General features: G+C 39.3%; 3 protein-coding genes across 3 annotated transcripts; 1 reads left to right on the top strand and 2 right to left on the bottom strand.

Moving 5' to 3' along the window:
• Positions 1–571: 571 nt before the first annotated feature.
• Positions 572–25,329, bottom strand: LOC139743706 (uridine-cytidine kinase 2-B-like). Its single transcript, XM_071654167.1, has 6 exons — positions 25,169–25,329; positions 6,556–6,712; positions 5,394–5,501; positions 4,862–5,014; positions 1,866–2,012; positions 572–1,152 (listed from the first exon to the last, which is right to left on the bottom strand). The coding sequence occupies exons 1-6, from the start codon at positions 25,256–25,258 to the stop codon at positions 959–961; spliced, it is 849 nt and encodes a 282-aa protein (XP_071510268.1). The 5' UTR covers positions 25,259–25,329; the 3' UTR covers positions 572–958.
• A 4,722-nt stretch (positions 25,330–30,051) lies between these two features.
• LOC139743695 (uncharacterized) lies at positions 30,052–33,687 on the top strand. Its single transcript, XM_071654157.1, has 4 exons — positions 30,052–30,205; positions 30,515–30,754; positions 31,766–32,436; positions 33,397–33,687. Exons 1-4 carry the CDS (start codon positions 30,052–30,054, stop codon positions 33,616–33,618), a joined length of 1,287 nt encoding a protein of 428 aa, XP_071510258.1. The 3' UTR covers positions 33,619–33,687.
• A 9,545-nt stretch (positions 33,688–43,232) lies between these two features.
• LOC139744096 (uncharacterized) lies at positions 43,233–67,106 on the bottom strand. Its single transcript, XM_071654555.1, has 18 exons — positions 67,026–67,106; positions 62,954–63,201; positions 62,133–62,310; positions 60,449–60,736; positions 59,720–59,943; positions 58,556–58,708; positions 57,845–57,977; positions 57,230–57,351; positions 56,329–56,438; positions 55,005–55,379; positions 54,164–54,426; positions 52,790–53,207; positions 50,906–51,122; positions 48,893–49,950; positions 48,404–48,518; positions 47,018–47,152; positions 45,567–45,920; positions 43,233–44,157 (listed from the first exon to the last, which is right to left on the bottom strand). The coding sequence occupies exons 2-18, from the start codon at positions 63,131–63,133 to the stop codon at positions 43,942–43,944; spliced, it is 4,539 nt and encodes a 1,512-aa protein (XP_071510656.1). The 5' UTR covers positions 63,134–63,201; positions 67,026–67,106; the 3' UTR covers positions 43,233–43,941.
• Between the last annotated feature and the right edge of the window lie 38,519 nt (positions 67,107–105,625).

Raw genomic sequence — 105,625 nt, 5'->3', positions numbered from 1 at the left:
CATTGTAACTCGTCTTAATACAATATTTACACACATTTACACACAAGATTGGCTATCACTGAAATCTTCAACAGATCAAACGAGTTTGTGATAAAAAAAAATGACGCCAGACTTCGCCAGCCTCTCCCTTTGTAGTAGGCGCGTACTCACCCAAAGCGCAAAGGCCGGCTAAACAAAAAACCAAATTTCAATCTGCAGGCTCCAACATGGGTATCACACCTCCAGGCAAAGTCTGAAATTGGAGATCACTCTCAGTACTTGTGACGAAAAAAGGGTGCAGAAATAAAAAAAAAATTCTTAGTCAAACTTTGAGAGTACAAGTACACACACATTCTTTGAGGAGAACATATACAACATCCGTACTTAAGCCATGAAGAAGCCCATTCATGGTGTAATGATGCTAAGACAACTTTTCACATTAAATTAATCCCCTAAGCTGCTGTGATATCCTCCACGGCAATCTACAGAGGGCGGTGTATCACCCTCTTTTAAACGAATGAGCGCCATCACAAGTAACTTTGAAAAAAAATTTAAAAAAAAGAAGCGGTCACTTTCCATTCTTTGCCGTGCTTACAAACTAGAAATATGACAATTCTAGTTTTAATAACATATTCACACTTATTCCACACTTTGTCTCACAAGAGCCCCATGGTGTGCACACACACAGAAACACTGACACACGCACATGCATACACACATATACACAAATACACATATATCTATCTCTATGTTATACACTTGTTGAGTCATAGCCTGAATTCGGTTGGACAATACAATACAATACAATACAAAATGTCCCGTATGTCATGAAATCCTATTCGTCTCATCACAATACTCACTTAAAAAATGAACATTTTGCGACAGCAATGGTGAAGAACAGAAACAAAACAAGAGAAAATAAAAGAAATTAAATATTTTTAAAATAACAAAACGAATAAACAAACAGAGACCACCGGGGCTAGTGAGGGCGTCCTCTTCCGCCTGACTCTGATATCTTCCTTCCTGCTGGCCCGGCCGCCATGAGCACCGAGTCGTTGAGCGATGAGGAGAGGCCATCCTGGAGTTTGGCCTTGGCGATGCCGTTGTGGTATTCCGTCTTGATGCCGTCGTTGAGAATGTCTCGTATGTGGTGGACAATGAGGTTGATGGCAACTGTAGCAGGGGGTGGGGGGAATGGTTGAAGGCGAAAGCCAAAAAAGTGAGTATTCACGAAACAAAAGCCCATTTATGACATGTCATGACAAGCAAACATGCCCTTTTTGCAGTTTGATGAGCTAACGCAGCATTTTAGACAACACAAAGAAACCTTGTAAAATTGTCATCACTCTTTCAAAATGAAGGAAACAAAGAATAAGAAGTACTTAAACAAAGCAATCAAAAATTCCCTTTCCACCATCTATTCTGTTTCAAAATTCTTCCTGGTATGATACAAAAACATAATATCTTACCAGGTTATTTGCCTACAACAGATACAACGCTGACAGATCAAAATGGACTCGAGTCTTATAACATTTCATTATAAATGAAAAATAAAAAATGAGCCAGGAAATGGGATTCCATCAGGATTCAAACACGAGACCTCTGTATTGCTAGACTGGAACTCTTACTGACTGAGCCATGAAAAGCCCTAGTATGGTGTTCGTCCTAAAAATCCCACTTTTTTTAACCAATATAAAATACTAGCAAGCTGTCTAAGATATAATGCAGCCTGTAGGAAACACACAGAAGAGCTATCTTCATACCCACTATGACCTCACTTGTTACAGATTACACACACATACATCACGAATGCATTTGACTCTACTGCTTTCACACTTTGTTTGACAAACATCAGCTTCTCAGGATTGATACACTGCCTCACTCACCAGAGTTTTCGGCACCTCGCGGAATGATAACGTCGGCATACTTTTTGGTTGGAAGACAGAATTCCTCGAAGGCGGGCTTGACGAACTTGACGTATTGCATGAGCACCTTGTCCAGGTCCCTTCCCCTCTCCTTCACATCACGCATCACTGAAAAATAGAACGGAATGACAAATAAGATACAAAGGTATAAACACCCAGCTGCTTACAGGCACAGCTTCACATGTCATGCGTGAAGGCTGCTTCCATAGAGTTTGACATTTGCATTACTATAACTAGACATGCGTACTTGTGCAACTTTACTGCTCTACCTGAGCAAAAAGAAGAAAGAGACCAAAGCATCATTTATGATAGATCAGAAAGGTGCAATTGACATTCTACTTCACTTTATACACTGTTGTTGGTTTCCGTCTACCAAATTAGTGGCACTACTTCTTTCTTTTTTCCCACTAATATCAATTTGGCTATGACTGTGAACATGAGGTGCTCATCATCTGCAGTCTAGTTTGGATTTTCAAGTACTCTGAATAATATTAGCATCTTTTCAGTACTTGTGTCATTGGACATGCATGCATGCACAGCCTCCTAATATCTAAGATATTTCTGACATACATGTATTGTCAAATTAACTCCATCATTACCACTGGCAACCAGTTTATATACAATGTCAATGGCATTTTGTGGCTGGCGGGCAAGGGAGGGGCCATGGTCCATATATGATTTATGGCATACACACGATTTCGTGATCATTGCCAGGCTTTGCAATCTATTTCATCATCAGGGTCACTCAGACTCAATTTATGCCACGACACATGTCCTTCAAAGATAAAGCCAACGATTTGGCCAGCACCACAAACGAACAAGAGACTCGTACAGAGCACAAGAGAAAATTATTGTCACGATCAACAAACTGCTAAGTGCGATCAACCCTTGGTGTACCAACCCAAGTTTTCAGCCAGTGCCAAGTTATTTATCATCCAGAGCTAGAGCTATCTGGGGGACCTAATATAAAATAGCTTGACATCAGTTGACTTCAAAAGATATCTAGAAGTTAGCAAACAAGTGCTACTGAGGGGCTCAGGGGGAATTACCCAAACAACGCAGTTAAAACATGTAAGATGTTTCATGAGCTGTTGCAATCACAGTAACAGCTGGGAATTCAACCTTGGCTCATGCCCTCTACTGTGCTTTGGGGGGGTGGGGGGAAATCTCCATAAAGTCGTTGCCCCTCTGCATATAACTCATCTATGGCCCACGTGTTGGAAAGTTGTGTGGCAAATCGCTTCTCAAATTATTGCATTCACAGTTGCATTCCAGTAGTTGAGTGCTGCCAACCCTTCACTCTCAACCTCTGAAACATGGGAGGGGGGGGGGGGGGGGGGGGAGGAGGGAGCCCGCCCATGTATAAAACTGTACCCACTATCCAGCAAGATAATATATAGTTAAAACATACAGTTCTCAAAAGGGCTTGAAATTCATTGCCCACCATTTGGAATTTGCTGGCAATATATCAGAAGACTGTACTGAGAAACCTGTCCAGCTGATGTTATTTGTCAGGATGAGTTGTTTTTGAGAATTTTGAGATCAGGTGAGTGAAATGAAAAAAGTCAGTGTTATATCACACGTTTCTCATGTGTATGTCTCCATTTCTGAGCAAAAATTGACATATTCTGTGGTCATGTGGGAAAGTACTAGTATGTTTTACCTTTAAAGACAGACTTAGAAACAAACAGACCATGAAACATACAAACAAACAGACAGAGGTGAGAAACCAGCAAACTGCAAACAGTGACCCATCCTCCATCCTCAATTCTAGGAGCAGAGGTGTGTACTTTGAGTTATGGTGTGTGTTTGTGTGTCTGCGTCTGTGTCTGTGTGTGTGTGTGTTGGGGGGGGGGGGGGGGGGGGGGGTATTGCTCCTTTTTTAAAACCAGACAGCAATAAAACGTAGGAAACAAAGACACCACATTTGGCCATTTCCTGAGTAGGAACCATAACAACCCAGATAGCTCACTCTGTCCGGTCATACGTAATGCAAGCACAACTCTCAAACAGGACATTGTGCAAGGGCATATCTCAGAACTTTCACTAAGACAATGACCTGGCAAATCAATGATGTATCATGCACTCACTCTCTGTGCATCACACCCATTCAGAAACATGTACTTGAAGTACTGAGGGTGGATCACACGAAATTACTGTGCAATCATGAAATGCCAGCCCCCACTGGCAAAGTATCAACTGAACCACCTAATCAAGTATACTTTACATGCTCAAATTAATGGAAAATGAGGAAAAGCTCTGTGCAAAAAAAAAAGAACAAGACGAAGAACACCACAAACACACAGAAAACTGTATTTCATGAATGACGTCTTGAGCTAATATAATGGTTTCACTCAAAGAAAACTGCTATAAATCAACACTACAACTAACCCTTCGCACTGTCTCACTAAGGGAGTTATAGCAGTTGGCAATTTTGGCAAATATAACCGCTGTAGGTATATATACGCAAATTAGGTATCAAAAGATGCGTGAGACTCTTAAGAAAAAAGTCATGAAGTCTCGCAGTGAGATCTTATTAATTCTGGAAGTTATTGAACATTTCCGGAGGGGGGGGGGGGGGTATGATCCCCCCCCCCCCCCAAGTCTTTTTGGGGTTAAATGGTACTTCAGGCCCATTGTGACAGTGCCAGTAGGGATCTATTGCCCTTTTTCGGTTTACTGTTTGAAAGCTATAATTCTGATCCTCAACCATGACCTCTCACCCAAATGACCATCATTATCCCAGTTTTGTGTGGTAAAGTTTATCTACAAACCAAGTGGCATAACAAGACATAGATGCTATCTTCCCAAAGTTTATTGAAGTAACAAGAAACAGCATCTAAAAAAATAAGCCAACACGACCTTCAGCAGCATCATGGGGTGGTGATACAAAACACTCTCCAAAGCAATACACATTCTTCCTTAAACAAGAAATCCAACGTCCTTCTTGTGCTCACCTCTTCTCGATAACCTCGTGTCTGCATCTGTGTCCACAAAGAGCTTCATGTCGAACAGGTCCAGGATCTCTTTGAAGTAGAAGACCAGGATCCCTTCTATTAACACAACGTCGGTGGGATCGATGGTGGAGAAGGCCGTGATCACCAGTATAACTGGGAAAGTTTGCACGAAGTAAACTTGCATAAATTGCAGAGAACATTTACACAATGCTGATAAGACATGAGTTCTTTGACCTTTGACAGAGGGCAGCTGACAGCTTTCTTTCGTACAGGGTATTTCCGTTACAATAATTATGATTTTAACAAAATTTTGTTACAAATAAGTTAAAATTCAGGTCCCATAATTATCATCTCTATCTTTTTACATACTTAATTTCATCGGCTAAAACGAAATTTTGTGTATGTGTGTATATATATACGTCAATGAAAGAAAACTGACCGTCCCGAGGACTTTGTTGTCACTGGAGGTAGTCTCCCACATACACAATGGGGAAACCATGTGTTACAAGACAAGCAAACATACAAACAGAACAAGAGGCTAACCTTGAATTCTTGATCTTGTCGTAGACGGGTATCTTCACCGTCTTCCCGGCCCGTAGATCGGTCAACGTCTGCTTCATCATCTTCTCGTCGACAGCATCTGTTGTGTCACAAGGTGTACATGTCTGTTTTTAATATCTATATTTTGATATAGTCATTTATACAGTGCACTCCCACTGTTACGATAAGTAGCAATAATCTCATTACAATGAAGTAAAAATTCAGGCCCCAAAATTATTGTCTAAATGAGGATATACTTTATTGTTCAGCTACATGTATATAGCAAAATTTTGATTCAACGAAAGACCGCTGCCAGTCCCAACAACTTTGTTTAAACAGGAGTGGCGTGTATATTGATTATACAATATATCTATAAAGATCATATATAAATCAACATTTGAATGTTTGGGCAACATTACATGTGACATGGTTCTTTGTGCTTTACAGTCACCTGGGACAGTCTCACATTAGAATGATACACAACAGAATACGGACTGATCCAAATTTTACCTCAATGATTCTTGTCACAAAATTGGTAGGTCGTCAACCTTCAAAGAATCATTTTGGGGAGAGATACCAGAAGTTAAATTGCTAACCAGCAGACAGCAGCCATAATTTTCATGGGCAGTTCTATGGTGAAGTACATAAAAACATCATTTCTTTTTCTCTGTATACGATACTTGGCTCGAGTTTATGGACAGCTGGTCTCAGAAACTCAAGTTCACCAGTAATATCTGTACAATCCCCCTCCCCCCCCCCCCCCCCCCCTTACAATAGGCAATTCACTTTTTAATCAACTTTTGTCATCCCCCATTAAATGTGTTTATTTATTGCTGGCTTTGTGACTGCAAAGCACCTACATATAATAATAATAATAATAATAATAATAAATCCTTAAAGGTCACCATTACTCTTTGAAGGGCAGTGTCATTCAGAAGGAGGGTGTGGCACATCGTACATGATTGATGTCACAACAGCATGCCACAGACAAGAAAAAGATGGGCGCAGCATCCAGGAATAAAAGCACTACACAACATCACATTTATTTTCCTCTCTATTAAACAAAATACCCAAGTCCCCACATCCATGGGTAAGCAGAGTTCCTCACAGACAAAATTTAGAAGAGGGTGTTTGGCAAAATTTTCCACACCAACCTGGATGGTCAAAGTTGTACGACCCGATGGCACTGCTGTTGACCACGTCCGAGACGTCCTTGTAGAAGCTGTCCATGCTGATGATGGCCACCTTCCGCTGCCTGCAGTCCATCTTCTGCTGACCGACCGCCTCCACAATGCGCTCGCACACCGAGGACTGGACGAGGGGTGGAGAAAGAGGGAAGAAATGGTTACAAGTTGCCAACTTCTCCACCAAACAGATTATTGTTATCATATTTCTGCATACTACTGTGAAAAACAAAATTTTCATGACTTTCAATCAACATTAAAATATTGTGAAACTGAAAGCACTCATATATATATTTGCTTGTTACATGTAACATTACTCTATATCTTTCATTTCAAGGTACCCATATTGTACGGGTGTTCACTGTTATGATATAGTTTTCTTCATGTTTGCTAGTTTTGTAGCACAAGTGAATTTGCCGATTGTAATGCGACCAGTTACATTTTTTATAATGTAGCACATATTATACACGTATTATGCTGCAAACATCCTTCTGTACCGCCATGGCAGTGACGAGCTGCATGGAACGCTTGCTCAATATTGTCCTGACCATCTGTGAAATTAAAAGCACATGAAATTCATCCTACCCGGCCTGCCATGAGAAATTACTACTAATGTGAAAATTTTCACTTTTACTGCAAAGAGATAGTTGTAGTGTGAAAATATCACTGCCTCCTCTAATTTGCATATAATATTGATATGTTTGCGGCTCATACTGTACCAAATACTGCGACTCTGAACTTCAAAGACTTTCTCAAATATCCATAAATGCCAGATTTTGGTAAAAGTTCCACTTTTTGTTGATTTTTTTTATTTCAGTGAATCTATTTGAATCAAACTGAAAATGATGGTTCAGATTAGTTTTAAGGACTACATGTATATAAAATAGGGATGGAACAAACAGAGGACAGGAGAAGGATCAGATGTAAATATGGAAGCCAGACCTGGTGAGTAGAGAGACATGATGGGGAACAGATACAAGAGGAAATGAAGAGCAGAAATGCAAGGAATCATCAATGAGAATAACCAGATGAAAGGACAAATTAAGTGACAGGTAACATACATGATAGGGAAAAGAAACAATAGGAACCAGAGACCATATTATCAAGAGGGATCAAACTCAAGAGCATTACGCGAAAAGAGGACACCACAACGTGTCAGGGAATAAACTCATGGAAAAGAGGTGGGGCCGGAAGTGGTACAGGGGGTGTGACCAGTGGTGGTACCAGTGGTGGTACCAGTGGTGGTACCGGATCTGGTACGAAGTGGGACCACAAGCAATGAGATGTCAGACTGGCCAGATGACAACGGGACCAAACATAGTAAGAGGCCCACACACAAGGATCAAGACTAATCATTTTTTTAAATATTGTATGTAAACAGACCAGACAAACAGAGTAAATGTACAGGGGTATGACTAGAACAGGGACTGGGTGTGAGCAAAGACCTGATGAAGAAAGACTTGGAACAGTGCACAGCTATCCTTCCTTTTCTTTTTCCTTTTTTTTTTTCCTTTAGGGGAAGGGGGGGATGGAGGTTGTAGAGGGGAATGAGGTGCTGCACTGTCATGTACAGTCTGTATATGTGTGGTTTTCAAAGAGAATTTAGTCAAACTAGAGATTGACATTTATAACTGTAAAATGGAGATGTTCTGATTAAGACTTCATTACCTACGTGTGGTAATTGAATACCAGTATAAATTCTGTACTTGGCATAACTGCTGCAGTTCTTATTATACTTTGGATCACATTCTGTAAATGGAGCTACAAATATGAAGGTAATGTACAAGTGTTTTATGTTCACAAGATTGTGTTTGTGTCGTGGAAAGAAATATTCTGAAGCTCAAAAGAATTCAGTCTGGCTGGCTAGCGGATAAAAGACTCTTACCTCGCTGTAAATATCACGGCAAGGGAAAAACAAAATTAACCTTTTTAATCAATCAACTAGATGTGTTCACTCGATAATACGTCATGGTGGTTACCATATGATAGCTGAATTGTGCATGTCTGAGCACATGAAAGAACTAACGGGTGGCGGGGCAGGTCTCTGAAGAGAGCTTATGGCTCATTCATCCCTAACTAGTCAAGTACCAAGGACTGCACTCCCACAGCCATTAATCAGTCTATGCTGCAAAGGCTGAGGACATGTGACACACACACGCTATTCATGTTTTGTACAAATATTGTCATATTTCAGTATCGTCAAAACAAAGGCAAGGAAAAGGAAATGTGATATTATGTGATATCTGTGTCAGCTTCCGTTCTAAAATTCACGAATCTTCACTGACCTGGTAATTTTGATTGCTCGATCTTTTTCTCTCTTTCTTTCTGGTGTTTTTTGCAAACCTTGATTTAAAGTCAGTTGGAAATTTGTAGGGTTCTGAAGTGTATTAAACACAATCAATGTCACCCATTCTTTGATCGATATTATCTACTCACTCTCATTCAAATTTTTAGTCTGAGCTGAAGCCCTACAAAAAGTCTGAAAGATGTGGCTTTCTTTAACATCTTCATTTCATACACGGTAACTTTCCCTCATTGTCTACTTCTCTCTCTCCCTCTCTCTCTCTGTCTCTCCCTCTTTCTCTAGGAACTTTGAGGAGGGAATTTTGGAATGTTTTATTCTAGTATCTTTATGTATATACTTTGCATGTCTACTATTTTAAATTACAGAATCATATGTTAAAACGTCTCTCTTTAATACCCATTGAAAAAAAAGTGTTGGTATTGGCAACATACAGCAACCTTTTTTTTTTTAAACTTGATATGCCATGTTGTATCACAATGTCATTAAATTTGTGATCGTGGAGCGCAGCACTGAATGGAGAAATGTATGAGTGTACAGGTTACATTCATGTCCGGATCAGAGTCAATATTTTCGCACGATGGCTGATGTGTGATGGGTGAATAGAACAATTTCATTGGTCAAAGTGGCTCTAGAGTGGTGCACATTGTCTAGGCTTTCTCCAAATTCACAAACACAGTGTAGCACCTGACTTGCGAAATTTGCCAAAATAAAAACCGTGCGAAATATTCGGCATAATTATACAGTAACTGCAAGAGAAGCAAAGCAGGCTTGTCAAGTAAGACAAAGTCAAGCCACCAGTACAGAGGGCCGTGGAGACCTGCCAAAATATCTTAACATACATGTACGCCTTTGAATTACCAAATTTTGCTATATAAATGAGCTTTTGGTAGCAAAGAATGCAACCACCAACAGAGTTCTTTTGAAAACTCATGAACGCATCATCTTTTACACTGATGGCTGATGGTTGGATGGAGCAATTTCATCGGTCAAAGAGGCTAAATTTTTCAGGAGTGGTACGGTGCACAGTGCAGACTTTCTCCCAGTCATGAAAAATAATCCCTCTCGCAGAACTCAATAGACCTCAATAGACATCAATTTCACTGACACAGTCGGCTCCAGCTCTTTTGGTTCCTGACTGTAAATGCTATTACACAGTGTAAGGGCCTTAAAAGAAGGCTACATCTGTATGTATTTTCATGTTGACTACTGTATTGGCATGAATGGCATTCAGTGGAAATGTCTCATCTATGTTTTAGCATCCTTTATAGGTGATATAACAACAAAACACTTGAACGGAGTACTTGCGTATGCCTACCCAATGCCCAGATGGTAAAATGCCAAATTCATCACACTGTGTAGTTGCATGTTATGTACAAATTCACTACCGTACGTTACACATCCCCAGATCAATTTCTATCAAACTCACTTCATACTTCCATGCTTAATACTAAATGCAGGATGAGGTTCCTGATGTTCCATGACATTTTCAACTCGTCGTGAAATGGCCACAGAATTACGCTCTGGCAGTTTGCACACCTTGAGTATGCAGCACTAATTTAAATTCTAATACCCAGGGCTACTGTAGGTCCTTTCAGATGACACTTTGAGTCATCCAGTTAATACATTTGTGAGCAGAAGCATACACTTGCCTACAATGTAAAGTGCAAGACAAAGTTTGCTTCCTCAATTTTCTCTGGAGAGCTTAGTACATACTTGATCAGTGCTTATTTATACATAATTCATCCTAAATTCCAAAATCATTCCTACAGTATATTGTAAATGGCTTGTTGTCAAAGCCTCACATCAATAACTAAATTGCAATGATTTTCAAGGATTATACATATCACTATGCAGTACTTTTCTACACAATACTGTAAAAGACGAGACTCTGAATTAATCAAGATTTATGCTTGACCAATTTCAATGACTTCTGCTTGTACGGCTTCACAAATGAGAATACTTTGTGTGGAAGGTAACATTTCTTCACACACACACACACACAAAAAAAACTTTAAAAAAATGTAGGCCTACAATGAATTTTGTTAAAGCTAGGACTACCGTCAAATTAATCGATATTTTTCACTGAAATATTCCATCTTAATTGAGAACAGAAATTACCTCTACCTGTAGCATTTCAGTTATCAATATGGTCTATATAATGTAAATATTATTGTAGACAACCTCTATTAACTTCTTGTCTTGTGGTAAGCCTCAGAGCTGCAGTACAGAACTAGCAATATTTAACAACTTGCCATCCAAGATGTAAAATGTCAAGGCAAACATCATCATCAGAGGCTTTTCAATGGTCACTTTCATCACACCACAGAGGAAGAAAAGCCCCAGGATTCTTATGGAGCCTTTGTGTTTCACCCACATCATACATCAGATAAAAGAAAACATAATGTGCATATATATCGGTTGATAGATGGGGCTTTTAAAGGCATTATTAAACATTTGCAGATGAAACAAAAAGCAAAACCCAGACTTAGTGCTTCAAAATCGTTCTACAATGTGAGATTCAGAAGAAACAAACAATGTAAAAATTTGAATCAGTATAATTACTGTTACATAATTGTTGCAATACAAAATGTCAACAATAGTTATAAAACAAATGTCTCTAGACTATTCAACCCGTCTACAGTTATGGTTTAGCAAGAAAAATTGTGATATCTCCTTATATTTTAAGCTGAATTGCAAAATTTTTACATGGTAGGAATATTTTGTGATACAACTGACCTATACATATGTATCAAATGTGATTCTTTAACATTCTTTAAATCACTTCTCCCGATGGTAAACAGAACCTTTAAGGCCAAGTAAAAAAAGAAAGTAGTTTCTCGTCCGGGTTTTTTGAGCAAGGCGATGAGGGAGGTCCTTACTATTTGATATCTTACTATTTTTTCGAGGATTGTCAAAATGAAAGTAATATGTGTTTCTCGTCCGGTAATTCTGAGAAAGGTAACGAGAGAGGGCTTTACTATTTTCTATATCCAATTTATGAAATGAAATGAAATATCACTGTGGTAGCTGTGTTATGAGAGACCAGGTCCCAAGTGTATGTCTTGCCTGCACTCTGTGCATTTTCAAACAAATAGATATATGTACCATACTTGAAATGAAACTTCATGCATGCAGAAATACATTTGCTTTTTCTTTCCACTACAGATGTCAAGGGAAAATGACCATCTTCATACTGGTATTTAGTGTTGTAATGGCATTTCTGATACCAGTGTACTTGCAATTCTGATGTATTGTGCTATTAATTAAAACAGGTATAAAACATTCTATCAACAAATGTACGACTGAAATCAATTCCATGATATTCAAAACACTGCTTTTATCATTGGTGTTTGTGACTTTTTGTGTCCACACAGCTGGTATGTATGTATCTGCATCTCTTCACAGTACAATTGTAGCACATTCAACTGGAACTGGCTTGTACAATTGCAGATGGATGTCAAAATGATACTGATATTGCATTATAGCATTAAACATTTAAAGATGTTTCTTCATGTTCTAAAAAGACATTTGATAATCACTCATCATTTGGATGATGAATGATTGTATCACACTACAGGTGATACGACTCACGGCCGTGTCCGTGAATTTACATCGTAAAGAAAAATATCCCGCAGAAATACGAGACAAACCAGAATCCGTGGAAAAGTTATTTATTTTGTAGATGCACCCATTTAATAATTCTACATTTGCTGGAAAAGCGCATTCATTTTCTCTTCAAAATAGAACAATACATCGCCGTCAGATGCAACGTTACAGAGCAGAGTGTACGGGCCTCTACTCACTTGAATGTGTTCATGCGTGCGTGCAGACAGCTGACAGACCAGGGGATGGGGACCCTGACAGCTAGCTACTGACACTATGACACGCATACGCGGCCGGCACGGCCACTACACTGGCACCGTACCTTCCGACACTGCACACACATGCACATAGTCACAATAACATGAAAATAAATACAAACTCGATACAATCCTCACAGTACAATTCATCCGCTTAAAATATGAGAAACGGGGAAAAATACGAACAATGCGCGAAATATGCGTGGAATATCAGCGATTTTTCGCAAAAATGTTGCCGCTATCGCGTTCACGACGTACCGAGTGCGCTGACGCTGTACATCACAGCCCAGGCCCCCGCGCGCGCCCATCCAACTACAGTTCGACTGCTTTTGTGGGTCATTCCTTCTTGCCGAGCTCGAAGTGTGAAATGCATGCGTTATTACATACGCACTACAGAAGCTACAGCTGTACTATAGCTAAGTAGAGGACGCAAGGCGTATTAAATTAGAAACTAGAAATGTCGCTATGGCGACTGGTATGCCTCCGCCATAATGCATGATTCTCCTAATAGGTCTAGATAGTACATGTGGACAATGTGTGATTACATTTTCACAAAACTGGCAAAATATTGAAATGACAAGTTTGTCACAAATGTGTTGAATGTTCATCTTCCTTGACCTTGGTTTAATTGGATGAATAGGAGAGCATGTATTTGGGGATTTAAGGACTTTAACTTGACTTTGACCCATTCATACATTTATGCATTGAGTAATTTTCATGGTACCGGTATGGAGAAAAAGTGCAATTTCTGTACTGAATAGTAAATTGTTACCATGTTCATCTGGCCTTTGACCCTAAAATTCATAAGACAATCACTTTCAGGTAGAACATGCATAAATATGCAGTAAGTTTCACGATAAATCGAGCCACTTCCGAGATATGGAAGAAAAAGTTAGTTCAGCACTTTCACTTGATCTTTGACCTTTTGACCTTTGAGGCAAAAAAGAAAAAAAAAACTCTCCAGAGAACTTCTATTAGGTTACACATGCATACACAAAGTGTTTAAAAAAAATTATCCTGCTGGCATTGCATGAACATGAGGGAAATAGTAAAATTTTGAAGTGTTGCACTTGACCTTTGACCCCTGACCTTTGACCCCATGAACCCTACATTCTCTAGATAACCATTGCCAGTCAGTACATGTATATACTATGTTCCATGAAGATACCTTGAACAATTTTCCAATTTACAGAGAATAAAAGAAGTTTTAATACTTTTACTCGACCTTTTGACCTCTGACCTTTGACCTCATGACCCAAACTTTCACCAGAGACTCTAAATTGGGTAATACATGTATACACTAAGTTTCAAGAAAATATCTTCAGGCATTGCAAAGATATGGTGGAAATAGTGAAATTTTATGTATTTGACCTTGACCTTTTGACCTTTGACCTTGAGCACGTGCACCCAAAAGTTGATAGGCACAACTTCACCCCCTAATACACATACATGCCAAGTTTCATTAGGATACCTCAAAGGTTTTGATAGTTACCTTGTCCACAAAATTCATTACGGACGGACGGAAAGACGGACGGACGGACGGAAGGACGGACGGACGGAAGGACGGACGGACGGACAACCCGAAAACATAATGCCTCCGGCACCACTTCGTGGCGGAGGCATAATGAGACATCACGATTGGTAGGTGAATTGTCGATTTTTTTTTTTCGGCGGCTGAAAAAATAGTAAATATCAAAAAAGTCGATGCGGGCGGGGAGCGGGCTGGGACGAGAATCATGAATTTCTTGGTATTTTCAGCGCCATTTTGAAAATAGTAAATAGTAAAAAAATCGATGCGGCGGCCAAAATCGATGCGCGCGAGGACGAGAAACTGGTTTCTTTTTTTACTTGGCCTAATATTACTCCTCAGAAATTCTGCATACTGCAACTATGGTTTCCATCGGAAAATTTACAATGCTTCATACAGCAAGTATAGGCATAGTATGCGGGCATAACAAACTTACAACTGTATGTAGGATCAAAGAAATCAGACTCGCTCCTTGAGAAAAAGACACACATTCATTCTTTAGGATATCACTCAGAGCTCAAAATAGCTTACACAATCAACATTTAACAAACAAAATTAGTCCATTCTTTAAATCAAATTAAAGAAATGAATTGCAAAGTACACATTCTGTAGTGACAACACACAAATAAGGACACACATTCAGTTCTGTAGTTATGGAATATACCCCCAAAAATGACAAATAAACCTACGAATAACCACAGAAAAAAAATAAGTAAGGCCTAAATCCACATCTTAAAAGAAATGACTGATGGTACAAACTGTAAATGTCAATGAGTTTTCAACAAAATGTGCAAATCTAATCAAAATTTTCAACTGTCAATAGCATGCACAGATTTACCACTCTCCAGATGTACAAATGTACACTGATATATACAACAAGTGCATATAATACAGAATTCATGGAAATGGAATACTACGATATTAAAACTTCTGAAAGTCAAGCCTAGAGATTCTCGCCAGGGAAATATTTTCGAAAGGAAACGTCCTCACATATCAGTTTCAGTAAGACTTGCACAGAGTGAGGCTTTTGTTGTTGTTGTTGTTGTTTTTGGTATGTCAAAAACTGGGAATAAAAGAAAGGTATGATGTACACTGTATGTGTTGCTTGAAGGTTTGATGATACTGTATGATGTAATGCTCTGCATTCATGACTGCTGTTTTACACATTTTGTTCATAATGCTTGTAATACAAGGGCTTGTATATAACAGTGTATACATGTAGCATTCACACATACTGGTACATGTACATTGTACAGTGCAAAGTAGCATACAATCATACAGTAGGTCATCCTACGTGTGTGTGTGTGGGGGGGGGGGGGTGGAGGCCACTGCAGTTGTTGATTGGATGTCCTTATGTTATGACTACAGTTGTATGTTGCAAAAACTACCACACACAAAAAAACCAAAAAAAATCAGATTGTACACCTGGGGTGGTATTCTGAGACCGTTTTATCTCTGTTGTAAGTCTGTTGTAACAAATCGGTATTCTGAACACCGTTTTATCTCTGTTGTAACTTCTGTTGTAACTTCTGTTGTAACTTGTGTTTTATCTTGCGCACTCTTTGCCTGCGCATACCATTGTCTTAGGGTATGCGCACGCGCGTAACAGTGGGCGCAAACCTGAAAACCCATTAGATTACACGGTATTCTGAAAACTGTTTTATCTTCTGTTGTAAGTCACGCCCCGTGCAAATTTATGCTTCTGAGATAAAACAGGGTGGAAGGTGTTTTAACTCCGTTGTAACTGTCGTTTTAACTTAGGTTAGATAGTGAGATAATTCATCAAGTCAATATTGTGGTATGCGAGTTCAAAATAAAAAGATATACAAAAAATAAAAGCAATGTATGTACAGAAAGGCAAAAGATATAGCAGTTTGACAAAATGTAAACTCATTCCACAATACAAAATTTGGTAACAGTAACACTGCAAGTATACATACGCGTTGTATAAATGAACACAAAGGTTACCGGCACCGTCGGCAATTTATTTTAAGCACTATTCATTTAAAAAATGTGTTTCCAAATATTAAACATTTTTTTATATGATTTCACTATCTTCACCAATTAGAATTCATTATCAGTACCTTTGGGTGTTTCAAAAATATTTATTGCTGGGAATGGCGCGAATCCTGAGAAAAGTATTAGAAGTCCAAGGTTCCATGATGGAACTTGACGTGATATTGATCTCCAAGAGATATCTTGTGAAGATAGTGACAACAACAACAACAACAACAACAATGATGATAATGATAATAATAACATGGCATTGCAAGGGCTTAACTTAATTTAGAAGCGTCTAGTTCCCCATAAACCATGAAATTTGGGTTCCTCTTATGAACGCCAGATATCTTTTTATTTTTTTAGACAAAATTTCAAATAAAAAGACTCAATCTGAGATAGCTTTGCGAATCCCCTTCCGCACCAACTATACGTCAAAACCGGTAAGAAGGCATAAATGATCAAGCTTCTGTTGTAACTTTATTCTATCTCTGGCTCTCTTTACCTGCGCATGCCATTGTCCTATTTGTGCGCACGCCAGAGAATGAGCGCTTGTTAAAACGCGCAGAGTTAAGCAAGGCGCATTTGCCCAAGGGAGCAATCTTATTGGTTGAAATGTCTTAGATGCTACTTCTAACAATATTTCCTATTGGATATGATTATTGCGATGGGCGGGGTTATCATGACTTACAACACCGTTAAAACAGTTTTCAGAATACCGATTTACAACTGTTTTAGCGGTGTTGTAACTCACAGACTTACAACACAAGTTACAACACAAGTTACAACAGAGATAAAACGGTGTTCAGAATACCACCCCAGTACTTCTTGACTTCATAGACAAGGTACAGTTCTAAAAGAAAGGGGAGGGGGGACAGTAATGAGCTTGCAACCTGGGCTGTGGTTGGTGACTGTAGAATTATCATGATGTGTCTCCCACAAAGAATCTAGACTGTACAACGTGCTGCCAATGAAGCTTTTAAAGGAAACCCAAACTCAAAGAGAAACGATGTGGATTGAGTGAAAGCAGCAACATGTAGCACACATCAGTGAAAGTTTGAGGAAAATCAGACAATCGATGCAAAAGTTATGAATTTTTAAAGTTTTGGTGTTGGAACCGCTGGATGAGACTACTAGAGGTTATGACGTATGTGTGGACAACAATATAAAGAAAACATATAAGACTAGAAATGTAGCTTTGGCGACTGGTATGCCTCAGCCATAATGCATGGTTCCCCCAATAGGAGTACAAAATATAATTTTTTTCATTTTGCATTCTAGTCTGGCCTTTGACCCTTAACCTTTGACCTTTGACCTTCTGGCAGGAAATTCCCCAGAGAATCTCCATTATGTAATAGGCCTACATGTACATGTATATATATTGAGTTTTAAAAATAATCCTGCAAGCATTGCACATAGTATATGAGGGAAATAGTGAAATTTTGAGGAGTTGACCTTGACCTTTGACCCCTGACTATTGACCCCTTAATTCCCTAGATAATCCCTGCCAGTGAGTACATGCATATGTACATGTACCAAGTTCTATGAAGATACATTGAACCACTTGCGAGAAAAGTGAAATCGTAACATTTTCACCTGACCTTTGACCTTTTGACATATGACCTTATGACATGAATCTCTCTCTGGAGAATCTTTACGCAATAGTACATGTCTACACTAAGTTGCAAGGAAACATCTTCGGGCATTGCATAGATTGGGGGAAATAGCACAATTTTTAGCATTTGACCTTGACCTTTTGACCTTTGACCTCGTGTCAATTTCACTAAAATACTACTCAAGTTAATTGCCCTATCATATGTCATCCTTGGACCAAGTTTGGTGAAAGTTGCTTTATCCAGTTTTGAGTTACTGCGTAAACAGAAAAATTTCAGGATTTGACCTTGATCTCTGACCTTTGACTTCTGTCCGATTTCACTCAAAAACTATGTAATCAAATAATTGTCCTATGTACATCATCTCTGGACAAAGTTTGGTGAAATTTGCTCGATCCAGTCTTGAGTTATCGCGTAAACGGATACAATTTCATGATTTAACCTTGACCTTTGGCCTATAACCGATTTCACCCACAATCTAATCAAGTAATTGCCCCATCATACTTTGTACTTGGACCAAGTTTGGTAAAAGTCCAGTCAATTACTCAAGTTATCGCATAAACGAATGCGGACAGACGTACGGACGGACGGACGGACACAAAAACATAATGCCTCCGGCCCCACTTCGTGACGGAGGCATAAAAATTCCACAAAAATTCACTTTTCTAGCATAATAAAAGAGCAATTGACTAACCACTTTCAGAAAGCAGGGGGAATAATTGCTACCCTCGATATGTCAGTATCAAGTTGATGGAATATGTAATTTTCATGAAAAACGATTGTTTTGTGGAATTTCCTTTATCATTTTCTTTATACTGTTATCCACACATGATGCCATAACCTCTAGTAGTCTCCTCATCCAGCAGTTCCAACACCAAAACTTTAAAAATTCATAACTTTTGCATCAATTGTCCGATTTTCCTCAAACTTTCACTGATGTCTTCTACTAAATTTTGCTGCTTTCACTCAATGCACATTTCTCTTTGGGTTTGAGTTTCCTTTAAATGTGAAGGCATGCATGGAAACCTACAGTGTATGCAACATGTGTACTACACCTCTTCTGAAAGGACACATTTGACAAGACAGAATGAACATTCTCCAGTGTACATGTAGTTTGATACAAAAATGGGCAATGAAAGGTAAGATGTCTACTACACTTGACTGTAGCCTCTGCAAAGAAAAGGAAAAATTCAAATTATTCAAATCATGGCACGCAGCTACACACAATTAAACAAAAACAAAAACAAAAGATTCCGCTGGTAACCCCTGACATTTCAAGAGCATAAATGTAATTCATTATAACATGGTGACGCTGGCATTTTACTGTGTCGCTCTGGATCGCGCAATAAGATAACACTCACCCTTTTGTAACAAAGTGAATTGTCATTTGTCCCCCGATCTGGATTTTTGAAACCATGATTCTGTGTAAACTGCATTCATCTGTGTTCTTCATGCACTACACATTGTACATTTGTCATTACATCTGTACATCCTGTAATGTACACGTGTATTGTTTACTTTTTAGTTTGCTGCAGTGAAAATAGCAATCACAATTGCATGTATAATGTGTAATTTACTTCGCTTGAGCTGTTCCAACCAGGAGATCAATTACGACAATAAAGCCCAGAAGAAATACAGTGTACAGTACACGTAGGAATTTCTTGAAATTAATTTGCTTTATCTGTCTATGTATAGATCTCTAAACTCTTTCATCAAATTGAGAAAAAAAAAGTCTATATTTGCCACTGCTGCACATACAAAAGATACTCAGGCTATTAAAATCAATGATGTGTTTACCTACATCTGCTCCTGCTAATAGTGCAAATGTGGTGAAAAGCAGAAGGTGCATATTATTACCCATGTACTATATCAAATACATTATGCCAGGCTTACATGCTTGTACTCCTGACGAGTTGCATACGTGTTGACCTGCCTATAATCTGGTTCACAGGTACAATTGTAGGACTCAGGATCCAACAAATATTGGGTTGCTATCTATAAGCAACATCATAACAACCCCCCCCCCCCCCCCACAGAAAAAAAGGACAAACACTTTGTAGTCTTGGTTATTTTGGATAATACCGGTAACCATTTTGACTTGCTTGAAAAGGAGGCTTGAGAACATTAAGCATATTTAAACATTTAAACAAATTTACTGTATACGCCGAATATTTCGTGAGGTTTTTATTTTCGCAAATTTCGCGAGTCAGGTGCTATTCACGAAATTAAAGACATGCGAAAATAATGACTCTGATCCCGATATGAATGTGACGCACACATCAGTACAGTACTCCACAATCTCAAATCTAACCACTCGCACAATTGTTGGGAAGTCTTGATTCACGAAAATTTAGACTCACTAAATATTTGGCATATACAGGATATAAAGCAGGCCTACAGTGCAATCACAGGCTAATAGCCAAACTGCATACATAGTTTCATTATGGTACACATGTATAAAGCTTCCCTACACTGCTTTTAAGAGTTTGCCCTACAACTGTAGATTCATTTTAAGAGTTACAAATTTTGTAGTTCTGTTTTTCACTATGATGGCCTTGTCGTACACAATGTCAATGGGATGTTTTAGATCACAGTTTGTTTTGCATTGAGACAGAAAGTGTACTATGCTGTATTCCATCAAGGTCATGGTCGAAAAAAATAAACTGGCAGCAGTCTTGACAAAAGGCTGGCTACGAACCTTATCTGATCCTTCAACCCTGCAGTGAGCATAATACTCCCCTATCAAATACCACGTACATTGGTGTAGGAGTAGTTCATGCAGCGGTATGCTGCTTTCCTCCACCACCTGTACAAGCTCTTGTTCTAATACATTACTCTTTATGCCCTTACAAAAAAAAAAAAATTTAAAATGAAAAATTAGACAAGCACTTTGAGAGCGCAGACCTCCGCCAAGCAGCTACTTTCCACCGATGATCTTGCTATTCCATAGCGATCAGTGATTTCCACCCATATGTATGCATGCTGAAAATCGCCCAATTTCCCAATATAGAAAAATTTTGTTACATCATAAACTTCAAACTGCGCGGTGCACCTCACCCGAGCAGAAACTAGAGCATGCACTTTAGTGCGCATATAACTTCAAAAATGAGCAGCTTGAACTCCCAAGTTCATTGACCCTACCTGTCAAAATATTGAAAATCCTTCATAAAATCCATAAAAATTCCTGGATCACTACCAAAATCTAATCATCTCTTCCTTGTGTCATTTTCAACCTTTCCTGCAAGTTTCATCCAAATCCGTTCACAACTTTTTGAGTTACTCTGCACACGGACAAACAAACCACTGGTATTGAAAACATAACCTCCTCCCTTGGCGGAATCAACAATGAGTGTGTGTGTGTGGGGGGGGGGGGGGGGAGGGGGGGGGGGGGGGTAACAGGTGAAAATGGGTTATATTTGACAGCCTGAACTCAAGTCAAGCCCCTTGTATCCACATGCAGTACAAAAACAGAATGTATTACTTCCGTTTAAGCTGGCATGCTACCTAACAGCCAGTGCCAAGAGCACGTGTCTGGCAAGGCCACACATATTGTACAATGAAAGAGACATGACAATGGTATCTCCTCATATTTGGGGGCTGAAAAAACAAAACTCTATGCACAACGAATGCTTTCTTTGTCTTGCCCACTCACAATACGAAAGACGCAAGTACATGTATCACTGCATGCTCCCCACCATTCAAGATTGATGTGGCAAAATGTACAATACAATTTCCTACACATTCAGCCAGGCATTATAACTTTGATGAAAGAAGATTAGCTTTGTGGGTTGAATCTGTTTAATATTGGATTTCTTTCTCTTCTTATCTTGACCCCTTCCCACCCCCCACCCCCCTTGTCATCTGAAAATGACACATATACACACTACTTTTTCTATAAGACCTACATTTTACGCAGCAGACTGGGAAACATGAATGTAACTGTGGAATGCAGACCAATGTTTGTTGGAACACAGACACAAAGAGCAGCCCTCGGTGTGTTTGTAGGATGTGACATTTTGATCCATTCACCTCTCATCGCTGTGGTGACTATCCAATTTGAAATTGACTCAATAAGCAAGAGAAGTACACAGATGATTTGCACTCTTCTCCATCACTTGGTCTCGACAATTCTTCTTTGACATGTACTTGCATCACTTTGATAAATATTTTCGTTTTTAAAGTTCAAACCTGTTTGTAACATCTAGCCTTTCACTGCAGTGGGTGGACTTCAATATTGATCTGGAAAGCATTTGTAGAAATCTCTTTTTACGGGAGCATTCCACTGATTTCTATCCCAAATATCTTGCAGTAATGATGCATCAAAAAAAAAAAACTTACATTTTCTTCCAACAGATGCTTAAATTTGCAACAGATCATGAAATTTAACTATATCACAAACATATCGTGTGCAGGGAAAATGCTAAAAACCACAATTTTAGATTTCCAAATGCAAGCCATTGTATCAACTTTAAAGGACAAGTTCACCTTCATAGACATGTGGGTTGAGCGAATGAAGCAATATTAGTAGAACACATAAGTGAAGATTTGGGGAAAATAGGACAATCCGTTCAAAAGTTATGAATTCTTGAAGTTGCTGCTCAGTCACGGCTGGATGAGAAGACTACTACAGTTTGTGATGTCACATGTGTACAATGATATAAAGAAAGAATGAAGAAAAATCAACATATTTTCACTTTTCTCTCATAACAAAAGAATACTCATCTTCACTCTTTCAGAAGGCAGGGGGAATAATATTACCCTTTACATATATGTCAGTAACAGTCGAAGAAATGTGCACTTTATTCAAAAAGTCAAGTTTTGTGAAATTCTCTTTTTATTTTCCTTATCTTTGTACGCATGTGACATCACACACTGTAGTAGTCTTCTCATCCAGCAGTGACTGCGCAGATACTTTAAAAATTCACTGATGTGTTCTACTAATATTGTTGCATTCACTCAATCCACATGTATGAAGGTGAACTTGGTACTTAAAATCCAATACATTTTGAAGTATAAATGGCTGAAATAGAAAGGGGAAGGATGATCTAAAATTGAAGTTACATGCAAACATCCCTAACACAAGGACAAAGGTTAATTTTTGCAAAGACTTGCCATACTCTTTGTATAAAACACACACACACACACACACACACACACATACAAATATACTAAACCATGAGATTAAGATACAGCATTTGCCAGATATCAACAGTCCTGTACAAATGTATATCATGCTAGCACAAGCCACTCTTTTGCACTCTTAAATCATCATCTAACGTTAAGGCTGTGTCACGCCATTCCGGGCAAGCTATGCGGGCTTGCGGCAAGGAGGTAGTTTCCAGCACATAGAAGATTTTCAGCGGGCAAACAAGAATGTTTGCAATTTTCATTCATGCCTTGTCATACCGTACGGGGGAAGTTTTGCGGCTTGACTTGCGGGGAAACAGGGTTCAAAATTAGCGATGGTCCGCTGGCCATTGGCCACCCAAAATCACATCGGACTAGCTAAAAATCATAAAATTCTGAAGTTACTAGTCCGTCTGGCTAGCCAAAATATTGCTTCAGTGTCAAAATTGATTTTAAGTAGTCCGCCTGGCTAGTTAAAAAAAAGTTAAGTGCGACCCCCGGGAAACAAATTTACTCCCCGGAGCTCTCCGCAGTTGGTCCACACCTGACAGTATCTAGCGCGTAGTTGCCCGGAGGTGCTCACGCAAGTCCGATTTAACCGCAGCCAAGTTTTGAGCATGACCAAAACTTTTTCCGGGTGAGTCGTGGGAATGCCCGTAGAGGTCCACGCAGAACGCCAGTAGGAGGCCCTTAGCGGCAGCACTTCCCAGGCAACTCCCACGCAGGTACTTCACAGTCCCGTATGCAGCCAAGATAATGAAATTCTGTGGGATTTCAGCCATTCCATTTGAGGAATTCCTTCACTGAGTTGTCAGCCCCCACGCGACTGGTACAAAGGTCACACAGTATACTCGCAAGTATAATTTAAGTAGAACACGTCCAGCAAGTAAGACACATGCGCCGACTCGCTCAAATCCTTTTCCGCCCTCAGGAATGTCCGGTATGCTAGAAAATCCCTACACGTAACAAGCCAGAGTAGCTTGCCTGGAAAGGTGTGACAGGGCCTAAACACGGTTACGGGTAAAAATATACATACATGCGCACCCCCAGGCGACTACGATTGAGATACATGCTAGAAACTGTCATGTGCGGATCATCTACGGGGACCTCCGGGTAGTCAAAAATGCTCTTTGCAAGTCGCACGCAAGGCTTGCCCGGATAGGTGTGACACGGTCTTTATTTTAGGCAGATTTCATATGTACGTGAATGATAAATCATATGCTCTCGTGGTGACCGCATACTGTACCCGTGGTAACAATTACAGTAAACACGGGAATCCAGCCAGCAGACACATGATATAGACCACACTAGTAGATGTCACCTGATTTGCAGACTGAATTTTACATTACCGGTACCCAGCTTTCCCTAAATCATGGATTCATATGGCTCTCAACTCTAGAAACATGTACGCATTAGGCCCTAAATCTTTAAATACATGGATCTAAAAGCGGAGGAAGGGAGGAGGAACAGCTAACAACCCTTCCTTGTCACAGACCAGAGCTTGTCACCTAACCTCATAGTCATAGTATACGTCATACAGTCATAGAGCAGAAAATGAGCTTGTTTCATGACCTATATTTCCAGAGATGTTGTCATAAATTTTACATTTCCTCTGTGTGTTAACTGTTGTCATCAACCCAAATGGCAATGCAATATGTAGCAGATCTAGCTATGGCATAACACTGAACACGGCAGTCTAGTTCTAGATCTATTCTAATTGTTATGTGATGTAAATTACTGATGATGTCCCAATTAATTATTTGACAATTCCAATGATCAGATGTTGATAATAGGATTTCTATTCATATGGTCTACTAACCCCGTCGCGGGGCGCTGTAACACAGTAACAGCTTACGGTACGTATTTGTCCGTATGGGGTCGCTGCTGCGGTTAATGGTCTACAAAACTTTGTATAGAAATCTACAGTTAAAGGATGTCGTTTACGCATTCATAATCTTGGTCAATAATGCTTGGAACAGATAGATATGTCAGGCATTATAAAAGACATGATGCATGTTTTTGGTGGCACAGATACACACACGTGTGTTGAACCCATGTGGACGTTGCTTGTCCTATTGCATACGAACACGGGTCATTCTGCAACACGACCGCAGACACAAAGACCATAATCATGCGTTCGAATCAGCCATACCTTTCCCGAGGCAGTGCCTCCTGCGACTCCGATGAGAAATGGTCGCTTGTTCCTCCCATTACTATTCGAGGTCGATCTTTTCTCCGACATTTTCAAGAAAATTCTGTTGTGTACCTGGCCAAGAACACCAAGTTCCCACGTCGACACTGAATTTTCGATATCTCGCCACGAGTAGCTGAATCTATATCTACTTACTGCTCCCTATTTTGGCTACGGTTCATACGTACGTATACACACCACGCTGCTCGCTCGCATGGATCGCGCCTTTTGATTTCAGATGCAAAAACTTCTACTGAGTATACGATCCGAGTACAACAAGTCTCATTTGATCGCGATCGATCCCCGTCCACGTCCGTTGTGCAGTGTTGTACAGTCGTTTAGATCATCTTTTCTCAGTATTCCCCGATAACAATCGCAGCCGAAATGATGTCATTCGCGGGCAATACCGCTGAGCGTAGTCGCGAATAAGACAATTTCCATACTGTTATTTTGCTGTCACAAAATGTTGGATCCAATACCAATATGTCACTACGTATTAGTCCTATAATGCTTTAATCAATTTTGTCAGATTACACAATTTTTATTTTCCATCTCTACACAAATCATTTTGCGCACGAAAACTACGCAATAATCCAGTTGAATTTCTTCAACAACTTAGACAAAGTCTATATTTTAAGACTAGGCGTTGTCGCAATCTCTGCCTGGCTTTGTTTTCGATGCATGCTATGGACCGTGGAGTATTAAATGCCCATACGACGTTCACCCTAAATGCAAGGTTTCCTATCTCCTTATTACAATCGAAACCATGTATTCATCACTCTTTAAACCGAACAGACCGTGATAGACGGAAAGATTGTATGGCAACGGATAACTTATTAGGCTCAGAGAGCTAAAACTCCATGCACACGCTTACACAATCAAATGCGTGGATCGGTTTAGTGAATGATTGAGTATTCTGTATTAGGTGGATCCTATTAGGTAACCCCCTTGCGTCATGCACATCACAAACGGAGAATTGAACCATGCTAAGGGAGGTGGTGGTCTTCCTGTTGTAATGGGCCTATTAATATATGGAGTACTAGTAGATTATTTATAGGGCTCACACGGGTAGAGTATTCCCCCATATAGAGACTTGTGTTAAAATTCAAAATTCAAAAAAAAAATTGTAAAATAGCTGGGAGAAATGAGTTGTTTCATCTTCACTAACCTGAAAAAGTGAGATATACCCTTTCATCCATCAAATTTGCGGGGGGTTCTTTAGCTCAAACTCTGTCCAAGGGTTCGTAAAGCCAGACTACGAGTTCTTTTTACTCAAAAAAAAATCACATATTGGCCGGGTACGTGCACCCAATCAAACAATAGTCCCTTCAAATTCCATGAGAAAAGCTTTAATCTTCCAACCAAAATGCAGTTTCTGTAGAGAAAATTCATACTCAATATGATATCTGCAGCTATTCATTTTTTTTTCCAAACTGCATTTCTGATTTTGAAATGATTTCTTCATTTTAGTCAGGGATATTCCATTATATTTGCAGGTGTGAGCCCTATATTGGTGAAGGTACCATGTCGATTACGTGTAACAAGCTCTCACTCTAGCTGACAAAGTCAAAAGAATGAATGTGTAATTTATAAAATGCATATAGACCAATGATAGAATAATAATACAGATCTCAATATTACGCAGATGACAGCCTCATAGAGGATAACGAGATAGAGCGCTAGACATAGATAGATAGATAGATAGATAGATAGATAGATAGATAGATAGATTTGGTAGATAGATAGATACTGAGATAGATAGATTTTCTACAGATAGATAGGACAGATAGATAGATAGATAGATAGAAAGATAGATAGATGGACGGATAGATATTATTCTCTTTATTTTTCTTGACATTTAATCGCAAATATCTCCATTTGGCAATGGACTTATATCGGTTTTTGCAAACAAACTCTTCATATATTGACTTATGTTAATATTTTGTAATGGGGAATAAAAGATACAGATATAATGAAGGACACGGAAACTCTAAATTCCTTCAGAGAGAAAATTAACGCTGTATGATATAACCACCCCTCCCCCCGCGTACATTAGGGTTATCTTTATCTCCTCTCATGAAAATTTCTTTCCTGACTCAGTACGTCAGTACGAGTGGGGATCACATAACCACGTTGCCCCCCTCCCCCAACTTTTTTTTAACCCGGAAGTGGCAGCAGAAATATATACATATATATATATACAAAATGTATATATGTATATATATATATATATATATGTGATAAAGCTTTTGCCGATTGCAAGTGGGAGCTGTAAAACGAGAAATGTTCGCGTGCATTTCGCGAATTTCGCGAGCGCCAAGATTCGCGAAATTTCTTACTTACACTATATGCATTGAACGCAAGAGGCAATTCGCGAAAATTTCGTGCCGCGAATATATCATGTTTTAACAGTTACTATAGGTCTAGAGAGCTTGTGGGAGCGCGGGTGAAGTTTTTTTGTTTGTTTGGTTGTTTGTTTGTTTGATTTGTTTTGTTTTGCTTTGCTTTGCTTTGCTTTGTTTTGTTTTAGTTTTGTTTTGGTTTGGTTTGGTTTTTTTGCGTGTCCTTGTTAGCATGAAACCCGGAAATGGCAGTTAAAATATAAACCCCCTATATCCCTCCCACCTTTAAAAACGTGGCGCCGGGCGTGCACAAGTATGCCCAGTGCACAAGGCGGGGTTCCATCATCGATTAGATGATGGTCTTGTTGATTTTATGTCACCATCTGTGATATGATTATGTCATTGTACATATATCTTACTATAGTTCTTATTAATGATCAATAACCTATTCATAACATCGCCCATCAGCAAATATTGTTTCTTACCTGTGATAAGTTTCAGCTCTCTAATTCACTGTGCATTTGGGGGAGTAAATTAGATACGTTATTGATTTATTTGCTGACAACAGGTATAACTATAACAACAAATTTGATTCTTTCTTGAAGGGAATTGTGGCGTTATTTTTTTTTTCGGGGCTGTGTCCCTTAGTTATAGGCCTACCATGTGCCTATAGAAAGTTATATAACAGGCCTGGTGTAACTACTTTTACAATCCCATCATGATCTGAAATCCAGTGATAATATTTGGTTCCCATGGGAACAGCACAGCCTGGAAAGCCTGATTTAATAGGTATATATCTTTGCAGTGACGTATACTTCAGTGAAATTACAGAATATCACCAGATGTTATTGTCTTGATAAAAAAAATGAGAAAATATTATCTAAATGTCTCCTTCAGTGAAGGGTATAACTCTGCTAATAGGGCCAACTGCATTATCGTTTCTTTACAACATGCCTATAAGATCGATAATTGTGTTGTGTCGTCTCTTCTGAGCAGGGCCGGAGGTCGTCTCCCCTCCCTGTTATGATGTTCTGTCCCATGTGAATTTTTTTATTACAAAGTCCACTTTTTGTCGCATTCGTTGTTTATTTTTTTCAAGTATCTTCTCCATGTTTAAGTTGATGTCAATGATTCTGTGTTATAAGCAGGTGTGTATCCACGATTTTTTTTTTCGGGGGGGGGGTCGTAATAAAAAATTTTGGACCTTTACCTTTTCGAGGGAGCGGAGCGACCGAGCGGGGGAGGGTGTTGAGAGGGGTGTCCCCCCTCCCACGGTATAGCTAGGGAGTTTTTTTATTCTATTTCTGGAATGGGGCCATTTGGTGCATACAAAAGTGACCTTTTCGGCATACGGCAGTGCGGTTTAGAAATAAGATATGGCATATTAAAACTAAGTTACGAAATTTACGAAGTTTTTGACAATTTGCTGGAACACCGTACGACCCTCCCGACTCCCACCCCCCCCCCCCTTGCATACACCCATGTATAGAGCAAAGAACAAAGAATACGGTTTAGACGTGACTTCCCATGAAAACCGGACATGAATTTATTTCTTGATCCACTCTCAATACATTTGTACTGTACTTCGGCGCTACGACATCGTACCAGCGCAGCGCACAGTTGATTACGCAATCGACACCGCGAATAACACTGCTACACATAGTGATGCCAAATAAACCACGTATGCGCTCGCGAGTGCACCCTTGGTCGCGCCACAGTGCATGGCGGCCAGCGGCCAATGCATGCTGCATACAAGTACACATCGGATCTCACGCGCGCATGCAGCATGCGCACATGTTTCGTGCTGTCCTACGCAGTGAGAAACTTGCTAGTTTTCAGGAACAGAATGACCGTGTCTGGTCCGGTCCCGTATTTTGAATCGAAGTGCTTGAGGTAAGATACAGATATCTATTCTTCCTACCGTGTATTGACGATGTGATCTAAAAGAAAAAGCTCGGTTTTCATCCAAAGTGGAATCGTGTTCATTTTATTCTAGTCCCATGTACTGAATTTTATGTGAATGACTGTACCTAACAATGCCAATGGTAACATTACGCACGGTTCAGGTTGTTAAGTAAGTTTTTGATCCATCTGCCTGTAGGCCTACATGAAATTACCTGTATGTCCTTTGATACCATATAAAAGTGAAGCTTCTTGGCAAGTCATTTGGCGGCCAACCTTGGTCCTTATCAAAGGCTGTAAACTCTAGTCCAGTGACAGTGTCCAGTGCAATGACAGCTCTGTTTGCTTTCCCTCTTGCATGTTGTTGTTCTGAAGATCTCCCAGAAATCCTGCAAACATAGCAAGTTGTGTTTCAGTTGTGTTTCACAAGACATTCTTGTTCTAAGTAAGATAGTGTGTCTTTGATGCCTCAGATACACATGTAGACGTTAGATTGACTAATAAAAACACTTGCTCAATTTCTGTGCTGTGGCTTTCTCAGTTTTTAGGTGTTGCATGAGTTCATCATTCCAGTACCAGTGCAGTGGCAGTGCCAAAACCATGGATGCAGAAAGTTTGCACCTCCTGAGCAACCTGCAACTACACAATGACTACTTCAAGAGAATGACTGATCTTATCCCTGCGAGGTACTACTTCGAACAGGAGAACAAGCATGCTGCGGCAGGGAGTGGAAAGTTCTTCCATAACTCCAGAGGTGAATATCTTTGTCTTCCATACACACACGCACACACACACACACACACACACACACACACACACAAAGACTTCATACCAGATTTTTTGTCCTATCTAATCTCCTTGACCAACCATATCAAAGGATTATTGCATTATAAAGAGATAAATATGTCATTATTGTCATTATTGTTATCATTGCCACTGTCATCGTCGTTAACAGCATCACCATCAGCTACATTGCCATCCAAACCATCATTGTTATAGATATTAGTCTCATTATCTTCACCATGAAGATGATTTTGAGCATTTCATTGCTTATTATTCACAGAAAAAGCACCCAAGCAGTCGGTGAAGGACAATTCTAAGAAGAAGGCAAATAACAAACGGCAGCGCCTCGACCCCACCCAGCACCGCAGCGTGACGGACATCCAGCTCCAGATGGACCAGGGCAAGCTGTTCGGGAAGGAGGGCGTGGCCACTTCCAGCCGGGTGTGGCGGGAGAAGTCGGAGGACGAGTCGGAAAGTGACGCCATGGCAACCGGGCTGGAGGACCTGTCGGATGACAGTGGTGAGTTTTTTTCCTCGGCAATCCCCAAAAGTAGGGAGGATAATAGTGCCCCTAAGCAAGAGCATGGATGAAGCAGATTATTTTGTATCCATAGTTGTGCAGTGATATCAGGCGGACATTTCATGGAGCATTTTGTCCGACAAGCTTATAACAGTTTGTCAGAAAAAAAATATCTGACAAAACGCTTCATGAAATGCCCCCCAGGAGAGGCGAGAGGACTGTGCTACAATGAACACATTTAAGTAAAACTCAACCTCATCAAACATAGTTAAATCCAATAAACAGAGCAGATAAACTTATGTTGAAGTCTGACAAAAGAGCAAGGAAAGTAGTTCAATATATAATGAGTCATACGTTTTCTGAAAAGAGTGATTGTACTCACAAAATTACAGCTGCGAATCAGCTTAGTTGATGATGTCATCACCTTTATACTTCCCTTGTTGGTTTGGACGTAGAAATATGATGAAAATGTTCTTTTTTTTTTCCTGTGAATAATATAAGAAATTGTGAACTGGTCCCCTCATATTATTGTTTGGTTAGTAGTCCCAACTTGTAGAACAATTGGATGTGAAGGCAGACATCAATTGTTTATCTGTGTAAATCATATGGGGAAAAAACATTGGTGATGTGTGTTCTTTTCATTGGGAGACATAGCATTAATGATTGTCTATGATGAATAAGGGTCAGTAAAATCACGTTTCAAAAATGTTTGAACTCTCTCATTTACAGCCACAGTAGTGATTTTTAGAAAGTATGCTGTACGGTTCAGTCTTGTGTCATTTGCCTAAAGTTGAAAATGAGTTCCCAGTTCACTGCATTCATGTTGTTTTTATTCATAATGTGAGGCATTCCAAATGTTGAAACATTTTGTCAAAGAGGTGCAATTCAATCCTAATACTAAATGAGAATGTCCACTTTTTTTTCATACATCATTCATGTATGCTTTCATAATGAAGTGTAAATTTTGCATGTGTATTGTTATACTTCTTTTAATGGTATCTTGTATTACAGAGGTGGATGTTAAATCCAGTGATGCCCCTGCCCACAGTAGGTTAAAGCCAATGAGCGTAGAGTCTGTCACTGGTAGCGCCACTATCGATGAGTTGCGAGAGAAGGTTAGGCAAAGGATAGAACAGCTAAGGACTAAGCGTAAGGCCAAGCCCGCACTTCCCGAGAATGCCATTCCAAAGAAGGTGGCTAGGAAGGAGGCAGAGAAGGAGAAGAAAAAGAAACTGGAAGCCATCAAGGCGGTCAAGGCCGCCAAAACACGCGACGAGGCGCTGGAGAAGGCCACTCAAGCGAAGATGGTTAACGGCGGCTCTGAAGAGGTCAGTGCTCGCGGGGAGAACTCGGACGGTGAAGGCAACAGAGAAACATCGTCAAAGAAAAAGAGCAAGTCAGCAAAACGACAGAAGACAGAATCTGGAAAAAATGCAGGTGGAGAGGATGTGAGCTTCAGCCAGTTTGACTTTGCGGAGAACGAGCGCGAGGTCGGCGCGAAGAAGCGGCGGAAGAAGGTGACGGAGCCGCGGAGCAACAAGGACTACGGCCGGCTCCTGAAGAAGGCAGAATACAAGGAGCAGAAGCTGAAGGAGATGAAGGAGAAGGACCCAGATCAGGCTCACCAGATGGAGACGGAGAGCAAGTGGCAAACTGTCATTGACCGCGCCCAGGGAATAAAGGTAACCAAAAGTCAGTATAGTTTGGATGTATTCGTTGAACAGTTTAATAAAGCCTTTGTGGACCCAATCGCAGGGCATTACAGGTGACTCGTGTTACAATGAAGTCCTTGGGATTGGAAGTTTTCTTTCATTTACAGAAATTTTATTCTATCCAAATGAATTTAAAAAAATAGAGATATATGATAACAAATTTTAGGACCTGAATTCTTACTTGGTTGTAACAAAATTTTGTTGCAACCATGTCCGTTTTAACGGGAGTACACTGTACAAAACCATTTTCTGCACTTAAAACGGGCAAGTGCCCAGTCATTTCACTTTCCCAACAGTGAGTTTTCGCTGCCCTGGACAAGAAGGTTAGAAGCACCATGTGTGGAAGGCTAGTCCAGCTTGGGTCCTGTGGGGGAATTTCAGACTATTCCGTGACTCTACAGAAAGTTTGCATTGTACACAAATGCCACAGCTTGCTAGCATGCCCCTCTTGAGTTGGCTATGCTATAAAGAGACAGAGCAGTCGGTGGGGATGTCACCCGCATCCAGTTTTCACACACTGGATGCAGAATAAGCAGACAGAAGCGACGTGCATTAATTTGAACAAATTGGACCCAGGGCCCTGGAATGGTGACAAATACATGGGCTGTTAGCAAACATTGTAGCTTCTTCTTGATATCACCTTCTTCTTCCCAGACTATAGTCACCTTGGTGATATTTCAAGTCACTTGCCTTGAGCAAGGTATATTTCTTATCTGTTCCCCTCAAAAAAAAAAAAGAAGAAGAAAATGCAGAGAGCAAAAACTCAAAACTTCAGTCCTATCCAATAAACGAAGTATTTTGAATGGATTTGTAATGAAAGGGTTAAAGTGAGATTTTAAAAAAATATCTGCTGTGTGAATTTGTAGCTTTTAAGATTTAAATTTTCAGATTTGAAGCGTTTTGATTTATCCTCTTTCCGGCTGACAACAGGTAAAGGATGATGTGGAGCTGCTAAAGAAGTCGCTGAAGCGGAAAGGGAAGCGCAAGCAGCAGAGCAGCAAGCAGTGGGAGGCCCGCACCGCCCGGCTGGAGGAGAAGATGAAGGAGCGGGAGGCGCGGAAGCGACGCAACGTCAAGGCCAAGACCGACGCCTGCAAGTCCAAGAAGGTCAAGAGGTTACAGCGCAAGGGCAAGCTGCTCCTCCAGGACTGAGCCCCACTCCCACCTCCATAACTGGCCAGTCTGTTAGATTTTCACCCCCTGTATTAAAGTCAAAGTGAAGGTGGGACTGGACTCTTTGTTAACCTATCGAGGTTGGACTGATTTTGCTACAACACGCATTTCCTATAGACACCAGCCCGCGTATACTCGGGACTCATCCTCAACGGGTTAAAGGACAAATCGGGGACCAGTTAACTATGAGCCTGAAAGAAAGAGCAACATTTGAAAAACACAGCAGTAAAAATTAGATCAAATTGGGACAAGAATCATTGAAGTTATGACTTCGTTAAGTTTTGCCTATTTTTCACAGAATAGACGTGGAACAGTCATTATAAATATGCAAGTAGTGAGTTGATGATGTCATTGCCTCACAACTTGCCATGTAGTTTGTACACAAAATCTTTGAATTTTCTCTCTCTCTCTCTCTCTTTTTTTTTTTTTTGTATGTGTTTGTCATAAAACGATTATGCCCCAGTCTCAGATCCTGATATATCTGACTGATCATTATTTTGAAGTTATTCAGCCAGGAATAACATCATGTTTAACACATTTAGTGCAGAAGAATTGAATTTTCTCAAAGTTTTTGTACAACATCAATGAAAAATTGTGAGGTGATGATATCATCAGGTCACCATTTGCATATCCATATTAAACGTACAAGAACTGTTTCGCAAAAATTCTTTAAAATCTGTACAGTTTCATAATTTCCTTACTTTTAATCCAATTTTGATCAAATTTCCACTGTTGTGCCTGTGAAATTGTACTCTTTCTTTTCAGACTAACTCTGAAGTGGTCCGGAATTCTTCTTAACAGACAATTGTGACGTTGTGTTTTCAACCTGTGTAGACAGCAAACCATCCATTGCGTTGCCATCAGAAGGGGTGTACATCAGTGACTGTTGAAACATTGCCAAATAAAAACAAAAACACACACACATACACAACTTGTGGTTAAGAAAGGAACAATTGTAGCACTAAGGTGAAGAAATGCTTATGTGATGAAACTAATTAGGAAAGCACCGCTGCTTTGTACAAAAAAGAAAAAAAAAAGTGATGCCAAAATATTGGATGTGCATTTTTGGACAGTTTATAATCATGACATTGATAGTGTATCATGCTGTTTGTGTCTTGGCTTATTTGGTATGAGAAAGGGAGGTCTTGTAGCCCTCATCAAAAAGAGTACTGTGATGATTACCATAAAAAAAAATATGTCATTTTATTGAGCATTCTTCACAGTTTCAACTTAGTCTGGATCAAGTCTGTTGAATGTTGTGCTGAAGATGACCTGTGACCAATGGTCTGGTGCAGGTCAGTATTATGTGTGATGCTGGCCTGATCTCTTTGCAGAGAAATTTCAGTCAGCTTTCATGCACATGAGGCTAAGTGACATGCTGTCGTGTAGCTTATTTATTAGGAGGGTGACCAAGTTGGGGCCCAAATTTCACATTTTCATCTCTTGAAAATGCATGGTCAAAATTTCACCAAACTTGGGCAGCTATTTTTGCGAGAATGATGAAATATATATTTGTACAAATGGGCACCATGCCCAATGTGGGAGCCTTCAGGGGGCCCCAGAACCCCCAAATTACAGAATCCTGTAAAAATCTTCCTCTTTAAACCCATAAATGCTCTGCATAAACACAATGTACATTTGTGAGTGTACTTACAAGTTTGGTTGTAGGCAGATCCAGGGTTGGTTCCCTTTGGGCCGGGAGCAAATCGGGGGCTAGTTTTCATATTTTGATCTTCCTTTTAAAAATGCATGGTCGGATTTTCTGCATACAAGCTTGCTTACAATGTACCATTTTTAATGAGGTGGAGTCTACAGTTCCAATTTTCTGTTACTGTATCTAGCTGGTACATATTGTACTAGTTTATAAGGTACTGAATGTAATAACAAGGTTTAATCAACGATCCTGGTGACTGTATGTATGTGGGCCCATTGCTGTTGATATTGTGTACTCTACTGCATGTGATAGTACGCCGTAATTTCTTTTCTTTCTTTTTTCTTTCTATTTATTTTCTTTTTGGCAATGAAACTGTGTATGTATTATTTGCCACAATTATTTTCCTTCCAGAACCCCACTGCATAAAACTATGATAACTGTACAGCTGTTAACTCTGCACTCAATGGTAATTATCATGGCAACACTATTCCAAAGCCAGTCAAAATCAAGAAATCACTGATGGTTACCATTGATTGCAGGGTTACCATTAATCGTAAAGTTGCCATAGTTTTATGAAATCGGGCCCAGATTATGTGATTTACAATTGGTTTTGGCATTGTCATTGCATATATTTTCAAAGAAAATGCAGAGTATTTGTATAATGAAACATTTTCATAGAGAAATATGAGTGCCCATGCCAGCTTGTTAATAAAATGCTTATGGCGCATTTTTTTTAAAGTACAATGACTTGTCTCATTTCTTTTATTTGATGGGCATTGCTTGTTGTACTCAATAGCATGCTAAAAGTGAGTTAATATGCCCGAATTTGCATCGTGTTGAGGTTTGGAGGGCAGAAGAAATACTGCCTTATGAGTATCCCAATTCATTACAAGATGTCCCTTTTGTTGTAAGTAATTCTGCAAGAAAATACATTGTACAAATCAGTATTCTTTTGCAAATATGCTTGATTACTTTTATATACACTGTATAAAAGTATAATACACAAACACCCACACACACACACACACACACATATATATAGGTGTAAGATAGCATTCCACTGGTCCAAGCTTCTGCTTTCTCTCTGCCCTACAGGCCTTCATCAGTATCTAAACAAATACACTAAATGACAAAGCGTGCTATTGCCAGTGATATTGCAAGTAAAAATGACTTATATAACAATATATACAAGTGATTATACACACTATACTGTGTCAAATTTGAATGAAACATTATATATCAGTGCACTCCCATTATAATGAACACCATTATAACGAAATTCTTGTTACAATGAAATAAAAATTCAGGTCCCAAAATTACCATCTATACATCTTTATATTATACTTTACTGTTTGGCTATAACAAAGTTTCAATATAACAAAAGAAAACTGCCAATCCCGAGAACTTTGTTATGATGGGAGTGAGCTGTATTTAACATTCTTCTTCGAGACAACATTTTTCCCTTGCATTGGACAACACGACCAATCATTAACAATGTTAGATTGTTTGTAGCATAGCATTTTACTTGTTTGTTTGCTTTGCTCTTTATGAAGCACAGCATTTCCATCTCGGCATGTTCTTTACCATATCAAATACGGTAACACAAAGGAAGAAAATCACGACCTTGTGAATTTAAAACTTAAGCCACACACACACACACACCAAACAATGCTATTACAAAGTAAACACTGCAGTCAAATTTTGTTTACTTGTTACTTTAATCACTTCACTATCACATAGCAATGATTTCATGGGTAAAGGTGTACAAGTGTAATTGCATTGTTCATAAAATTAAACATTTGTATATTCTACGAAAATTAGAAACTATTTTAACACACGAGCAAAACTTCTTCATTAGGACATTCCAAAGACTGCCATTGGCAGTATTGTAACAGTGTTAGATTTGCTTTAGCTCACTGCCCTTGCGGGAACACCAGCTTTTTGAGGATACAGAGTGGTTTAGTCACATCCTCTTTCCAGCAATTTTCTAGCCGAGAACTCGGTCAATGTCCTATTAAGTTATTACTCCCAGTCAATCTACCCCTTCAAGTCGACATGACCAAGGTAAGCTATAAGGGGACTTGCACTTGCAATAAAAACAGTTATTGCTCAGTCCCATACACCCATAATTGTGTTGGTACAAAGAGAAAGTAAAACTGCATCTGATAGGAGTTATAGAAATATGTTTACAACATTACTATAATCTAATCTCAATGATAAAAGAAAAAAGGGAGAGAGGGTATAAAGAATATACTTCAAAGGTGTATAGTTGAATATTCACAGCAATTCCATGCATAGAAATGATAGAATAATCTGATCTATAACCAACCAACAAGGTTAACTGATTTTCACTTTAATAGTTGGTATAGTTGTATAAAATAAATTCAATGATTAACAGGATATAGCATGATAGATGTGGTGTAGTACGTGTATCTTCAGTGGCATTTCTATGCAAAGTGTACTATAATTACAAGCTTGTCAAACGCATCTAACGACATTGTGCAAAAATGCAGATCTCCACGCACCTGTCGGGGGAAAAAGAAATATTGCAGCTTTGTGTACCTATTCAATAGCCATTATGCATACAAAGGACAATAATGTTAAAATCGTTACAATCGCCAAATTCACACATTCATAAAAATGCATTAACCGGCTTCTTGTACACACACACACTAATCAAGCTGGGCAATGCAAAAGCATACCTACTTGTTTGCTGTAAGTTTACACAAATGACCCATTATAGAACTCAAGGGGATAAACCAAGCTGGGTTATACACATTTACCTGTACAACATGTACATTACAAATATATACAGACACCACTGACAGTTCATCAAGATACAATTTGTCTTCCATTTGAATGGACACAATCTAGATACAATACAGTGTATACTAAAGACTCTTTTAAAGAGCCAATGCATATCATACAGAGTGATGTACACTGTACAGCTGCAATTGCAAAGAAAATTCACGAGCAGTATCTGTGAGGAGGAGGAGGAGGAGGAGGAGAGAAGATGCAGGTGTTGAAAAAGAGGCAAGGGAAGGGGACAAAGTAAGAAAAAGGAAAGAAAGAAGATGAATGGGTAGAAACAAAAGGGGGAAGAAATATGAAATGGAAGAGAAAAGGAGGAATTACATAGGAGAGCAGCAAAGCAGCACAAACAATCATCTAGTCACAATGATGATTATCAGTCACTATCAATGTAAATCATAACATTGACAAATTGCAGTAATGCAATTTTTTTCTTACATGATACACAATCATATCTTTTTTTGGTGTTTTTCATTATTTTCTTTTTTTTAATGTCTTCTATGCATACAATGCACTGAGAAGTTACGCGTATATGAGCACCCACAGTAATTAGTTCATGGTAGTAGTCTGTTGTGGCTGACTTTTAAAGTATACACGAGAGTCATCCTCTCTATAAACCAACATGGCTACGTATTTAACATGCCTTCATTCAAAACATGTCCACTTATCTCAAGCCATCACTATATGCACTTTATCACATTTCCTCCGCATCACAGCTGGCTAAAAGAACTGGGGGGGGGGGGGGGGGGAGGGGGGCTTGCAAAGTAGAGATGGAGGGGGAGAAAAGTGGTAGCAATTGTAAAATGCACATGACAAGGACCACTCGTCAACACAAAAACTAACATTTCTGGAGCAACACTGACAACCATTTTTTTTTTTATGAAGAGCTAAAATGCATTGCATTTTCAGCAAGTCTCAAGTCAAAATTTTTCGCATAACTTGAGTGAGAAAAAAAATATCAAGTTAGGTTCTTAGAGAATCGCTATGCATAAAAAAAATCAGTGTCAACAACAGCAATAAAATTATAATCTAAAGAGGATATAAATATTTTACTTCAAGAAGAAAGAATTGACATAGTAACTCCATCTTCAATGCAAAAAAAAAAAAAAAAAAATGGACATGGTACTGTGGTGTTTTGGTCACAGAATTTGTAGGACAGTTGCCTGATACCAGCTCTCTCTCTCTCTCAAAAAAAAAAAAAAACAACAACCAAAGAGTTCACATATTATTTAAGTTTTCATTTGATAATCCTTAAGGGAAATTTTTTTTTTTTTCATATTTCTACAAATAAAAAAAGAAACTAATGAGAATTACAAGAACTCACTGATTTATAGATGGTGATACAGAATGACTAATAACTCTGATTTTATAGAAAGTGATTAGGGCCAAGTATTCTTCTCTTGACTTCATATCCACAGAAATTAATTCATCATCAGACTTATTATCCGAGACATATTGTGGCAAATTTAAAACAATTTCCCACAGAATGGACAATATACTCTACTCCAACCTCATAACACAGGCATAGAACTCTGTCCTGAAAACAAGCATCAAGGCTTTGCCATGAAATGTAAACCCTTGACCGCCCCACCACACACAGTAGATGAGTGGGGTTAGGTGGGGTAATAAAGAGTTACCCTGTATGTGGTCATCTGCTGATGAATACCCCCCCCCCCCCCCCCCCCCGAGCGAAACCCCCGCCGCCCTCTTGACTCTTATAGTGTAAATATTCAATCTTTGCTCAAATGATGGAATCTGGAGATGAAGTGCAGCTATTGTTCAAGCGCAATCTCGTCCCTTCACGGGGCGACACACAATTGTCGCACAATTCTTTCTTTCTTTTTTAATCGGGCCTGTCAGGTCATGCTACGCTATGAGACAACAATAACCTCTCCACTTTTGTATGCACAGATATACATGTAGTCTTGTCATTTGAACATTCCCTCCATAATTTCACAAGTTGGAGAGTACCGTATTTACTTTCAGCCGTGACCGCCAACAGCCATGTTTTATATCACGAGACATGATACATCATTTTATGCTTCATTATCTCTCTCTAACCATGTGATGAATCATTGTTATGAATGCGCGATTAAAATCAAAGGGAGGAAATAAAAAAAACAAGAACTCGGCCTTCACAATCCTGTCAGCATCATTCATGCATAGTACTTGAAAACAGAGCAAATATCATGTTCTGCATTAATACACCAGACACACTAAAGAAATAACCTTGAATGTGCTACAATTTTGAATGTTTTCCAGATAAAAATCAATAAACTATGACCTCAGAAATTGAAAGTCACCAACCGGTACTGTATATTCAATGACCATTTTTTTTTACTCATAAAATGGGTTATCATCATATACTTCTGCCGTATTAAACATACAGCATAAAGAATAATAAGGACAAATGATGCGAAAGCCAATGAAATAATACAAAAGCCCTAGCTGGGGTAATGGAAAAAGGTGTACCATTGCAAATAAGATTCAAAACAAAGCTCCCAGAAACATCTGGCTATTCCCTTACTTTGTGCTACTAATTCAACGAGAAGCCTATCAATTATAATTTGTTTTGTTTGTTTGTTTGTTTGTTGTTGTTGTTGTTGTTTGTTTGTGTTTTTTTTTTTTGGTGGGTTTTTTTTTTTTTTTTTTTTTTTTGGGGGGGGGGGATTAATATTTAAGCATTCCAGCATCAAAAGAAAGCATTGATGCAACCAGGTAAAAATTCCCAAAACTAACAGTAGCCCTTTCTTACTAGTATGTGCTTTCCCTGCTTGTTTCAAGAATATGGAAGGTTTATCACTGTTTCACTTTGGTTTAGAGGGGGGAAAAGAAGAGGAAAAAATTCTTATTGGTGAGGTGGTTCATTGGCCTATCTTGGTAATGGAATCTGAGGTGTTCGACATATGCACAATCACTTGATGAAGCCTGCCTTCTATAGGCTAACTACTATATAATCATTACCCAGGTCCCTCCTCTCTCTCTCTTCCCATCATGCCTCATTCCCTTCTGATTATCAGAGACTAATATGCGGGAAATTGGGAGACATCGACGAGAAAGAGAACGTTACCAGATGGCGCCTAAAACACCTCCTCATCACAAACGAATTGACCGCGCAGTGTGGTATGTACAACCTGCTAGTGCATTTTCAATCAGTATAATTTTGTTGGACAGTATTTTGGTCAGAAATTATGTTAAACATGGGATCTTTTTCCCCAGCTTGAAAACTGCTGTATCTTCAGTTTTTACTTTGGTTTCTGGTTGTTGTTTGTTTGTTTGTTTGTTTGTTTTTTGTCTTGTAGTTCATGAGACTTCAAGGGGAAGAGGTCTTTAAACCTTGGGACCCAGTTCCACATGATAAGTGAAGCACATTTTGCATTTGGGTATCTCTCTCTCTGTTTGTCAATCTTGATCAATGCTTGTTGATAAGTGCATATTTTTTTTTTTTTTTTACCGCAGAGGACCGCAAATATACCAAAATGTACCACAAACAAAATATAGGAATTAATGTCACTTATAAAAAGGTAACAGAAGTTTGCAAATCGACCAAATACATGTAAATATGAGGTGATTGACTGTCTAGCAGACATAGACTCTGTCATGTTACAGATATTTCAAGATCCAATCGGCATTCCCCAAGAAGAAATTGCCGCATTGTGCAGACGTGACACACATATCATAAATATTAATGCATGGACATTACATATTTCTCCCACAGAGTGTTAAACATTAACACTCTTGGTTCCCTTAGTACCATCACAATAGAGGATACAAATAGGGTGAATACGACGATGCAACAAATGTGAAAATCATCGCAAGCCATTTACAAAATGGCGCACAGGTTAAAGCAAGGTCATCAAGTTGTGTTGTGCAAACACGCTACAGCCTTAATAGGTTGCACAAATGTGCAAATATGCCTACAATGCTAACCAAGAATAATGAGAGTATGAACTATCTTTTAAAGAAGAACCAGCATCAAAAGTCGAATTTGTGTTGTTACACCCAGAGATGAAAGTGGACCCCTATAAACCAGCTCACTTCGTAAACAGGAGATTCTGAAGAATTTGTATTTTAAAAGCTAAACACAGGCAGTGTATAAAGGAGAGGGGTTAATTACACTTCAAAATTTCATACATAGTCCTTCTCATGTGATTAAAAAGAATTGTGAAAATACTGTGAATTTTCTTGCCCATATGGGTTCTCAAGGCTTAAACAGCTCTGATTGTTTCTGACAATACCCAAGCTGTGCAAATCTTACGTATAGCAAACTACTAAAAAAGGAAAATTTGAGCAAACAATACACAATGTATTCATAAAAAAGATCAAGGAGCTTTTGACACCATTCTAAACATGATATGACACAATCTTACAATGCATAATATATCACCATTAGCCTTTCTTGGCAGACTTCATTCAGTATCTCCGACAGCTTGTTAAAATGCCAACTAAATCTCTGTCCTTCTTCCGCTACTTTTGATCGCCATTTGCACTCTAGTTTGCGAATATTTGCAGGCTACTTCTGCTACTTTATACATGGTCAACGCACACACACTGTGCCAATTCTAATGTCAACTCCACTATGTCAGCATGTAATATAGCACAGTTTATACATTCGTCATCTCTTGACATGTTAAACATACAATACATAATGCAATACTTTTCAGAAAATGTGAAAAGAGCAAAAGGAACGGACATCAGAATGGATCTCACCCGGAGAGGATTGAGGTCACTAGGGGTCATCAACGCCCACACAACCATCAACATCGATTTGCTTCATGCTTCCTACAGGAGGGTTCCCCATCATACTTATTTGAGAAGTCATGATGGAACACTGCCTGCAATGCAGTGCCCAAAGGGTCTATACAAATTGCACACACTGTACACGTATGCTATGCATAATCCCATGAAAACACAAAAACTGAGATGATGGGAATAAGAAGAGATAAATAAAAGCTAAAAAAATTGCAAAATTAGCAATTACAATTACAACTTCTCCTTTATGGGTTTGAAAACATACATATATTCTCCCAAATATAGTGATTATATAGGAAAAAAAAGGGGGTAAAATTCAAACGTGAAATTATAAATGATATGATTTGTAAATACTCCAGTGAAAATGTTGAAAATGGACAAATAAAAAACTACTGGAATTACAATGTTGGCAAGACGAGGATATTTTTTACCAGAATGTACACATTCGACATAAATGAATGGTACCAAATATAATTCCTCAAGATAACTAAATATCTTTCAGATAGAAGCAGCAGAAGATGTCTGAATCTAGTTTGAGAATATGGAGGATCACTCCTATGCATCCTGTTTTTGTATTTTCATTTCGTTGCATGGCTCGGGCAAGCTTGTCTGTTTGGAGACTGTGTCCTCCATAATGGAAGTATATTAGCTTCTCCATTTGTGCAATAGATCTTGACCCTTTGGGCATTCCATACTGGCTGATGCACGACGGTGTTACATAAACTGCACATCCGACCCAACCCTCACTGAACTCTTCTTCACTACATCATCTTTGAGGGGAACACTGATAAATGCAGACGCAGCAAAAATGGAAAGCATCACGTTCCATCGGAAGCGAATATAATGAAGTAAATAGTGACAAATAAAAACCCCTGCTCCTCACTTTAATTAGGGGTTTGAGAGTATTTGCAGGGAAAAAAATATCTGGAAAAAATCTGAAACTTATTGAAAAAAAGTCTGAAGTGCATTAAACTACAAGCATTTCAATGCATTTGAACTGCAAAAAGAGTCTGACAGAGTGGATTTTTAGTAGAGTAAAAAAAAAATCTGAAATCAGATTACACTCTGAACTCTCACATCCCTGTTTAGTAGGGGTAATATGAGTAGTTGGACCTGCGCATTGCCTCCCGCCGCGCCACATCCAGGGCGAGGCGGCGGTCATACAGCTCCTGCTGCTCCCGCTTCTCCGCCTCGCGCTGCTTGGCCTCCTGCTGCCGCTGACGGAGGCGCATCTGCTCCAGGTACTGCTGCTGCTCCTGGTTCTGCAGCTCCCGGGCAATCTGCTGGTCGGTGGCCTCCAGCTGTGGCGGCAAGCCAACCCGACAACGAGGAGAAGCGAATCCAGGCACAGAGAAGAGCGGAAGGAAAGAACAGAGACAAAGATTGCACATTAGAGCTTATTGCCCCTCACAGACCTTTCATACTAGAGACATCACTAGACATGCCATTTTCAATCAATGGTATTTTCACCTACCCCCCACCAACACTTCTCCCAGAGTTTGGCCATTAATGTCCAGCAGGACCAAACCCTGTACGGTAAGATGATGAGACATTTCCAACGAAAGGTCATCACGAAACAAACACAATTAAATACTGTAAAACACAACATTTTCGCGGCATAAAATTTTCACGAATGGGAGCCGACAGCCTTATTCACAGAATGAAATTTTTGTGAGTTGCCTCTAACATTCAATGCGTATAGTGTAGACAAGATCTTTAGCGTGCACTTTAATTTCGTGAAACTCGGCTGCCGCGAAAATCGCGAAATTAAAATGCAAGCGAACATTCCAGTACAACGACCTTGACCCCATCTGCGTGCATTCTGCATTGGGACATCTACATCACTCGACCATGAGAACACACCGAGTGGGTGTGTTTAGCAGCAATCAAAGCACCGGAAGACTGACCAGTTTGTCATTTAGGAGACTACAAATGAAAATGTTTCTTTACACTTTCAAGCACATGACAAGCTGACAACAAACATTCTGTCAAAATATTTTCTTTCTAAATGTTAAAATTATCCAAGGAGAAAGGGCACCGATCCCCTGAAATTATAAAACTCAGGTGAAACTGCATTTCAAACTCTCTCTTGTGATAACCACATTAGAATTTCCAACAACTAAAAAAAAAAATCACACCGGAGATATGTGATAAAGTAGGCTTTAGTGAGGTCCCCAAAGTATGTACCATGGATTGTCACTTTGAATGTACTGCTCGTTACAATTTGAGCATTCACCCAGTTTTAGTCAAAATTTTTGCTGATCTGCCATCTTCAAACCCCATCCATGTCATTATAAAACAAGCGCCTGACAGTCAAGATGAGCTCAGTTTGGTTGAATAGAGACGAGGCTCTATGTGTTATCTTTTGCCGGTTTACTCGTTTGTTATTTCCTTCTTCTTTTCAAGGGGAAGGGGATGGAAGAGAAGGGATATTAAAGTGCAGCTGATTGGAGAGGGAGTTGAGCCGGCTGACCTTGAGGCTATCTCCAAGTAGCCAAATTCCATGGTCGATCCTATGTTCTTCAGCACAATAATATTCTTGGGCAAGAGAAGTGGAGTAGGAGTGGACAATGGAGTTCTTGTGTGCCATCTGGGTGGGTAGGGGCACCACTGATTTGGGGGTTTGATTTTGTTTGTAAGTATCTTGGGGGAAGGGGTTTCAGATATTCTTAGGTAAAGCTGGCAGGAAAGAAAGTGCTGGGCATCTCACCATTTGTTGTTTGCTGGCCACTGTTGGCTGCAATCCCCTCACCTCGCGCCCAACGGTGCCTGGGTGGTGCACTGCACCATGGTCTGCATACTGGAGCCCCACGGCACCAGCGGTGGCACCGGCAGTGGCACTGGTAGAGGCCCCGTACCTGTAAACGGGGTCCACGCCGTAGTAGGAGTCCTCCGTCGGGTCGGGCCAGGGACGGCGGGCACCCTTGGCACCCTGTCCACCGGCCGATGTGGGGGGCAGGGGGGCACCCCAGTCCTGCTGGTGGTGGCTAGGTTGCCGACTGTACCGGGCCAGGCTCCTCTCTTGAAGCTGTATCGCAGGGCTCTCAGGCAACATGAAAGCATTCTGAGTGACAGAAAGAGAGATTGATAGAAAGAGGAAAACACAATATAACATAGACTTAACTGGCCACTGGCTGGACATCATACCTACCACAGCTAACCCACTGTGATGCTCAATCGCTCTCAACTGCTCTGGAACAATCTCTCCCGACATGAAAGATGATTACTTTACCAACATTTCCTTGGAGTCTCATCGGCAGTCTTTCACTTGCAATGATGAGGGATAAACCATTTTTATTTCTATATAACCTCAGTACCAATTTTCTTTCACTTGCTTACTTCATAATTTGGATAATCAAAAATATCGACATTGATCTAATGGCCTATCAAGATCTTCTATACACACTAGTAAATTTCACAAACACGTGGACAATGAGTGGCAGTTAACTGAATACCTATTGTGGTTCCCACAGCAGTCAAGATCTCCCAGATACATGTAGCAAGAATCATTGGTTAGATAGTCATTCCTAATTTGCTATTTACTTATCGCTGCTTTTCTAAAAGACGACCATTACGACACGTCCATTCCACAGGCGTTGGTTAATTTGGATACTTCTTGTAACACACTGGTTAGGCATGGCCCATCTCTTGTCCCTGTTTTAATCACTTACTACCCATAATGATAATAATCATTATAATAATAATAATAACAAAAATTATAATAAGATCTTCTTGATCATAGGTAGCCTCTTCAGTGCTGACACTGCTCTACCAGACGGCTCTACCAGACGGCCCTACCATTAAAATAACACTAATGTCGCCAGGAACCTACTCTGACAATGGGGTCGAGAGGGACATGGTGGATAAAAACATCTCGTCCAAGAACATAAGCACTGGACTGGATTCAAACTTGTGTCCTCCGATTGACAGTAAGGAGTCTTATCCACGATGCCACAATGCCTAACCTAGTGCCTCAGTTAAAAGATAACCACTGAAAGAACATCACACTGCAAATGATTCTCAGCTTGGTTTGCTTCAAGCGGCATTACGTAAGTGGCATCGGGTCAAAACTTCAGCCCACTGGCCAGTCAAGTTCTCCCGGAGGACAAACCACCGAGACCACTGACAGCTGGCTAGATCCTCATCCATTCATTCACTCACCACGGAGGTGGGAGGCTCAGCACGCGTAGTGCTGGGACCGCCGTGGTTGCAGATGGAGTGGTGGTTCTCCCGCCCTGGCAGCATGTTCTCCAGTGCCTTTTCCTCTATGTCCAGCATCAGAGTGTTTCGGGCATGCTAGGTGGGTAAAAGGGGGGAAAAAGCAATGATTAAGTGTCAAATCCGTATAAAAAAAAAAAAACAAACAGAAAAAAATTTGGCTTGATTGAAACCTTGATGAAATGTGGCACAAATCCTTACTAAAACTAGAAATGTCGCTACAGCGACTGGTGTATGCCTCCGCCATAATGCATGGTTCTCCTAGGTCTATAGTACAATGTCTTGACAATGTGTGATGACACTTGGCAAAATATTAAAATGACAGGTTTGCCACAAATGTGCTGAATGTTCATTTTCCTAGAACTAGGTTCAATTGGATGAATGATTAAAACGTCAGAGTGCAGGTATTTGGGGAACTGATGATTTTTACTTGACTTTGACCCTTTTATAAGTTTATGCATTGAGTAATTTTCAAGGTATTGAGAAAAAGCATAATTTCAGTATCAAATGGTAAAATAGTATTATCTAAACCTGGCCTTTGACCTTTGACCTCACAGTTCCAAAGAGAATCACTGTTAGGTAGAACATGCATAAATATGTAAGTTTCATGATAATACCTTGAGTTACTTTTGAGACACCATATGGAGGAAAAAGTGCAATTTAGCACTTTCACTTGACCTTTGACCTTTGACCTTTTGGCAAGAAACTTCCCACAGAATATATATTGGGTTATACATGCATACATCAAGTTTTTCAAAAATCCTTCAGGCATTGCATAAATATAAGGAAAGTAGTGATATTTTGAGGAGTTGACCTTGACCTTTGACCCCCTGACCTTTGACCCATGACCCCCAACTTCCCTAGATAATCACTGCCCATCGGTACATGCATATATACTAAGTTCCATGAAGATAACTTGAACCATTTGCGAGATATGGAGAAAAACATGAAATTTCAACCTTTTTTCACAAAATAACCTGTGACCTTTGACCTTTGACCTTTGACCTGTGACCCGTGACCCTAAAATCCAAACAAAGTATCATCCCCCCAGGATATACCCTCATACCAAGTTTGATGCAAAACCACCTCATGGTTCTTGAGATATCAACAAAAACAAAACGGGACGGACGGACGGACGACCCGAAAACATAATGCCTCCGGCCACTTCGTTGGCGGAGGCATAAAAAAATAGTGTGGTTAGAGCAGGACAACAATGTTCTTTAATTTTCTTGTATTCTTGGGTTTTTGATTGGGGGGGGGGGGGATTGGGGTGATGGGGGGGGGGGGGGAGGTGGAGGCAGGAGGGGCAAGGGAAGGTCCCAGGCCTACCTTGACAGTCTCCTTGGCTTGGATCTGCTGGCTGACTTGGTCCAGCGCCTGTTTCAGCTTCTCCTCAGCCCTCGGGTCACACTCCACAAGCTTGGCCACATTCTGCTCCCAGTCACTGTTCACCAATCACAATACGGGAAGAGACAGAAATTAACAAGAGACGCAAACAAATTGAAAACTATGTGCAAACAGCACAACTTAATAATAGTGATAAAATACATAAAATGCATATATGGAGTGGATGTGAATGACAAGTTGTTGAAAAATTGCACAAGCAGCAGACTTTGTGTTAGTCCCCCAAAAAAAACTTACAATGGGTACGTCTGACCAAATTTTCTTTCAAACGCCATGATTTCTCAATATATCAGAATAGGTAAAATAGGGAAAGAGTAAAGTGCTCTTAGGGGGATAAATAAAAGTTGCACTGATAACATTCATAAAGTCACATTATGTAGATGAAGAAAACATATAACAAGAGATTACACTCACTCCTGATACAGTAAGTCTGTATCACTACTCTCAGAGGTGTCTCTGAGAAACTTGTCCTCAAACGGTGCCACACAGTAACCCTCTCCATTGGAGGTCTGGAAGCCGGGTGCCACCTGGCAGTCCTGCATGGTCATGTTGACGGGTGTAGTGTTCTCCTCCATACCCGCACTGACCTTCAGCGGTCCTGTGTTCCTGCCCATGGAGCGGGCCGACCTTGAGGCCGTCTCCGAGTAGCCAAAGTCCATGGACGTGCCCGTCTTCTTTGGCACGATGTCCTTGGGCAGACGTGAGTACAGGTGGAGGATGGGGTCCTTGTGGGCCAGCTGGGCGGGCAGGGGCACCGGAGGGTAGGAGGTGATGGGGCCGGAGCTGTTCTGGCCCTCCTCCCTCCGCTCCATCTCCAGCTGAATCTTGGTGCCGCGCTCGAAGTGGCTGCAGCCCGCCCGCTGGTCCTGCTGCTTGACCTGGTTCAGTGTGCGCTTGAGGTCGTCCATGGACATGTCCTTGAAGTCCTGCATGGTGTGGGTGCCCTGCACCGGGGCCTGCTGCTGCTCCTCGGTCTCGTTTGCCGAGACATGGCGCACCAGCACCTTGCTGTAGGTCATGGTGTAATTGGTAGCTGTCTCCTTCACGGCTTTTCCGGTGTTCGGGGTGAAGAGCGAGGTGCTAGTCCAAGGGTTGTAGCTCCCTTGGGACGAGACATCGCCCTCTGACCTATCCTCCTGCCCGTTGCTGTCAAAGGCGCTCTCTTTGCTACTGTCCGTCGCTAGGGGAACCTCTGCATCGACGTCGATGCCATTGTTCCGATGATCACAGTCATCGTCGTCATCGTCATCGGTGATGCCCTTGAACTGAATGCCCAGGGACGAGGCCGAATTGGGAGGGGAGAAAGACATCGGCCAGATGACGCCACTTGATGTCTGGGATGTTAGCTTTGTCAGCTTAGGAGTAGACGATGCGCTTGGTGTCGTTGGGGAATTATCTACATCACCTTGCATCTCGTCCAGCTTATTCACCAAGTAATCTTTCTTCTCCCTGAGCTCAGTAAGACTTGGTCCCTGTAAACAACAGAGAGAGAGATAGAGAGGCTAAACAAAAGTTAAAGCATTGCTGAACCTATCAAAACAAAATACATAATTTTTGTATGTCAACATGTTATCTTGCTTGAATGGCACACAATTAAAATTGTCAAAGGAAAGAAGTAGTCCACATTGTGTCAAGAGTTAAGTACTGCACAGTGGCGTTGGGCACAGCTGAATAAGATTCCACCCAATAAAACTTTGCACCAGGTAGGTAATCATTGTTGGCCCTACATTGGTAGCCCCTTTAAAAGGCAAAAACACTACATTCTCTCAGAATATTACAGTAGCATTTGTCAAATTTTTGCTTACACTACCTTCAAGTTAAACAGAAAGGTGAGCCAATCTGTTCTCTGATTTCAACCACCCCCTCCTCATCCACCCCCACTGCATAACATTTCTTTCCCTTGGCTCGCGACAAAAAAAAAACTTTTCTCGGAGTTAATCAATAGGGAAAGGAAATCAAGACAAAACTGTATTAATACATTTATAAGTCACTGCATTCACAAGACAAGGGATTTCCTCTCCTTAAATCTCCAAAGACACTTTGCCACAAAAATGACACTTGCATTTTGCTGATACTGCCATACAATTTGTATGGATTATGATGCACAAGACTTTGTTGGTTTGGGTAGTTCGCTTCATCAAAGTGAATTGACCTCCAAGCTACCCAGTATCAAGTCTGAGCGACAACTTCCACAGATTATTTTCTGCGTTTCCTAAATCTGTATTTTCGGTGAGTGCAACAAGCTGTAACAAAGTTTCTCGCCATAGTGGAAGCCAGGACCCAATAAAGACATTTGCATACTAAATGCATAACTAATACTTGAAAAAAAGAGAAAGAGGAACATTGACATTAAAACACACACATACACACACACACACACACAGATCAGAGAAAATGATCTCACGAATGCAGGCGGCACAAACCCACCCTTTCAACTTTGAGCGGATGCTTCGGGGGTGGCACTTGCTTGGAGGGCCTGGGCTTGCCGTGATGAAGGTTGTCCTCCGGCGAGTCCGCATAATCCGACCGGCCCTGGCTCGGTATCAGGAGTGGGGCCGATGCAGCAGGCCCCTGATGCAGAGCAGTCTGCCCGTGAGCGTGCTGATCGTACAGGGAGTAGTAGTCTGGGCGAGGGTCCCGCCACCTTCGATCAAAAGGAGCACCAAAGTGGTCATGACGTAATGATAAAACACTTGGAATTCCTCTCCCTATAACTCGATCACGAATCTAAGATAGCAATGGTCCATCATTGATATACATTTGTGTGTGTGTTTTTACCTGGCAGACATAATGCTCGCACCTTAAATGTTAACTATTTTATCAAGTTTACACACTGTAGCCCAAATATATACCAGGAACACGTAGGTCAAAAGTCACTTACGTAGTCTGTATCTAAAGCCCCCGTTCCACTATGCCGTTCTCGCTACGATTTGACAATTTTCTCAGGTCGGGAAGGATCGGGTAAAACCTGAGCCGATCTGGACACAGTACGATGTTAGAACGCTCTAAGTACGCTGCAGTTACGACTACCAAGTGCTTGCTACGCTCTTACTACGATGATCGGGAATGAGACATTACGATCTCTGCCGCTGCCGGTACGCTTTAGAACGATGTAACTACGCTGTCAGTGCGATGTTGCCGATGTTATCCGATCGATGCACGCTGTATCTACGCTCTGAACGATCTATATGATCTTATCACGCTGTTACCCCGTTCAGAGAGCTGAAAAGTGCCCGATGTGCCCCGATGTACCCCGATTCGACTGTCGGTCTGCAGTCAGTCAACTTATTAGCATGCAGAACCGAAGAAATATACTGTGGACCTCGAAGAGGCTCCTCAACTCACGGTTCTTTTGCAGCAATGCATTATATAAACAAAGACGTGCTGATTTTCCAAGGCTTTTTCTTGATGTCGTTGCTTTTATAGCCTTCCTCCAGTTGTAGAGGATTTCATATTCTTCAAAATTCTGCTATGTCTTCTTCCTCCTCTTTCAGCATCACGTGCAGTCTCTCTTTCTTCGCCTTTTGGGTAGCTGCTTCGCTGCTTTCTTCTCTTCTTTTTCTTCATCTCTTCTTCTTCTTCGAAAATTACAGCTAAAATTACTTCCCGTTCTTGTGCCGATGTTACTACGCTCAGAAAGACCTTGTTACGCTCATCCCGCTGCGTTTACGCCGTCACTACGCTCTCCCCGCTGCGTTTACGCTGTCACTACGCTCTCCCCGCTTGCCGTACGATTAGAAATATGTCAATTTTGATCGGGGAGATCGGGAAGAAATTTTGAACCGGTTCAAAATTTCTTCCCGATCTGAAAAAATGCCCGCTCCAACCTCGACCTCCACACGCTGCTGCTACGATGCTTCCGATCCCCGTACGCTTTTGCCGCTCTCTCCCGATCTGCTAGATCGGGACAGATCGGGGTCCAAATCGTGATAGTGGAACGGGGGCTTAATAAGCACAAATAAGTCATACCTTTCACATGCCTGTGTCAGCGCATGTTCGTTACTTGATGCGTATTGGTCAAGCGATCTCTCACACATATTCACTGAGACAAAATTTGCATAATCCAAGGACTAAATTCAAAATAACTCTGTCAATTTGGGCCTTACTGTCTGTATCATATGATTACTGAGTATCTGAAAAGCACACAACATACATTCGTTGTGGAAATATAGTTGAGATCATTAACTGAGAGCAAGCTATGTGAAACTCTTGGCTGAGAGCAACTAAAATGTTTGAACTGGATGATCTTCAGCAGGAGTTACAAGCTTAGTATTACGGGGGGGGGGGGGGGGGGGGGGAGTGATCATCTACCTTGGATCCAATGGGTGTTGGTTCCACTCATAATCACGCCTGGGGAGCAGTGATTCAGGCGGGGCACTGGGCTCGATGTTGTCTTCCGCTGGCACTACGTCGTAGGCTTTCATGGTGGTCGGGTCCACGTAGCGCTGAATCACGGGGCGGCGGTATCCACCCGCCCGCTGGTTGGGGAGGGGACTCGTTGGCATCGGGTACAGATACCTGCCCCCGATAGGTGCGATATACCTGTCCCGCTCGTGGTAATCCATTGGCTGCTTGGGGCGTGGCATGGGATAGTTGGTCGGGATGAGGATGCGCGGCTGGAGTGGTGGTGCGGGCGGGGCGGTGCCCGCTGCAGAAGGCTTCAGCGCCACCGTGGGCTTGGGGTGGTCTTGGGCTCTTGAAGCCACCTTTCGCTCAATGTAATAGCCATCTGTGGCAACAGGACAAACAACAAACTTATCATATTTGTGCAAAGTCATCAAGCATTCCTTAAGTCTACACTTACGCATTATTACACAGGCATCATATCGTAAAATATTCTCTAATTTTTTACAACAATGATCTGCCACTTTTGAGATTCATTGTTCACAAATGTTAATCAAGCACAAAGTGTTGAAGTACTGGTACTGTGCCCTCTTTATCTTTGAGAGTCTTCGCATATCAGAGGATAAAGATGTAAATCCCTTGTGACATCTGAGACATCTTTGCATTTTACGTCCTACTTGGCACATGTTTGATCATGTAAACAACATTAAAGACATACAAACCTCCCTCTGCACAGAATTTAAGCTAAATCATATTTTCATACAACCGCAAAAACAGTAGATTTTTGCTATAAAATGGGGGCATATGCATAGAAAATGCGTGAAAATCGCGCTGTGATAACACAATTTCAGTTGAGTAACAACGAAAATGTGAAATACGATTGCCCTGAAAGGTACGCCAGAAGTAATGAAATCTCAGAGCATTCACAGTAATGGTTGCTACACATATTGTACTTGATGTTTTATAATCCACTTCAAAAATTGCAACATATTGGGCCATAGCAGTACCCATATCAAAAGAAAGAATCGCATGTGCAGCTTTTTAACTGCATGAGATTCAAAAGTATTGCTAGGGCACAATTCAATCATCACATACTTGTAGCATTCTACATATCCACTACTGAACGGGGAAGGCACTTCAGGAATAAAAGCCTGATACACCAACTTTTATCATTTTATGCTTTTGATCTCAAAATACTCCAGAACAACTCATTATCCTGGCAAATCGCGTCAGCCAGACAAGTCTCTCGGCAGAGCCTTGTGGATACATTGCAAGCAAACTCCAAGTGGCGGAAGATGATTTTTGAGCCCCAACGAGAAGTATGTTACAGCTTTAACTGACCTTCTGGAGGACTTGAGTATCTCGTAGACTCTGCAGGTACCAGCCTGGGACTGGACTTTGCCACCAGTCGGTTCCTGCTGGTGCCCAGGTCAACCTCGCCCTGCGATGGGTCCCCAGTCAGTCCACGTTTCATGCCCAGGTTGGCCAGGTACAGCTCCCTGTTGTTGGCGGGGAGCTCGCTGGCCGGTGTGTAGCGCTCTTGGGCGGGGCTGGCCGGCTTGTGCCCCGTCAGACCCTCGCTGAGCCCACGGAGGGACTCTTGGCTAAAGATGAAAGAAAAGCGAAAACACAATATATAATCTATCATTTCATGCGAGCTATGAGTAAATATGTAAGTTGTTCATTGTACAAATATTTGTCCACTCACAATTTTTGCAAAAAAATAAACACAACATGAAATATACAGTAGACATTAATCTGGACCATAAATTTTGAAACATTCAAGTTTTCAGAGTGCCATAACCTCAGGTAGAAATGAAGTGATCACACCAACTTGACAATATAATTTTTTTCCAGTCATTATTCGACATTAATTTGACCAAATTAAGATCTTTGTAAATTCAATGATTTATTCATATTTTCAACATTTTCTTCTTTTTTTTTTGCCACAGGAGCAACAGTTTCACATCAAGCAGTACAAATGAATTTCTTACCACGTAAGTACATTTAGGTACTAATCTGTTATGGTCAAAACTAATTGAGCTGATATCCTGCATTTTCATTGTGATTGCCTCAAAAAAAAGCCCTGCATACACACATACACACAAAAACACATGCACATACACACACACACACACACACACACACACACACACACAAGGCATCCATTCTTTACACTCACAGCTTGTCTTCAGTGTCATCAGCTGCCCCACTGCTGGTCCCTGAATCCAGGAGCAAATCCTTCCCAAGACCGGACTGGAGGAATATATTCGACCCCATGCCGATGACGGACGACAGCAAATCGCCGCCGCTCCCCTCCGCGGGACCGAATCTGGGCAGGCCCTCCCCCACGCCCAGTCGGAGGTCTGGCCCCGCCCAAGACTGGGTCTCGGAGGAGGTTGAGTCGCACCTGTCCTTGCCCGTCATACTCTTAGAACGCAGCAGGAGCTCCTGGGGGTTGTCTGGCAGGGAGGAGATGATCTCCCGCCGGCCAGACTTCGGGTTCTTGGACTGATTGTTCAGGGCTGTCACGAGCTGCCGGCTCTTAGCTCGGTACCTGTGGAAAGAGAAGCCAAAGTAAAAAAAAGAAAGAAAGTTTCAGTCTTGGAGCAAGGCCAATCATGGGCATATTTTCCGCTGGAAAAGCAGTAGCCCTCGCAAGCAAACTACACTTGGAGTCTAAATAGGATTTGTTTCTTGCTAAATGCATACATTGGCACAAGCAATATTAATATATTATAATATGATATATTATAGTTGTGAAACTTACTTCCTAGTCAAAATGAGAAACATGCTTCAAAAGCTAGACCATTTTCTAAACAGCATAAATAACACAATGGCAAATGAAAGGAAGTGTACAGTGTTCCAGCCACAGGCCATTTTAACCAAAAGGAAAAAATGTGTGATACTGAAAATGCAACCATCATATCTAATAGGACAGTTTTAGTGTCTAACTGGATGCAAAGCTCTTGTGTCTGATTAATGGCTTTGGATTTGAATAAAATGCACATACAGTCAAACCTGAAGAGTGCAACTGCTAAGGGGAAACAGAAAATAAAGCCCTCATAGGAGCTGCTAGGTAGCCAATTTGATTTTATCACAAAATGCATGGATCTGTAGTACATGTCATACACGTGTCTTCTGCACACATGAAAAAACATGAAAAACAGTTGACAGATCAAGATGTAAATGTTTCATCTCAGAAATGAATGAGTGAAAAACAATGAAAAACACAATTTAGCACCTAGTTTCTTCAATTCTTGGATAATAATTATCCATGCCTACTCACATCTGAACATTTTCCTGTGTTCATGTCTATGCATTTATCAGGGCATACATTATTCATCGTGTGTTTTCATCGCTCAAATATCTCAGTGCAAGATCTCTAACGATCTCTATGGTTTCGTTTTGTTATCGTTATCTATGGAGGGCGACGTTCCATCACCATGACATTCGCACAGCAAAGCTGTCACATGACCCAGTGATTCATCATGTGGCAAACTCACTTCTCCAGCTCCTCTTCCGAATGCGCAAAGGTGCAACTTGGACCACGAGGGCAGCCTCCTTTTTGCATGATGTCGCGACACATGCTCGTCTTGTACTTGATGTTCTGGGTCTGTGGGGTGTATCAAATCAAAGTCGGATCGAATGTAAGCATACTGTGCAACATAAAACTTTTGCATTACCCACTTTGCGACATATTTTCCTCATGGCAAGGACATTTGCAAACAGCTGACACTAAATGAAAAAAAAAAAACCACCTAATTACCTTTGAACACATGCTAATGTGTCTATACAGATCAGTTTCACTTCAAGTCTATCCTTTCACAAATTGGCGAGAGCAAAGTGCGTGACTGCAAAGGGAAGAGGATAGATGTAAACAGATCCCATACTTCTGGGATAGTCATAGCAAACAAACCTACTTCCTGTTTATTTTTTTCAAGACTCAAGAGAAAGTTCAAGTCATGACACAGGAAACAGAGACGGGATGTGGGAAGCAGGACTCTGTCCTCCTTTCCCGTACGTACAGGAAGCAGACCGAGGAACATCATGACTGCTTGGCCCACATGATGGCATCACAGGCAAAAAACAAACCAAAACACTCGGCATTACGTGTGGTGGCACCATCAAACTTCCTTCTTGACTGTTGGAAATACATTCCACACATGAGCATACCCTAATCCCAACCCAAATCAAAAGTGCTGGCCGACTCGAAAAGGGGCATGCACCGTGATATCATCACATTAGATTCTTCAATGACTTGAACGAATGTCCTCAGAGGAAACAGCCATTGCTGTTTTTCCAAATATTTCCCTTCATTCAATAATGACAGGCATTGTGTACGAACAAAAGATTAAAACAGATATCATGCACTTGTGCAGGATTCTTGAAGACTTTGTGAATTACCTGTAGATCCATTGCTTTCTTGTTCTGCGAGTAGTTCTGCATAAAGTCCATCAGACCTTGTACGACTTTCTTCACTGCATCCATAGCGGACATGATGTCCTCCCAAGATGATATCATGGCACCTGGTTAAAAATAAAAGGAACATCGGAATGAAAGTCCTACTTCAGTATAGGGAATCAACCTTCATATCCTACATGCTGAGTGCAGCTCACTGTGATAACAAGAAAAGATGCTGGCTACATGCAAGTCTCTGTCAGTATTCACATCTGAGTGCATTCGCCATTTTCATCAATGTCACACAACAGTGCCTGAAATGCTGCATGTTATCCATTGTACAAGACATAGGTTGTTACAACATGTATGGTATTGACAACTTCCCTAATGACAAAGCAAAATAAATTCAAACTCAAACACACACCAAATACATGTCTAGCTTACAGATATGGAACTAAAAATTTCTTACAACTAGTTTAATATTCCAATAGACCCATATCCATAAACAATCAGTACTTGACAGACAAACAACTTCTAAAAATGAAAAACTACTGCACAAACAATAATATTCAAGAAAAGTTACTTTACAAATATGCACACATCAATACAGACTGTAGTTACCTGGGCTTGGATCAATCTTAGCTAACTTTTCAAGGTGAATTCGCAGCTGGGCCAAACGTACTGGGTCCCCGGATCGCTGGAGGCAAATGGTCAGCTCCTCGATGCTAGAAGCAAAGGATGCGGGAGTTTGCAGCTGGAAGAGAAGACGACCCACAATTATTTCTTGGAGCTGCACACTCGGTGTTCGTTTTTTCAGTGTTGCGGTACTCTTACTCTGGTCTTAATTATCATCATCATCACCATCACCACCACAATTATCATCACAATACTCATCACGATAATCATCATCATGATCATTATTATTGTTGTCGTCTTCATGATCATCTTCATCACCGTTATTATCATCAATATTGTCATAATTATCATCGTCATTATCGTCACTCATCATCTTCATCATTGTCATCATCATAATTGTCATCATCGTCATCAGCATAATCAGCATCATCATAATCAGAGTTCGAAATTGGTGATGGTCCGCTGGCCATTGGCCACCCAAAATCATGTCGGACTAGCTACAAATCATAAAATTCTGAAGTAACTAGTCCGTCTGGCTAGCCAAAATATTGCTTCAGTGTCAAAATTGATTCTAAGTAGTCCGCCTGGCTAGTTAAAAAAAAAGTTAAGTGCGACCCCTGATAATCACTGTCATCATCATCATTATTGATCCCCAACATCATCAGCACTTTAATCAATATCCGCCTTCCTTCTCACCTTGTCTATGATTGATTGCATGTGGGACTTGTGGTTGAGGTCTCCATAGAGTAGAGAGGACCACTGCTCGGGAGAGATCCGCAGACCAGCCTCGAGGGCAATCTGCACAATCTGGGCATCGTGCTCACGCCTCAGGGAATCGTAGTTTCGAAACTACATGGAAAAAAACACAGTCGATGCCAAAAACTGGATGAGCCAGCGCTTTATCGGAAAAGTAGTATCTGCTCTCTCATGAACAAGCATGCATGTGTGTACGACTTTGTCACAAATTATATCAACAAAACTTACATTAAGGAGGCATAAAGTTTAAAGAACTTCATCATTTTACATAAATTTTAGATGGCATTTCTTTTTTATTCCTTGTGACTGGAGAGTTTTGCACAATGCGTTCTTCTTTTCTTTTCTTTTTTGCTAGTTTAGTTGTGGATGAGTCAGAGTGACACATTTTGGGGACTTTTCTTGAGATAATGAAAGTAGACAAGAAAATAGACATTACAACTTCCTGATTTCCTTTAGTGGTCACGTCAAGGCACACAGAGTGAGCATATCAGAAGTGGAAGAAAACATTGGACAAGAAAAAGGATGACAGCTTAAAGGCTTTCTCACAAAAACCTTGACTATCTTCAGTAAACAAGAATATCAACAAATGGGTCTGCCCAACATACATATATACGGGTGTAGTAAATACGGTATTCATCAGTGTTTAAAGTGTCTAAATTGATTCCTTTTCTCAATGCTGTTTATATATTTCAAAAGTAAGGTCATCAACAAATAGAAAATAACCAAATCTTTTCAATGATATTATACTTGTTACATAACAAGAAATATTTTTGATATAAAAATTATCACATACATTTTCATTATTTTCTGTTTTTCAGCAGCTTCAACCTCAAATATCTCAAGTTATTAAAAATGAATACAAACATCTGTTTTTACATTTTTACACTCTTCAATTATTTCTTCCACCTGATTTTTTTTTTGGTGGGGGGGGGGGGGGGCAGGGGAGGGTGTTTGTCTGAGTAAATATGGGTAGCAAACAGATATTCGGTCAGTTTCTCTCAGAAGAAAAAAAAAAAAAAGGTAAGAGACCCCATACTGTCTGTTGGCTTGTAAGGACAGTTCCCCATTTTCTCTTCAAGCCAAAAATAAAATAACCCTCTTCACCTCCTCTTTCAGCTGCATGAGGGAGGATTCCTCCTCCCGCTTGGTGACCTTGAAGCAGGAGGCGCGGTAGAGCAGCTGCACCACATGGCCCACGCTGGTCTTGGAGGCCTGGGGAAACTGCTGCTCCAGCTTCTGGACCACAAACAGGACCAGGACCTTGCGGGAGAGGGGCGTGCCGTCCTCCAGCGCCAGCAGTACCAGCTTCAGTGTTTCCTCCTGCATGGCTGGGGGGGGGGGGGGGGGGGGGGGATGGTGGGGAAGGGGGGAGGGGGGGTGACAGTATTATTTCTCATGCCAAGCAATGCAGAGACAATTAATGAGAGCACTTGAAAATAACAGACATCAAATGTCAGCCTAGGATTTGGATTTCTTTCAATACAAAGTGAATGGCACATTTACCATTTAGTGATTCAAAATCAGACACATCAACAAGGATATACATTATACATGCAACTCCTGTTACATCAAAGTCCTTGGGACCTGCAGTTTTCTTTTGCTATATCAACATTCCGTTGCAGCCAAACAATAAATTACATAGAGATATAAATGATAATTTCAGGTCTTGAATTGTTACTTCGCTGTAAGAATTTTCATTATGGTCGTGTTTTGCTACAGCAAGAGTGCACTGTACACGTATACAGCACTCAGTTGTGATGCATGCAAGTCAACCATGGCGAGGAGGGTCATGAAAGGAGGCGAAGGAAGCTAGGGTCATGCCCCCGAACATACCTGGTCCCAGGAACTGGCATCCCCGGGCGCGGACGGCAGCCCACAGGTTGGTGGACAGCTGCTGGGGATTCTGGTGCTGGACGATCAGCTCGGTGACGATGCGCTCCCCGAGTGACCGGGCCGCGCGCACTGCCCGCGCCCGCCCTTCCTCCTCCACTAGTTGGCAGTTGACCAGGGTAACCAGCTTGCGTTGGATGGGCCGGCTCAGCAGCTGACCGCTCCCCGAGCTACTGGTGGTACTGCTGGTGGTACTGCTGCCGATGCTGCTGTTTAAGCCATTCGTACTTGCTGGGTAGCATGAAAAAAAAAAAAAAAACACACATAAAATCACAACAGCTTAGTTCGAAGGGAAAATGGGGCATAAACAATTGATGTACACGGTCGCTGGGGGGGGGGGGGGGGGGATTGACGAAGAGGAATACCGGGTACAGTTTGTACAAAGGACATGATGGTGAATGCTGATGTCAGAAAGGATTTGATAGAGTTTAACCTTACAGACATGAAAGCAATGAGAAAAGTAGGTTAGAGGGGGAGAATCCAGGCAATCATTACTGTATGACCCTGTGGATTTTCCTTCTTGTTGTTGTTTTGTTTTTGTTTTTGTTTTTGTCATTCTAGTTGTTGGTCCAACATGGGGCAGTCTCGTACTGTGGCAAATGAACATTGATAAGAATTCATTGCCAGTGCCTAAAAGGAAGCTACTTACCTTTACTTACATTGAAAAAAAAAATAAACAAAAATAACATAATCTTCCCACCATATGATAAGAGGGTTGGCATTGACAGCATGACCCACTGGGCATATCAAGTCTTTAGTACAGTAGGTGGGACCTAACTTTCACAAAACCAAACCACAACACTGTCAGTGTGTGTGCAAATGTGCATTTTTTTTTTCACATTCTTTGACTAGATGAATCCACATAGCATGAAGTAGTATCAAGTTCTGTTTTCCTTGTTTTGGGGTTTTGGTGTTTTTTTTCTCTCTTTTTCATTTTTTTTTTTTTTTTTTTTTGGGGGGGGGGATTGTTTCTTTTTTACATAATTGCATTTAATACAAGGAAATGTTTACATACTGATGAGTGATATCACACATACACAAAGAAAAGTTTACATACCGTGATACTATCACACTTGTACAAGGAAAAGTTTACATACCATGGTTCTGCCATACTTACACAAAGAAAAGTTTCGCAATCACAAAGATATGACATGTTAAAGACATTATTTAACATTTACAGATGAGACAAAACCCAGCTTTAGTGCTTCAAAATAGTTAAGTGTGAGTTAGGGATAGAAACAACCAATGTAAAAATGTTAATCAGTATAATCAATGTTAAGCACTGTTAAATATACAAAATGTGAATAACAGTTATAATAAAACTGTTTCTAGAATAAACAGTCTACAGTTATGGTTTATTGAAAAAAATAGTGATATCTCCTTATATTTTAGGCTTTACTGCGAAATCTTCATAAGGCAGGATGTTGTGTGATACAACTGACTTACACATATGCATCAAATGTGACTACATAAACATTTTTTAAATCACAGCTCCCAATGGTAAACAGTACCTTTACTTAGATGTGTTTTAATGCTACAATATTACAGAAAACTAAAAATACATCATATTTTTTGCATTAGGCATCACAGCAAACAAGTTGCTTGCCTTCAGTGAATATCACCTCACCTTTGTTGAGGGTCCTCAAATGCAGTGCTAGCTCTTCAACTATCTGCCGCGCGCTGCGGTAGATCTTGTACTCCGCGGGCTTCATGCCGTCGGGTACCCGTTCCCGACTCGCATCGCGCATCACCTCCGATCCGGCCACCAGCTGGAGAATGGCATAGTTCGTTGGCAACTTCTCAACCTGAAATAAAAGGCAAATGAATCGGTGGAATGCAGAATTGCATGTCTTGGCACGGGAAAGATATTTAGAGAGCCGCCCTCCGAATTATTTCGCAAGTAAGGGATTGTGCTGACTACTAATCTCTATTCAGCATTGACTTCTGTTGACAAGACAATAAACATACAACTACACAGCACTGGAGTATCTAGAAAACAATTCATTATGAAAATTGTTCAAACAATCATCCAATACTGATAGATCAGTGGTTATAGAGACCCAGAGTGAAAGTTTGGATTGACGGAAATTCTGAACCATTGTTTGAGTATTTAGGCACTCTTGACTTGATAACCTTGACCTTATGGAAGCGCTCAATGATGTCTTCTCTATAACATCAACAGCATGAAATTTCAACCTCCGAATTTGTGGTTTGTGACATAATTCGACCGAGTTTTGAAAGCTCTTTCATATGATGTTACCATCATTGTGTGTGTGTGTGTGTGTGTGTGTGTGTGTGTGTGTGATTTTTTAGGTGCACACTTTCTGCTTGGCAGGCAACAATATGTAGAATTGCATAATAAAAACAAACAAGATGAAAACACAACAACGTAGGCTGTACAGGAAGGAGAGAGAGAGCTACATAGCATCTGTGCTCCAAAACTCTAACCTCTCTGGTAATGGCCGTCTGGTCAAACGGGCACTGATGGCGCGGAAGTGTGCCTAGACACATTCGGCAGACCGTGTGGCCGCAGGAGAGACTGACCGGCTGGCGGCCAGATGGGCTGAAGTCCTTGCAGCATACTGGACAGGACAGAACCTCCGTCCACTGGGGCGTTTGGATGGGCATCTCTCTTGTGGGTTATAGACTGTCCAATGCCATAGAGTCATGGTATAGGGTAACAGCCCTGTGAATGACTGAACAGAAAATGGAATGCATGTGATAATTTTCATATCTTTTCACTATCATTTTTTGCCCTTTCTTGACTCATATGAATGACAATGATGAAACAAGATTGCAATAATAGAAACTCAGTTTTCTTCTCACTGCAGATTGTGCAATAGAATTATACACCACATTTGTTACATTTTGCAATAAGCCTCTAATTGAACAACTATACCTATTATGAACTTTGTAACTACAATGTATCATCACATTAGCATATATTGTCTATTCATTTTAGAATATATTTCCAGGCCTACTAAACTGTATTATAATGCACCTTGACTGTGTACTAGTACATTTTGTACATGTGTTAGTGCACATCGCATTCATTTCGGGATCAGTGTGAATATCTTTATTTCATTTTTTGATTAATTCGTGAATAGCATCCAACTCACAAAATTTGTGACAATGAAATCCCCAAGAAATATATGGTATAGGACGGCAACAGGCCATAGCAGTGATAGCGCACTACACAGCAGACAACTCATCAGTTGGCACACTGTGTTTCTGGTTTGTTTGTCAAGTTCCAAGGTGCTTTTACTCTGAGCGATGGAACAAAATGCGCTAAAAATGCAAGTCATGTTTATTCAAAAGCTTCAAAGGCACATTATCATCTATATTATTAGACATTTTATTGACAAATTAATCATTTCAGATCTATAAAGAAAAAGCTTGACCTTATAGGTTAGCTCCACCAAATGATGAATCAATGAATTCACATGTTTCTCTATTGTATGATACTTTACTCATCATGACATCCACAAATACAATGAAATTGTTACTCTTATAGGGTATATTGAAACTTTGGATTTGTATCGCTTATTTAATCACCTATAACCATACCAATTTTCATTAAAATAAAAACAAAGAAAAGGGAAGTCATAGTCCAAATATTAAAGGAAAGAATCAAACTAATTCTCATAACCACTTTGATTTGCATCCAGAGCACAGGAAGCAGGGAAAGTTTTATATTTGTGTCTGTGTGTGCATGTATGCTTGCGTGTGTGACTAAAAGGAAACAAGCGTTCGGTACACAGATCAAATCACAGTGCAGTGCGCAAACATGCCCTTTGAAATGACCAACAGTCCAACTAATATCACACAAGGAACATAAACGTTTTCAAAACATAAGTGCTGGTCACTGTCAGGAGAAGGATTTGGAGTGTCTGCCAACTGCACCTATTATCGGCTAAAGTCCATGGTTGATAAACAGATATTGTCAAGATTCAAGACCGTTACAAATGCATTCTCAAAACAAGTTAGAAACACTTTGTGTCCTAATACTTGAAATAGGTACCATTTATACAAACAGCGAATGGTCACGAGTGCCATGGTATGAGATTTCATATGGGGTGAAATTTGAATTTGAGTTGAATAGTATGCCTCATCTTTCACCTAGTGCAAAATCTTGCTCCATTGCAGGAGCAGAGTTAGAGAGCATGCACTATTTGTTTTCTACAACACCTCAGACGTCCAGAGGTAGAGTCCACATGCACATTGGACCACAGTGATTTTAAATGACTTGAATACAAAAATGGCAGCCATTCTTTTAAAGAAAGGAAAGAAGAGTTAGTTGAACATTGAATTGTGGCACTGTTGTATCCAAAATCGATTGGTTATGAGGCCGTTGAAAAAAAAAACAAACAAACAGCGAATGGTCACGAGTGCCATGGTATGAGATTTCATATGGGGTGAAATTTGAGTGCATGCTTCTACCCGCTTGAGGGCGTGCAGCAAAGCCAATATGTACACTGTAACATGATCATCATCACAGGCAAGTAACAGTGTAAAAACTATGCGTGGATAATGACCAAATCTAAATGAGCCTATTACACAAAGGAGTAATATCTAATGTATGTAAATGGGTGATGTCATGATCAGCACACAATATTTGCAATCGACCGATCAGATACTTTAAATTTAATATAAAAGGTTGACATATAAAACTAAGTCGCCATAATCATTGTTTGAAGAAAGCAAATACTACTCAAAGAGTATCACTAACACTGTCTATGACTGTGTCATTGTCCAAAATGATCAATGATGAACAAGTAGAAGTCTCCTAGATTAAGGGGGAGGGTTGGAGGAGGGTTCAAATTTACTAGATTTAATTTACTAGATTTAATTTACTAGAATTTACTAGATCATTACGAGTGGACGACCCGGGGGGGGGGGGGTAGGGCCTAGAAATCTATCAAAGTTTTTGTATTCAAGTTTATCCTATTACTGAGTATTAGGCAGAAAAATCTGTCTCGCCGGAACCCTGGCCTACGTAACTTTATCAGAGACTCCAACTCTACCACTTTCAATGGGAGATCTCCCGCCAAAAGCCCATTTTTGCAAAATCTCCCATTCTCCCGCCCTGGCTCTGTGTCTTCTGGTTGTAACTTGTTGTATGGCTTTGAATACTACTACATGTATTAGTAGACTATTAGATGCCATTCAATTTCATATGCACGCATGAATGGCATCTGCACATGAAATATGAAATGAAGTTTCATTAAGCCAATATGATTTGAATCATTGAATTATTACTCACTTACTAACTAATACTAATACTAGTGCCATTGTATAAATTGTATGTTCAGAAGGTGCTTGAGGTTGGAGTCTCTGCGTTTAATAATTATCATTATTATTAGACTCTATCTAACCGTTAGCCCCGGAGACCGCGCCGCCAGGCGCGGTCCTGGCGGCTTCCCCGCAGTTTCGCTTATGTTAGTTCCTAAGTATTCTGTGCGCTTGTGCAAGTGATTGTGAATTCTGTGAACATCGGTGAGCTGCTTATAAGACATCATTTTGTGCATCACAAGCAATGAAATGCATCAAACAGTCGCCGATGATAGTCATTTAGGTTTCATCGACCCATGTAAGTATTCCTAGTAGTTTCTGTTGAAAAATTAAGGAAATATAGCGCCGCAAAGGCACCCGTTTGTTCAACATGAAGATCTTTTATGGGAGCACGGCGCAGCCGCCACACGCAGTGGCGGCTGTCGCAGTTATCTAACCGTTAGACCACTTTGACTAACAGTTACAAATCACACTGAGAAAATGCATCATTTACAAAATCATTTAAATTGATATGGCATGCCATCATCACAGAGAAGAGGTAAATACACCGACAAGATCCCAACAAAAAAGATGACATGGCGGTATGGCGCAACTGTAATTTTAGCGCGACGGTTAAACCGATGATATTTGTCTTTTCTCATTGCTGGGACCTTCTGTTTTGGAGCTCCAAGTAATGGAGCGGACTTCTTATCTAACGATGTAAACGTAACCATGTGGTAAAGTAATATTTAACTGTTAGACTGTCTAACGTTAGAAATTAATTTAATATTAAGTTTAACTGAGCTGAACCGGGCTGGCTGGTATTTATAAACGTTTGGACCATGTTTACAAGCAAAATACCAACGTTGGTCGTTGAGTCGTTAGATAAGAATCCCAACGAGAAGAGACAGATGCCATTGGCATTGGCATTGCGTATTGAGCCACTTGCAGCTCTAACGTTTAGAGCAGAGTGACGCCATGCGATTTTCAGTAAAATTTAGCGACACGGACCGAACATTGTCCCACACGTGAGGATATGTGTAGGTGGCCTCTATTGTCTCTCAGCTCAGATGGCTCTCATGGCTGCTGGGTTAATCAGACTGCCACTTCCGCACTGCTGTGTTTCCATGGGCATATAGACTCGACGAACGTCAGGGTTTCGAAATTTCCGGAAGAGATGAGCATCTTCTCAGGTAAACTTACCGATCGATTTGCAAAGTGAAAAAGCTGGACACGACAAATCACTCACCTCCACAAATCATCACAAGTGAGGGAGAAACGTCTCAAAACCATGCACAACTGACAAATTCGACGCTGATCCTGAGGAGTTTAGGCACTGGTACCGAAATTTACGTCGTACTGTATTGTCGAGCGAGCGTGCGCGAGATTGTCAACGATATTCGACTGCTCTATGTACAGATCTGCGCTCGGCTATCGCGCTGAGCGGTGGTGGTACACGGAAAAACTTGCACGGAACACATGAATGGCGAAACTTCGCTGATACTCCACTAGCGGCTCTCCGAGGGTAGCACAACTCTGCGGAACTAGTCCGTGTCCGCGCGCGCGTTCAATCGCCACCAAAGATAGTAGTGCGTCTTTGATCGCCACTCTTGCGTTGGCCGCGCCGGTTCGTGCCTATCCATTCCGGTTTTTACCATCCAGGCAAGATGATGTTTTGCTGATGTTGAATCACGGAGGAGAACAAAGGTGGAGGGGGGGGGGGGGGGGGATGGTTTGGTACAGGGTGGAACCTAGGATGTTTTAGTTGCAGCGAATCTACAGAATGAACTTGAGTATTTGAATAACATAGGCCTGCTACTAGTACATTTGTAACAACGGATAATCGACATTACCCCCTATTTTTTCATTATCTCTATCGGGCCTATCAGTTGAGCTGAATATCTCTACCAGCCCGAGCGTATAAAATGGGGGGGGGGGGGGGGGGGAGGGGGGGGAACATTAGGCCTATAACCCCCCTCCCCCCCCCCCCCCATATTTTTCGGGATGTGTTGGGGGAAAAAAGTCATAAGACAGGCGTAGACCTAGACTGGTAAAGCAGAAATGCAAAACTGTACAAAACTATACAAGCATTTTATGCGTTGCATTACTTAGTAGGCTATAAAAACCAGTGGCGTATCTAGGGGGGGGCAAGGGGGGCACGTGCCCCGGGCGCCACTCCTTGGGGGCGCAAAAAAAAACGAAAAAACGAAAAAAAAAAAGAAGAAAAAAAAAGGAAGAAGAAGAAGAAGAAGGAGGAGGGAAAAAACAAAACAAAACAAAACTCGCCCGGACGGGGGAGGAGGGGGGGGGGGGGACGGAGAAGGGGGCAGAAAACCAAATCAAACAAGATAAAAACAAAACATAATGATGACGCGGACAAATAACAATGTTTATTGTGTTATTGTGTTCACACAAGAATTCCGAATTCCATGTTTTGTAAGCTGAAATACAAAACTTTTCGGCTCGCTCGCTGCGCTCGCTCGCCAAAAATTAACAAAAAAAAAGAACAAAACGTGATGATGACGCAGAAATATACAAATGTCGACTCATTACTCGCGCATACAAATTTAGAGTATTTTTCAAGTCCTCAGTTTGTTGGTATGAATCGTTATCTATAAGGCCGTCACTATATCTTGATTAGAATTGTAAGATTTGATAAGCAAAAAAGACAAGAAATCCATGTTTTGTAAGCTGAAATACAAAAATTTTCGGCTCGCTCGCTGCGCTCGCTCGCCAAAATTTATCAAAAAAAGAAGATAAAAACAAAACGTGATGATGCGGAAATAAACAAATTTCGACTTACTCGCGCATACTAATTTAGAGTATTTTTTGAAGTCCTTAGTTTGTTGTATACAGTAAATCGTTATCTCTAAAGCCGTCACTATTAGTATCTTGATTAGAATTGTAAGATTTAATAAGCAAAAAACAACAAGAATTCCATGTTTTGTAAGCTGAAATACACAAGTTTTCGGCTCGCTCGCTGCGCTCGCTCGCCAAGATTTATCAAAAAAAAAAGATAAGAACAAAACGTAATGATGACGCAGAAATATACAAATTTCGGCTGACTCGCGCATATATACTAATTTAGAGTATTTTTTCAAGTCCTTAGTTTGTTGGTATAAATCGTTATCTATAAGTCCGTCACTATATCTAGATTAGAATTGTAAGATTTAATAAGAAAAAATGACATGTATTCCATGTTTTGTAAGCTGAAATACAAAAATTTTCGGCTCGCTCGCTGTGCTCGCTCGCCTAAATTTATCCAAAAAAAGAAGAAGAAGATAAGAACAAAACGTAATGATGACACAGAAGTATACAAATTTCGACTGACTCGCGCATATATACTAATTTAGAGTATTTTTTCAAGTCCTTAGTTTGTTGGTATCAATCGTTATCTGTAAGGCCGTCACTATATCTAGATTAGAATTATAAGATTTAATAAGAAAAAATGACATGAATTCCATGTTTTGTAAGCTGAAATACAATAATTTATTAAAATTTATTTCATTTAAATCACCCTCAAAAGACCCCTCTCAGGTGCTTGAAAAAGCATATCATGCGGACCTTTTTTTAAAGTCCCTACCGGGATCGGGTCGGGGTTGAACACTTTTTCAGAAATCATCAGTTAGGGGCGCAATTTTCGCGCTTGCCCCGGGCGCCGTTTTCCCTAGATACACCACTGATAAAAACTTAACAAATGTTTCATATTTTTTTAATATTCCATCGAAACAGTGCATCAGATCCCGTTATTTCAATTGAGAAATGCAAAACTTTTTATAGGCCTGTATACATAGCATGCAGGCGCACACACTGATATGAACAAGATGTGACAGATAGGGTCCTAACAAAAGATTTAATCTCTTTCTGCCCTATTGTATACCATGCAGGATTTAGTCATTCACATTTTAAACATTGAATATCTATTTCCTCACCTTTTTAATGAAATTTTCCAAACATTAAAAAAAATAAGTGCGTACGAAATCTCTGAGTTCCAATTCTAACAAGTCTAACTCCAACTGAAGTCTCGTCCCGCGGCGGATCGCACTGATTTGCACGTATTGTGTTTCCTATTAGTCGTGTTAGTGTATCTAATATTGGTCCACTCGCCTCTTGTCCTATGACCTTGTCTAACAAAATGTCTAACTTCACTTTTGAATATTTTGATTGGCATCTTAAGGTGATGTAACTTTGGTGTGAGTTTCATGGTCATGGCTCAAAGATGTTGAAAGTTATTGAGCCTTGCAAGTACGTGTTTATCAGGGAGAATTATTGCCCTATTGATCTTCGTCAGATTTCACCAATATTCTAACTTGGCCGGCATCTTGAATTCGTTTCTTTTATTTCATTTTGTCTCTATTTTCTTTCTTTCTTTTTTTTTTTTTTTTTTTTGGGGGGGGGGGGCTTTTTTGAGGGATGAGATATTGCATGATTTGCTTGAATCATATATACGCAGGAGTCAATAAACGGTCAGATGAAGAGAAAAAAATGTGGAGACCCATATAGGCATATACGCACGTAATTTTTGTACAAGTTCCTTGTATAAGATGGCATTCCGAGGTAAGTAAAGATCCGCATCCCAACAATGGCACGAAAAAAAAAAAAACCATACGCGAGCTCAATATTATACCAACAATGGGACACAATCCTGCTCATTCAACCGCCGTTGCTCCTATTGGTATTTGACAAGTCACCCATCCGTGTCACTATCACATGCAGTGCCTCACGTAACCGGGAAAAAAGGAAATAATGAAGAAGATATTTAGAAGGGAAAAGAATGGGGATTTGGTCACTCTCAGCTAAGGATACATTTTGAACACAGTTTGCAGACTAAACTTAGGTTTTCGACATAACACTCTCAATGTTTATCATGCATTGTTCAACATCATGCTTGTGTACGATTAAATTGGATGCTTTTTCAAGACTTTAATACGGGGCTTTTTAGGGCGATGATGTATCTTAAGTTCATGCAAAGCAGGTGGGTGTGGATAGGCCTACATGCAGTCATCACATTTTTGTCATGGCTTTTCATTCAGATCATGGGAAGACGACTAATTTGAAAACACAACTCATACAACAGCTCTACGTTCGTTATGTGTGAAGATTTTTAAAGCGAAATCATTCAGTGTTGTTGTTCAAACATTGAAATGTTATTGTAATACGTCTCTACACTATAGATTAGCATTATATGGTACATGTTAGGGAAGAGTCTTGTATTAAATCATTCAACTAATTCACAGAAAAAAAAATAGAATGAAGCTTGAAATGTAAAGTTTGATTTCTACACAACACTGTCTTGACGAGAACAATGAATACATCATGATCCAGCACTGGTTAGTATAAATGGCCGGAATTTGACCCAAAAAGTGTGTTAATAATCGCTCTTGTAATATTCATATTTTCTATTTTTGTTGCCTTTTCATTTAAATGCCTGATTTTGTTTTGTTCTGTTTTGTTTTTTGCTTTAGTTCCATGTAATCCAAGGCTAGTCTATCTAAATTGGATTATGTAGGTGAGTGGGGAGTTTGATCTCAAGATCTCAACAAAATAAAACCTTTACAGTGATGTCACACTTGTAAATAATTGCAAATATTCTTGAAGTTATGATTAAAGATATCGCATTTAAACATTTTCTTCTTTTTACAATGGTCAAATATAATATTGTGTCTCAACTTACCAAGAATGGAGTTAACTTGTTATGCGATATTCTTCATAATAATACGCAATTATGATTACTTCTTGCAACCGGACGATTTCATCACCCGATAATGATACATTTCAGGGCTGCACCACCATATAGTTTCAGCATATAATTACCTGTAGGTAATAATCCCCCATCAGAATCATGATATTTCATGCATTATACTCGTATACTAAATAAAGAGAGACATCAAATCGTGTTATTGTTGTTCTTTCCCAATGTTTAGATAAAACATATTGAATAATAAGCACACCAACAGCTGACTTAATCCACAAAACTGCGGGATTTCGACTCTCCAATATTTTTTTAACAATATTCCTTATTCTTTGTTTTTAGTTCCAGTTTCGATATATTTCCTTTCTCTATTCCTACTTTAACAATAAAAAATAATTACTATAGCGACAAATCAAAAACAACAATCTCATCAAAATGATTATGAAGAGTATAGATGTAATACGCTGAACAACTTAAAGGAATAAATACAATTACGCTTATTATGCAAGAGTATATAAGGTATACAGATGTAAGAGATCGTTATTAACATGCACCGCTTATTTACGTCGATAGGGCAATCTGTTAATCAGTTGCGATAAAAACGAATTTCATGAATTTGAATACTAGTATAGCAGTTTGCTTGATGCGGTATAATTCTCGGTGTGTGTGTGTGTGTGTGTGTGTGTGTGTGTGTGTGTTTTGTTTTGTTTTTTAACTGAAGGAACAAATCATACAAAAATGAATAACTCGAACCTCGAGTACATCACAGCATTGAGTCAATTAAGGAGGATAACATAAGGGGATATAACTAAGCAGAGACGAAGACGACGAAACAGAGAATTTTTCAGAGAGAGAGAGAGAGGGGGGGGGGGGGATTGTAACAGCATTAAAAGCAGTTACGGTCTATAATTCTGTACCAAACAGAAATGAAGACATTGCATGGCTATAAAAAGAATGGATTTTGAACCTACAAAACAAATAATTTTGCGGTAGGCAAAGAATGATTATGGTTTGTGATAAGAAAATGAATCTGTTATCCTGAGATTGTTATTCACGTGATACACTGTCAGAGAACTTTTTTTTTTTAAAATAAGATGATTTAAAACAATGAAGGAAAACAGTATATAGCTGCGTCTCAGGAAGATCGTCCGACACTGAGTTTTAACCATCAGGTACAATGATGTCTTATGATATAGCTTTTTGTGATAACGGTTTCTTATTTTCCAAATGATAGTCAGTATGGTGCATGTGACAGGATATGAATGGATGCTAAAGTTTTCAAAAGTTCAAAAGGTGTCAAATCTACAGTTTCGGTGCCGCAATCGCTGGATGAAAAGTCTACGACAGTTCGTGACGTCAGGACTACGATATATGTACCGAGAATCCACAATATTTCATTTTTTAATGAATAGTAGGTCTATACATTCCCTCGACTTCTTACTGACATAATTACACTAAGGATAATCATTCATTCCCCATGCTCTCTGAAAGAGACAAGTTAAATTATCCTTTCATTATGCTAGAAAGATGATATACATGTATGATGTTGAATTTTCGTTATCTTTCCTCCTGCAGTGACGTCAGGACCTGTCGTAGTCTTCTCGTCCAGCGATAGCAGCATCAAAACTTTAAAACTCGTATAACATTTGAAGGGATTGTCCGACTTTCCTCAAATTTCCCTGATGTGTTCTACTAATATTGCTGCGATCACTCAATCCCTATATCGTTATATATTGGGTATCATTTCCCTTTCACCGTGAATCAATAGTTGCTTCCAAACAATACATTTTTAACCCAAATGCAGTCCCATCATAATGAATGATACTATAATCGTTGGTAATGGTGTGTAGTTATTTTAAAAGAGAACATAATTTACTTTCTCGACGTTTTAGGTGACACTTCATTACGCTTAAACCACAAAGAAACGTCACATAGGCCTACTTCCAAATAATATAACTGTGGTCATTGTATGTGAACTTTTTATAAGAAAGAATTAAGATACTCGTATTGATTGGCTTTTCAGTCCAATGTGGCGTCAAGATTTTTGCATTTTGATTTATTTGCAAAATTCGGTTTGTATAGAAAAGCGTCAAACTGGGTTCGTATATAAATACGTCAAACTGTTATGCCGTCAAACTCCCCTGGAATCCATGTAATCGTCTCTCACATTAAAACTGATAATTCAAATTATCGTTTTAAAGTCAATTATCGTTTTAAAGTCAATTTCTAATAAATGATAAGTATCATGAAACGTTCAATGTATATTATTGCCTGGGCTAAAATGATCCAACTAAAGGAATTGAAATAAGCATGTCGTTTCTAATATTGCTGGCGCGATATTTTCATTAGTGAGAATGATATTCCACAAACATACTTACCGAATCCCAATCACCACAATGGTATATATATATATATATATATATATATATATATATATGTATTATTTTATATTTACATCATTACATTCAATTATAGACTTTAACAACGTCACATAAGCAATTGTTCAATGCGTCTGTGAAAATAAATAGAAATGAAATGAACAGGGACAACGTAAATATAGTCGACTGGAATGTGCATCACGTATACATAGTCTCGGGTGTTATGACCAAAATTCACTTGATACGGATACTACAAACTTTGTTACTATCACAATAATTATGAAGAGTTTAAATGCAAAAACCGACATATCAATTTTTATCAAATTAAGGTATTTGAGATTGAAGCTGCTGAAAAAACAAAGAAAATAATTGTATTAACCGTGTGTGATAACTTAATATCTTTAGAAATACGTGTTGTTTAGTAACGAGTGCAGCACCATCAAATATATATATATATATATATATATATATATATATATATATATATATACTTGACGATGACTTTACTTTAAAAAAAGAAACGTTTAAAGTGGTATTCATCTGTTTTTGTATTCAAATTCTCCATGTATTTTTAGCCCATTTGTACACAACGCAAGTAATGGAAAGTGGCGCTGTAGCGGTCTTGATAGCGTGGATTCAGTTTCCTTTGAACGGCGATATTAGAGGAACACTATAGACTTGCTGATATCGGATCTGCAATTTAAAAGTCCAATATAATGGTTCGACATAACTTACCGTTTATAATGACCTTTCTCTCTAGATATCCTTTGCCTCGTCTGCGCATCATGAATTTTTGCTCTCCTTACAAAATGTGAGGGGAAAGGGGATAATCCATAAAAACCCTCCCTATTACAGCTACTATTCACTGACTTGAAACATCGATAAACTAAAGTGGACTGAATGTGGTGGTAGCGGAGTCCTGCTGCTCAGGTTGGGGGAAAAATCGGGGAGTTAAAGGATATTGTTGTGAGTTTATTCCCCTTCCGCAGTCCTAAAACTTAATAATCCGCCAAGGTAGAAGACGTTTTGCTCACGCTATAAAGCAATTAACGGTCTGTAAGAGTTCGGTTTTCCGGGCAACTTTCCCGTTTGTTAACTTTGCCCCAGAAAAATTGCGGTTCGCTTTGAGGGGAAATTAGGCAAGAGCGCGAAGGGTATTACGGTAGGGGATTCCCGGATCTGCAGAACTCGGGGAATAGCGAGACGAGAGTGATTGTCCAGTGCAGCGTTCAGTATTACGGCTCGCTTGGCAGAATGTATACTATTACGAGCCTATTTCCCAAGTGCAACGTTCTGTCTACAGCCACGCAATACAATCGTTGCAATCTTTCACTGCGTTAACGGTGTGTTCTGTAAGTCTCAGTCTTTACAGACATCACTGATTTCTCCTTTTTTTTTCCTTTCAAACAACCATGCACGGTTAGTTCATCATCGTTCAGAGCTGTCAATCATGCCCATCATAAAGACTGCCCAAAGCAATGGTGAACCACCGCGAAAACATCGATCGGTTCGAGACCACAGTGTATACCCTTGAGCTCATGCAAAATTGAGCACAAAAATGTCACTGATAGGATTATTACGAAGTATAGTTCGGACTGGGAGGGTAGCAATGTCAACAACAACAAAAAAATACTAGTAGACCCCCAACCCTAATATGAAGGTGAACAATTGTCAAGCGTTTTTGAATCGTGATACTGTTGAGTTCGCACACAGGGTTTATAGGGGTGCGGGGTTTTTTTTCCCACCTTGCAAATGAGCGATCCTATCTCTCTAATGGGTAAGTTTCTATTTCTGGTCCCCTTCGCCTTCCCCCAAAGTCCTCCCTCGCCATTATGGTTCAAACCGAGCAATCGTGTGCACAACCAAATCCGGCATTCAGAGTTGAACTCGGGAGGCCATTGAGTATTTCAGAACTTTTTACAAAAAACGTTTTTTATAGCTTTTGTTGAAATTTCTGCATGAACAGGCCTACTTCGGGAAGCAGCCATTATTCAGCGGACTGATGACACTGTGATGTCACACCCCAGGGTTGTGTTGTTTGTCCATCGACAGCACTATCTTTGTGCGTTATACATGACAATAAACAGTGCATGTATGAAGCGATGCTTACATCTCCTATATTTATACATTTGCAACTCTCCTGCGTATAAGACTTCAATGATATTTGTTAAAGTTGGTGGTTCTGACACTTTCCTGAGAGAGGAACACGCCGTCATGTGCTAACCTTTTTATAGCCCAAAACCTGGGGAATAACCCCCCCCCCCAAAAAAAAAAAAAAAAAAAATCCTCCATCGTAGGAGCATTCAGCAACCAGTTATTGTGACAATATGATGATAATGCAGGCCTGTTGGTGAGCCATTATTTTGTAGGGAGACAGACCGCAACAAAGTTCCTGGATTTATGAACTTCCTCGTATCACCGCGACAAAACCAAAATAGTGAATTATACCTTATACTGGGATTATATTATCATTATTATTATCATTATTGTATATAATGTACAAGGATTCTCAAGTCATCGTAACCTAAGAAGACGGAAGTTTGAACGCAGTAAATATTGTAGTGACCAAACAGAGCAAACGATGAACAGAAACAAGGAACAAGTTGGATTGTAAACCACATTGCTAAATCTCAGACAAAGTCAACTCGTCATTGACAGAGAAAAAAGCAACAGAGCGATGATGTTGGAATTTTATGCTTACATCAAGGTGATCAAAGTTCATGATAACTGAAGAGTTTGGCAAGAACTAATACATGGAAACTGGATTCTATACTGCTTTCAGAATTCTTTCGGTATTAAAGGGAACCCAAACCCAATGAGCATTATGGATTGAGTGAAAGCAGCAACATTAGTAGAACGCATCAATGAAAGTTTGAGGAAAATCGGACAATCGATGAAAAAGTTATGAATTTTAAAGTTTTGGTGTTGGAACCGCTGGATGAGCAGACTACTAGAGGCTATGACGTATGTGTGGATAACAAGATACACCTAACTCCAAAACTATATTTTTTGACCCAACATATAAAGAAGAAATAATAAAGATTGTTGCTAATTTGAAAGAAGGAAAAAGTCCTGGTCATGACGGAATTGGCAACTATTTGATAAAAAACATAATTTCTCAAATAGTGGATCCCTTAGTACACATTATCAACTCATCGCTTACAACTGGCCATGTGCCAAATAGCATGAAAATTGCGAAAGTAATTCCTATTTACAAGAAAGGGGAGAAGGATGATGTCAATAACTATAGACCCATATCTTTATTATCTTCTATTTCTAAGATTCTTGAAAGAATAGTTTATATCAGGACAGTACGTTTTCTTAAAACCTGCGACATATTCTCAAACTTTCAATTTGGATTCAGGGAAAATCACAGCACAACACACGCACTACTTGCCCTCATCGACAAAGTCACACACGCACTCGACACACTTTCACACACAATAGGTATCTTCTTGGACTTCTCCAAGGCCTTTGACACGATTAACCACGGAATACTTCTCGCCAAACTGTCTCATTATGGAATACGTGGAAAGGCCTTGGAGTGGTTCACGAGTTACCTATCAGAAAGATCCCAATTTGTACATGTCAACGGCTTTGACTCTCAAAGTAAAACAATTGCATGTGGTGTTCCACAAGGGAGTTTATTAGGCCCATTGTTATTCATTATTTATATTAATGATTTTCATAGATCCTCGGAGAAACTTTCATTCATATTATTCGCGGATGACTCTAACCTTTTTTTTTCTCACCCTGACCCAAACATTTTAATAAGAACAGTCAATGAGGAACTGAAAAAGGTTATACAATGGATATACGCAAATAAATTGTCATTGAATATTCAAAAAACAAAAGTTATGCTTTTTAGTAATTCTTTAGATAGCCTCCCAGGCAAAATAACATTTGATACTACTCCCTTAGAAGAAGTTTCTTCCTTTAAATTTCTTGGTGTTTGCGTTGATAACAAGCTTTCATGGAGGAATCATATTGATAACATAGGTAAAATTATATCACGTAACATTGGCGTAATGAATAAATTAAAATATTATCTTCCTTCATCTGCATTATTAACTATTTATTCTAGTTTGATATTACCTTATTTAAATTACGGGATTCTTGCTTGGGGTAATACATATCAGATGTTACTTGATAAACTTCTTTTATTGCAAAAGAAAGCGCTTAGAATTGTTTTTAATTTACATACCCGAGAACATACAGATGCTTTGTTTTCTGACCATAAAATATTAAAAGTAAATGATTTGTATGTGTTTCAACTTGGCCAGTTCATGTTTAATTACAACAGTAACTTTTTACCTAAAATATTCCATGATTTATTTCATCGAAACAGTCATGTTCATAACTATCCCACGCGACGATCCGACGAATTTCATCTTCCATTAATGAGAACTGCACATGCCCAAAATACATTTCTTTATACCGGACCCAGACTTTGGAATGATTTAGATAATAGTTTAAAAGATTCCCCCAAATTTGTTACATTCAAATACAAACTCAGAAAATATTTACTTTCTACTTATAATCATAGATAATTTTAATTGTTTTGATTCATGCTTGAGCCTTCACCTGTCCTGATGTCGCAGCACTTGGCGTGTTCTGTGTGCAGACTTCTCTTCTTTCTTCTCTCCTCTTCCTCTCCTGTCTTTTGTTCTTCGTAGACTTGTATTGTTACCGTCTTCTCTCCTCTCGGTACTGTCTCGCGTCTTACAGTGTATATACGTGTGGGTAATCGAATGTGTGTACGAACGTGTTGTCCTTGTCATATTTTCCCGGTACACGTGGTTCAGTGAGCAGTGTCCGGGCACTAGCATTGGTATTCTATATTTTTTTCCCAACCGATGTATCTCAAAATAATTACATGTATGTTATTATAGAATAGTATATAATTTACTCATTATTTATCTAGCGATCCACGTCCGACAAGCTTTGCTTTTAGTGGATCACTATTTTCCATAATCGAATTTATTTTCCGCTCGCCCACGAAGAATTTATACAGTGTTTTTCCTAAATATTGTACATGTTATATGTTGTTCTATAATTTGTCTCGTATATATATTACATGAATCTTTTGCAAACGTTTGAACCTTATTTCAACACATGTATACTTTGTACTATGCTTTTTTATTTTCGATGATTGGAAATAAACTATGATTGAATTGATTGATTGATTGATTGAACAATATAAAGAAAATATGAAGAAAATTCCATAAAAATTAACTTTTCTAGCCCACTGAAAGAGCACTTGACTAACCGCTTTCAGAGAGCAGGGGGAATGATTGCTACCCTTAACATAATTCATGTCAGTATCAAATTGATGGAATGTGTAATTTTAATGGAAATGAATTTTTGTGGAATTCCCTTTATATTTTCTTTATATTGTTGTCCACACATACGTCATAACCTCCAAAACTTTAAAAATTCATAACTTTTGCATCTATTGTCCGATTTTCCTCAAACTTTCACTGATATGTTCTACTAATGTTGCTGCTTTCACTCAATCCACATCTCTCTTTGGGTTTGGGTTCCCTTCACGGCTCCCGCGTCAATGTTGCTTCCATGAAATGTCTGCACGCTATAAGCTATACATAAATTCTACCCACAAACAGTACAATCCTAAAGATCGAACTAAACCTAAACCCCTATCACAACCCTAACCCTATAGCTTTTGAGTTGGCTTCTCTTTTCCAATATAACACAATGATTTTGAACAAATATTTTCATATGTAGGCTTATCATGCACTTGCTCATTTTCTTTTTCCACTTACAAGTGCATATTTCTCATTGTTGTAAGTGTTGTATCTGAACAAATTTGTTATATTGGAAAGAAAATTTCATTTAAATTTGATTAAAAATGACAGGAGGTCAGATATACCAAACAACGACGAGTTCTGGAGCTATAGTTTGTACAAAGGAACGGACATTTTACAGACCAACAAGTTCTAGATTCCGTGTGATTGTAATTGCATGTTGTGTTTTACCTCGATATCAACTTGTCATTGTAAATTTGTCATCCTTGGACATTGTGAGTGCAGCTCAATGGCTTACACATTAAAGGAACTATTCACCTTTGGGAGCAGTGATTAAAAAAATGTTCCGAGTTATCACATTTAATGCATTATGTGTAGGTGAGCTGTGTCACAAAACCTATATACCATATAAAAATTCTCCAATAAAGCCTAGAATATAAAAAGATATCACTATTTTTCTCACTCAATCATATTAACCATATAGACGGTTTAGTCTAGACACAATTTCATTATAACTATTGTTCGCATTTTGTATATTTAACAATACTTAACATTGATTATACTAATGAACTGTTTTACATTGGTTGTTTCTATCCCTAACTCACATTTCAGAACTGCATGTCTTTTGAAGCACTAAGAAATTAAGCTGCGTTTTTGTTTCATCTGCAAATGGAAAAACAATGTCTTTAAAGTTCGATGATAATTGCCTTTTTCGATATTCCTCGATAACATTCTACCCAAACCAAATTCAAAGTGTTTTAAATGGACTATTTGTAATGAAAAATGCATGTTATGACTTGCATTGATTCATGACACCCTGATTATCACTTTTGTGGCCAAAATAATATCTCGGTGCTATATGTTTTATAATGATTTGTCTATACTATTTTTCTTCAGATTATACCTGGTTACGTTATCACGCCCGCCAAATTCTTTCCGAACCAAGTTTTTGTCAGTGACATCATGTGGTATAGTTCTAATATGATTAACAAAAGACATCATAGGATCCACCTTCTCCTATTATAGACTGAGAATTCATTATACATGAACTTGCATGTCTCCCAGCAGGGAGGTGGTGTCCAACCTCCCTGCTCCTACCAATGCCTTTTATTAATCATATTATCTCGTATTAACATCATGGAAACATGCAAGTTATGTTTGGTCTAAGTGACTGTTTTGATGCAACAGGACAGATTGGAAAGTGAAATCCTTTGAAATGCTAATTCCTTTCAGGAAGTTATTTTGCTCGTTTGTTTTGTACACTCTCAAAGCTTAGCACTGCGATAATTCAATGTCTCCGGAAGGGGAAATAAGAGTTGCAGAAAACTGAATAGGATTGATATCCTCGTAGAGCACACGGACTCATACATTCAAACAAATTAAACAAAACACCAAGATGGCATGAAAACTAATGATAACAAAACAAAATCATACATATAATTTCTCCTCCTAACTAATTGAAAGCGAGCAGGTGAAAGTGTTTATATTTTTGCTGGCGTGATCTTGAAAATCCTGAAATTAAAAATGTTTTCAAAAGAAATTCGGATTGAAATTCGGTTTCCTTTTACCAAGTCAATCTAAATTTTAGCTTGGAAATAATTATGCTCTATTTTCAATGATAGAAACATGCAAAAAAAAATCAAACGAAACACAAACACACACACACATACAAATATCCCTACAATTTTACCACACTGCATTCACCTTCTCTACACTGTGTTTCGTTATGTTTTGTTTTGTTTTCTGACCATTGCATCCGCTTTATCCTGGAAAGAGAAATAATATTTTCTGGCGGCTGGAACATAGCTATACAGCAAAAGTGAAACAAACGCATGACGGATTTCCCCATTCCCAGGGTTCCACAAACTTCGCTTGAGGAAAGGGAGGGAGGGAGAGAGAGAGAGAGAGAGAGAAAGAGAGAGACAGGGAGAGAGATGGAGAAAGAAAGGAAGAACAACAACAAATAAAACAGATACCAAAACACAACCTCACAGGCGATTTGACGAGCTCTCGAGAAGCATATAACGCATCTTATGTTGTATATTCTCATGGAAGCACGACTCGAGTTTACTGGGGAATCCCCCATTGACAAGTCTGATGGGCGTTAGTCCGTCGGACGTCTCAAGTGGGTCACACCACCTTGTACATGATGATGACCGTGAATGCGTCAGTTCCTGGAAGCGCGCCAAGTCTTTAATCACTGATCGGAGGTTCAAGTTGATGAACAGTACGCGTGATGACATTCAAGGTTATAGTTGGGGGACAAAACATCAACGACTTAGCGCTAGTCCCTCATGTCTCTCTCTCTCTCTCTCTCCTCAATGTGCTTTCACTTCTCGTGTATACACGACTTCACGTAATCCATTAATCATTTTTGTTGTTGTTGTTGCTTATTTGTGCAGTGGTTTTGAACGCCCCTCAAAAAGTCTTTTGGGATTTCCTTTTCTTCGTTTTGCTACGTGTTTATTTATCTCTCCTTTTGATGCCCTATACGTTCACCGTTTGTCAAAGACGATCTTGGCTTTGAAAAATACAAAGCGGAATTTCCCTTTCACCCATATATTATTTCATTATGTGAATTTTTGTGTGCGCGTGCTTAATCATGTTCATCAGTGATCATTAATATGTGAACGCTGAATCTGCGTATGATAGCTAGGCCCTATAATACTTTTTTTAATGGTGTTTTGTCTTCTAGATTTACCTGTTTTGAGATCTACTTTTCACCCTTCCGTCCCTGGTACATCATGGTATAATGGCACCCTAAAAAAAGAATGACGACAGTCTGTGAGAGTATCATTCTGTGTATTCTGCGTGTGAGAAACGTATAATGTTGTCCTTCTAGATTTATTCGGGAAGTACTACAACAAAATTGAAAAGGGCGATCGAAACCACAAATGAAATGACCTCACCCTTCTCAAATGTTGGATTCATTTGAATACAAAGAGAATTACTATTGAAATCATGTCACATGAAAAAGAAGAAAAAAAAAAACAAGGTCAGAATCCAGATCCATATCATACAACAGACCCGTGAAATCAAAGCAGTATTACATCATGAATCGCGCGAGATCCATTCATGCTAAAGGTTCAGGCCATATACATTTATAGGGGTTTTATCCACTGCCGACGATCATTTTGCACATTGAAACCAAAACAAAATACACTTGTACACATGTGTCGACAATATGACGATTTGTCTATCTCGGCTGTCGTTGCTGTTAATATATTTTCATTGCTTTTGTTTAAGAACTAATTCTTCTTTTTTTATTCTCAAACTTGCATGTGCAACCCATGTTAAGGCATACGGCGTTCTTTCATGCTGGTTTATGAGAATTACATGGCAAAGTTTTGAAACAGGCATTTTGCCGGTGGTTTCCCAAAACTTTGCTCGGGATCTTTAGACAGTGATTGTGATAAGGGTCTGCCCATCCTTATTACTTTCACTAAATGTTTCTTTCTCGCCATGCAAGCATGAAGATTGCTCATGGGGGTGGGGTGAGGACGGGGAAATTAAGGGTTCGTATAACACGAGAATTGCGACAGCAATAATGCTAAACATTAGAAATGCCAAATCCCTTTGAAATTGTTTCGTTGTTTCGAGATTAGACGTCGCCTTTGCTTTGTGTACGAGTGGACTTGCTGCAAAACTTAGCCCACTTACTGTCATGCAAATTATATTCCATTGTGAAGTGCCAGTGTAAGGAAAAATGAAGGAATGGACACTCATTTTTCTTTTGTCTCATTCAAGGCAATCATGCTGCAGGTTGTTCAATGTCCAAGTTGACGAACTTTGCAAGGGCAAGGGTCAAAATATGAACAGAAGGGGAGGGGGGGGGGTCATCGAAATGGGATGTTAAGAATAAACGAGAACCTTATAGTGACGATTTCAAAGTTTCAAGTGTTATGTTTCACGAAACGATGACACTGGTCACATTTGCATGTATGCAAATTAGATGAGAGGATGATGTTATTGTACTTTCCACGCCTCTTATCGACTTGTGCACAAATCTTAAATCACTGTAAAATTCTTGCTTTTTCAGATTAAATTAAGGAGAATAATATAAACCCAATGTCCCAGTTTCTTAAATGATATCATTGTATATATAGGTAGAATGTATAAACACCTGGTTTTGTTATGTGGCCTATACGACTTCTTTCATTTTATTTCATTTACAGTTTTAATTTTCAACAAAGATTATAAGAGTACAAAATAAATCACGCAATTAAAAAAATAATACATATTCTACATAATATATACATCGAAATGATAATATATGATGATTATAAACACAATAAATTGAGACTTAACGAGCTTGCTTTGATGTAGGCCCTATTTCTCCAATGCCTTGCAAGGTTAAATCAACGTAGTACAACTGCAAACAAACCATTACGTTTATTTTCATAACGAGATGAAGTCATATTTTTATATAACGTGCAGGTGAATGTTTCAGCTAATTTATGCTTTGTAACTTTGTGAGTCACAGTGGTATAGGCCTAACTGTATTTTTAATGACCTTGTTTTGAACAAATATGAAAAGAATTTGAGGAAGTGAAATTGAAAATACCTGACGCGTATCAATCAAGTCATCTTTATACAATTAGGAGTGCCATCTTACTTTGGAGCTGATCGACGGGGAATATCACAATATGTCAGTTTGATGACTGGAAGTGTCATCCCGATAGTTTCTGCTAAACACGGAAGCCTCCCTTATCCTCATTACCTTCCGCTTTTCGTCCCACATGAGTAAGAATGCTATCACGTCCGGCAGTGTGATCTTTAACCTACACAACAGAACACACCTCCAACGTTCTGTGTCTTTTTTTTTCTTTCTTTTTTTGTGAGGAAAGCACGCGTGACGCTCACAGCGATTGTTGTTATTATTTACAACAATTAGTGTTTACAATCTCTGTGGCGACGCCGCAAACAGTGTACTATACAAGGGGACAGCACTGTTGATCGCGTCTTACGCTTTGCCCAGATTCGCGTAATATTATACTGCATCAGAAGAAATCATTTCATAATTTTCTCCTCGTTATGTACGCACTCCGGAACAAGAAATTTTAATCAAAACTACAGTCATCATGAGACAGTGGAGAACAGGGAAGCGGAACCCAACTGAAAGGAATGTACACTTCCGAGCGGACGTGTCTCGATGACTTGCATTTTCACACCTTCATCATCTGTTATCATTTCATTGTTATTATCATTATCTTTTTTTTTTACATGGCAATGCTCTCCTTTGTTCCGTTTCATTTGAGAGTACATGAATGACGCCAACGATTGTTTTCGTGTAGGGCCTATCTCTGTCTTATATGCTGCGGGCGTTGTGTCAACATGGATGAACGTCAGATTTCCAGCATATCGACTGCATGAGTGCATGCGTCTCATTCAATGTAATTGTATATGTCTGCAACTGCTGTACACCACTATCATTATATCACGCTACAAATGGAATGGAATGAACATGAGAAACATATCGGATAGGGTATCTTCGGAAGCAGCTTGACACCCGAGCAATAACCAAAAAAAAAAAAAAAAACCCCAGACAAAAGACTGAACAGCATGCACAGAAAGAACATAGAACTAAGGAAAAATGCATGGAAGGTGATTCAGTCATCGTGTATTGCAATACTTGATTGACCTCTGATTGACCCCTGATTGGTGCGTCTGCATCAACCCTCATGATCAAGAATATGAAAATACTCATGACATCATACTTAAGTACCAGCATCTCCCCCCCCCCTCAAAAAAAAAACACCAAACAAACAGAAAATAAACTTCCAATAACGGTGGGTATCAAACATTCCTATCTGACTCTTTTTAATCTGTTTATTCTTTTTTTTGTCGATTTAATGTAGTCTGCGAATCTCATACGAAAATGATGTCGAAGCTTACATTCAAGAAGAAAAGGAAGGAGATGAAATTATTCTTTATGTATTCTTTTGCTCAACACTATTCTTATCAAGCGATGACCCTCCGTATGAATTACTATTGTCATTTTTATCAGTATCATAATTGTTGCTGTCCTTCTTCTTCTTCCTCATTTCATCTTCTTCTTCTTCTTCTTCTTCATCGTCATCATCTTATTCTTCTTTTCATAATGATGATGATGACGATGATGATGATCATCATCATCATTATTATCATCATTATTATCATTACCATTGCCATAATCGTCACTTTTATATTGTTATCATTTTAATAATCATCATCATCATTTATATCATCGCTAGTTCTTTGACAATATCCTTTATGGTCTGCCAGGGCAGCGAAAATTCAACTTAATGACTGTAACCAGTAGATATCAAGACCCGTCGAGTATTACATAGGGGGTTGACCACTTCACCGGGGTATCTCCCTACCCTCTTTACAAGAGAAGTGTGGATGGTAGGTTCTTGTACTTGCATAGGGTATGACTTTCTTTAAACACACGGAACCGACGTTTTTTTTAACAATGTCTTCTCCGAAATTACTGTGACGTCAGATAGGCGCCAGTTTTTGTTTTTGTCTTTTTCAATCCTGCACAAACTGGCGCACGGTCGAGAGGACAGTATAGAGTGACCGCCATTCACAACCGTGTACGCATTGTGATGATTTTATTAATCATCAGTCAGCTGTCAATAGGGGGCGTTGCAAGAATGATGCAATCAACTGCAAATACACTAAATCAGTCGTAAGTCTTGCGATTCATAGCAAATTTGAAATATATCGCAATTCAGCTTTCTTTCAGCGTGCCCTACAGTAAAAGAAAATTTAAACATAGTCTATTTGATTGCAGGATAATACATGTTACAAGAGTATAAACGTGAAATGTTTAGTATCGTGATGCATATACTTTAAAGATGAATTAATTCCATATATCACTTGTATATATATATATATATATATATATATATATATGTATATATATACATATATATATATATATATATATATACATATATATATTACATACAGTACATATATATATATATATATATATTTAATATAAATGTATGTAATAACATGTATTTGAAATAACCAAAGGATGAACAGTTTACAGCTTTAAAAATTAGATTTTCAAGGGCATCATAATAGGAGCATTTACACACTGAATTACGCTTTTATCACAGTCGAGCAGCTGCATGTAAGAAGTTTGAAATATCAACAACGACTGCATCGAATGCAAAGGCTGATACTATGTTCTTACCTGTTATCTTGTCATAGGGTAAGTCAATGGCAGTTGTCGGTGTCGCTGGTCGAAATGGAATCACGCACCCTGGTCGAGGGAATGGAGTCAATGGCCGAGACGAAGATAAATTCGTTCCGTATAATGGGCTTTGACGAAGTTAGCAGACGGCAATTCAAAACTTTGCGACGCACTATTTTTTGATGAATAGACCTTGTCCGCATGGGTTCTCTGTTGGAAAAATGTCACTCTTAGATGCTCCTCGTTTCCCGTTCACTTTTGCAGTTCTAGGTCCTGCATACAGATCACAACAAGCTTTTATGAGAACTATAAGGAAGGGCAGCGTTTCACATTATGTAGCCTCCTATACGATGCGCCGCGACTCGCAGCGAACCAGTAGGCAGTGTATGGTAAATTGTGCAGGTACTTCCCCGCTGTACAAAGAAATATAAAACAAAACAAACTTGCGTGTATACTTTCCTCTTAACGTTCTACTCAGAAACAGTGTCGCTGAAACCGTGTGGGGTTTGCTAGGTGCTCTGTCGCCATGACTTTTGGCCGAGATTTTTGACCAGGATATAATCAACATTACAAAGACCCACAAGAATAATTGCTACAGAAATAAAGAACGTAATCAAATACAGTGCGTGATACCTGTGCGCAGGTATCCTAAACGCTGAGAACCATAAGCACAGATAAGAAGTGTTTGTAAACACGGACCTTCAGTAGATTATCTCTGCAGTTCACCTCTTCCTCCTTTTCTTTTTCTTTTTTTTTTCTTTTTGGACAGTTAATGAAAGAGCAGTGCACATGCTTCTCGGCATGATTGTGTTGTGTTTGTGTAGTCTTCTTCATTCTGAGTTTGGGGAGTTTTATCAGGATTTCGTTTCAGTCTCGTCATGGGAGTTTAAAAGGTCAAATAATACATTCGGATATGAGCATCTTTATGAGAGCACGTAATAGAGATGATGATGATGGTGGTGCTACCACTATAGAAGTAATGGTGAACGGTATTATTGTTATCATCATCATAATCATTATTAGGCCGTTATTATTCTCTTACTCAACACGAAAGGAACGCTATAAAGTAATCTTGTGAAAAACGCCCCTTGCAATTTCGACTCTCTGAGAGCAGCGAAAGTTATAAAGGGAAGGCTTTTTTTTTCACCTCATTTTAACTCTTTTTTCTTGTTTTATTCTTTGTGTCTTTGATTCAGTTTTTTGTCAAACTTTATAAGAATTCCATTTCAATGAGTGACACACACACACACACACACACTTGAATTTCTTGTATGATATACGTTTTGCTATTGATGTAGATATGTTTATGAATATTACTCCCCATGGAAGACCACTGCTTGTTGGTGAATTTGTGGATATACCCTAACAAAAATAAAAATGAATAAATGAACTCATTATGATATAAATATATATAGGCCTATATATATATATATATATATATATATATATATATATATATATATACCTATGTATTGCCGATAAAGCTCTCACACACATACTGGCACGACTGAACATGACGTGACACCCACTCACCACACGTCATCAATGATACGAGCTTTGCTCACTACGTGAACACAAGCCGTGACGTTTCACATCATGACTGTACCGAGATTGGCCAATGACAGGCGACACCCGTCTTACACTACACAGGCTTGCCTTGCTCGGCAGGAGCGAAAAACATGTGCCTATACGTCACAGAGTGACGAAAATTCCGGTAAATATGAGCATAGAAACGGAGACATCAGCTTGAAAATGGATTGAAAGACTAGATCCCTTTAATTGTTCATGCATATATATATATATATATATATATATATATATATATATATATGTACATATATGTATATTTTACACTTGTATTGTATATATATACATATATATTATGTAAATATATATACATATATATATATATATATATATATATATATATATATATATACACACACACAAGTGTAAAAGAGAGAGAAAGAGAGAAGTAATGCCTTGCTGAAACTGAATAAATAATGGCTGCACAGAATTTTCTCATGACCGAACGAGTTTAATGGCTATTCATCTACGGTGGCAATTTCATAATGAATGTGGCTTCAAAATATGAAGCGGGTCATATACCCCTATCAATGTTGAATACAATTATTGACTATGCGTCAAGGTCACTGCTTACAAACAAACAAACAAACAAACGAACAAGCAAACAAACGAAACAAGAACGAAGCGGGAAGACAAAAAACATAAAAGGACAGGAACAAAAATCATGATGGGGATGTTGACGATGATATTGACAGCGACGACAGCTAATCGAACAATGATGGGCGAGAAGGCATGATTGTGAAACTGTAGCTTTCTGAATTGCTATACGTTAGGTGCTGATTTAAAGTATACCGTAAAATCTTTGGCTGCTATGTAGATAAGGTATCTTAACTCCTGTGTAATGCGTATGATTGGTCACGTAGCCCATATGTAACGAATGTTTCAAGAGAATTGTTTCACCCAAAAAGAAAAGTGCACTATTTTTTTTTTGTCGTGCCCTTGTGATTTTTTTTTCTTCCGTAAATCTTCCGATTCTTCTCGTATCAATTTCAATTTTAATTTCAATTTTCATATTTGTAGGTGAAAAAGACATCAAATAAAACAAAATAAAATGATGCATGATATCCAGCTAGGAAGCACAATAGAGTATTGCAAACATAATCATAGAACATGGTGGTTAACCTATGAAAGTTTGAACCTGAGAATAGATGCTAAAGAAATATGATGGAACCTACTTAAACATGTTAAAAGCAAGTTTGTTGAGCGTAGAGCGTATCGACGTATCCGTGTATATAGCTAGGGTTACCTACTGCAAGCCTTCTGTACCAGCCTCATGATAATCGTTGGAACAGGGTTTGATCTTTCATGATACAATGGCACTTTTCTCGCCCTTTGGATAAGACTATAGTCGAGGCTTTGACAGAATCCCTCCCCCTAAAAAATAAAAGAAACAACAAGAAGTTCTGAGATACAACCACACTACTGGACAAGAATTAACAAGGTCCCTTTCGCACATAGATTATGCCTAGTCTATACAACAAAATATAACAGGAAAGTACACGTGTGGTATTTCATTTTTGTTACGCATAGCCCACTAGCCCGTCATCTTTTCCTTTCTTTTCGTCTTCGTCTTCTTCTTCTTCTTCTTCTTCTCTTCTTTTTCTTCTTCTTCTTTGATTTCATCTCCATTCTCCTCCCTTTCTTTTTGTCTTTCATTTCACTTCCCTTAACATCCTAGAGCCGTGTCGGATTATCCATTGCATTCACCACAGCAGGAAAGCGATGAGTAAGTCAAAACCTCAGAACAGCACCCGACTACCTCCACTATGTGTTGTGAAATCAGGGGGGCATTTCATGAAGAATTTTGTCCGACAACTTTGTCGGACAAATTTGCTCTCATCCAATCAGATGCAAGGATTTCTGTAGCTTTTAACAGTTTGTCAGACAAAATATCTGACAAAAGCGCTTCATGAAATGTCCCCTGGAAACGAAATTTGCCGGTTTAATCTCAAGTTAGTAAAAGTTTAGAAATAGATAAATAAAATAACATGCATATACAGATACACACACAGACACTCAGACACATACACACACATATATATGTATATGCATACACACACACACACACACACACACACACACACACACACACACACACATATATATATATATATATATATATATATATATATATATATATATATATATATATATATATAACATAGTACTCAATATGGCCCAGATTCTAATTGTAACCAAAATGAATACTGTAAAACGAGGAATTTTCGCGTGCACTTTAATTTCGCGAATTTCGCGAGCGCCAAAATTCGCGAAATTAAAATGCACGCGAAAGCTTTTGTCTACACTACATGCATTGAATGTTAGTAGCAATTCGCGAAAACTTTTTTTTTTTTTTTTTGGTCTCTCAAGCTTATTCTGAGAGGCTTATCCTGAGAGAAAAATTCTGAGCCGAAAAATGAAAGACATTTTGCATTGAATTGAACTGAACTAAATTGAATTTACTTATTGAAAGCCACGTTAATATTCATAACCTAAAATACTCAGTCAGAAGAAGTAAATTCTGTTTATTGATGTCGACTTTTTTTTAATACTGAATTGCTTGTAAGCTATCATGACTTTGAACATTCAATGTTAAACCGATGTATTGAGAAATGTCATGAAAGGTTTATGATTCCCCTCGCTGATGGTAAACCAATGACAAATCTTATCTGTGAAAACCCGCAAGTAATATATATCGGTTTGTCGGAACCTAACATGTTAGAATGATATACGTTCCAGTCCGATGTATAAAACATAATGTAAAATATTTCAGAAGATTATCCTTCAGATTTACCTTAAATACCCATTGCATTATACCTTGCAATTATTGTCTACATTGGCGCAACTTGACTACGTCTTCATAGTTAAAAAAATAGATTGATAATAGTTTTGGTGATGATATTACTCTGGCATATATATATTATATATATAATATAAATGATATTATAGATGCTTTATCATTATTATTATCATTATTATTATTATAATCATAATCATAATAATAATGATAATGATAATTATTATTATTATTATTATTATTATTATTATTATCATTATTATTATTATTATTATTATTATTATCATTATCATCATCATCATCATCCTTATAATCAACATCAACATTATCATCATTGTTTTTATCATTACTTCTACCATCATTATCTTTATTGTTGTCACTGTCATCGTCGATACTATACGGTATACATAGGGCATGTTGTATAACGTATACATGCATGTATGTACGTATACGTATAAGGCATGCACTGATAGAAATAAATATGACGTCTTGACGTTAAAAAAAAGGTTCGGCAAAAATTAATGGGCATTTAGATACAGCCTTGATGATGATATCAATAGTTAATATCAGTGTGACTGAACTTGACGTGTGCATGTGCATGTTTGTGTGTGTTGAGTCATGACTACACTCTCGACAAACAGCGGTCACAAAACTGAAACTCACAAGCCAACGATATACCCTCATCAATGGAATAACTAAACACTCGAAAAGCGCGTTTCTCTGTACATGAAGGATCATCATATTTAAACTGTCAAGGCATGTTGCCAGGGTACTGATAATCGAGGAATGAAAAGCACATTAATTTTATATAGTGCAACCCACGTCATAGTCCATTACGCAGTCTGTCGTTGCCCATAATTGGCAGAGTTGAAGTGGAGTAAACAGAATATTGCATGGTTTCATCAAAATCACTGACCTTTTAAGGGCAACCTTAGAGAAGGTTTAAAAGGGAAAAGAAACATATCTATACGTGGATTGAGTTCATGCGGTAATATCATGAGAACAAATCAGTGTAGAAAATACAAAGAGAAATCCATCAAATTTCATTTTATATGAGGAGTACACATTACCTCGTCGTGATACTAGTACTGACCTAATAAAGGTATCATAATCCCCCCCCCCCTGTTTTCTGAGATAAGCCAAGTGCTCTCAAACTATATGGTAGAAAAATGAAGACAGGCTGAATTCTCTTTATATTTTCTTTATATCGTTGTCCATGCATGACGTCAGGAAACCTTTCAGTCTTCCCATCCAGCAATGGCGGCACCAACACTTTAAATAACTTTTGAACGAATGGTCTGATTTTCCTCAAAATGATGTGTTCTACTTATATTGCTGCTTACATCCGATGCGCATAATAATTATATTTGGGATTCATTCTCCTTAAAGCTACATGTCATGTGTTCACGACACAAATTAAAAGCAAAGAACCATACAAACTATAGGCGAGGTGATAACGCAGGTCTCTCATTGGCCTGCAACCAAATCTCCACGGAATTTCTTATCTTTTCATGAAATCAAAGAGCACAACTCGAATATTTGCTGTCTTGCAATAACCTTCATAGTAACGGTGACTTTTTCAGCATAGATAGGAAGGAAACGCTTGATCATGAGCTGATACATCGCCAAAAACATAATTTTTATGCCATTTTATTTCACGTCAACACTTTATCCAATTTTATGGGGTTGCGACATTACGTTATCATTTGGTGAAAACATGAAAAATGTAAAAATGTCAGGACATTTTTTTTTTTTTTTTTTTTTTTTTTTTTTTTGGTGGTGGCTGTGTGAGACGCAGGCTGCGAAGTGGAATTCGCACAGAATTCACGTACCAACACAGCGGAAGTGTGATAAATGCATGTTATCAAAAGTACGTCATGTGTGCTTGCGTATTGATTATAGTTTGAAGTCAAAGGTCAAGTTTCAGGGAGCTTTCAGTTTCAGTTTGTTTGTTTCTTTCTCAACTGACTCAAATGAATCATGATTTATGACAGATCAACAATTGAACGTTCTCGTAAAGTATGAAATAAGAGAACTTAAAGAAAATATACAATCACATCGTGTTTACAAGACTATCTTGTATTGTAAGGTATACAGGTGCCGGAGAAGACCGTCATCAATAAGCGTGCAGTTTGCCATATACTGGGATGGCGGTCCCGGGCGCCATGGATATCTTTGCAATATTCTCCTATCATTTTTTTAACTGAAGGGGGAAAAAAAGATTAAATGATTTGAATATGATCCACAGCAGTGATATGAGGTAACATCTATGCATTATTAAGAATTTACAGTGTGTTCTTAATATCATTGTTTATTACTTATCTATTAAAGTACCGGTACGGGAATTAAAAAAAAAATGCACTCACCTAAAAAGGTTGGTTGTCAACCAAGTCCGCACAAGTTAGATATAAAAGTGATAGAAGTTTTGAAGAGGAAAATAATTCAGTATTTAGGCCTCCAACACATTAGAGGTATATTACAATTACCAGAGGGAAAAAAAACGAATAGAAAAAAAAGAAGAAGATAAAAACTATGATATAAAATGTGCGACAAAATGGATAGACATTGGCATTATAACTACATACTAGTAAGGATAAAAACATAAGATATTCTGTAACTTTCCAAAGGATCCCAACATTTTGATATTATTAAATGGACCCTGCGTACATTATCCGACCGTGTCAAGTGTGAATCAATAGTAACTCCCAAAATTGAACACAAGGCCTATATAGTCAAAGAACAATAAGCCTTAAACAAATAAAGTCAAATTCCACACCAAAGTTAACTTGGATGAACGGAGTAAAATATACAGACTTCCAGAATGACAGCAGTTTTATTCAAAAAAAAATCGGACAAAAATAAATTTTGGGATAGATATACACATGTTTTCACATAACAAATTAAAAGAGGATATTTCATCTTCTTAGGTTGTCTACAACTCATTAAGAATAATTTTCATAAGAATAATAGTTTGGTAGATGAATTAGAAACGGTGTAACCTATTTCCAACATAAAAACTCATCGTTGGTGATAGATAATTGCAAGACTGCAGTAATGGAAAGAAGACATAATTATTCGAATAGATTCCATGAAAAAAAGAAGTAAAGTAGTAGTAGTAGTAGTAGTAATAGTAGCAGTAGTAGTAGCATAGTGGTAGTAGTAGTAGTAGTAGTAGTAGTAGTAGTAGTAGTAGTAGTAGTAGTAGTAGTAGTAGTAGAAGAAGAAGAAGAAGAAGAGAAGAAGAAATTTAGTGAAGATTATAATATGTGCGCAATTCAATGAGAGACTGTAAGGCGACGTCATCATACTTCTATACATGGCTGTTCTAATAAAACATAAATTAAAATGATAATAATCAAAAGATTTGAGAATAAAATGATGCCCTGCTATTAAATCACTGATCGTTGGTGTGCAAACCTAGTAAACTTTCAAAACTTGCTTATTCCAGGTCCGGTTTTTATGAACTTAAGAGTTGCGACGGATTTCTCGCCTCGTGACTATTTCACAAGTATCGTATCTCAGTCAATATCGGTAATTTAAAAAAAATAAAAATAAAATAGGGGGAAAGGTGGGTGGCTGTAACTCCACTGCTTTTAAACAGTGTTACTCATGTCTCGTTGACTCGTGAACTGTACATTCCTCTTATATGAATAGCCAAAAGATGTCTAGGCCTATATTTGGATAGTTTGGATGTAATCGATATGAGATGTTTAGTCTCTATAAACGAAACTTACATTCTGTGCATGTGCAGTCACATGTTAGAACCCACATGACTCTGTTTTTATATAAGACTGTTGCGCCATTTATTGAGCTCTATCGCTGGACATACCTTTTTTTATTATGACGTCACTTACCTTGATTCTTTGTAGTAGACAAGTTGTATGTATTTATATTGAAAACACCCCATACACACACATACCCTTTGCAACTAACACACGCACAACATAACACATAGTCACATGCACAATGAGTGATATCCAATATCTGCCCAACTCTCAACCCCCACTTCACATTCACCCCCCCCCCCTCCCCGAGAGAGGATAAGATAAGAATAAGTTTCTCACAATACATGTAATTGTGACAAAATCATGAATCACTATGTAATCATTCATTCAATGTATAACTAATATGGTGCGATGGGAACATCTATTGTCTGGTACGGCCACGGGCCGCCTGCTCAGTGCACACATGGCCAAGGTCATCTCATTCAAATTCATGCTATTGATATCGTTATCAAGTCATGTCTCATCGTGCGTTTTTGTATTGTATTCCCTAGTAAGAGATCTACAAATCAATAAAAACACATAACAAATAAATGCAGTTAACATATCGTTGAACCGCTCGGGAAGTTGGACGATTCCGGGCAACAGATGGCGCATTTCAATAACCTTGATCAGTGCCGTAGGTAAAGTATCAATACTTGAGTTGTCTTTGTGGAGACAAGCAGATGCGGTAAGAATATGTTAAATTTGCAGAATGGTAGACATTTTTGTCAAATTGCAGCAGAAAATAAGAAGTTGTGGAATTTGACTGTTTCACACAGTCTCACAGAAGAGTGATATTGATCAATTTCATTTGAAGGAAAACGCGTATTTTATTTGATTTGAAAGCCATGAAAAGAAATTTAGTAAAGATGTCTGCGCGGGTCTATGGATGTCTTGTAAGACGACCACGTCATTATCTCCTGCAATTTGCAATGTTAGCCACGTATTGTCTTTTCGACTACCTTTACTTAGAACACGTGAAACTTTCAAGCTCCACAATTTTTCCAGACTCTTTTAGGTCTGATCTGGATGAAAGCTCAAACATCTTGATTTGTTTCGCGCCATTTTACTCTCATTTTACTTTTCCTGACAATAGTGGGGGGGGGGGGAATAAGACAACTCCAAATAAAACATTGCGAGAAAATACTAAACTTTTATAGCTTTCCTCGATATCATCCATGACAATGCATACTGAACTTGACATGTATCAAGAATATTATCATTATTCAACAGAGACTCCAACCCCAAGCACCTTCTGATCTGGAGATTCTCCCGCCTGAAACCCCTAGCAAACGGGAGACTCCAACTTAATGTGCGCGAAGTACCTTCCGGTCTAGGGATTTAGATGCTCTCTCGTGCTATCTAAGGCTTATATTTCAACATACAATGAAATGAAGTAAGAAATCATTTCAAGCGGGAGAAATTAAATCTCAAGCGGAAGAACAGGAGATTCTGAAAAAAGGGCTTTTGGCGGGAGAGTTGGAGTCTCTGTTATTATCACCACCACAGTGCATCACCACCACCACCATCACCATCATTAACATTACCATCATCATATTAATAATCATTTATTTTTTATCACGTTTGCTACTATCATTACCACCAGTGCGTATGCAATTATTACCACTGCAGTCAAACTTGTCTGAGCGACCACCAGTCTATCATACGGCCACCTGCCGTATACAACCACTAAAAGCAATTCCCTCCGAGAGAAAAAGCATGTTAAAGAACCTATCTATAGCGGCCACCTGTCTATAACGGCCACTTTTTCGTTTCCCTTGGGTGGCTGCTATAGACAGGTTTAACTGTATTACTACTGCGGCGGCTGCTACTGCAGTACGCTATCTAATAATACTACGATGTATAACTCTCAATTTTCTTTGTAGTACTTCTGTTTTTCTCCTCTAAAGGAACTGAATGTGATTGTGTATTGACGAAGTTATAGGGAAAATAGTTGGACATAATGTAAAGGGAAATAACCCCAATATACCCTTCTATGTATTGTGTACGTTATACGATATATCATTGTGAATGAATATGTGCATGGATACTGTTACTGCAGATTGCGACTCTTAAGTATGACAGTGATATAGTATTTATTAAAATGTGGAGAAAAAAAAATCCCCTCCGGATTAAATGCCATTTTCTCAGTGTTTGCAAATCATTCATCAAACGCTCATCAAAGGATTAATTGCTTTTATGTTGCTTCCATGTCATATGACGAGGCATGATATAGTATATCACTTTCAGCATTATTTCAAGAAGATCCCTGCGTGCACGTCATTGCTTCTGTGATGCAACAAAAGAAAAAAAAATCCCCCAACACTCAAGAAAAAAAAAAGTTTAAAGACATAACACTCGAAATTTGTGGAGGCTCAGTTTCAGATATTGACGAACTTTCTGACTGAGCCTTGCGATGATGTCTGGAATGTAGGGCCCTTTAGAAACAAGAACAAGAACAAGAAGAAGAACAACAACAACATGAAAGAGAGTTGAGATTTACGCTGCGGCTGTCAAGCGATGCTTGAACAAATATCGGCATGCTAATATAAGATGTTACTGAAATGTTTATCCTCACACACCACGTACCATCACCACACCATTTAAACTTTTTCTTTTGTTGCACCAAAAGGGAAATATTGAGTACTAGTATTGTAAATCTGCATAGTCACTCACGTTTTTTTTTTCAAACTTTATTGAAGCATTTCACTTTTATTTTTTCAATCCTAATTTGAAAAAAGAAAATGCTGATATGAAGAAGAGTTCGATCCGAAAACGGGTTTAGCGCTATCTTAAAACTAGGAATGAAAACTTTTAAAGTACCTCACTTGTTGCATAGCAACGAATATTCTTGAAGTTATGATGAAAAAATGTTCCATGTTTTCTTATGACTTTCTTTGTTTTTAAGCACGTTAAATAGTGAATAGTATTTGAGGTATTATCTCAAATTGACAAGAATGGTGTTAAGTCGTTTTGCCATTGAACTCGACATCTGCAGCAGGTTGGACCGACCATCCAGACCCGATTTTGTTTGTTTGTTTTTCATTTTCCAAACTGGAAACTGACATACAACGACTTAAAAGAGCAATGGCATCCGTACCTGTTCAATGTGACTATAACACGAATAGAAAAACTAGCCCCTTTGATGTGAGAATGAGTTTCAGTAATCATGAAGAACAAAATTTCCTCCAGGAATGCGCATTTGTCCCGTTTTTGGCCTTAAAATGTATAATTTCACCTCGTGTGTTTGGCGGCTTTAATTGACTAAAGCAGAGAGAAAACAAACAAACAGCAAAGAAGAAGTGCCATTCTTTTTCTAACAAACTTGAATACGGACTAGCAGGAGGTTTTATTTGTGACGAAGTGACGACATATCCATCGGCGTAGCCAGGATTTCATCTTGGGGGGGGGGGGCGGTTAGTCTGCGAGGGAGCGAAGCGACCGAGCCCGAGCGAGCGGAGCGAGCGAGGGGGGGGGGGGGGAGGGTGTGGGAGGGGGGTATCCCCCCTGCCACGGTAAGAACTTTTTGCATTTTGATGTTATAAATGGTGCAATTTGATGCATGTTTTTGCGCGTTTTATCGACGTGAAACAGTCCCACTTGTTTAAGGTAGCAGTTTATTTTGATGTCGATTATTATTGAACAATTTGCCTGTAAAATGGTATAATTTAAATACACTTCTTGTATCAATTCTTTTCACTGAATCATGAACGCTACTGAACCCGAGCGAGCGGAGCGAGCGAGGGGGAGGGGAGGGTGTGGGAGGGGGGTGTCCCCCCTCCCACGGTGAGAACTTTTTGCATTTTGATGTTGCAAATGGTGCAATTTGATGCATGTTTTTGCGCGTTTTATCGACGTGAAACAGTCCCACTTGTTTAAGGTAGCAGTATATTTTAGTGTAGATTACTATTGAACAATTTGCCTGTAAAATGGTATCATTCAAATACACTCTAGTATCAATTCTTTTCACTGAATATCATGAACGCGACTGAACCCGAGCGACCGGAGCGAGCGAGGGGGAGGGGAGGGTGTGGAGGGGGGTGTCCCCCCTCCCACGGTAAGAACTTTTTGCATTTTGATGTTGCAAATGGTGCATTTTGATGCATGTTTTTGCGTGTTTTAACGAGTTGAAACAGTCCCACTTGTTTAAGGTTGCAGTATACTTTACTGTAGATTATCATTGAACAATTTGCCTATAATATGGTATGATTTAAATACACTTCTTGTATTAATTCTTTTCACTGAATATCATGAACGCGACTGAACCCGAGCGAACGGAGCGAGCGCTGGGGGAGGGGAGGGTGTGGGAGGGGGGTGTCCCCCCTCCCACGGTAAGAACTTTTTGCATTTTGATGTTGCAAATGGTGCAATTTGATGCATGTTTTTGCGCGTTTTATCGATGTGAAACAGTCCCACTTGTTTAAGGTAGCAGTATATTTTGGTGTAGATTATTATTGAACAATTTGCCTATAAAATGGTATCATTTAAAAACACTTCTAGTACTACTTCTTTTCACTGAATATCATGAACGCGACTGAACCCGAGCGAACGGAGCGAGCGAAGGGGGAGGGGAGGGTGTGGGAGGGGGTGTCCCCCCTCCCACGGTAAGAACTTTTTGCATTTTGATGTTGCAAATGGTGCAATTTGATGCATGTTTTTGCGTGTTTTAACGAGTTGAAACAGTCCCACTTGTTTAAGGTTGCAGTATACTTTACTGTAGATTATCATTGAACAATTTGCCTATAATATGGTATGATTTAAATACACTTCTTGTATTAATTCTTTTTCACTGAATATCATGAACGCGACTGAACCCGAGCGAACGGAGCGAGCGCTGGGGGAGGGGAGGGTGTGGGAGGGGGGTGTCCCCCCTCCCACGGTAAGAACTTTTTGCATTTTGATGTTGCAAATGGTGCAATTTGATGCATGTTTTTGCGCGTTTTATCGACGTGAAACAGTAACATTTGTTTGGTAGCAGTGTATTTTGATGTAGATTATTATTGAACAATTTGCCTATAAACTGGTATCATTTAAATAATCTTCTTGTATTAATTCTTTTCACTGAATATCATGAACGCGACTGAACCCGAACAAGCGGAGCGAGCGATGGGGGAGGGGAGGGTGTGGGAGGGGGTGTCCCCCCCCCCTTCCCACGGTGAGAACTTTTTGCATTTTGATGTTGCAAATGGTGCAATTTGATGCATGTTTTTGCGTGTTTTAACGAGTTGAAACAGTCCCACTTGTTTAAGGTAGCAGTATATTTTAGTGTAGATTACTATTGAACAATTTGCCTGTAAAATGGTATCATTCAAATACACTCTAGTATCAATTCTTTTCACTGAATATCATGAACGCGACTGAACCCGAGCGACCGGAGCGAGCGAGGGGGAGGGGAGGGTGTGGAGGGGGGTGTCCCCCCTCCCACGGTAAGAACTTTTTGCATTTTGATGTTGCAAATGGTGCATTTTGATGCATGTTTTTGCGTGTTTTAACGAGTTGAAACAGTCCCACTTGTTTAAGGTTGCAGTATACTTTACTGTAGATTATCATTGAACAATTTGCCTATAATATGGTATGATTTAAATACACTTCTTGTATTAATTCTTTTCACTGAATATCATGAACGCGACTGAACCCGAGCGAACGGAGCGAGCGCTGGGGGAGGGGAGGGTGTGGGAGGGGGGTGTCCCCCCTCCCACGGTAAGAACTTTTTGCATTTTGATGTTGCAAATGGTGCAATTTGATGCATGTTTTTGCGCGTTTTATCGATGTGAAACAGTCCCACTTGTTTAAGGTAGCAGTATATTTTGGTGTAGATTATTATTGAACAATTTGCCTATAAAATGGTATCATTTAAAAACACTTCTAGTACTACTTCTTTTCACTGAATATCATGAACGCGACTGAACCCGAGCGAACGGAGCGAGCGAAGGGGGAGGGGAGGGTGTGGGAGGGGGTGTCCCCCCTCCCACGGTAAGAACTTTTTGCATTTTGATGTTGCAAATGGTGCAATTTGATGCATGTTTTTGCGTGTTTTAACGAGTTGAAACAGTCCCACTTGTTTAAGGTTGCAGTATACTTTACTGTAGATTATCATTGAACAATTTGCCTATAATATGGTATGATTTAAATACACTTCTTGTATTAATTCTTTTTCACTGAATATCATGAACGCGACTGAACCCGAGCGAACGGAGCGAGCGCTGGGGGAGGGGAGGGTGTGGGAGGGGGGTGTCCCCCCTCCCACGGTAAGAACTTTTTGCATTTTGATGTTGCAAATGGTGCAATTTGATGCATGTTTTTGCGCGTTTTATCGATGTGAAACAGTCCCACTTGTTTAAGGTAGCAGTATATTTTGGTGTAGATTATTATTGAACAATTTGCCTATAAAATGGTATCATTTAAAAACACTTCTAGTACTACTTCTTTTCACTGAATATCATGAACGCGACTGAACCCGAGCGAACGGAGCGAGCGAAGGGGGAGGGGAGGGTGTGGGAGGGGGTGTCCCCCCTCCCACGGTAAGAACTTTTTGCATTTTGATGTTGCAAATGGTGCAATTTGATGCATGTTTTTGCGTGTTTTAACGAGTTGAAATAGTCCCACTTGTTTAAGGTTGCAGTATATCTTGATGTAGATTATCATTGAACAATTTGCCTGTAATATGGCATGATTTAAATACACTTCTTGTATTAATTTTTTTCACTGAATATCATGAACGCGACTGAACCCGAACGAGCGGAGCGAGCGAGGGGGGAGGGGAAGGTGTGGGAGAACTTTTTGCATTTTGATGTTGCAAATGGTGCAATTTGATGCATGTTTTTGCGCGTTTTATCGACGTGAAACAGTAACATTTGTTTGGTAGCAGTGTATTTTGATGTAGATTATTATTGAACAATTTGCCTATAAACTGGTATCATTTAAATAATCTTCTTGTATTAATTCTTTTCACTGAATATCATGAACGCGACTGAACCCGAACAAGCGGAGCGAGCGATGGGGGAGGGGAGGGTGTGGGAGGGGGTGTCCCCCCCCCCCCTTCCCACGGTGAGAACTTTTTGCATTTTGATGTTGCAAATGGTGCAATTTGATGCATGTTTTTGCGTGTTTTAACGAGTTGAAACAGTCCCACTTGTTTAAGGTTGCACTATATTTTAGTGTAGATTATTATTGAACAATTTGCCTATAAAATGGTATCATTTAAATAATCTTCTTGTATTAATTCTTACACTGAATATCATGAACGCTGTCTGTTCAGCAATCAAACAGAAAAAGCATGCACACTAGGGTGTAGATAGGGGCATATCCCCTCCCACACGAACGTGATTTTGCGTTTTCAGACCTGAACTTCAGCGATCTGGTGCACATTTTTGGTGCAATACTTTTTCATCGAAGTGTTAAAATCACGGAATTTAGCTCTTATTCCGAATGTGCACCATCTGTGTGTATGTATAAAGTCTAGTGAGGTAGAGCTTAGGGGAAGGGGGATTTCCCCTCCCGCTCGCGGAGCTTTTGCGTTTTTAGAATTGAAATAAAGCGATCTGGGTATAGCCACAGTCTACTTCTATGCATGGCGGAAGGGTAGGGGGGGGGGGGGGAGGGGCGGGCGAGCAGGAAGAAGGCGTGGGCGAGTGTTGTCTCCACCCTTCCCTTCCGATGGAGCTTTTGCCTTTTTAAGGTTGAAATTGAGATATCTCGTATACGCATATTTGATGGAATCAACATTTGGGAAATCACCAAAAAAACAAAACAAAAACAAAACAACAAAACTGATGGGGGGGGGGGGGGGACTGAGGGAGGAAAGGGTCGATTAAAAGGGGAAACTCCCCTTATACATGAGGGAACCTTGAGTTTTCGGAATATAAGTGATAAGTCTTGTGCACTCAGAATTATTCATAATTTTTTTGCAAATCTAAAAAGTGTACTAAGCTAGGGAAAGAGGCACAGAGGGGGAGGGTTTGGGAGGGGGTATCCCCCTCCCAAGCACGAGAGATTTTGCATATTTTGAATTGAAATTCAACGATCTGGTGCACACTTTGAGTGAAATATTCAAAAAAATATCTTATTTGATGAAAGGTTGCAAAGGAGACCCGCTTCATGTGCATGCATACAGTATACACGCATTTTTTTTTTCCGCCTCCCAAATCCCCGGTCCAAATCTTAGGGGGGGGGGGGGGGGGGGGGGGCGACCGCCCCCATCGCCCCCCCCCCCCCTGGCTACGCCAGTGGACATATCTTCATCTGTCTAGCGTTGAAAATGACACTAGTTGGAGTTAGGACCTACAACATCATTGTTTTGTAGTAAAACCATTTGAAAATCTGAAATTATATAACTCTTTTTATAGTTCATACCCGATATTGCTAAACTCATTCCATTCTAGTTGTGTCATATTTATAGTTGCAGTGAAGCCAACTGTAACCAAGTTCAGTCATGAGGTGGAATGAAACTTAACAGGCCCAGTCTATAGTTTAGACAGAAAAACAAAAACAAAAACAAAAAAACAAAACAAAACAAAACGCTAACCCCCAAATTTGATATGTATAAGAAGAATTGTTCACTTGCGTCCTTTTGCGCATGTTTTAATGTCAGGAAAACTATATCTTCTCATAATTTAAGGCAACGTGTACGCACAATTTGCCATTTTGCATCCTCTATAATAGAATTATATCCTTCGAATTATATCCTTCAAATTACATCCTTTAACAAATTAACTAAAAATGTTAAATTTCGAGTCCTTAGGTAAAAGTCCAGAAGGCACGATGGCAGAAATTTCGTTATAAAATCAGGCGCACAAGGAGAAAGTTCTGGAATTTTGACAAATCGCATGTTTTCACAAAACATTGCCGTTAGTCACAACCACGAGTGAATAATGGCGTCACGTGGTGACGTCATCACTTAATGGTGCGCCCATATTATCACACAAATTCTGCCCTAAATTTCCTTGGTCGGAATTGAAATCAATATGAATATTCTGGACCTTTGCTTCAAGTTATCGTGCTGTTATAATTCACCCAGCACTGGCGAGTTTCATGCCTGGGGGAAGGATTTGAAAAGCGCTGAAGTATGGATTATAAATATGTTTGCTTTTACTTTTGTAAAAGGTGATGTTTTTATTCCAAAGGTTCGTTGATCCGAAAATGAACAACGGTTTGTTAATCTGAAAATTAAAAGGACTGCTTAAAACGCACCTTCGGAACTATAAACCTTATTTCGTTCTCAGATTAAAATGCCTATAGAATAACGAACTTTTTTTCTCTCTTTCATTTTTGGATTAACAAACGTTTGGAATACAAACCGTATTTCATTTTCGGATCAATTAACCTTCGGAACTACAAACCTTATTTCATTTTCGGAATTATGTACTATCCTTCGGATTAATGAACCTTTGGAATAGGCAACTGTAACTTTTTTTGTTGTTGTTGTAAATACAGTGTACAAAACTTGATCTATCAAGGACAAGTTGAACATGGGGAAAGTATTTCACTTTAAATTCAGTAAACTTTACGCAAGGGGAGTTCCATAAATGTAAATGCATGGTAACGTGGCCAGGATTTTGTTGATTTTTTTTTTATTTTTTAGTTGAGGCTTCCATGTAGTGTCATTGAGATGATTTCTCAACATTCAGACTAAATCTCCCTCTTTTTGACTGTTTGAACTCACAGAAACTTGCACAAATCTGGAACTAGAGGTGTGTGTTTATGTTTTTTATCATTTCCCATTGTTGCCCTTTCTTTCACAACTTTCTCCTTCATTTTGCTTTGTGTTGCTAAGCTTTCAGCAACACCAACTAGTCTTAAACTGTTTTAAAGGAGACCTCCGAATGATTTTCAGACTTTAACATTTGAACAACTACAACATGTATAAATTAGTTTATACCGAGTACCGAGTTTCAGAATTTATAGTGATTTGGATGAGGAATCAGAATGTTTTCAAAATTGACAACAAATTGCAATGACCAAGGATGATGACATGGCAGCCTCACCATAAGAATGCATGAGTTGGGGCCCCAAGGAAGCAGAACAAAAGAGAAGATGGCATGCATACATTCTACACAGGTTAACTTGTTAAGCAAGCGGTATTATAATGAAATTACAGAGCTACATTTCTGAAATAATATGTGAGGCTCTCACGTCATCAACACTGTTCAATGTGTCATGTTTTGGGTTTTTCAGAGTATTGGTTTCTAATCTCAAGGCCCACATGTACTGCATGATGTAAAATTATGAAAATCGTCTGGAATGTCCCTTTAACAATAGTATTACATGTCACAGAATATGATCGCATCAAGATGTATGCTTCAAAACTACACTGGACGCGTGACAACTTTTTTGCAACTGTTGTTACTGTATTTTCCTGCCTAATTTCCAACTTACTGTTTAAAAGATATTTTGGGGTCTTTCCTTGTCTGTCTTTATAATCTCTAAACACTGTGGATTTCATGGGACATGCAATCACATATGCTTGATTTTATGTAGGACCCATAACATTTCTTCATATTTCATTGTAACCCCTACATTACTGTGTCTCTGACCCATTTTGTCTATAATATTACAATTCACAATATTATTGTATTTGTGTTTTTTTTTCATGTATCTTACCTATACTCGAAAGAAATATAAGATGAAAGCAAATTCAATCAATCCAATTCCATTCAACCACTCTGTGAGGGAGAGGGG

This window comes from Diadema antillarum, unplaced genomic scaffold (genome assembly GCF_040938485.1).
Source record: "Diadema antillarum isolate AM-2024a unplaced genomic scaffold, OU_Dant_1.0 scf00000035, whole genome shotgun sequence".
Taxonomy (NCBI): Eukaryota; Metazoa; Echinodermata; class Echinoidea; order Diadematoida; family Diadematidae; genus Diadema; species Diadema antillarum.
Note: the sequence above shows the minus strand (reverse complement) of the source record. Positions and strands in the feature narration are given on the sequence as shown.

Coding starts and splice junctions, on each gene's coding strand:
- LOC139743706 (XM_071654167.1), bottom strand. CDS start 25,258: ATGTCGGAGAAAAGATCGACCTCGAATAGTAATGGGAGGAACAAGCGA. Junction 5,015..5,393: donor GAATTCAAGGTTAGCCTCTT/GTTCTGTTTGTA, acceptor AAACTTTCCCAG/TTATACTGGTGATCACGGCC. Junction 1,153..1,865: donor GCGAGGTGCCGAAAACTCTG/GTGAGTGAGGCA, acceptor CCCCTGCTACAG/TTGCCATCAACCTCATTGTC.
- LOC139743695 (XM_071654157.1), top strand. CDS start 30,052: ATGGATGCAGAAAGTTTGCACCTCCTGAGCAACCTGCAACTACACAAT. Junction 30,206..30,514: donor GTTCTTCCATAACTCCAGAG/GTGAATATCTTT, acceptor TATTATTCACAG/AAAAAGCACCCAAGCAGTCG. Junction 32,437..33,396: donor ACCGCGCCCAGGGAATAAAG/GTAACCAAAAGT, acceptor GGCTGACAACAG/GTAAAGGATGATGTGGAGCT.
- LOC139744096 (XM_071654555.1), bottom strand. CDS start 63,133: ATGCCCATCCAAACGCCCCAGTGGACGGAGGTTCTGTCCTGTCCAGTA. Junction 60,737..62,132: donor TTTGAGGACCCTCAACAAAG/GTGAGGTGATAT, acceptor CATGCTACCCAG/CAAGTACGAATGGCTTAAAC. Junction 49,951..50,905: donor ATCCGCTCAAAGTTGAAAGG/GTGGGTTTGTGC, acceptor TGTTGTTTACAG/GGACCAAGTCTTACTGAGCT.